This window comes from Martes martes (genome assembly GCF_963455335.1).
Source record: "Martes martes genome assembly, chromosome: 14".
NCBI classification, from domain to species: domain Eukaryota; kingdom Metazoa; phylum Chordata; class Mammalia; order Carnivora; family Mustelidae; genus Martes; species Martes martes.
This window is the reverse complement of record NC_137902.1, coordinates 73,636,710-73,780,888: the sequence shown is the minus strand read 5'-3', so window position 1 is coordinate 73,780,888 and position 144,179 is coordinate 73,636,710. Positions and strand designations below refer to the sequence as shown.

Below are 144,179 nucleotides of genomic sequence, written 5' to 3'. Positions count from 1 at the left end.
CTTTGTAAAAGTTAACAGATCAGATGGGGCGCCTGGGTGGCTCAGCCGGTTAAGTGCCTGCCTTCGGCTCAGGTCACAATCCCAGGGTTGTGGGATCAAGCCCCACATCAGGATACCTGCTCAGGGGGAGTCTGCTTCGCCCTCTCCCTCCTGCTTGTGCTCTCTCTCTTTCTCCTTCTCTGTGTCAAATAAATAAATAAAATCTTTTTTTAAAAAAGTTAATGGATCAGAAATGCAAGAATGGATCAGAAAATGACATCTTTCAAGTCTCCCCACATCTGACACCCTTGAAGATTTTTCCATCCGGCCCCTGTGAAAGGTGCTGCTTGCACGCCCTGGTATTTATTTGATCAACTGCCGGTGAACTTGGTCCTTGCAGAGACATCTTCCACCAGCAAGGCATTAAAGATGGTGGATTTGAAAGCCCTGTGCGTGGGACACTACTCAAGAGTCTCTTTTTTAAAATCTTGTGATTGAACCAAACCAGGATTGGAATCAGTTAAACTGCTAAGAAAAGTCTGAAGAAGCCTATCCAGCCATCCTCCTCTGGGGATGCTGGGAAGCAGTGCTGGCCACGCACAGCTCACTCCTGTACATCTCACACCCTCTGCACCTCTGGACCACCTACTGCCTGCTTCCCGTCCCGCCCACTCCGCCCCTCCCGCTGTCCATGTCCAGAAACACTCTGCTGTGTGAACATAGGCCAGGATAATAGAAAATCCCGTCCCCCGGGGTAACTGCACTCACTTCACTGCCTTCTATACTATATTTTGTATGAGTACGTTCCTTTTGATCTATTCAAGAATGCCACATTTAAGTTGTCCAGGAGTATTTGTATACCTCCTCGACTCAACTATATTAATAATTAATATTTCTTGAGTGTTTACTATGTTCCAAGATCTGTGTGGAGAGCTTTTAACATATATGATTTCATTTAACCCTCAAGATAACCTTCGGAGGTAGGTACAGTCACAATCCTCATCTCATAACCAAGGAAACAGAACACAAGAGATAATAAGTAACTCATCCAAAGTCAACACAGCTAGTAAAAGAAGTGGTTTTTAAGCTTAAATGTGCTAAAATCTACAATAATACTCTTAACCTAGAACCTTCTACTATACTCCAATGCAAACTCTTTACTGAGTAACAAAATTACTCAAGGGGCACTGACGTCAGATTATGTGACCAGATCTGAGAGTTCTATCTTTCTGAGACAGGTGCAGAAAAACAAACTCTTTACAAGTGGTCATTTCTCTTACAAAACCTGCAGCCACACCCTAGAAGGTACCAGAGAAACATGGACAGAGCCCTCCTGCAGCCTGGGCTGGGTGAGGGAGTCTGCACCATGCGCTGGTCCTTGGCCTCTTCAGCCTGTCCGCTGCCTATGCTTTTGGTACCGTGTTTAAGCCCACAGCTATGCCTTGAAGGTCTGTCAAGACGAAGGGTTATCAAACCCAAGGTGCTTTCCTGAAACCATTTTTTCAGATTTCGTGTGAGGGCTTCAGTCTAAGCACAGCAACGCTATTTTAGAAATGTATGGTGCAGAGAGAGATGGCAGGGACTCGGAACCCTGAGTAGGTTCAGGCTCCTAGACCACCCAACGGTGAATGGATGTGCTGGTAAGAGGCCCTCTCCCTGATCCCGTGTGCTCTTCTCTAGAAGGAAACACACAACAGCAGGATCTCCTTAGTTCACAGCTGGCATGGGTCAGAGCCCTGTCACCTGCATTATTTTTTTTTTTTTAAAGATTTTATTTATTTATTTGAGAGAGAGACAGTGAGAGAGAGCATGAGAGGCGAGAAGGTCAGAGGGAGAAGCAGACTCCCCATGGAGCTGGGAGCCTGATGCGGGACTCGATCCCGGGACTCCGGGACTGTGACCTGAGCCGAAGGCAGTTGCTTAACCAACTGAGCCACCCAGGCGCCCCTGTCACCTGCATTATTGTGTTTAATCCTTACATCCACTCTGGGAGGTTCACACACACGAAACCTGAGATCTAGAGAAGCTAAGTGACTTGTTCAGTGTCTCACAGCTAGTGAGTGGCAGGCTTTCGACTCTGGGGGCCTGACACCCTTACCCTTCGCTACCTGCTTATTCTATACTCCATGAGAAAAGGAGGTGGCCAAGATGTCCACCTCCAACAGAGCACAGGACAGCCATCTTCATCAAAGACCCACAGGCTTCCCAGAAGGATGCTGTATGCCAGTCCGCTCCAGTTAAGAATTGCCCTTGATGGCTGTAGTTTGGCTTTTACGAGTTTTACAGTAGTCCTCTGCGGGAGAAAGACCCCACAAACACCACTGTCGCGGATGTCCAAGATCAGCCACTGGAGATATTTTTAGTTGACAGCCTCTCAGTCTCCATGGCGGTGTCCTGGATTACTCCCAGAAAGAGGGATCCTTTCCAAGACTGGACATGTAATAAGGAAGCGGACAGAATACAGAAACTAATGATGGAATACTTTAGTGTTTCCGTGGGGGAATTCCCTCCCAGCATATCCCTAGAAATTATAAGATGTTTTTTTCTGACTCCCAAATTCCAAGAAAAGTTGGTCAAGAAATTGAGCTAATAGGGGAAAGTATTATAATCACTCTGAGAGAACCAGAGCCTATCAATGGGCAGAGAGACATTCCTGTTTGAGGGAATCCACTGACATTAAGCAGGAAATTTAGAGCCGAATGACCCACACACACAGCCAAGGGTTAGGCCAACATCTCAGGGACCTGGGGTCAGTGCATATAAGGGGGATGCCGACCCCACCCCATCAGTCGATCCTTGTAGCTGTTGCCATATTCTGAGATTGCCGTGTTTCGAGTGTGTGTTCACCATCCCGTTTGTCCTCAGCAGTGGAGAGTTGGGGGGGAAAGGGTAACATTAATAAATGTATGTGCATACATCCTGATAAAAATGACTAGTACACCAACAAATAAAACATTTCGGTAGTAAAATGAATTCTTACATTGGCAGTTTCAACATGATATCCTATGTCATGATGTTAACCTTGCTTGGAGATCTGATGTGACATTATTCAAATATTGCCCAATGATGTTTGCTGGCATTTTCAAACCTTTGAATATTTACTATAAGCTACAGCTCCTTGCAAAGCCTCTAAATCAAAGGTTTCTTATTTATTCAATACATTTTCTTAGACATCATCATAATAAGAATATGAAGAATGTGGAAATATTTGAAGAATAGCTTGGGATTGGGGAAATTCCTAAGAATTTCTGGGAGCTCTGATTTCTCATTCCTACACCCTGATGATTAAAATCTGCTGGAAATTTGGAGGAGTGGCTAACACGTCACTGCTGGTGTGAGCTCTGAACTCTGGGGTGCTCACGGCAGTGTCCAGAATTCAGACCGCTTTTCTCGAAGCAGCGCTGCACTGTCGGTACGATCCCTCTGTGTTCTGGGTGGCACTTCCAGGACCAATAAGCACAGGAGGAAAACCGAACCTAAATCCAAAGGAAAGAACAAGCTCGATTTTCCCGAGATAAGGCGTGAAACTTGGAATTTTCCACCCAATTTGTGCAACCACTACCTAGAGAAAAACCAGTCTCTGTAGAGAAGACAGAGGAGTGGGGACATGCCACAAGCTACAATATCAGAGGAGACGAAGATCCCGGAGAATATCCCACAGACAGTGAGCGCCAAAGGCTCCCTGAGACCTAGGTAAGACACCAGTGAGTTCAGGACAGAAGAGAAGCTGACACACCTCTTATTTTTGTATCTCTTACTTCCTGTTTGTGGCTGACACTGAGCTCTAGAACACCTCATCTTAGCCCTGTCCCCTGTAAGGTGAGCGCCTATTCTTTAAGAGAAGACATTACTCCCTTCATGTTTTCTACTTCAACTTTCCTTATGCATCTCACGTAACGTTTCCCCCACTGAGCTTGACAGAGCTCCCCATTCACCTGTGTACCTCTATAGAGAGGTAAATATATAGAGAGAGATTTTAAAATACATAATATGTAATATACGTATATATATATATGTTCACGTGTGTGTGTGTATATATATGTGTGTGTGTGTGTGTGTGTGTGTGTGTATATAAAGATTGGTATATATTGCAAAAAAAATTCCAAGTTTGAGGGCAGTAATTTATCAAGAAAAGTTGATTATGGTAGAAGACTGTTATCTGTGGATGAACATTTTACCAGGTTTCCTCATTTACCAATGTCATCCCATCAACAGAGCTAACCGTCTTCAAGTTCTTCACATAACTATTGCTCCCAAAAATGAAACTTAAAAAAAAAATAGGTTATCTTTGTGTCAGGATCTCTGCCAGTCCTTTCTCAATCCATTCAGTGTGAGTGCTTGTGCTGCCAAAATGTGGTCTTGAGCGACCTTTGGTTTATTGTGTTGTCGTGAGAAATCCAAGCATTCCTCCAGGAAAAAAATGTGGTGGTGGCACTTTTTTAAAGGAACAAACAACAGCCTTCACAAGACACTCCCCAACCACAGCACCAAGCAAGGGCCTGGTGAGGCCCCAAACCCAAGGGGGACACGCAGATTGACCTGGTGTGCGAGGTTGAGGCAGAGGAATCTGGTCTTTATTCTGTGGAGAATGGGCCCTCCTTGGAAGATTCGCCTAACGTGCCCAAGGCAGCATTTTCGGGAGATAAACTGGTCTCTTGAATGGGATGATACAGTCATCTGCCAGCCAGCGGTTGGCCCCTTACCAAAAGTACCTCTCTACAAATTGTTAGGAAGTAGGGGATTTGAGAGAAGCCAGGGCTCAGTGGCTGGAGGGTTGAAGGGGTCATTTTACTCCCTCTGTGAAGTGAGCATGAGAATCCTACTGCTTTTGCATCGGTGCCCAACGCTCAGCCAGTTGGCTCTCCCCGTGCTCGCTAGCGCCCTCCTGGTCGTCCTCACCCTCATGTTCTCCAGCACCAGCACCGTCATAATCACCAGCAGCGGCACATAGGGCTTCCCAGAATCTCTTGAGACCTTCTCCACAGGCCCCTTTGCCCTCCAGAGGATTCCTCAATGTTCTCTCTCTCCAGCTTGGAGAAGAAGGCCCAGGGTGTTGGCCAGGGAAGCAAATTAAGTGTTGGTTCAAGCATAAGGACAATCACCAGAAAATGTAAGTGGATCGGACACCCCTTGGGTGTGTGCCCCTTATAGAGGCTGATCCACCCCATGGGGACCTCTTTACAAATGGCCGCTGCCAACACACATCCTTGGTGAAATCCACCTTCGGGGAATTCTTCAGAAATGGACACGTCCTGTGCGCTTCCAAGAACCAAGTTGGGATCATTTGTTCCCTACTCAATTCATCTTTTACCCCCAAACACATTCTCTTGGAGCAATCTTCCTCTTTAGAAGTTCCTCTCTTGGGTTTTAGAGGACATTTTGGCTTGAGCTCTTTCTAAAATTAAAGCCAACTGCTCCTGCTCTCCAACGCGGGGATATTTCACTCCGACCAGAGCTGACTATCACAGACGCATCCCAAACCACATAAGTTCTTACTGTTTCAACTGTCCTAAGCAGCTGTTAAAACATACCCTAAGATATCAAAGCCTCTCTAATTAACTTCCTGCTTCTCTGGGACTTCAAAGTCTTTCAGAAAGTTTTAAATAGGGTTTTGATAGAGAATTTGACCTAATATTTAAAGAAAGTTTTGCAAGCTTGCCCAAGAGACTCCAACTTCTCCTTCCCTTTTCCACCACCCTCCCCTCCCTACCCTTAGAAATCTGGAACTAGTGGTGAGAATCGAAGAGAAAAAATTTAAACCTGCCATAACCAAAAAGGGGAGTCTCTCTGCGCATCCCGGGCTACGTATGTGGTCAGTGGCTGACACCATGCCCGAATGCTTCTCCCTCCATCCCTCCCTGACTTTCTCAACCTGCCAGTCCTTTCCAACCCTTCAAGCCCAGGCTCAAATGCACCTTCTCCGGGAAGTGCCCCAAGCCCCCACCCTGGGGCCTGCACAGCCCCCATACCTCTCTGCCTGGGCCTGACCGGGATGAAGTGGAACACATCCATTTGCATGTCTGTCTCCCCATCTAGAACGTGAGGTCCACGGGGCAGGAGCTCTTCTGTAGGAAGGGTTGTGCTCCCACAGACTTGCACAGACTTCTGCACGTTGGCGGTCAGGGCCCAACAGGTGTCTGATAACGTGACTGGATCCAAAGTAATTCTGGGGGAGGTAAGGTTGCTTTTCAACAGACCCATTTCTTACTCATTTTGAGCTTTCTCTCTTGGCTTTCTCTGAACTTCACTGTACTTAGACATCACTGCTCTAAGAAACTGTCAGAAAAATCGCCAAAGCTTGGGGCACCTGGATGACTCCATATTGACCATCTGACTCTTGGTTTCAGCTCAGGTTGTGATCTCGGGGTCCTGGGATCGAGCTCCACATCAGGCCCCATGCTCAGCTAGGATTCTGCTTGAGATTCTCGCCCTCTGCCCCTCCCCCGGCTTGTGTACCCAATCACTCTCTCTCAAAAATAAATGAATAAATAAAATCTTGAAAAAACATAACTAAAGCTTAGAAATAAAGCAAAAAAAGGGGGGGCTTGCAAAACTTCCCAAAGCCACCCAGGACCCCTTTTCTAGAGGAATGCACTTAGCTCTCTCATTGTTTTTATTGACTTAAAAGTCCCTGACATAGTGAAGCTACCTGTTTTCTTACAGATTTCTGTCTGGAAGGGATGCAGATAATTTCTGCCCAGTGGAACAGATAGCCCCTAAGGTTTATGGCCTTTTGGATATTAACCGGTTTATATATATATAACTCAGTGATCCTATCCCTACATTTCCGTATTAAATTGCCTGTAAAGACCCTCACTTCTTAGTTTTTGAGCAAGGACGTAACACGGTCCTTTCATTAATTAATGAGTTCCATAAATCTTTGGCCGTGTTCCCTTCACGTTTCTCTGAAAGTAAAAATCTCCCCTTTTTGAAAAGTATTTTCTAACACCATGTGTAAGCCGGAGTGACAGTAAAAAACCAAAAGGTAAGCGGAGCAGGGTGCACGGAGAAGCAGAGAGCCTTGGGCTGGAGAGGCAAGAACCTGGTCCTGCTAGGAACTTGCTAAACCCTCTGGAAGCTCCGTGTTACCTGTCAGATGGGGACACGGCCTAAGCTCCTGGGTCCTTCGCTGGCTTACTGAGATAACCAAGTGGGAGGGTTGATTTTAAAGAACTGGGTCAAAGTCTCCACCAGTTCAGCAGTGGGGAAGGCAAGACATGGAAGGAGACTGGGACAAACGCAGACAGAAAGAAGGTGCTCTCACTCCCCAAGTGAAGCCACTGTTACCTCTTGCATGGACAGCAGCTGGATGTCCCCATCCATTCCCCTCATAGCAGCTGATGTTCTTTCAAAACTGAAGAAAGATCATGTCACACCCCTGCTTCGAGCCCTCCTTGGCATTCCAGCACTTCGAGAATAAAACCAAAGCTCTTTTTCTGGCCTACAAGGTGCTCCATGATCCAGCCCAATGGCTAACTCCCCAAGTTCATCTCAAACCTTTCCCACCCTCGCTCACTTTGCCCCAGCTCATCTCAGGTGTCGTGAGCGTCTTCTGACATGCTCAGCCTTCTCACCTCAGGGCCTTTGCACTTGCTGTTCCTTCTGCCAGAAAATCTCCTCTGTCTCCCCATTTCTTCACATGACTGGCCTCTTCCTTTGACTTTAACTTAAATTCCACCCTCCCACAATGGTCACCCCTACCCATCCTTTCTAATGCATACCTACCATTATTCTGTCTCTCAGGCCCCTGTTCTTTTCCTGCCAGCACTGCCAGGATGGGACTAGGTTTATGTGTTGTCTGTGTCCTCCACCAACTGTAAGCCCCACATCAGCAGAGACTGTCTCTCGTGTACACCCTCCTGCCTGGCACATCCCAGGTGCTCGGTACATCCACGTTGAATAAATGAGCATACAGGCAGGAGAAATCCAGCCGGCTCCCAGTAACGGTGCCCTGCAGCATCCGCACATATTTCTGACACAGTGTGATGCGAGTTCCTCCATGTTGAACCCATATTTCTAAAGACAGCAGCCGAGAAGACAACTTTGCAAGCTCACAGGCATGGCCTTGGAGCTGCTGCAGGAACGGGGCTCCCCAGGAGGGCATGGCTTTAAGATAAGTACGGCAGTTGCCCTCGGCCAGCGTTTCATCACTGGAAGGTGGGGACCCCCTTCCTGAGAGGACGGCAACCCTTACCACCAAGGATCGAACATAACCCAGACACATGGGCCCATCTGTACCTGACAGCTGGGTTTGAGGCAGATGGCAGGAGTTCCCGATGATTTCAGCAGCCGAATGGGCTGAGAAGGTCCCAGGCCCCTTGGCAAAACCCCACCCTGCTCGCTCCCGGCGTCGGATCACAGGGCTCCCTCCCACCCGGCCTGGGTTTCTCAATCAGAGCCGGCAGAGCCCAGCTCCTTTTCCATGCCTGTGATGACCCCTCCCAGGCACCTTGATCGTGTCTGCAAAACACCCCATCCCCTCCAAGATGCTCCCCTGGGCCACTGTGCCGCGCTAGCTGGGCTCCAGCCTCCCGAGAAAAGATGCTTGGATGGGCAATGTTCCCCTAGAGTTTCACGCTTGTCTGCTTTTCACAGCAAAGCTATCAGGCAGCAACCAACAAGGTCACAGGGGCACCGAGCCACTTCCTGGAAAGGTGTCTGGTGGAGGGAAGGGCCAAAAAAGGTTGCGTTCACCATGTAGCTGGCCCCACAATTGGCCTTGAGATCAGACGCTGCTGGAAGTCTGCCCCTGGACGTCCTTCCCCTCAAAGGCTGGCGGCCAACTGTAACACTGAGGCCGATATGCCGGTAGGGCCACCTTGCTTTGGGGCCGGTGGGGCAGATCACCTTATGGTCCAAGACAGATTTGGGACGAGCAAAGGACGCCTGTCTCAGAGTGGTCTCCCTTGCCATGCACGGGCCCAGCTGCAACTTCCACGGGCCAGGCCGGGCCCCTCCCAGCCAGGCCGCCCCTGCCCAGAGCCCTCCTACCAGACCCGGGCAATCCCCAGTGAACAGCCCCTCTTATCACCACTCCACGACCCGCGCATCCAAGGGGCCGCCCGTCTTCCCCCGGGCACAGGAGACTGAAAACTTCTTCAGACTCGCAAAACGACACCCATGAACTTGTTGCCGTGCTTTGTTTAATTTTTTTTCTCCCTCAGAAATATTCTTGTGGCCAAAAATAGAACATTTTCCATTCTGAGGAACAAGCAGCATCCATGGGAATTAAAAGTAGTGCTTCATGCCGCTCCAGAAAATTCCTGCCAAACACGCACACTCAGGCACACAGAAGCAGCTCGCGAGTCCTGAAAAGCAGCCTTCTGTAGGTACAGCGCTGATCGGGAGCCAAAGGCCCTCTGTTTATTTTCTATTCAAGAAAGTTACCCGAAAAGAGCACTGGGGCACCTCAAGGACGCTTTATAGGGAAAAGCTAAGTTAATCTTGTGTAATGACTGTGAAAATGGCCCCATTGTCCGCCACTCCGCCCGCCCACCACCATCCCAGAATTCCTCTCCAAGCTCAGGCCTCTGAAATTCCAAAGCTCCCCTCGGTACAAAGTTCATGGCCTTTCCTCCAGCGGGCTGCGGCTGGGTGTTTGCCGCAAGCTGTCTCTCAAGTCATTCCCAGGGTAGAATCCGAAATCACGGGTCTAGGAAACTGTGTTCAAGCTTCAGTCCCGAACAATATGTCCTGGTAAAGTCAGACAAGGGTAAAATGCGGAATAACAGTAATCCAGAAAATTATGCTCCCAGCACAAGCCCCGGGAGCATGTTGTACACTCTGTTCTAGAAACTGATCACTCTGAGCACGTCTATAATCCTCTTTAATGGGCACTTGGGACCCGTTTGTCCATCCTCAGGCTGCCCCCCAGATCGGCGGAGGCTGAGTTTTATGTGCATCTGGTAAGCATTGGGGTGCTGCTGAGAAAAATGAGGAGTCCTTTACATGAGCAGCTACGGCTCACCGCAAAAGTACCCAAGACCAGAAAACCAATGTAGAGAGAGTGAAAGAGGGGGCCAGAGTGTGTGTGTTGGGGGTGCAGACATATGAGAATAAAGGAGGAGGGAGGAAGGGGGAGCCGGAGGAGAATCAGAATAGAGACGGCGATGGATGGAGCGTGGAGGCCCACGGAAGCAGGGCGAAGGACCCAAGATGGGCCCCAGACAGACAAGCGCGGCCAGACAGAGAGGAGGAGAGACAGAGCGGGCTGCGGGGCTGGACTGCGGGGGCTGCCGGCCAGTCGGCCGGCCAGTCACTCACCAGCCAGGTTGCACTGGGCCAGTTCACGGCTCCGAGCCTCCACTCTTTCATGGGGCCACGGAGCTCTCAGCGTCTCAGGGAGGCCCGTGTAGATTAAAGGCGTTAGGATAGAGATCTTAGAAGCACGTCTGGTGCTGAGTCAACATCCCACAAGCGTTGGCCTGGCCGCTTTTATTCCTGAGCAATAAACACGCGGCCTGTTTCTGTCGGAGAGCAGCGGTCTGCGAGCGAGGCCTCCCGCTCCACCGCCCTCCGGTCCTTCCAGCACACACGGAGGCACGAGGATGAGTGGCGGACCCAGACCACGTCGGTGAGAGGAGTTGTTTCGGGGTAACAGCCCAGACACTAGCGAGCCCTTGGAGCACCAGGCGAGCCCCCCATCCTGGAAGAAGGGGCTCCCAGCTGCCAGTGAGCCACAGTCCTTCCCTGCGACTTCCTTAACTCCTTCTCTGGGCGAACATGGTTGGAAGTTGCACACGGAGAGCACGGCTCCGGCTTCTCCTCCCGGCTTCTGCGGGAGCCCCGGCCGCCCAGCTGATCACTGAGTACCTGCCCCAGGATTAGTATACAAGCAGGCGCTCCTTCCAGTCCCGCACTTGCTTATCTGCTCAGGCTCTTGGGCCCGGATTTCTCTTTCCTTTTTCTCCAGTCAAGCAAAACACGAGTCAGCCTTCTGACCAAATGTGCTGGGTTTTTGTGTGCCCTCTCTCTCTCCCTCTCCCACCATCCACAGGGTGACTCTCCCTCACCCCTGTGCCCTTGGCACACACACAGTAAACACATGCACCTTGTTGTGGTTGGAACTGTGGCCTCCAGAGGTGATACGTGGCAGAACTAACCCCTCGTCCCTAGAGGCAGACTTAAACAGGAGGAAGACGGTGTGGGAGACGCAGGGAGGAATGGCATGTGACAGTGGACGGTCTAAAGGACACATCCACAACCACTGAAGAGCGCCAGCAAACCACCAGGAGCTACAAGGCAAGGAACAGATTCTCTTCCAGCTCTCTGAAGGAGCCAGTCCTGCCAGTCCTGTTTTGGATTTCTAGCCTCCAAAACAATAAGACAATAAAAGTCCCAGTTGATGGGACTATGTTATGGCGGCCCCGACACACCATGGGAGCTCGGTGAGGTCAGGGACTGAGTCCTACCTTACTTTGGATCCTCAGGCCTCATACAGCTTCTGGCTGGTGAAGGGATCTCTCAACTTTAAATTCCTATGAAGCAACTCTTTAAGAATTCAAAGTCTAGAACACAGGCAGCAAGCTGTGGCTCACGGGTCAAAGCCAGCCCCCGCTGCTTGTTTTGGTAAATAAAGTTTTATTGGAACACAGCCACACTCCGTTCGTTGATATTTTGTCTACGGCCAATTTCACACACTAACTGCAGAGTTGAGTAGTTGTAGCAGAAATCAGATGGTCCACAAAACCTGAAATATTCACCCTCTGGCCCTTTACCAAAAAAGTTTACTGACTCCTGCCTGGTCCGGAAGAAAAGAAACATAAATGGAGCTTAGCAATAGAATAAAATAAATGCACAGGGAGCGTGAAATAGAGATCGATCGGGGCACCTGGGTGGCTCAGTGGGTTAAAGCCTCTCCCTTCGGCTCAGGTCATGATCCCAGGGTCCTGGGATCAAGCCCCGCATCGGGCTCTCTGCTCAGCAGGGAGCCTGCTTCCCTTCTCTCTCTGCCTGCCTCTCTGCCTACTTGTGATCTCTCTCTCTGTCAAATAAATAAATAAAACCTTTAAAAACAAAAGAAAAAGAAATAGGGAACGATGACTTGAATCAATGTCTTCATAGGGAAGGTGACATTTGAAAATTGAGAGAGATTTTACTCAGAAAAGACAAAATATTTAATTTATTCACTCTGCCTTGCCACCTGGACCAACCATTTTTGTCCTCATTGCCGCATAGTGTGAAGTTGGAGTGTGAGTTGGAGCTGGTTTGGGGGAAAAGGATGATGGGTTGTGTTCTCCACACATTGACCTGGCATGTGTAGAGGCATGTAGACTGGCATGAGAGGCATACCCGAGAGGAGGTTCCAACCACCGACAGTGCTGAGCCGTCAAGGTCAAAGGCACAGACCTAGGATTCAATACAAGAAAGATGGCTCAGGAAAAAAGTGGGAAATGAGTAAAGAAGATAATTGCACGTGAAACTCAGGGGAACTTCAGAACTTCTGTGGTAGGAGGAGGAAGAGGAAGAAACCGTCAGGGATGGGAGGACAGGCAAAACAGGAAGAAAGGAGCAAGTGGCGTCCCTGAGGCCCAAGGAAGCGAGGGGTGTACTAAAGGCTACCCCAGGCTGTGAGGACCAACCCCTCAGACTTAGCAACTGACAGACCACGTGGGGTGGCGACAGTCCTTCCAACTGCTCATCGCGAATCATCCCTCAAGCTGAATCACCAGGAAAAGCGTACTTCAGGTGGCATGGAGAAAAAAGAGAAAAGAGGAAGAGTGTGAGAACGGGAGGGAAGGAATAAAGAGATGAGGAAAACTCAGAAGTGGAAGATAGCTGGGCTGAGGTGAATACCTACTCCCCAAAAATCTAAATATCGTACTCTTTCTATGTTGATTCTGTACAGATTCCATCCTTTGTCTATAGGCAGTGGGACTGAAAATTAATAAAATACACAAGATTCATAGACCGTCCATCGCATTAAATGACCAACACACTGGCCTGCTGACATCAGTGGCGAAGTAAGGCATTGAGGCAGCCACAACCCGGATGACGGAGTCTTCCAGGGGCCGTGTGCTAGTTTCTTCACACTCCTCCTCATTTGATCCCCACTAAAGCCCTGTGGAGTGAATATCTGGTAACGCATAATCTGTTTTTTTTCAGATAAGGATCCTGAGGCTCAAGAAGCTCCCACAACTCTACAGCACTCCCGGGACGAGCAAAGGCAGGGGACATGGGGACAGGGAAGGGAGTTGAAGCCCATATTTACTGAGCGCTCTCTCTGTGAAAGTATTTTATGAAGAAGTCTACATCCTTTGGCTCATTTAAGCCTCACAAAAACCAAGGTGGAAGAGGAGATGTGGGGGAAGTGAACTTGGAGAGGTTCGGTACAGTGCCAGAGGTCAAAATGTCGAGGGGAAAAATTTCTCGGTTTTCCAAAGAAATCTTTCAGAATTCAGACGTAAACTACACAGCAATGTATTTGAGGTTGAGATCAGTCTAAGTCGCTGCTAAAATAATGCAAAAAAACTCTAGTGACATCTAAGACGTTTCTGAAGGGCTCTTCTGACCCTGAATGAAAGATGACAGAACTCTGGCTCCCACAGACCTACCTCCGGAAGAGGGAAATGCCCTCAGGGGGCTGGTGTGGGCTCCTCCTCCTTGAAATAACGGGGTGGGGCTAGATGACCCCAAAGTTACTTTCCAGCGCTAGAAGTTGATGTTTCCAAGCACATGATAGAGTCCAGCTGGTAAAGGGTGTTCAGTGTTTATAAAAGTAGGCAATTCAACCGAGACGAAGACAGAGCCCACTGAAGAATTTTTGGAAAGCCTTTCAGTTGTGGAAAACCACTCCGCTGTTGTGGGGAGGACTTGCTTCTCCAAGGTTTTCACTCCCGTGCTCCCTCACACAGCTCCCAACACAGGGTGGCCGGTCCACGCTCACTCCTGCCCTCATTCACATGCTCATTCCACAAACGAAAAATTCTTCTTTGTAATGTAGGTGGCACAGTTTAGTCAATGCTTACAGGAAGATGCTGAGATAATTGTGCTGCTAATAAAAAAAAACAGGAAGAGAGCCTTCTGCTTAAGAACAACGCGTGACGCGAAGACAAGAGGCAGATGACGAGTTCCCCATCATGGTTCTAAAGACTCGAGCTCTTCGGGCTTGACTCCGGGTACATAAACCCTCATACCCTCTGCCGGTGGAAGTACACAGGGCTTCTGGAAGATCTTCCCGGCAATTCTCATGAGCTTTAAAATAAATCATGCCCTTTGACCTTGGGATTTTCCTTCTAGGGATGTGAGCTTAGGAAAATCACCAGAATAAAGCGGGCTAAGAGCAGTAGTCCGGTAATACTGTTCTACCTCTGGATTCACAGTGTCTGCCGTCTCACCAGCTGGGCAACTTCGCAAGAAGTGATCAACCTCTCTGTGCCTTGGCTTCCTCACCAAAATGGAGACGTTGACCATCTCCGCATCATAGACATGCAATGTGGACTAAGCGAGTTAGTAAAGGTAATATCTTTATGTACATTGGCTCATTTATTTTTCATAAAAAACTCCATGAGGAAAGCAAGAAAAATATTAGCCTGACCTGGTCAGTCAGAAGCAGTCAATTATCCAGAGGCTCTTTTCTTATTACCGTGTACATCACAGAGACACAGACATGTTCGTCACGAGATGATTCTTCACGTGAAAATTTGTTCAAAATTAAGTCTTCGACAAGGAGAGAAGGTTAAATAAATAATATTTCCACATGAAAAAATAGGCAGTTACTTAAAATGTTTTCAAAAAGAAGTCCAGGAAAGGGGGAGAATTCAGAAAAGAATGTTAAGTAGAAAAATCGGCTGTGAGGTTGCATGTCCTGTGTGAACCCCAATGTTGACCCAATGTTGACGTAATGTAGCAGATAAGGCGGGGCTTACCCAAATCCCTTCTTTGGAGCCCAGATCCCTCCCCAGCTGCTGGGCCATCGCCCACTGCTACCTCACAGCTGCACCCCTCACTGGGAATTGTTCTGGGCCCTAGGAAGTAGACTCGTCCAAAATTAGCCCCTCCAGGGGGCCAAGGACTTGCTAATGCAGGGATACAAAAGCCTGCCCGCTTCCCTTAATTTGGAACCCCTGTGAAAGGCCCGCCCTGCTCGGCTCCCTGGACAGATGAACCACATCTCAGTGGAAACCCCATTCGGAGTATCCCTCCCTTTCTTACAGGGTAATCTCCCCAGGAAACATTCAGTGTGCAGTTTTTGTCCTGGGGGCGGGGGTATGTGTCCAGGGAACCCAATCTAAGGTGTTCCTACCTCAAGATATTATGAGGGAATATCTCCAAGACATGAAAATTCCTGGATTTTCCAAATCCTCTGGGATAAGTCTGTATTATTGTAAATGAGGAAAATGGCCTTGTTTTAAAAGAGGCAGGGTCCTCCCTGAGATGTTAAAATGGATCAAGCCCATGCATTTCAATACCTACATTTTATTTTTTCTTCTTGATCTCAGACTTTTAAAAAATATATATGTAAATATTTTCATTGCAAGGATATCACTGGTAAGTAATAAGCTAAGGTTAAACACAAACCCACACACTTGGGAGTAGAGATCATGCCTCCACCATAATCCCAAGAACGTGGTTTATAATATAATTCTTTTCTCTCGGAGTATTGTCTGCATAAGCCATGCTACTTACTAGCCAACCCCCTCTGCCCACCTCCAAAAAAATCAGCCTCATTGCTTGATAATAGGACATTGGGTGTCTAATTGACTTGCGCATCTCCTCACCTACCCCACCGTCCACTCGGACTTTACTCCGAATACCATGGAAAGGCTCAAGAGATTCAATTCTTCCTCAGAGGATGAACCTTCATTTTTTCTTCCTTGAGGACATTCAGAAGACCCCAACAGCAGTTTCAAGAGAGGAGGCCTGAGAACACCTTGAGCGATGTCGCATCTCTAGAACAAGTCCCCAACCATCCAGAGCGGCTCCTTGGAGAACAATGCTTTTTACGTATCGGCACTGGGGATTGGTTGAAAACCAAATCCACCGTATAACTTTCGGAGTCACTTTTATGTCCCACGTAATCCTCCCGCTCTAAAGCCACAGGTTGTCTGTCCACAGCTTCAGTTAAGAAACAATAAAACTTTAGAAGTAGCCATTTGAGTCAGACTTGTCCTTGTAGGTATGGTCCATCTCCTTGTATGGATAAATGCCAGATCGTTGTAATGATGCCAGAAAAAGCCATCAGGACCCATAGAAGCTAAAAAGGGAAAGAAAAAAAAAAAAAAAAAACCAGCTTGTGGAAAACTCCTGGGCAAACAGCATGTAGTACCCACAGACGGGTGTGAGTCGAACAACAGATTAGCAGGGAAAGAGGACACTTAGGGAAATCCTTGTTTCTGGATCGTTTCTTACAAGGAATCCTGACTCTGGGAGTCTATCTCAAGAAAACAGTCACAACTGTGGGGAAACGTTCATGCACAAAAGTGTCATCACTGTGATGTTGTTTATTTATGTTGACGATGGGGATAGGCTAAGTGCTCAACACTAGGGATGTCTCAACACTAGGGATGTCATTGCGTAAACTGCTACATTTAATGTTTCTGAAGACTTTAGGATCGTAAAGAAAAAGACTCAGCCATAGTTGAATGAACTAAGCAAGATCTAGGGTTTTATGCCTGATGTGAGGTCAGTTCCATAAAAACATACACAAGCTACGTAATCACTAAAAACCAACTGGAAGGAGAAACCAAAAAATGTCACCAGGCAGTAGGTGTCTTAGGTCTTAGAACAGTGAGGATCTGCATGACTTTCTTTCCTTCCTTTGAACTCATCTGCCATTACCGACTCTCTAGAATGGAACAAAGGTTATAAACCTTATAACAATTGAAGGAGGAGGAGGAGGAGGAGGAGGAGGAGGAGGAGGAGGAGGAGGAGGAGGAAGACAGTGGCTGTCCCCTCACCCTGGTTTCCGAGGCAGTTTTAGAAACAAGAAATCTGAGGCATCACTGGCTCCTGGGACAGAGGGCAGAAAATCAACAATGTGAGAAACAGATCCACATGAACATGTTAAAATAAAGGCAAAAGGGTCACCACAGCAAGAACTTGAAATCGGGTAATAATTTTTACAGGTTAGCCAGTGTGATTTTCTTGTTTTTTTCCAGCAGATCGTCCCTGTCTTTAGTCTGCTGTGTGTTCTAGGGCCCTTGTTCACACCGCAGTGAGAACCACGACTCTATTCTTGGCTTGGGTTCTAGAACCCAGAGCCTCTGAGGAGCTGCAAAAAATTGGAGACATGACTTGGGAGCCAGGCTTGCTGGCTCTCCAGATTAGAAGGCGTTGCCCAGACCAGGAGGACGGGGAGAGCTGGAGAAGAGGCTGGGAGGGTCTTCAGCAGTCGGTCCTGCTGCCCGCCACCTCCCCTCATCATGTGCGGATGGGAGAGGACAAAGCACAAACCCCACACAGGCCAGAGGGTACATGCACCCCTTCCCCTGGGGCGACAAGACACCAGAGCAAAAGCAGTCAAAGCAGCTAGTGGGGTTCCCCATCCCCACGGGGTGCAGCTGAGAAGCTGGACCCCCCATGCCTAAAAGTAGTAGAGAGGAGGACTCCCACCCTGTGCCCAGCCACCCCGCCAGGTACACAGGGGGAAAATACCCTTGTGCTCAAGAGAGCCCCCCCATGGGGCCCAGGGCCTCCCCGGCTCAGAGTCTCTGCATCCAGGGAGGTGGACCCCAAGCCCTCCGGAACCAGCAGAGAGATACACCAACCCTGAAAGAGCTCTGAGATGAGAACAGAAAGGACCCAGTAATGACCCGTGTCCTGTCCAGCACCAGACACAGCCATCTCGGTGGCTCCCAGCGCAGATGGAAAATCACACTCAGCGAATGCACGGGCCTCAGTCTCAGTGGTAGCCGTGTGCAAGGCCCCAGGACACGCAGTGTAGTCACGGGGAGGGGGGTTGCTGAATTGACAGAAATTTAATTCCTAATACCCCAGGGAATGGGAACTCAAATGGGAAAGCTGCTACTTCATTGATACTAAGAAGCCATCGATTGTAAAATGCATCACTAATTTATGTACCACTAAGAAAGAAAGATGGCAATTAGTCTATGAAACAATGCTTTCTCATCACTTAGAATTGGTATTTTATGCTTGTTGAAGAAGCATTTCTAGACTTATGGGGACAAAGACTTTTATTAGATATCACTCTTGTGTATGCATTAAAAAAATTAATTAATTAAGGAATTCCGGAAGTTATCTTTGCATTCAGAATCTAACCATGCCAAACCAATGTTCATATCTTCCTGGGCCATATTGTCCTCAGTGTTGATAAAACATTTCTTACAAGGGTCCCCACAACTGGCTCCAGGCTTCTTTCCCAGATGGTGTCACCCATTCTAAAAGGCTTAATGTGGGTGTGTTCTTGTTGGACGCGTACGAGCAGGTGATGTCTTTTCACATCACTCAGTAACAAAATGTATCCGTGTTTCCAATCCTTGTAGTAATCTACCTTTTGGACCTTGCATGACGTGGTCGCTTTTCAGGGACTCCCCAAACACGAATGTTCACTTTACTCATGCTAACTTTACACCCCACTGTTCTGCTTCCCAACCTTTCTGTCAACTCCAACTTTTCATTTCGATCCTGAAACTCAGGACGATCATTTTGAAAACATTTCAAACAGCAACTAAACTCAATTTGGGCACTACAGACAATGCGTAGAATCCAACAGAAGGGACAAGAATATAAATACCAGTGAACAAGTTCAAACATTCACAGGCCGTTACGTTGGCCCTGTCACCTGGCCCCTAATCGAGATCGAGAGATGCCATCAATAGTGAGACCCAGATTTCAGAGATCTCCACGCATGAAAAGGCATGGATTGGAATGAATGAAATATAAGCCCTTGAGTTCAAGAAATATTTAAAAGTACCTATGTTGCACAGCTGAGCTGGTAAAATCAAGTTGTGCCCATCACGCAGGTGTAGCGAGGGTAGACTACACTTGCCACTTAAAGACATCCAGCAAAGGGTACAGTAGCAAGCTGGCCACAGAGGGGTCCAATGTCCTTGTGCCAATATGGCCTCACGGTGTGTGGCCGCAGCCGGAGCAGCACCCCCGAGCTAGCTGCTGACACGAACAGAGGGCGGTCACGTCGTTTCTCAGAGGAAGGGTCTCAGCATTCATGTTCCTGTCCCTTCCAATAATCCATTTTCCTCCTGGCCCTCGATCAGGAGGAGTGTCCTCCTGACAAAGTACAGATTATAATGTTCCTTTCGTGGGATGGCTACAGGACAGGATACAAACAAAACGAAATAAACAACAGCAACAAGGAACTGACGGATGAGGGGAAGAGGAAAGGGAGTGCAGTCCTGCGGTTAGCAGCTTGCAACTGACACATAGGTGAGTCCCAGATCTGGGTTATTTATTGTATTATGACTCACTTCACCTTTGGGAGGCAGAAAGTAGTTACTCAGTAACACCGTTTCCTCTTCTTCCTGGTCATATAACCAGACCATGCGTCCCAGCTCCCTTGCATTTAGATGGGGCCACGGAATTGATTTCTGGGGGCCGATGGAATTTGAGCACAGGGCTGGGACATCCCACTTCTAGCCTTGGAATCTAAACCCCTCTGCTTGGTCCTCTCTCCTTCCCCTTCTCCACTGCCACTGGATTCAGGGGACTGCAGGAGGGGATCCTCACGCCCTAGGGGAGGGAGTTCCCTGGATAACAGGGTCCAGGGGATAACCTTGACCGCCACACTACAGGGATAGTACAGCAGCAAAACATAAGGCTTTGCATGGTCTATGGTTACTCCACTCCATTTAATACATGCTCTGCCTCAGATTCCTCATGCAGGGGTAAATAGTTACCTAGAGGAGTCAGCACGGCACAGGCCCCACAGGAAATACACGGAAATAGTGGCTGTATGTTACCATTGTTCCTGGGCCCGTCCTTGCTCCCGCCGAGGCAAAGAACTCAGAGACAGAATTCTCACCGGCAGGAGGCTTTCTGCAGCCTAGAGCAGAGGGAGGTAAAACTCCTATAAATATCAGCTGAAACCAACTGTCTTTAAAGTGAAATTTGAGCAATCCCATTTTCAGAGACTGAGAATATTCTGCAAATAGTATTAAAGACCCCGAAACAAGGAAGTGATGGATTCCCAAGTAGGCAGAGTAGGTTAAGGACCCATGTCAGACTCAGAAGGAGGTCAGCAGAGGCTGGGAGAAGAGAAACCTGGATCAAGCCAGAACAGAAACGGCTCCCCAAGCCACACTGGGCAAGGCTCTGTGCAGCCCCTCAAGGAGGAAGGGGTGGTGGCTGTCATCAAAATTCTACCCCTGGCTATAGAATGATGCGTTAATACAGAATAAAATATGTGTGGTTCTTTCTCAGTGACATCTCTGTCACCCTCGTTGGATTCCTTTATTATTTCCACGAGGTCCTCAGTTAGGAGACCCCTCTAGGGATAGAGACACCCATCCACCTGCCGTTTGGAGTCATTTCTGGGGAGGAAAGTGGCTTATCCTTGTCAAAAGTGGCTTCAACCAGCTTCCTTTCTAGCTGGGCTTGCAACATGTTCTCCTGGCCTAGGAGACTTTCCCAGCCAAGCTTCTCTTTCCTTTGTTCACTCACTCATTCATTCGTTCATTCCCTCAAGAAACGTTTATTGAGCACCTACTATGTGACAGGCACCATGTTAGCTACTGGATACAGAGCAACAGCAAAATGAACACAGCCCCGCCTTATTGTTGTTACAGCTCAGCTCTACACGGAAAGACAGACAAGAAACAGGTAAGCCAAAAAATGTACAATTACATCTGTAGACAAAGGGTTCTGAATGTGGGGGGAGAAAAGAGATGTTTTCCAACGGGGAAGAACAAGAGACATTCCACCGAGCAAGATCATCTAGGAGCCCCCGCCTGGGGAGATGGTAATTAAATCATTTTGGTCTGTATGCACCTTGTCTCATCAATATATCATAAACACCCTGGAGACAGGGATTTCTGCATTTGGCAAAGTTCCCACACACAAATAGGTGCTCATTAAATTCACTGATAAGGCGGCTGCCTCTTTGTCTTACAGAGAGGCTCGGTCTAACTCTGGGTTTTGACCTCGTCTTCTGCTCGTCTATTGGGTCCCCAGGGCCTTGCGGATGGGCTGTGTCTTTGCGGTTCCCAGCAGGCTAGAGGACGCTGGGGAATGATCTTGGGAAAGGCCACCTTCCACACGCTGGCCTTGGCCATTGACGCAGGCATCCTGGGAGGGTTTGCGGGATTACCTCCTGTCTGGACAGTTGTCTGTAGCTTTAGTGTTGCTCTGTCCACTCTCTTAAAAAAAAAAAAAAAAAAGAAAAGAAAAAAAAGCAAGCACCACAGTCAGAGTCATTATTAAAAGGGAAAAATCAAACAGTAATAACACTCCAGAGACACCAGAAGTATTATGAAAAGGAAGTGTTTAAGTGGAAAATACTGAGCTTTGGAAACAAAACGGCAGGCATCCGAACTTACTTACGTAGGAAGCCCCGGGAAGGGATGCGAGGGACGGTGGGGAGGTCTTTTGCCACTGAGTCAAGTCCCCAGCATTTGCTCTGGGATTTGAAACTTTCCATGGTCTTACATTTCATCAGCTGCTTTGAGTTACGTTTAAAGAAACACATTTTTAGTGAGAAATTTTTGACAGAGAACGGGGAGCAGATGTAATGCTTTGGAATAATTACTTCCTTTGTTGACAGCTTTTTTTTTTCCACAGCACCCACTTGCAATTAAATACAACAGTAATTAAAATCTCTAAATTCACTCAGAATTATTGTCCCATCGGTCACCTCCAGAAAGCCTTCAAATGTCATTGTGAAAAGAATGTCTTCTCAGAGATGCCGGGTGCTAAGACAGAGGGCTTGCATTTTTCTAATTTGTAGTCAGAAATTGATAATACGCAGGAAATGTTTCACTGATTTGAAAATCATTGCCGTGAATTAAATACCCAAGGCTAGAGACCATAGGATCGCTTAAACTCTTTGGGGGAAAAAAGGGGAGACTGGGTTGGTTTTGTTGTTTTTTGGTTTTGGGAGAGGGGCGTGTTTTGGGTTTGTTTGTTTTTTTTTACATTTTCATACAAATTACAAGCACATCCAAGGATTTAGTGACATACATGTTAGAGACGTAGACCAACACACTCCCCCCAGTGCAGACATGAAACACTCGGTCTAATTTAGCCACGATCTCAGTGTGTCTCTCTGAGCCTACCCCTCACTGAGACAGGGTCTGTTTACATCTGTTGGTAAACCTGTCAGTTGAGTCTGTGAAGGTTTTTAAAGTGATTCAAGAAGGGCCTCTCCTCCCCCATCATCTTCACTCCAGTCCTTACAAAGCCGAGCCCTTCCCCAGGGCCTCCGATGCATCCCTCTCCTATTCCTGTAACTCTGATGCCCACTTTGCCCGCCCACAGAGCACAGCAGGATTGAGCCTCAGTTTACCTTCTTGTCCTTAGTTCTCTGTCTAGATAGCATGCTGACCCTCCCCGCACCCTCCACCGTGCTGCTTTCTCCACAGGGAATGCCTTTCTTCTCGGGCATGCCCATCTGATTTCTCTCCACCCTTGAGTCCCAATCTGAGAAGAGCTGCTCCGTGAAATGGGCCCCTAAGGTCAGCGAGCGGGGGGCGGGGGGAGCCTCTGTGGGAATCCTAGGGCTTTCGGAAAGTTCCCCATGCTGACTCGAATCACATTCAGGCCCTCTTTTCTCCACGGAGCCACAATCAGAAATCTTCTCCTGATATGCCCACCCCCTACAATTAATTCTCACCTTTTGTTCTTTTGCTCTTTTGTTTCCAAGGAATGGGACTGAGAATCAGGCGGCATTGCCATCCTGGTCAGTTCGGGGGGTATAAGTAGGCAGGAAGGAGACTGGCTACCCAGCACTGTTGGTAGATAACCATCTGCGACTTGAGAACATTCGATGAGCCCTCCTTGCGGGGATAGAAGATCTCCAGCCTCATGGCTACGAGTGTGAAGAGCAGCTCTCAGCCCTGCGGGTGACCTTCAAATCCTCAAGCTCTGGACATTCCCAGCCATGCTTTGTCCCTGTGGGATTCCCGTGAGGTGGGAGAATTAGGAAAAACAGGATGAGGGGAAAGACAGAGTCTCACGGTTCTACCGCCTACAAAAGGAGGTTCTCCTACGGTCAGTGTCTGGGGCTGGGTCTTCTGGCTGCGAGAACACACTAGCTAACATACACAGGTGGGTCATTTGAGAATCCACAGGACCGTCACAGAAATCCAAGAACAAGAAGGAAAAGCACACCTGGGTGCCTCCCGAGAACCACAGCCTGGAAACTTCTAGAACCTAGGCCATTATTTCCTTAGACTCACCCACATTACTCAGCACATCTGTTCCTTCCTTCTTGCCCTCCGTTGTCTGTCCTGTTCCCTCATAGTCTTTCCTCCCTCGTGATGTTCACCTGCCCTTGGCTTTTTAAGTCCTCTCTTGCTTCTCACCTGATCCCCTTGCCCTCCTCTCTTGATCTCACTTGACCTGGGATCTTCATGTCCGTTTCCTGACTGGCTGGACCTCTCGGCCCCAATTCTACCTTGCTGAGAGAGCAGTGTGATCTACCCAAAAACTCTGTGCATGGTCACTGAGCGGCCTAATTAAGGCTCCCACCCGGCCTGTTCTGTGTAAGTGCGAGGGGGCGGTCTTCGTGGCAATCAGTCACGTGGTAGGTGTGACTACTCATGAGGAGAAGTTATTCCTTCTAGCAGGGCAGGGATTAGAGCCCACCAGGAGCCTTCCAGGGTCCAGCTGGGAAAGATGCTGGAGGGGTTGAGGGTGGCAGACCAAAGCTCCCAGATCTCCCCTCACTGAGTCTGTTTGGGGTAGCGAGCTCACTGGGAAGCCTCTTCCGCAGTTTGATAACCTAGCCTACTAGGACCTTAAAATGTTTTAAGCTGTTGCCTTACTTTACAGTTAAATACTAAGACAGGCTTTAGGATCACACACTCATGGAAAGATGGCTCAACTTCCATGACTGCTGAATTCTTTCTTAAAAAAAAAAGGAGGGTCTCCCTCCCATATAACTCATTAGGCTCTCCTACATGGGAAAGGTCCAGGATGTACCTCACGGAAGTAATTGTGAACACGGGAGATAATTGGCCGCATTTGCCAACCAGCACTCACAAGAGAAGGATTGGCCCGTCGCTGTTGGAACTCCTGAGGCTCAGTCTTCAGGTTTAGGATTAAGGGCAGTTGCCAGATATGAACTAGTGCGGAATCAAAGCCCCTACTCAGAAAAGGGGGAGAAGGCGAGAAGCAACAGTAGAAGGTCCTCGTTACCTCGGCCCCTGCTTCCCTTCCGGGCGAGTTGAGCTGACGAGGAGAAAACGTGCAATGTCTACACTTGGTTATGTAGTTGGCGAAGAGCCAGAGCGATAGCTTCTATCCTGTTCCCCCGGTGGCTCTGTCTTGTTCCATGGCTGCCACGGGGCCCTGACGTCCTGGCCTGGAAGCCGCCTGTTCAGACTCCTGTTCTCTGTGGGGCGGGCTTCTGCTTTCAGAGGGTGATGAGAACTCGCTGTGACTGGGAAAAAACACAACAACGACAACCAGAAAATCAGACCGCGGTCCATCCATCTTGCCCTCCTCGTGCGCAGGGGACGTCCTGCCACTTGTTTTCAAACAAGTCTTGTTTTCATCCTACTCTGCGGTGACAGTTGGACACAATGCAAGAAGACCGGGGTAACAGATGACCTCTCTCCATTAAGAAATGTATTTATTTCATTAAGTTAAACGGGGAGAAACTCACTTCTGCATGAAGGTCAAAAGGCATTGGATGAAAATTCGACATCAACACTTTTTAAAAAAAAAAATTGCTCAGTAACCTAGAAAGAGAGAGAACAAAGAAGTAGAACCCAAACAAGATCAAGATTGCCTATGTACAGTCAGCAGCTAATATGATATACGTGGTGAAAAAGTGAGTCCCACTAACACCAAAAATAAGATAAAGATGTCCTCTCTTACTGTGTCTAACACAGTCTGGAATTTTCTAGTCGATGAAATACGACAATGAAAAGAAAAGCAAGAGGGAGCTTTGGGGAAGGAGATAGAATTGTAGTCTGTATCTAATAATCACTGTTGACCTAAAAAATCCAAAGCAATTAATAAAAATTATCAGTCCGAAAAAGAGACTGGAATAGGACAGAAAGATCTAAAATAGACATAAATTTTTTCGTAAGTACAGCAGGAGTGGTATTGGAATTAGATCAAGGTGATACATCGAATGCAAAGGACTACCAGATTTTTAGGACAACAGGGATAAACCTAACAAGCACAAGAAACTAGGAGAAAGAAACATACACCAGAGAAAGACACTGTGAAGAGTAGAAGAGAACACAAGACCCTCCACGCAGACTGGAGAAATACAAAGACGGGAGGGCAGCCTTGGCCCCATCAATACGTGATTTTATGTGATTAATAGTTCACAAGCAGTGTTAACATTTCCTTGGCTGTTTTGTATATTCCTGTGTAAATGTACATACATATACACGAAGATTTATGTATTCTACTATTGGGTTATTGGAGTCATGCTCTTACTAAGGTGTATAGTTTGCAGTCAGGGAAGCTGAGGGGAGACCTTCAAGGTCACCGGTGATAAGGACTGGGAAATATCCACTGGGCTTGGCGAGGAAAGGGTTAAGCTGGTAGGCTTGTGCGAACAGCTCTGGAGGGCTTTCTGGAGAGGAGTCCTGGCTCCACACAGGGGAGGTGAGGGAGAACAGACTGTCCTGGAGGATTCATTTAGAAGTTTGGCTGTCCGGCGGAGGAGAACGCGCTGTAGCTAGAGGAGGGGCTGCGCGGCACAAGGGACTTGTCTTGTAAGCTGGGAAAGGCTTGAGCGTGTTACGTAGACGGGGCCCATGAGAGTCAATATCTGGAAGAACAAGGAGAGTCCCTAAGAGCTCAGTGGTCGGGGACAAGGCGAGGCAGAGCCAGAAAGTTCTTTGAACTTGCCGAAGCGAATGGGGAGGCAGTCCTGGAGGGAATTGCCTTAGACACCACCAAGGTGACTTCGGCAACAGGCTCTCCCACCTTCTCACTAATAAGAAACAGTGGCACACACAGCACTGAGTAACTTCCACGAGTGATGGTAGGAGGTGGCCTCCAACTCTTGGATCCTTCTTAGGGTTCCCCCTGCTTAAGCCCAGGGCTTCCTTCCAAACCACAGAAAAGACAACCGGAAGCAGTGGGGCCATTCTCAAATCCGAAATCTCAGCCCTAGCTGAGACCTTCATTTACTTCACACCAACTGTGTACACTTAGGGTAGCTAAGCTATGGGAATAGATCCAAACGCACAATGACTCAACATAATAAATGTTTATTTCTGGCTCACATAACAGTCCAGGGTGTGTTTCCGGAGAGTAGGGAGGCCTGTGTGGATGGCAGCACCAGGATCTTCCAGACTTGGTTTCCAAGGTCTCAACTCAGTTGGCCGGTAGGAGGAAAAGCATAAAGCCCAGCACAGGGGAGGCCTCAAAGGCCCTCGCCAGGATGCAGCACAACTCCCTTCTGCACACATGGCGTAGACTGGCATAAGGACACACGGCCACACGTAGCAGCAAGAGACACAGAACTGTCATCCAGCTGTGTATCCCGGCAGAAGACGTACACTTGGGAAAACAGCTGGTGTTCTCCGCTAAACATCCTTTCTTTGCCCTTCACTCTGCTACCGGAGCGGTCCAACAGGGAACTTGGGTAACATCTGGTGAGTGCGTGAGTGGGCGAGAGAATGGCATCTGTAATTCTCCTCAAAGTTCCCCAACGTCTCCCCATCAGCTACAGGGCAAAGACTGTAACTTCCTGTCATTGGCTCAAGGCCCTTCCTGCTCTGCCCCTGGTTTCCTTCTTAGCTTCATTTCACACCTTCCCTCCTCTCACACGAGGATTTGGCCAGTCCGTGCCATTTGCCATCGCCCGAGTTCGCCATGTTCTCTCACATGCGATGTCTTTACCCACTTCTCATCTCACTTTTCCACCCGCAGAACGCCCACATGTCCCTCAAACCTCAGTTCAAGAGTCGCTTCCTCTTGGAAGCCCTCACAAATGCCCGACCTCCACGCCCACCCAGGCAGAGGGAGAGGTGGGCTCCCCCTTCAGCCCCTTGGCATATGGACCCACCTCCAGTCCACAGCTGCCGGTGATCTCGTGATTCCGTGCTGGGATACGTGTCTCTCCCGTAGGAGCAGAGCCGGCTCGCAGGGAAAGCAGTGGCCTTTCTATCTACTCTCTTCCTGTCAGCAATGGGGCAGCAACCAGTCAGCCATCTCTAGCTTTCTCCGTTTCAAATTCCACTAGCAGCCAAAAATAAGCATCAGCGTACAGAGCAAATACCAGAGAGGTAAATAAGAAGTTCGCTCCTCCTGTTGGGAAAAGGGCACCGCCGGCATCCAACGGGGCTTGCCTCATCTCCCCTCATCATTTGCACTGAAATCACCAAATCCTATCCATTCCACGTTCTTGATGTCGCTGGGTCCCCCTCCTCTCTGTGTGCTCTGTCCTGGCAAGTCCTGCCCTTCCCCTCACTGTATCCTCCTCCTAACTGACCTCCCTCTCCTCAGGCTCCCCCTTCCACCATATTTGCACCAGTATGGATCCAGGAGGGGACTTTCAGGGGCACTCTCCCCATCCTAGCTGGGGCCAACTCCTCTCCCTAAGCGCCTGGAGGTCCCAAACTCTTCCCAGCTTCATCCCCTGCACACCTGCCCTCCACCGACGCTCGAACCCCAAATTGCTGTTTGTCATTCCTTGACTCTAATAGAAGCGTTGACCCCTCCAAGTCTGGCCCTCTCTTTCAAAGCGTCCTTCTGCCCCAGTCCCCACCCTGCCCTTTTCTACCACAGAACTCTTCATCAGGAAGTGACTCAGAAAAGATCTTCTTCGGAAGCCATCGCAGCACACAGAGGTCCACACAGAGGACAGGGGAGCCCTGTCCCTAGAGATGTGGGTGGCCCCCACATGCAGGTGATCCCAGGAAACTTTTCAAGACGGCCAAGAAAGAAGCGTCTTGTGGAGGCGCCTCGACAGAAACAGGCAGGAAATTCTCCCAAACTGACCCTGACCCCTGGCCTTCTTCACTCAAAATCAACCAGTATTCCATTAAAAAGTTGCAGCCACAGAATGGGGCATTCTTTCCTTGTGATTCACATTACCCAGAAGTCTCTGGTTTCCCGGAATTTGTGTTAAGTAGTAGCTTTCAAAGATGATAATATTTGCCAACAATCCCTGGGGCACCACTTTACATTTTCCTAAAACAAAAAGGGGATTATTTTGTCCGTATTTCTCCTTTCTACAGGCTTTGGCCCTATAACCGCTCTTGCCCCCTCTGGCATTAAGTAGCAACGCTGTCCCATTAAATTATGAGAATTACGCTTTGTCCTGAAACATCGGTTGTCAATTAAGGTTGACAAACAAGCTTCCTGACATTCTCAGGAACATCTTGCCCAGCATGTGGTTACTAATTTCTCACTCCTTTTGTGAAACACTGGTCCCGGGCAAGCAGGCAGAAATAAACGCAGGAGCATTTGGGATTTTTACCAGCTTCCCAGCCCCACCTTCTCGATTCTCCGCGCCTGCATTGCCCTCCCGAGTAATGGGCTTGGAAGATCGGGAGAAGAAAAATGAGGCCGTGATCATTGTCGATCGAATGAAGTCGAATAATTCTCTGTGGACGGTTTGTTATTTTTCTCCTCTGGCTTTTTCCAGCCTCCCTCGTAATGCAGGAGGGAGTTGTTATCCGTCTCCCTCCCGCCTGCGGTTCCGTGGCCCAGATTTTGGCTTCCCTGTAAGGTGCCGTGTGTAAGCTTCGCAAAGGTAGACACAAGTACTCTGTGCCCTTCTGCCTGTTGTGTTTAGTGCTCCACATGTACAGACCGAATTAATTCTTCAAGATCCAGCCCCATTTCTTTCCTAACCAACCCCAAGTTCACTTGTGCCTGATACTACGTACATACGTGTATATATATATGTACTCATACATGCATACAGATATGTTTATCCACATGTGTTCACAGACTTTCTTTGGATAATTCAATATACCAAGCATCCAAAGTAAGCAACCTTATCCCCATTTTATAGATGAGAAAACTGAGCATCAGAGACGTCTCAGTAATCAGGTTACAAGCCGGCTGAGGGGCAGACCTTGCCCTCACATTCCAGAATGCCTCATGCTACAGAGATCTTTCTACTACGCCGCCGCCGTGTCTCTTACCACTCCCAGAGGATGGAAGTTTTCTTCACTACCCCAAACCAGCAGCAGCGTCACATAGCCCTTCCAGGATTACGTTCATTTTAATATCCATATTCCTTTGAGATTGTTTCTCTTTCTGTTCTTTACCTCGTGGGATGCTGTGCTTGGGAAAACTTTCTGCCTGCCTTGGGCACCGACACCCTTGGCTGCCTTCTCCATATAGAACGTTTTGGCTTGGATTTCTCTCAATTCTTACACTTTAGTAAAGCTTCCCAAGCCCCACCGAAGGTTTTGTTGTCTATACGCACGTCTCCTCTGTCTTCCTGGTCACCCCTCTCTTAGGACGGACCATCTCTTTACTAATAATATTTCATGTGAGTATCAGCTGGCTAGCTTCCCCCCTTTGCTTTTTTAATTATCCAAGTAATACAACTTCATTGTAGAAAGGATAGAAATTTCATATAAGTAAAAGGAAAATGTTTAATAATTAGAAATCTCACCCCCCAGATGGGTTTGAAGGAGGACACATATTGTGATGAGCACTGGGTGTGGTAGGTAAGTGATGAACCACTGAATTCTACTCCTGAAACCAATACTGCACTGCATGTTAACTAATAATAAAATAAAATAATAAAAAAACAAATGCCCCCCCGAAAAAGAAATCCCACTACCCAGAGAAAATACTCTTCCTACTGCTGTCTCCATCTTGCATTATTTTTACCCAGAAAAATATATTTGTATACATGCATACAGATTTTTAAAAATAAAATTATATTATGCACATGAGTTATTTTTAACTAAAAATTTGTCATTTAGTGTTCCAGGAACTTTAAAAAGAAGACTTTTTTTTTTTTTACAAAGAATAAAATTTGTTACATATTTTAAGTATATCTTATTAATTTATATTACTCAATGCATCTATAATCACAGATACTTTTGTCTCTTTGATTAGGTAAAAACTCAAAGGAATTATGCTAAGGTTTCCTTCCACTGTTGTTTTGATTCTTCTCTTCACAGATTACAAATAGAGTTTGTAGTATATATTTTGTTGTCCAGTACATATAATTTTATTATAGTAATTTTACTGAAGCTTGTATATGTCAGCAAAAAGACCACAATCCTTCCTCCTATTTGCTGATTTTTACACGAATATGAAACTTTTTATGTTAAAACTGGCATATATGTATTGAGTACCTACTGTGTACAGACCCCTGCCCTCCCAAAGCTCACGTTCCCATCACGAGTAGGACTCTGCCAGGCAAAGTATAAGTAAGTAATTCCGTAAGCCTGAATTCAAGAAAGTCACCAAGGTGCTTCCAGGTGCTGTTAATTTTGTCATGAATTCATGCCCGGGCGTGTCTGGACCTTTCTTGTGTTCAGAAGCAGCCTTGCTCCCTTTACTCTCTCCCTGTCGGGAGAGATCCACGCTGCGCCTTTCTAATCTGTCTACCTGTTGCAGGTCCGGGATGTTCCTTCCAGTTCTCTGCTCTCGTTGTCCTCTTCCTCTGTGTTCTCAGAGCGCCCTCCACTCGCCTTTCACTGAACTGACCTTATTCTCTGCAGCGGCGACTCTGCTCCTTGTTGCTTCCAATGCTGTTGCAGTTTCTGTCACGGTCCTGCCATCCCCTTGCATTTCCCTTTCTCTCCCATTTTGTTGTCTTACCATAACATCTTGTAACTCTTCTGTAAGAATTCATGATTTCTTCCAGTGTCCTGAGAGTGCTAAGCGAATGCTCCCTGAGATTTCATTGTCTTTCCTGAAATTCTTTCATCCCCTGGTTTCAAAAGCTATGGCAAGCCTCTAATTCTCTGCAGCAGAATTTTTTCATCTATCTCATTTCTGTCTTGTTCTTTTTCTGTTTGCTTATTTTTTAAGTCATTCATTTAGTTGAAAAATATATTAGTTGAGGATCTCCACATGTCAGGCACCGGAAGGAAAATGGTGAAAGGAAAAAAAAAATCCTAGGACTGGCTTACAGTCCCATTCCCTGCTGTGAATGAGACTATAAACAAACAAGAAACCAAATATCCGGTATGAACTGGGACAAGCTATTAAAGAAAAAGAAGAGAGTCCTTCAAGAGAGAATACCAAAGGGGGAGGAGTCTGCCTTTCATTGGGTGATGCTCTAGACCTACTGGGAAGTGACAGTTAAGATGAGATTTGGAAGATGAAAATGAGCAATCCAGATGAAGAAAGGGTAGGTGTGAACTAGGCAGGTATGAAGCACAGCACGTGCAAATGCCCTGAGGCTAGGAACGCTCTTGCTCTTCTCTGTCCTAATCACTCTACAGGATCTAAAGTGAAAGAGATGGGCAAAACCAGGTCACTCCCAGGCTTGGATGTTCTTGGAGATGCTACAAGAAGTTACTAAGATGTTCAAGGAAAGGAGCGCATGGTCTGACTGAGACTTTAGATCTACCGTGGCTGCTCCTGGGAAGCACAAGGTGGAAAACAAGTCTGTTAGGATGCAAAGTCAGTGATCCGAATGAGAAGTCATAGTAGTTCAGACATTGGCAAAAGGATTCAAGATGTATTTTTGGAATTGGAATTTTGGATTAAGTGAACTGGATCAAAATGTGGCATAGAGGGTTTCGTTAAGTAAGAAGAAAAATTGCTAGGCTTTAGGTTCAAGCAATGGGGTGGATAATGCCACACTCTCAGCAGAGGAACAGATTTAGGGGTGAGAATCAGGAGTTCGGTTTGGGACACAGTAAGTTTGTGATGCATTTGAAAAATAGACAAGCTTGGGACTTTGAAGAGAAATCTTGGATAGAAATATAAATTTGGGAGTCCTCAGGTTACGGAAGGTATCTCACATCACGTGAATGGATGAGGGCACCATGGGTAAAACTACAGAAAGAGAGATGAATAGATCCAGCTGGAGAGCTGATTTGTGTTCTCAAAACCATTCCAAAAGAAGTCTACAGAAGACTGGAAAGAACTGAGGCCAGAGCCTGGCCCCGGGTCCCATTGCACTGGGCTAATTTGTCTTTGTTGGTTGACGTCCATATTTCATTCTCTGTTGTAGGAAGGCAATTCTCCACATTACTTTACTGTTGGCTTGGTAACCATTCTTGATACATCCGCTCCCATGAAACAGCCCCCCATCCTCTAGAGAAGAAAGTAGACATTAATACCACTCTGTTTGGGAAAGTCCTCATCTGCCTCCATGTGAAACCCTGAATTACTGAGAACATGGATCAGAGAAAATCCCCAATTTGCTTTTCATTACCGTAAGCCATGCGTCATGCTCTTATTTTAGCCACATATCCCATCCTCATTCTCAACTTTGATCACTTTAACTTAAGGGGTGCTGATAGGGCTTTAGGATTTCCTTCCCTCTCTGTCACTTCCGTCTGGTCCCACTGCTCTGTACTTAACAGAAATTCTTTGAATTTTGAAATTCTTTGAAATGTGGTTGGCATCATTCCCCCGTTTCAAAACAAATTAGTTGGGGGTATTTTGTTTTTGTTTCTTTAATGTCTCTTGGCCATTTCCAATTCTGAGAAAAGCTTCAGAAATGTATACATAAGCTACCATCTTTGCCAAAAGTCTGTGGCAGCTGGCATGGTTTCTTGATTCCCCTACATGTACTTAATTCATATCTAAATATTCTCAGAAAACATGTTAAAAATAGACCTTTTCAAATTCACAACCCAACAAGGACTTGTGTTTTAATGTATATGAGATCACACCACCTGGTCCCATGTTCATTCAACTACATATTGTTAACAAGGGTGTTTAAGATTCTAATGCAAACGAAAAGTGGTATATCCAAACGATGGAATAGTATTCAGCCACAGAAAGGGGTGAGATATCACATGGATGAAACTTGCAAACATCGCACTAAGTGAAAGAAGCCAGACACAAAAAAACACATATTATATGGTTTCATTAATACGAAATGTCCACTATACAAATCTATTGAGACCCAGAGTAGATCAGCAGTTACCAGGAGATGTGTGTTGCATTTGTTTGAATTTCAGTGTACCTCTAATACTCTTACATGTTTTTTCCAAGATTCTCCAGCATCTGTGTCACCTACCTGATAACTTTTTGCCTGCACGCCAGACACACTGGTTCCACTCTTCCTCCTGGAGACCTGAGTCCTCCCTGAGGACTCGACGTTTCTGTTTCAATCTGGACTGGTTTTCCTCTAGGCCTGCTATGTCATTTTATTTTTAGGACTTCCTTTTGCTGTTCTCCCTCCCCTTTCCCAGATCCCATGCCTTCCTCTTTCTTGGTTTACTTCCGCATTTTCCCAGGACACATTCTCCCATCCCTTGCCAGGAAAGGTTGCATAGGTGATAAAAATTCGGAATCCCTAAATATCTGAACATCTGTCTATTCTTACCTTTGACTTGATTGATAATTGGGTGAGGTCTGGAGTAGTTCTAAATTGGTGTATTATTCTATAGGTGATTCTTGAACGTGCATTTGTAACTGAATTAATATGGTAAATACTAGAAATAGAAAAATGAGTGAGTGAGATATGAGGAAGTCAAAACAAGGGTAGATTCTTCTTTTTTTAACTTGATTTTTAAAAAGAGAGAAAAGGGGGATGGGGAATGGGCAAAATGGGTGAAGGGAAGTGGGAGACACAGGCTTCTAGTCATGGAATGAATAAGTCACGGGAATATGAGGCACAGCGTAGGGAATACAGCCAATGATATTGTAATAGCATTTTGTGGTGACAGATGGTAGTGACACGTGGTGAGCATAGCATCAGTATAGAGACGTCAAATCACTATGTTGTGGACTTGAAAGTAACGTCACAGTGTGTCAACTCTACGTCAATAAAAAAATAGATTTAAAGAAATAAAAAAATTAAAAAAAAAAAGAAATAAAAAAATTAATACAAAATAAAGAGAGTGATATGTAAGTAGAATGCAAGATAAAGGTTTTCTTTTTCTCCTTTTACTAAAAAAAAAGAGGAGGAAAAAGGAGGGTTTTAAGGATATTTAATAGGCCCTAAGAAATGACCCAAAGGAGATTAAAATGTCAAAAATGAGATGAAAAAGAGATAATTCAATAAGACATGACCTAGGTCCCAAGAAAGTGAGGACAAGGAGCACAGTAAAAAAGCTGGCCTTACACAAGAGGAAGAGGATTTTTCCCTTTGCATCACAGGGAAGCAGATTGAAAGAGGGAGAGTGTGGGTTGATGATAGAAGGACAGGAAGTTGAGAGCCTTTATTTATTTAGGAAAAGGCCAGGGTAGGTCTGAGCGAGGGAACAGAGGAAGTGGGAGGGACAGAAAGCGCAGGCGGAGAAGGTTTGTGGAGCAGGAGACAGCCGGACCCAGGAGGAGGCCGGGCTTGCGGCTAAGGAGTTCTGGGTGAGGAGAAGCACCTCGGCTCACGGCCCAGCCCTCAGCGGCAGACTCCTGCAGGCCAGGGCGGACACACACTTCCCCCTGCTCATGCGGCCAGGACTCACATCGTCGGCAGGCCTGGACCAAGGTGACATGTCTGCACCCCGCAGGTGCTCGCCCGCCACGCCATCAGGGTGTTCCGGGGACCCGGGCAGGGTCCAGACCAGCTGCAGCGACCAGCCCCTGAAGCTTCTTCAAAACATGGCGGCACACGCGGCTCTCCTGCTTCACACACTGAAGAGCCCGAGGCCCCCGAGAGGACGAGGCAGGTCACAGAGCTGGTGGATGGTGGCACTGAGAATCAGCCCGGTGGCCTGAGCCGGTCCCAAGCCTGAACCGTAAACAAATACACACACAGATTTCGTATGCTCAGTCCTTCACTCAGTCAGGGCACGCTGAACTGTCTTCTGCTTGAATAAAGGAAGGGGAGAGAAAGTCCCCTGTGTCCCATAGCAGACATCCCTTTGGAGCCTGACCCTCACCTACCGCTGACAAATCATGGGAGGAGAGCTCGTGGGACCCTAGCATTCATCAAAGTGCAGACTGAGAACACAACAGAAACCAGACGGAGTCTTCTGGGAGGCCCTCTGGTCAAAACCGGGACCCACGCTCTGCTTGCAAACCTCAGAAAGAACAATTAAAAGCAAAGTTAGGTTCTTCCTCAAGTTACTCTTCTTTGGTTGGAAACTGTTAGCTCAGACAGCACTGTCCACTATCTAGTCCAAGCCATATATGCAATTTTAAATTCTCTAGGAACCATATATTTTTTAAAATATAGATGAAATTAATAATATTTTCATATAAACCCATGTATCCAAAACTTATCTTTTTAACATGTAATTTCTATTTTAAAAAACTACCGATGAGATATTTTACATTCTATTTTCCATACTAAGTCTTCAGCATCTGGTGTGTCACTTACACTTAGAGCACATCTGAGTTTGGACTTGTCCTATTTCGAGGGCTCCACAGCCACAATGTAGCTAGTGGCTTTAGTAACGGGCAGCACAGAGCTAGGACAGCAGACTGTCTTCTCCAAAGTCCCTCTTGGTGATGCTCTGTAGACTGAGAGACCACAACTCCATCCCTTCCAGGGACCTTAACCTCTAATGTTAGAGATAAGGAACACAGTTCGAGACTTGAAGTCACTTGACCAAGGGTGTCCACTGAGTTGGCAGAAACCAGGATGAGCACACTTTCAAATATTCTAACTCCTCATGCTATGATCTTCCCGTAAGGCCATGCTACTTCCACTCATTAGGTGGAGTTCACAGATTTTATACTTGATAATACCCTCGGTATTTTCCTTTCTTAAGGCCAATTCTCCTCTCCGTGCCCCTCCCGTCTGCCATTTCCCTATCACGGCATTTTGCATATGGCGGGTACTCTATAAATGGTTTCTAATCAAATGAGCTTGGTTCAGTTTGTACAAGCAGTAGCCATACAAATTATCCTTCAACCGTCTCTTCGTAGTTATTCAAATACTTCAGGGTATACGCCATGTGAAGCACTTGTCAGGTGATTATGCAGGAAAACGAAACTTCGGATGACCTCCCAGCCCTCATGACATCTGGCCGTTGCTGAGTTATTCTGCAGGGTTCGGAAGCTACCTGCTATGGAGTATCATGTAGTCTTTTTCTGGGAATCAGAGTTGGCCAGAACACATCCCCCGGGAGAGTGAAGGCAATCCTTTCTCATTCCTGCATGTCTGAACTCTCTACCACTTCTCCGAATTTATCACAGATTACGGCTAGTGATTCTGAGACCATTTTCATGTTTCTTCAACACCCTGGAAATTAATTTGTTTGGACCTTTAGATGAATGTTCTCATCTTTACTTCTCCCCAATCAAAGCTCTTCACCAGTGACCCTCAAAGCATGGCCGATGGCCCCAGTGGGATATCGAGACCCTTTCAGGAGAACGACGAACAGTATTTGCTGTCAGGGATAAAATTCAAGCTTTTAAGTAAAAATTAATATTTTAAAAAACTTGTATCTGCCATTTTGAACTTGACAGCTTCCCAGTATTTAAAGACTTTTCTAATGAGCTCAGGGTGATTTTAGCAAATGTGATTTTTTTTATGTTTACAGTGAAGTGTGTCAATATTTGGAAGATGACACAAATCAGTGAGCCAATATTTTCCAAATAATCCATTCATAATGTTACAGAATTATACATGGGTAAAAGATCATTCAGAGAATAAGGTAGGGGCGTCTGGGTGGCTCAGTCGGTTAAGCATCTGCCTTCAGCTGAGGTTATGATCTCAGGGTCCTGGGATCAAGTCCCACATAGAGCCCTGCTTGGGCTCCCTGCTCTGCAGAGAGCCTGCTTCTCCCTCCCTCTCTGCCTGCCTCTCCCCTCACTTGTGCTCACTCACGTTCACTCTCTGTCTCTGCCAAAAAAATTTTAAAAATCTTAAAAAAAAGAAGAAGAACAAGACAAACTAACAGGTTCAAATCAAACAGAGTACAAAAGATTCACTGAGGGGTCCCAATCCCACACTGCAATGAACTTTTAAAAAAGTACAACTTGAGTTTGATAGTATCAAGAACACCTACGATTATCTAAAAAGGCTCTCAAAAAACTTCTCCCTTTCTAACCACGTATCTGGTACAGAGGCCATATTTTCTTCATGTGCTACAACCAAAACAACATCTCACAACTGATGAAACGCAGAAGTATATATGAAAATCCAACTGTTTTCTATTAAGCCAAGTATTAATAGATATTAATAGATATAGAATTTTTTTAAAGCCACCCTCAATTGCTAAAGTTTTGTTTTGGAAAGCATAATTATCTTCACTAAAAACATTATTTATGTTAACATGTAATGAGTTTGTAGTTATTTTTAATTAGTAAATATTTCTCAGGTAATAATGTCTCAGATTTAATTTCCAATAGGGTAAAATATCTGTAGGTAAAAATAACCTACACACTCAAAAGCTTTTCAAGGTCCTCAATAAATTTTAAGAGTCTGAAAGAATCCTGAGACCAAAACATGTGAGAACCACTGCTCACCCGGCTGTTCTACCCATTGCAACTTGATGACTATGACCTTTAAAGAAAAAAATTAATAAAGTTTCTCATTTAGTTGTTATAGGAAGTAACTATGTAACACAGTAGCTAGTGGTCTAGGCTCAGGAACTTAAATCCTGGTTCCACCACTTACCAGCTTTTCTGTGCTGACCAGTTACCAAATGTCTGCCTCCCTTGATTCCTCATGCATAAGATCGTTATAATTGTGCTTCCTATCTTTTTTTTTTTTTAAGATTTTATTTATTTATTTGACAGACAGAGATCACAAGTAGGCAGAGAGGCAGGCAGAGAGAGAGGGGGAAACAGGCTCCCTGCCAAGCAGAGAGTCCGATGTGGAGCTCGATCCCAGGACCCTGGGATCTTGACCTGAGTCGAAGGCAGAGACTTTAACCCACTGAGCCACCCAGGCGCCCCTTTGCTTCCTATCTTATAGGAATTAAATGGCAACACTTGTTAAACTCTTAAATCCAGAATTATCACTATTACAAGAATTCACACTGCTTTTTAAAAATAATATTGTACTGGGGCGCCTGGGTGGCTCAGTAGGTTAGGCCTCTGCCTTCGGCTCAGGTCATGATCCCAGGGTCCTGGGTTCGAGCCCCGCATCGGGCTCTCTGCTCAGCAGGGAGCCTGCTTCCTCCTCTCTCTCTGCCTGCCTCTCTGCCTACTTGTGATCTCTGTCTGTCAAATAAATAAATAAAATCTTAAAAAAAAAATAAATAAATAAATAAATAAAAATAAAAATAATATTGTACTAATGTAACGATGGGAGATATTCTAAAGCCTTGAAATTGTCTTCCTTCATCAGGAAGTCATTTTTCCAAACATAATACCAGTCCCATTTTCCTCCAGACTCGCCTTAATGATGTCGCGTAACAGATATTCTAAGTATTAGCAGCATTAAACATTGCAATTTTTTTTTTCTGTTATGAGATTGGAAAGCATGTATTGGGCCTACGAGATAGGTCGATTTTTATGTGACATCTCTGTAATCACATCCACAATTGGGAAAAGGCCCTATTACAAAGGCTGATTCGAAGAGTTAACACGAGGGGGCCTGGGTGGCTCAGTTGGTTAAGCGACTGTCTTCGACTCAGGTCATGATCCTGGAGTCCCGGGGTCGAATCCTGCATTGGGATCCCAGCTCCACGGGGATTCTGCTTCTCCCTCTGACCTTCTACCCTCTCATGCTCTCTCTCACTGTCTCTCTCTCAAATAAATAAATAAAATCTTTCAAAAAAATAAAAATAAAAATAAAAAAAGCAAAGAGTAAACATGAGCAGGCGATCAAAGCCATTTATCAGGCACTGACTCTGATGATGAGCTTGGCAATTATCTAGTGATGACTCTCTTAGGTTTCCAAATTGCTTTTGCTGCAGGTACACAACTTAATAGACCCAATTAGGGAACTTTCTTTGTCAACGCATGCCTTAGCTCGGACATTGTAAGTTGCAGAACATATGTGACATGTTTTTACGTATTAAGCCCGAATAAAACACTGTCATAGAAAATTTGCATAATCATCACAGTTGGATCTATGATAATGCTAATTCCTTATTCAACGTAATTGACAAACAGCAGGAACTTCTTCTTATGTATCTCAAGGAGCCACATGAATGTACTTAGATTAATATCTTATCAAGGCTCCCTGGAGCTAATTACAGTCAGATACAGTTTGCTTTTCAAAGCCTCATCCACCTTAAAGACCTTAGGGTCATCATTAAAATTGGACACTTATTAATTTACTTTCAAGTGTGCTGATTCTTTCCTGTCATTTCCATTTTTCTATTGCCCATCTAGTGGTTTTTATTTCTAATTTCGGATATTGTATCTCTGGCCATAAAATTTCCATGTGGTTCTTTTTATAATTTGGTTCTCTGCTGAGAACTTCTATCTTTCTGTTCAAGTGTGTTTATCTTCATCTCATGGAGCATAATTATAATAGTTGCTTTTATGTCTGATAATTCCAGCATCTGGGTTATCTCGTGGCTGGCATCTCTTGATGGACTTTTTCCTTGGAAATGGCTTACATTATCCTGGTTCTTCCTTCTTAAGCAATTTTGGATACTGGGTTGTATCCTTTGGGTCTTACTAAAGTTTTCTGAAAAAAACATTTTATTTGCTTTTTTGTTTGTTTGTTTAAGCAAGTAATCAACACAGTCAGGCTCAGACCGTAAATTCTCTGTCACCTTCTGTTAGTGGTGGTTCCCATCTCATTTTCATTTTTTTGTAGACTTTGCTATGGTTCTTTAGGTATGTCTTATGCACGCCGGCTGCAGACCGAGCTCAGGACTTGGAGAAGTTCATATACACAATGAGAGGGTCCCCCATCCCAGCTCTCTCCTGTTCAGGATTTTCCTCCTCCCCTTAACCCACGCTCTCTGGCCAACAGGAGACACTTTTCCTGGTTTCCTCTGGCTAGCAGGTGGATTTCTCCTAGAGTTTCAGCCGCTTGTGTCTCCACGGCTGCACAGCCCTCAAGTGGGACGGACCCCTGTCGCAAAGCTGTAAGACAAAAGAAAGAAAAAAATAAAAGCAAATCATCCTCATATAGGGTGCTTCTCCGAGTCTTAAGCCTCCTTCACGGTCTGTCTGCTTGTGTTTCCTTTTCAGAGTTCTTAGGTATTTGCTTCTTTGCATTTGGCCCAGCTTTTGACAACCACAGCAGAAATGGCCTTGAGTGGTTCTACTCCACCTTGGCTGGAATCAGAAGTTCCCCCGTCTACTTCTCCACGCCACTCACTGTGCTCTAGCCTTTCTCCTCTTATAGTTTCCTAAACGGCCAAGTTTCTTCCCACAACAAGCTGTTGTACTCGCTCTTCCCTCTGCGTAAACTCTGTTCCCCGCTCTAAAAGGTCAGTGACCTTTTCTGAGCTCTACAGCACCACCATTCCAAGTGGACACGCTAAGCATGCAGCATACACCTGACAGGCCGCTGGTCGGCCAGCTTAATGTAGAACGAATTACTTTAAACCACAGCGCATCTCTAAGTTCAACCACAAGTAAGGTCCAAGTTTATTCCACAAATTTTAAGGCCAGACTGGCCTGTCTTGCACTCGTTCTGGGTCTTGCTGTAAAAACATGTGCCAACACCTCACCATCGTACCTATCGAGAACCTTGCAAGGATGCGGGGTTCCCTCTCATGGCACAAACACCTGTTAGACATTTCTCTTCTTCATTCATTTTGCAGGACTTAAAACCTGTAATAAAATGGGCTTTTCTTCTGCCCGTGATAAAGGATATTGGCAGGATTCCATTACTGATTGTTTATGCATTCGTTGTTTGCTTTGTCAACTTGATTATGTGTACGAGGGGGCCTAGCGTCGTAGTGTGGTCAAGATGTATAGCTCCGATGGGCTCCAGTTCAGTTCCCTCCTTACTAGTTGCGAGGCCTGGGCAATTCGAATACTCTCTCAGGTTTTGTGCATAAACTTGAGGTGAAACCACCCACCTTGAAGGGTGGGTAAAGCCCAGCAAGTGTCTGCCACCGTGCGTGGCACGCGGGGCCGTCAGAGCATTTCCCTAGCTGTCCTCCGGTACTCAGGGGTAGCGGGAGCTCCCCGAGCCCTCTTGTCTTCCCTTTTCCTTCTCTTCCTACTTCAACTTCCTGCCTCTCTGCTCTGTGTTTTGGTCTCCAGGTAGGTGACTTATCACAGGACTCCGACGAGCTTCAAATCTGTATCTTCAGGTTTTCTGAGGTAGAACTGTGTAGAAACTTCCTTGGGAAAGATTTGAGCAGCCTGATGTTTTCAAGTACCTTGCCACCATGATTTTACCTCAGTAGACCATGTTCATAGTGATATTTGTTTTAATCTTCTTGGATTTTTCCGTGGAAACAGTGGCCTCATGTCTCCTCCAAGATCAACAAAACACATTCTAAATGGTGTCTGCCGGGACTGGCAAAAGGGAAATGTTAAATCATGCCTACTCTTTGACTGAAGACTAAGCATTTTTGAACATTCATCTGATCTCCAGTTCTAACAATCCTGAGAAGCCCGTGTACCATCAACAGAGTATTAGCTGAGTAATTAAAGATCCTCGTAGCTCCCTTGTTGAAGAAAACCATGTAAAATGTTGGGCTTCCTTGCCAATGACATCTTCGTGGAAATATTGAATAAAATGAAGAAGCTGGCTAATTTTCACATCTGCCTGTAAAACTGAAATACATTTCCTTACAGATAATAAGGATCGCAAAATTACAAGATCTGTAATTTCAAAGACAGGATTTTAACTGAAAAGAGAAGCATAAACATGACTCTAATTTGTTATTTTCCCTCGTGTCCACGTTACAGTGTGTTGTTATCTGTTACTTGGACTACTTTAGCTAACTTTCAATACACGGATAGCATTGGCATACTTCGAGTATTTTTACAGATTATATTTTTGAGAAGCTTCACGATCTCTATACATCACATTTAACTGAATATTATTAAATAGAAAAATATAACTCAATTTTTTCCAAGTCTCGGGTATTTTGAGAAGGGTTAAAAACATGGCTTATTTCCTTGAAAATTAAGTGAGAGGTGTATTTATCATTACTATTGGAATGTCCTTTCAATTTCCAATGAAGTAGGTTTAGGGGACATGCCCAGTAAGTAATGTTTAATCTTTAGGCCAAGAAAAAAGGATGGATACAATATTTTTTCTAAATTTACATGACAATTCTTCTCGCATTGGGGAAACCTATTCCACTACTTTAATTTTTCTGAAAGCAAAATAAAATGTAAAAAACAAAACAAAACCCTCATTCAGACTCAGAATAAAAACAAAATGCAAAATTGCCAGAGTGTGTTTAAGATCACCTAGAATCGTATTTTAAAATTTAAATTTAAAATTAATTAAAATTACTAGCAAAAGCTATTCGTTGATATTTTCTTTCAAAATTTCCTCCTGATGGAAGAAATGATCAATAGCAAATACCAGGTAATAATGCCACAATAAATAAAAATTTGCAAGTTTCGGGCGCCTGGGTGGCTCAGTGGGTTAGGCCTCTGCCTCCGACTCAGGTCATGATCTCAGGGTCCTGGGATCGAGTCCCGCGTTGGGCTCTCTGCTCAGCAGGAAGCCTGCATCCCTTCTTCTCTCTGCCTACTTGTGATCTCTTTGAAATAAATAAATAAAATCTTTAAAAAAAAATTTGCAAGTTTCTATTGTATCAAATTAACTCAATTATACTATTTGCCCTTTACCACAAACTTAAATTTCTTGGATTTTGAAATGTGGTAGGAGAAGGGGGGATTCCCCCTTTGTGAAAAAAATTTTCTTTTACTATTTAGATATTGGTGCTTTCCAAGGAGTTTCTGCTCATATGAGTTAAGAATTAAAGTGTACAGCACTGGAGTGCCTGGGTGGCTCATTCTTAAGTGTTTGCTTTCAGCTCAGGTCATGATCCCAGGGTCCTGGGATCGAGCCCTGCATGCGTCTCCTTCTCTTACTCCCCCTGCTTGTGTTCACTCTCCTGCTGTCTCTCTCTGTCAAATAAATAAATAAAATCTTTATAAATAAATAAATAAAGTATACAGCACTAGGCAATAAATTTCACCCCCTTTGTTTCTCAGGTAGCTCAAAATTTATAACTTGTTTCTCATCGATAATTCATAAATGACATTTTCTTTCAGCTTTTTAGAAATATTTAAGGCCATAATAGAACTTTAACTTCTACTGAAAAGCCATTATCAAGTATTTTCAAGTATTTTCAACACACATTTAATAAGAAAAATTTTAGAATGAACTCAACTCTGGGAACGAAGAGGAACATCCTGCTTATATAAATTTTGCCAACCCAATCTAGGAAACAAAATGCTTTAGAAGAACACAATGACGTTCTCAAGATCGTCCCTAGATATACTGGTAAAAATCTTAAAAACTCAGGAACCAAATATAAGAGAGTTGTAAAAGGTGAGAATGGAGTTTTATAAAGGATAATGAGTGCCTCTTCCTGTCCAAGAGGATGAAAGAACGTCCTAATGCCACTGATCGGGGTGGGGGGTGGTTTCTGCTCAGTTGTCACCTCAGGTCTCACCAGTGAGGACAATTCTAGACTACCCTCTTCAGCACTGCGATCTCACCTCTCCACACCCGGCCTCTCTTCCACGATCACCCCGCTGGAGCCCTTCTTACCTTACAGATGCTACATTTGGTGTTTATCATACGGCATCCCTTGCTAGAATGCGAGCCCCACGAGAGCTAGCATCTGCTGTTGGCCCATCTCTATCTCCACGATCTAGAACAGTGCCTGACAAGTAATCAGTAAGAGTTGATTTGCAATCTGGTTTCTGGACTTGATTGTATCGCATTGTTGGTTTTAAGAGGTCACTTTTCATTTTGCTTCATTTTAAATCCCCTTTCCTGCTTCCTTCTCTGACCCTTCCAAGCCATCAGTCAGAATGTAATTAATTATGTGATGGTAACCAATTGTCCCAGGATCTCGGTCTAATTTAATACTTTTTTTTTGTTCATGCTAATGTCTAATGTGTTCAATTTGAGGAATTTCTGCTCCATAAAGTCACTCAAGACCCAGGCTGACACAGCTGCAGCACCTGAAACACGCCTAGTCCTGGTCACTGCCTCGGAGAAGAGGGGAGCCCAAAAGATTCTACACGGGATTTAATTTTTAGTGCCTTTCCTTGGGAGCGTCACAACCGTTTCACTGCTGGCTCCCTGGAATTAACTAGTTACAGTGGCCCCTCTAACGTCCAGGGGGTGGAAGTCTAGGGGAGCATATGCAGTGTTTGGGGATCATTACTGGATCACATACAACTCATTTCACAGCACCCATCACAGTTTAATAAATCTCCCCTCTTGCAGTGGGAACTCCTCAAGGGCAATAAAGAGTATGTCTGTTTTGATCACTAATATATTCCAAATATCTGTTATACATAGCTGGGACTTGATAAGTACTTGTTGTATAAAAAAATTTAAAACCAAATACTCAAAATAACTTTCTTTTTAAAGAAAAAAATACTCTCCATAGGAAAGCATTTCTGTTTTTATGTCCATCAGTAGCCAAATGGAACTTGATATAGACATTTCCAGTGCCCCAACTTTGGTTAAATGCACAGGTCTGAAAGTAATTCATTAATGCACACATCAAGATGTTACTAACAAATTCATTAATATCCAAGAGTCATTCCTCTATGCCAAAGTCATCCAAGGTTGACATTAGTTTCATTACAGTGAACTGTGAGATTTCAGGGAGAACTATTTGCCTGAATCAAACTATTTGAAACCCTGAAGTTGGACTCCAGCACTCCAAAATTTAATGCATACACCCACCCACCCAACGCACATTTATAAACTGCCCAGTAGGGCAGTTTAGTGAGAGATGAAAGTAAAAACTGAAAGGCATTTGTCAACATAAGATATCATTTGGACAGCTGTATAGAGTGGGGAGAAAAATCCCGAAGGTGCAGGTCAACTGCTGCCAGTGAATTACAGGCTAATATAGGAAGCCACACATGAACATTTTCAGAATTTCGCTGTGGTGAACAGTTGACAATCTGCAACACTAGAGCCTTGCTCCATTCCAAACAAAACCTCTGACTCTTTCAAGAACAGATGAGAAACCACATGCAACAAGAGATATAAATTATTATTATTATTTTTTTAAGATTTTATTTATTTACTTGACAGACAGAGATCACAAGGAGGCAGAGAGGCAGGCAGAGAGAGAGGGAAGCAGGCTCCCTGCTGAGCAGAGAGCCCGATGCGGGGCTCGATCCCAGGATCCTGGGATCATGACCTGAGCCGAAGGCAGAGGCTTAACCCACTGAGCCACCCAGGCGCCCCGAGATATAAATTATTTTTAATTAAAAAGAATGAAAAAATATAAATCCTTGTTAAACACTTCATTTAAAAATACGCTTTATTTTAAAACCTGGTAATGCTCAAAGATGGCAGCCGACTTCACTCATTCATGTAAAAATATTCTTTAAATGTCAATCAATACATTCCTAAGTTATGTGTTGCCCTGCCGCTGAATTTTTTTCACCAAAATCCTCAAATAACTATCAAAGAAGAGTTGCATGTTTTGTTAGAAGCCCCCCATTATACTAAACATGGTAAATTCCAGAGCTGAAGGTGAACCACTCATGAAATACTGTCTCTTTGAGATGCTGGAAGTCACACGATCACAGATTTCAAGACAATTGACTGATAAATAAGCAGTAGCTTTCCCTTTTGGGCAGGTGTCAAATCAATTCAGTCCAAATTGAACACCCGTTTGGGAACTATAAAAATCGAGAAGCTCATCCTTCTCCTCCAACCTCCGAGGATGTGGAAAGGCAATAGTGAAATGAACTATTGCACGGTGTCTCCCAGGTTCTGTTTAACCACCTAACACGCAATCCCAAAATGCACGTTTAAAATGGTTTTTGAGGAGACAAATCTACAATGTTCAGCTTGTCTATGCTAAATAAACGTAACTATCTTACTTACTCAGACACTTATCACCCTGATGCTAACAGGATCTACACATCATGAGGAACCCGGGGTCTTGGACAGGGCTCTGCACACGACCTGCACCTACAGCACAAAAGTCACTGTTCATCGTCTGATGTGACTCAATGCTCTACAAATACGTGTCGCATATACTAAACTTAAAGGCTTTGAGTATGCATAGTACAAACTTCACTTCTTAAAGAATATACATGAATATGCAGAAAAAAAATGATTGCAGAGTCACAGAAAGTATCCACAATGGCCATGTCTCCACATGGTGGAATTATGAGTATTATTGTTGTTATGGGAAAGGATTCTCAAAAGAGCTAACTGAAGAACCAAAAGGTATTACCACCAATGAAATTATTTGTCCTTTCCTGTTTTCACATTATCTATTTTTAAAGTGACCGACCAATAGGAATTTGCCAAGAGTGGATAGCAACATTCTAATACACTTGTAAGAAGGAAGCTCCTTGAAGGATGGAGAAAAGAGCAAGATCATGGTTACAAGAGAATAGAGTTGCTCCAAAACCAAAACCAAAAAACGAAACAAAAAAACGATAAGCAACGTAATCCTTAGGCTTCCTATGGCTCTACAATTTTACAGAAAAACCGGTCTCTAACATTCCATCTTTAAAAGTTTTAAAATACTGTCCTTATACCAGTTTGGACTGATTCTATCTGTCTCCATTCAGAAACTTTTCTCTCTGTACTAGTTAACAGCACTGGCCATCAAAACCTAGACTTCAGTCATCGAGATGTGTGGCTCGTTATCTGGCAGGAATTAAAGAACAAAAGGAGTTGGACATCAGCAACGAATTCCGGAGATTTAAGGGCTTGATGTTTCGTCTGCCTCTGGGAGCCTGCAGGTTAAACACGGGTGATTTTTACTTCTCAGCAGAAATGGTGGTGGCATTCACTGAATCCCACGAGCTCAAGAGACAGTGTGAAGAACACGCAAGCACAACGCTCCTACGTCTCAGACATCGCCAAGATCCTCTTATGAAACCCAGTACTTAAAACTCCAGGATGGTAACCCTCACAATACCAAATAGAAGTGCATACACAACCACACACTTTGCATACTTTTTTTAGATGATTATACATTATTCACACTGTTTTTTAAAAGCCACACACAACAAAATGTAAACCTGAAAGGACATTAATTCTCACTGTTCCATACACGGTCTGCTTTAGTTCTCCCAACATCCCTACAAGCTACACCATCACCTACTAGATCTTACTGTGCTCCGCTGAAAGGAGGATACACCTTAGTCTTTTACTAGTAAAAGTCTAAACTTTTTAGTTTAGAGTTTACTAGTTTAAAGTCTAAACTAGTAAAAGTCTAAACTTTTACGAGGATTAGAAATCACAAGATTAATTCAAGCACAGAGTCTTTCAGACTACTCAGGACTATCAATATTCAAATGGCACAAGTCACGATGAGTAGATGAGGCTTCCCGTATGTTGATGGCAGTCTACAAAGGATGGCAAAGTCACCATGTTTAAATCTGAAGTATCAAATCCATGTGGGGAAATTTTCTTTCAAACATCTGGCTTAGTGGGGGGAAAAAAGACAATTTTTCAAGACTCTTAAACTTTTTCAGGACTAGAATGTTATTTCATGTGCCTGAAACAACTTACTAAGTGTTGACTGCGGCCCTAAAAAAAAAACACGTCTCTTAAAAACATGAGTAGTTGGGACACTCTATCCCCAAGCTGACAAAAGCTCATGTTTTTATAACTGCAGGCTTTGAAGGACACCGGGCGGAGGCGGCGGGGTTGGGGGGGGGGGTGTTACAGAGAACCACGTCTGGCTGCCTTTTATTTTAAACCTTAATTCAAATGATTTAAATAATTCAAACAATCAGTACTCTCATTTAATAAAACACCCACACAGTGACAAGAATGAGACTTTAATCAGTTTTAAGTGGAGTTTATAACACTAAGAGATAAAGGGTTGTTAACAAACACAGTAACAAACGGACATCTGATTGGTATGAGGCGTTATCCTGCACACGTCATTATGTGTTTGTGTATCCTCAGTGCATAGCATTTACACACAGAACCACGGCTGCACAGCACGAGAGTATCTGAAGAGGCTGAATCGCAGTAAGGCTGTTTAACAGACTGAAATGTTGAGTATATATATGCTCTAGGAAAACAGACTGAACTGCTGAGCCGGCAGGGTGGAAGGCAGCTCTGCCAGACACCGCGGTTAGAGCCCCCACTTCCGTGCACAGTCCCACCCCTTCCGTCTGCATGCATGACACATGAACAGTATGTAAAGGTACACGAGGCACTTTGTGGCGACCACGGCCATCGTTATGAACATATTGCACACATTTTCTAGAACTAAACATGGAACTTGTACCCTACTTTTTATTTTTTAAAGCTGAAACATTTGATGCTGCCGGTAAACTCCACTTAAGTTTATAACCTGTGCCACAGCAAAGAACGGGGATGCTAGGTATCCAACTGCCCTGTAATAATTATGGCAAAAAAAAAAAAAAAAAAATGTTCGCGAGGCGCTACAGAGGACTTGGGATGGCACAGGGCCCAACTGTAAGCTTTCTTAAAAGTGATGCCTTCAAGTAACTTCAGACATGTAAGCGGCTGCACATCCAAAAAGTCTAAGTAAGGAAACATTCCAGAAACTCAAAGAGATTACCTACAGAATGCATTTCAGGCTAATTATGAATACTGTCATAAATAAAGTTTTAATTAGGACTCAAAAACCTTTCAGTCATAGCAATTCTTGTCAAATTCTATGGGGATGGTAACTGAAATAAAGGAGAGTAGTATGTATAATATATATTTATATATATATAATATATATATATAATGCCATTTTTCCATTTCCAATGACTACACCATAAAATGTAAGCAAGGCTTCTCAAAAACATTGAAACATTCAAAATCAAAACCCTCATTCAGACCTTCACATTCCAAAGGAAAAATAATAACAGTGCAAAAGCCCATTATAATGTCATTATTGATGACCTGGCCCTCCATGTTACATATTTGAACAACACAAGTTATGTTTTAATATACTGTGCCCAAAACTGTAACAAAAAACAGTATTAATAACTATCATCAAAACATGAAGAGTGGATTTTCATTTTAGTCAATGATTTTCAGCTTTTATGAAAAATAAGGTGGCATATAAATTTCAATGCTGAGATCTTAGGAATAGTTGTCTTCTAACTTTATCAATTTAACTTGAGCAGTCAGTCAATTCTCTCTATATATCAATATTTAAATACAAATGTGTAAATCCTAAGAGCTTTGTTAAAAATGTAAAAATTTTATTTGTTGAATGAAACTGATGAGGTATGGAAAACATGTCAACATTATTTACTAAGAATATTTTAGATGAAGTTCTGTCTAATCTATTTAACCATCAAACTCTATAAATGCTGCTCTAGTAGGTCCTATGCAATCTGAATTTGTAAATTAACTAGGTCAGACCACAGCTAGTGAACAATTTCAGCACCAATAAGTTATTGAAAATGAGATTTTACACCATTAAGAAATAAATTGGCTGGATATTTAAATGTTTCAAGGTTAAGGTATAATTTGAAAGACACCAAATTTCTGGGGAAAAAACTTCTTTTTAAATAGTATCTTCACATTAGCTTTACAATAGTAGTTGTACTCTGCTTAGAATCATATGCAGTCTGGGCATATCAAATATATGATATTTAAGAAGTGAAATTGAAGCCCTAGTCCTAAGTCTAGCACTATGAAGAAATGATTCAACACTGCACATTAAAAAAAAAAAAACAAGAACTATTCTTTCAATAAAAAATCGATAAAAGCGTTATGTGGGACAATTTCTACTGAAAAAGTAAATGCCTTATTATTTGTGCAGTGTTGAAAATTTACTGCAACTCTAATTTCCTTTTTAACACAAATAATGTTCTTTTAAATATAAACATTATATGTATTCAGTATTCAAGTAAAATTCCCTAACAGTTAATGACATTTAAAAAATGTGCAAAACTGCAAAACTCATTGTAATAGAATGTGTAAGGTCAAAAGGGCGGAACAGCTGACAGCTATTGGATTGAATAAGTGCATCATAAATCTTTAAAGAAAAAAACGCTTACTGTAGAATCTCAAATTGAAATTTCCTGTGCAGCATTACAAAATATTTTATATTCAATGAGAAAAAAGAAGCTTGCAGGCAGCACATGAAGCATCCACAGCAGGTATATGATTGAAAACTAATAAAGTAAGTGTACGTGGTTGACTGATGTAGGGACTAATAGCATCTGACTTTTCGCACTGGCCTTGATTACACAGGAGATGGAGCAGTCGTTACAATTCAGAAAATGTATTTTAATAGATCATTGTCGATTTTTATAATGTTTCAAGCCCATTCTTTGTTGATAGCCTCCACATTTATATGGTTAAGTCATTGTTGCTGTGTTTCTTATCTATGACCACATTATTTTTATATCCCTTCATTTGTGGATTCTTAACAAGTTGTGGAAGGTTCATTCCTGTACCCCAATACAGAGTCACTCCCTCTAGCTGCCTTTTCTAGCACCAATATGCTTTAAAAAAAAATAAAATGCACAAAACAACAAGCAGTGACAGCGGCCAGTTCCTCAAATGTCCAGATTAATAACTGTAGCATGCTAAAGAAAGGTGCGTGAAGTAGCTGGAGATGGTATATGGTCCAGAGTCCAGCTAACAGATATCCCTTTCTGAGCACTCCCTCCATTCCCCTAACCCGAATACATGCATTAGAATGTAGCAAAACCCTGGAGAAACTCCTCTTAGCCAACTGCAAACTTATCTGTTGCCACAAGTGCAAAGGGGTAGGATGTGAACCTGTGTTATCACAAAACTCTTGAGCCACTTCAGTTGGTGACAGAACACAAAATGAGAAATTCCTACGTATACACATCAGTCTGTCTCCACTTTTTATAAAACTTGAATAAAATGGGAAAGTGCCATCTTTATTTATCCTAATTGAATTTTAAATGTCCTTTTGACACAAAAAGGTATATACATGACACAGCTACACAACCTTTTTTCAACTGGACAACAAGTGTCAAAACCCTGTGGATGTATAGGGTAAAACAAGATTGGTCAGGAAAAGAGAATTGTTCCTATAACTGGTAATCTGACACAATGTCCTATTGCCATTAAAAAAAAAGGTCCAATTTCAGTTTATTCAAGTTTGTTTTCATGGTGTTTTATCCCTCTTGATTAAAAAAAAAATTCAGACTTTTGTAATTTGTGTATGCTGATCTTCATCAAAAGGTTCATTCTCTGGATCAGAGTCAGTGGTGTCAGAATATCTATAATGATCAGGTTCATTGTCACTAACATCTGGTGTTACAGAAGTTGAACTGCTAGCCTCGGGATTTGACGGCTCCTCTACTGTTTTCGTGAAGTACAGCTTCACCTAGAGAAAAAAGACAGAGTTTAAGTGGAAAATCCATAAATCTGACTAATCTTAAATGACTTAGTAAAGATACTTATTTTAACAGATTCATTTTTTAAAAATGCAATGACAAACAGGATCTTGAAAAGGCAGCTGTCTTTTAAATGACCGTCTGCTTCAGATTTCCTGTTTTCTTGTTACACACTGAAAAGATACATTGGGATGTTAATATCTTTATAATAAGCATAAGCTGCAAGCATTAACCAAATAATTCTACCAAAAAAATGCACTGAGATTGAAGTTCATTGGTCATTTAAAAAGTGTGTTTTCAATAAACTTCAATGTACAAATAGCTGAGTTCCAGAAGAATGTTGCACTTACTACCACTCTGAGCCTCAGTGTATTTTCTGATACAAATAACACTAAACAAGTACTACACTATAAAAACACTGACTAGCAGTGATGTTTGGGATCCCGTCAGCCCTAAAGGTTAAGAACATCAGACAGTGGTCTGACAGTGGACAAAGGGCCATCACAGCAGTGCCGGAGAGCCGTCCAACAACTCAGCAAGGCAGGGATTTCCGTCTCCCTGGAGAGGAAGCAGAGGCCCAGAAGGCAGTGGATCTGAGGCTTCCATCAGATCCGTCAGGAAGACCCTTGCTCTTTCTGTTCTATCTACAACCTCCCCTCCCCCCCACCCAAGAGTCATCCTCACTTCTCCTCCTCTTACATCCAACATCCGCTCCATCAGCAAACCCTTTTGGGTCCACCCACACGATGCCATCTCTACCTCCTCTGACAGCTTCTCAGTGTGCCCACTGCCACCATGCTAGTCCCTGCAGCCACCACCTCTCATCTGCATTAAACCACGGTGGCAGCTTCTCACTTCACCTCCCAGCTCTGTCCTTGCCTCCTCTCCAGTCTACATTTTAAAGACAAAATTCAGATGACATCCTTCCTGTGCTGCAAACACACCATTGTCTTCACAGTCGGACCGATGTGCTTTAGTCAAAATGGCTGCTTGTCTACTGCTCCTCAAACATGGGAGAATCATTCCTGTCTCAGGGCTATTGTAACTGCCCTTCCCTCCTGACCCAGATATTTGTACAGCTCACTCACTCCATGTGGGCCTCTGATAAAAGGCTAGAGAGGTCTTCTCTTAACTATTCGGCTAAAAAACACACCAAGATCATGCTCTATGCCACCTCTGCTCATTTGTTCATAAACACTTACAGCATTATATCTGTTTACTGATAACTGAAAGAGTTTTTATTTGTAATCACAAATATATATTCTTGTAATATTAAAAAAATATTTAATATTAAAACAATAAAACCAGAGGAAGTCACACCATAAAAGCTAATAATTAAGGAAAAAGCAGACGTAGTCTATGGAAACCTGTGAATTCTCAAAGACACTTCTAATCACTTAAAAGAAGTGTAAGATTTAAAGGCACTTAATACTGGATTTATTTTCACTTAAAATATGTAGCCTCCCATTTATTTTTAGGATTACTCACAATATTCTTGTACTTACCAACTATGGGTAGGCTTGCTGCATATTATAAAAATGGAATGAGGCAAAATAAGTAAGAAAATTTTTTTGAAAGAGAAAGGAGGGTATGGTGAAAGGAAGGGGGAAAATCAGGTAGAAGGAGAAACAGGAAAGGGGAAGGAAAAAAGGGCAAACTACCATTTGGAAACATTGACAAATCAGATTTTTTAACCTGGAAAATTCTTATCAACACACAGGACTAAAAATATGCACACACATCACATATAGATATAAGTAATGACCCAAATAATTCCACAATATGAGGAAGTAGAGCTTTAGAAAGGGAGTAACACAAGAGCTTGATTGGAGAAGGCCTTTCAGAGCAACAAGACTGAAGTGAAGGCTACCACACGGAAGGGTCCAAATGTGGGAACAGCAGGGGAAAGATGGAAGGTGGAGAGGTCTACAGGGAGAGAAAAAGAACTGAAAAGACTGGAGGCAGGAGGAGCTAAGCATTTGGAAGAACTAAAGAGAGACCAGGATGGGTGAATCTCAGAGCAGGAGCAGAATGTGGCTAGAGCTCATGTGGGAGGTAGGCCTGGGCTGAATTATGTAGGTCCTTGTAGGTCATATCAAAAAACCACAAGGTCTTTAAAAAGTATAAATAGGAGTGATAACACCATATCAATTATAACAATCATATCTATTTTAAGATCACTCTGAGGAGTTGAGAATAAACTGGAAGGGGACAAAAGTAGGAATAGTTAAGAACATTCCATACGAATCATTCCCAAACGACTGAGTTCCCTTTTACTTCTTTCTTCCCTCATTGCTATTTCATGTCCCATAAACTGAATTCCCCTTCCCAAGATTTCACCAAACAACAACAAAGAAGGGCCGGAGCGGGGGAGGCGGCTTTTTAAAATTCTGTGTGCATCCATCCGTGTTAGAAACTCATAATACTGATACCTAAATATTGCTTCTAAATAATACTTAATTTAATTTAAACCTTAGTCACACAAGTCCTTTACCAGCTATATACTTAACACAGACACGCACATGCAGAGCCACCCACTAATTCCTCGAAATGTTTTTAACTGACCTTAAAATTTGGAGAAAAGTATCGGTTGGCCTTGTCTTTGTTTGCTTTGTCGAGATCATTTTTTGTTAGAGTGAGTACTAGATATTCCTTGTCATTATCTGCACGTTCTATACTGCAAATACTATCAATTTCTTGATCACAGAGACTTCCATTTTCTACTTTTTCTGAGGTTTCCTCTGGTCCTGGTATGAAGAATGTGTTTACCCAAAAGTGAAACATTTTGTCCTTAAAAAAAAAAAAAGATATTTAAAACTTTTTTTAAAGAAAATATATCACCTATATTTAACACTCGTCCCAAGAAGTTAATAAAACAAATGGCATGTCATTTGGTAGTCTGAATAAAGACAAACGTTCAGACTAATATTTGGCAAGCTATTGGTTATTTGCTGCTCTAATTCACATGTTTATTCTTTTGTTCAAATTTTAGACCAAAAACGTAACTCCACAGGTTCTAAGATAACTTACTTTTGTTTTAAAACCTTAGGTAAAATATTTCCTTTCTTGTCTAATGTTAGCTTTAAAAAATGTTTGAGTTTGTATGTATGTGTGTATTAAATAATCAGAAATGGGTTTTATGGTCTATTTCAACAAGTTATCCATTACAGGGGCACCTGGGTGGCTCAGTCAGTTAAGTGTCTGCCTTCGGCTCAGGTCATGATCCCAGGGTCCTGGGTTCAAGTCCCGCATCAGGCTCCCTGCTCAGCGGGGTCTGCTTCTCCCTCTACAACTCCCGCCCCAAATCCTTCTCTCTCTCTCAAATAAATACATGAAATCTAAAACAAACAAACAAAAAAAGTTATCCATTAGAAAATTTACTTTAACAAAAGTTCTTGAAATGTCCACACAACTTCCCAATGAAGCAAGGCAGATACATTTCTACTTCAGAAGCAATGCAAACACTAAGTGGCTCCAGTTTCTTACACTACAATGTGTATGCCTGAAAACCTTCAGAATATGAGGGAAGGAAGACAAGCAATTCTGACTTTTTTAGGTTATAAAATGCCTATTTAAAAAAAATTACTTCTTAAAAATAATACAAGGTCCTTTTAATCAAAAAAACACATCAGAAGTTCATCATGTCAGCCCTTTCATGACCAACACAGAAAATGTTCTTGCTCTCTCTTCATGACTGGAATTTGGCCGACATGGACCACGTGAGAGTTAATGATGTGCAGCTTCATGACATCTTATCTGATGCCTTAAACTGTTATCAAATCTTTTATTCTAATTTACCTATTAGAACTATTATTCTAATAGTTTTGCTATTTTCCCACGAAGATGTAAGACCTTCAAGTATCTTTCGTTTAACATTCTTTTTATCTTTTAACAGTACCTAGCAATCTCATATGTAAGTCTTTAAAAAAAAATTTGTTAATTTCAATTATTTTAGCAAAGTCACTGAGTTAGTAACAGTATATATATTTAACTTAGAGTCAGAAAAACATAAGCTAGTAATATTTAAATCTTAAAAAATGTGGATTCTGTATAGGTACTGATTATATTAAATCTATTTTTGTTTAAATCACAGCAACATTTATAATAGGTAAGCAAAACCACATAAAATGCAAATAAATATATGTAAAGTAATCCCAGATATACCACAAATATTAATCTAATCTTCAATTTTGTATGTATTAAAGTAACATAGAGACAACTGAAAATAAGGACTTATACATTCCTAAAGGTACAGGGAGAGAGTGATGCAGGTGCCTATTTTTAAAAGTAAAATATAAAATTTTAGGGGCACCTGGCTGTCATACTTGGTAGAGCTTGTGACTCTTGATCTCAGGGTCATGAGTTCAAGCCCCATATTGGGCGTGGAGCCTACTTTAAATAAATAAATAAAATTTTACATGTGCCAGTCTTACAATGAGCAGAAGGGAAAAAATGATTTTAAACACCTGCTAATGCTTCCTGGACTACTGAAAAATTATTTCCCAAAGTTATCGAGATATATTTAACTTTCACTTATATAGAATAGGTAGGAAATGGGTTTCTAGTGAAAAAAAAACAGTTTAACATTTTGTCATTTCCCAGCTATATGGCTTCTGGGTATAGGAAATTGTATTTCTTCAGATAAGTCAAGGTAGAGTTTAAAGTTTTTATAATAAATGAAACTTCCTTTTTTTTAAAAGCTAAATATCAGGAAAACTAAATCAGTCCTATTACTGAGAATGTCTAAAGACTGGCAATACACTATGTGGTATGTTTAATGAGACAGTAACAACATACAAAGCTAGAATCTTTGTTCATTATACCCCAAAATGTTGCACCTTAGGCGCACTCATCTCAAATGTTCACACTTCACATTTTAAACCAAGACAGTTTTAAGAATGAGCTCTTGAATTCCCTAACTATGGCTCAGTAAGAAGCAAACCCCACTAACTTTCTAAATCTGTATACTTAATATCACATTTTTTCATTATTACTTCTTTTGCATACTTATCACTCTAACTAAAATTCGAAATATTCAATAAATTTGAGAAAGCCAAATATAAAATGATGTAGTCTCACAAAAAATAAACCAAAATGGGGGAAAAGTGGTTTGTGTCATTACACAAGACCATGGAACAGATCTTATTTTTACATATAGAGAATTTTTTTTTTTTATAAACCCATGGCCTCTGGCCCCTTGCTAACTTTTCCTTGGTAATTGATCATCCTGTCTAAAAAGACGGTAACTGATTTAATGGGGTATGCAACCTTTAATATTTTTATAAAATTTCTCTGCATAACCCAACTTAACGAAAATTCATTTCAAATTACAATGACATAAGGACTTTCCCTCTACTAAGATTTTTTTTAGCATTATAATGGCTCATCAGTGCTATAGTAAGCAAACCATGTGCAGATCTAACAGAAAACCAATTATAATTAATTCATTGGTCAGTCACAAAATATTATCCTGTAATCTCTACTTACAGAATGATTTCTGCCTAATCAAATATTTTAAGCAAAAGATCTGAGGTTACTGTTCAAAGTATGATTTTGGATATACTTTCCAATAAAAGTAAAGGGCAAACCTTTTTTAGCATCTTGTTCTGCTTGTGGAAGAACTCTACTTTGATGTCACCACACACAGGCAAAGGCTGAGGGAACTCAAAGTACATGAACTTGTCTTCCCGTCGTGTGGGTCCTGAATTGGAGGAATAGATCTTCACCTTTAGCTGGCAGACCACAAACTGAGGATCTGCATGGTTAAATACATGTTAGCATCATTCCACAGGAAATGCCTTCAAATTTCAAACTGTCAAAAACCATTTTAATGGTTAATATTAGCAATACACACAAAATAGTAATTCGGCATCTGTAGCCCAGATCTAAAACACATCAATATTTTTAAAAAAGGTCAGAAAATATAGCCAGTACAAAAGTTTCCCTAATTTTAACCTTCAGCGTAAGTTCCATTTACTGGTTCTAGTTCACAAATACTAAAATCCAACAGTAGACTTCTGGAACTACAATAACAGCAAAACTTTAATATTAAGATGTTAAAAATCTAATATAAATTAGATTTATAATTAAAATGCTAAAATAATCTTCTGGCACATCTATGAACTGCATGAAAAGTAACTTTAAAAACAGATATTTGCTGCAGTATTTTAATGTCTCTACCATGTAATAAAACCCACAAAACACAAATCATTACATGTTCACAAGACACATGAGAATACAATCTGTAACAAAGTTATAATAAATTCCATAAACATAAGACTCTATTTATAAAAATATTAACTATTATTTATTTTACCTATAGCTAACATTTAATTTCTTAAAGGGCTATAAAGCCATCATCATGAGAAATAGGAAGAAAGAGATTGGAAATGTCGGCAAAGAAATACAAGACTCAAGCAGGAACTGTAGCAAAATCCCCCTCCCTCCAAAACACACTCCACTTTCATTAACAAGTATTTTGGCTTTGATCCCTGTCTGTTTTAAAATAAAGGAAAGGATTATGTGTTTTAGTGATTAACCTTTTGAGTAAGAGGGTCTTGAAGGAAATATGCCAAGACCATCAAGAAAGAAAATCATAAGCTTGCAAAAAGTACATGAAAAATGTCATGTGTATTTCATATATATTTATATATAAAATATGCACACATATAAAAACTGGCATAAAATCCTTAACGCTAAAGGGCATCATCGTTAGAGATGCAGAAAGAAGTATCACATTGTTTATCAATGTGACCAACAAGTGAGAAAAAGGCAAAAGGCATATCCCAGCTGGATGCACGTTCCCATCAGTAAGTACGTATGGGCTTATCCGTGCATATCTAGAGGAGCACCAGCACTCACATAATAAACAGAAGGTCTGATAGCAGCCTGTTGGATTTTTCTAATATGAATCTGTGAGCCATTTATCACAAGAAAAAGGGCACTCCAAAAAGGGGAAACATTACACCAACAATCTGTCCATAATTTTCACTTCCTTGACTAAAGGTTCAAAGTACAGCAAGCCATTTTACAAGACTATGTGATTCTGAAAATTTCACTAGAAACTCTAGCTTGAAAAAGCAAACAAAAAGGTATGATTCCAAAGCTATGATAAAAATCAGCCAGGATGAAAATGCCTTGTAATCTTATTAAGACTCCACTAGTTCAGAATCTGATAATCCTCTTTTTAGGACTTTAAAAAGTGTATTAACAGTATAAGCCAGATTTCAATTAAACTACATCTAAAATATGCATCTTCAGGAATTCTAAAACTGTGTAATCCATTCATAAACTAATTACAAATCAGCAGTCACTTAGAATCTACCCCAAAACCTAAGTTTAAAAGTTTTAATAAAAATAAGTGGAAAAGATTTCCTCAAATCACTACAGAAAATCATTTCATTTACAATACGAATTCTCCATCTTAGATCTTCAAGAGCTAACTTATCAGAAGTCCAACATCAGTGCAGTTCTGCTGACTTCTAAGACACAAGTCAAGTATTTTCTCTTTGATACAACTGACTGTGTTCTAAAGAAATGACAAGTCAATACCTGGTCAGCAAAAATCAGGACTGAACTGTTTTGACTTATGCCTACTGACAGAAAATCATACTGATCATCTTTTACTAACCTTTTAACCCTTTCAGATGTGAAGAGTATAGTAACTTTTCCTTTATTTAGGTATATTAGGACAATAATCCAGTAAGAAAAGAGCTGCTGACCCCTGACAACTTTGCACAAACTACTTCATTTTCCTCACGGGTCCCAACCTTCCCCCTGAATCCAAACTCACAATTCACCAGGTCTCGCAGTCCTCCCACTATTTCCCTAAGCCTTCCTAACCTCTAGCCCAACACCATATTTACACAGAAGGCTAACTAACTACTATGTCTGTTGCCTGATGCTTCCCAAAATACCAGATCTAGCTCTCACCTAAGATTCAAACCCACACTTTCAAGAACCCACTGAGGATCTTCATATAAAGAGCTCACCTTAACCTGACCAAAACATGTTTAAAAACAAAAAACATTCATGTTTCCCAAGTCTCAGTGAGGTTCATTTTTCCTTCTCCCCTCTTCTGTGAATTATTCATGTGGCCAGAATCAAAACTGACAAAATATTTAGATATAAAAGGGAAAGGAGATTTGACTGCCTTAGCAAAGCACATCTGGCTCACAGCAAGTCCCGTAACTGGATTCCTTTCCACCACTGGTTCCCCATCGTGCAATCACCACTTCCTACCCAGCCAGACTTAAAACAGAGCCTAAGCCTCTTGACCTGTCACTGATGCAACAGCACCTATCAAATCAAGTCTAACATCCCCATTTAGGCTCCTCTGACAGCCAGCCACACATGCCACCCTACATGCCTCTGGGTCCAGCTCATGTCCTACTATAGTACTTCAAGTCACACCTGCAGTACTTCCTTCAGTTTTAATGCCAATATAAAAGGTACACTTTCTCTACCATTCAAGGAAGAGCTGGACTTCCTCTGTGAAACCCCTAAAACTTTTATTTTTCTGAATACACCATTTATAATTTATACATATAACCTCCCATTCAATTACGTTTACTTTTAATACAGCTTCATTACATAGTATGAAACCACAGGGCATAAATGGAGAAAATTAGTAAAGATGGAAAGTTCTCAGCAGTCAGTAATTTGGAAGTTTAAATGTAATAGTGGAAAAAGACAAGAACAAAACAAAAATCCACCAGAACGTTGCAGGCGGAGCAGAACTGTCAGGTTTTTGCTAGAGAAGCCAATGAAAAAAATTACACTAGATAGGTGGATTATTGAACTGAATGTTCTCTTTATCTTATTCTCTCCCTAATATGTTATACCCTCCTTTTGGCCCTTACACCTGATATTTATCCTATAGGAAGAGCAGGAATGTTTTCTTCCTTTTTCCTTCTCCTCTATGAATGTGTTAAGTTCCTGTGTCAGTCACCTCTGACAGTCCAATGCCTTGCATTTAGAACTTTTTTATCACAGACTCTATTACTTGTGTTGATGTAGAGCTGACACTCAATGTGCCGTTAGTTTCAGGTGTACAACACAGTGATTCCACAGGTTTACACACCGTGCTGCACTCCCCACCAGCGGAGCCACCGCCTGTCTCCATGGAGCACTGCCGTGGTGCTTGGCCTTTGCTGTACAGACATGACGACAGCCATCAGTGAGGTCTCCCATTGTGCTTTGCTAAGGCAATCAAATCAGTGAGCCTATATCATACTCTATTAATAAATCTGTGGCCTATGATAAAGGTATTTAGCTCTAAGAATACAGGAAAGATATGATGAAGGTGATAACACTTAACTGAGAAAGACAAACACTACCAAGAAACTAATTTCCTCAGTACAGGTTAATTTAGAGATAGAAATTTTTTAATTACATAAATATTTTCAAGAAGCAAAACTTAAAACTAAAAACTAAAATCACTAACAAATTACAAAACCTCACTGAAATATTATTAGAGGTATTCAAAGAAATACTGTAGTAGTCTCTTATCTACAAACTACAAAACTGCACTCAAATTAAATGAAACATATTTCTTAAACATGAAAACATGACTGATCACTGCCAAGGCAGTTACAGAAAAAAAGCAGCAATAGTCTGATCTTTTACAGGGCTGGATAATACTTCCACCCACGCATTCTCTCTTGACTAACTGCTTGGGTCTGGGTATTCAGTATTAAGGCTTCTCTCAGTCTAACTAAGAACTCCAGCCAAGACTAGCAGAACAGCAGACCAGGATCAGGATGACTGAGGGAGGCTCACAGAGGCTAGAGTAAGAGAAATCAATGGGAGGCAGACATCACCGACATGATCTCTGTTTAGTACGTACCTAGAAATTTTCGGATTTTGAAATGTCTTCATTTTATTGACAAGCAAACATAAAGATATGTAGAGTGTGCCTGAGGTTACACAGTCTAGCAATAACAGAGCTAACAAAACTGTCACTGGATCTTGGATCTAAACCCAGGTTGTCTCTAATGCTCCACATACTCTGACTCAACCCTATTCACTCAACATATTTCAGCAGGTCACCACGTCTTGTAATTTTTTCCTTTCCTTTCTACTGTCCCTGCCACCATTACTACCAATATCTAGTCTTCCTAAGATAGGAAGGAACTGGTCCCTGCCCCCACACAGGGAACTAATGAATCCCACTGCTACTAGGATGCTGGATCTCTACTGGGATAGGTTTTTTAGTCATCTGGTCACAGTTTAAGCTGCATTTGGTAGATGCAGCAAAGAATATATCTTTCATAAATACAATTTGGCTTCTAAGACATTAAAACCCATTGCTGCTGGCTTCCTTAGTCCAATGTGCTGAACAATGGAGCTACTTACTTAGTTTGGATACTTCAGAAATATATACCCCTATGTACATTTTAATGTGGTAAATTTCTTTCTAGATTTCTATGTAAACGTCTAGATATGTCCAGAAAAGTGTTCCAGTACATGGAGGGATGAGAATTTAGAGCACTTACTGCAAGTTCCGCCACTGAACATTGGAATAGTTTCAAACATCATCTTGTGAAACAACAGTGCCACTGGTCTATAATCCAGATGATTCTTTAACAGGTAGCTATAATAATACACATAGCGCCTCTGACTGGGAATAGTTACTCCCTGGTGGACAGAAAAAAAAAAAAGAAAAGAAAAGAAAAAAGCCAAATTCAAAAGAAAAATTCCATTACAGTTATTTTACTAAATTGTTAGGGCAACTGGGTTGTAACTGGGTTGTACCCACTGAAGACCATATATACATTAGATATTTGACCTTAAATGATTAATATTTAAATCCAGTTCAACAAGAGTAAATCAGAGCAACATCAGTACAAAGGAAATATCAGAATAACTTTTCTCCCTTAAAATTATCATAATTCCCTCATTTATTCAATGGTCACCACAATGCTCCAACTCATGAACACAATAAGATAAGGCCTCTGCAGTTCCAAAATATATGTCAAAGGCACCTGCACTACAGCTGTGCTCCCGATACATAGGAAATTTATGGACTTTTATTGAACACACAACTCCTCAAAAGCTTGGTTACTTATTTTTTAGGCAAAAGTATATGAGAATTAGCAGAACACATAAAGGCATAGTGCCTTTAAGAGACAGAAATAGCAGAAGCAAAAAATGATGCTCTGAGACCCCCAATAAGAACAGGAATATGTGGCTGGGATAAATGTATGCAAGAATTCTCTAACAGAGGGACTTAGGAGACGTCCCCGAGCCACATACATCTCTCTGTAGAAGAAACCATGGATATACACAATGTTTGAGAAAATTTAAGTATTACAAATGCTAAATATATATAATTCATGTTCTATTTTTTTTTAAAGTTATCTAAAGAAAAAAATCTAGTGTGTGCAGCCATGCAATTCATTAATGCTGCTGAATAAAATGAGGGCTGAGGTCTCCTTTCCTAGGATGTATTTAACGTCAGGAAAATTCAGGCATTTAACTTAGAAACAGAAGGGAAATAGTAACATGAAGACATCTGACAGTTACAACTGACTTGCAGAAAACTTAAAAGTATATTCAAGAGAAAAAAGAATTTGTAATTTTTTAGGTTATTATTGGCATCTGAATCTCCCCATTTGTTAAACACTCTGGACATAAATGCTTTCCTTCCCTCTGAATAAAGTATAAAGTATGTTAATATGAATTTAAAGACAGATACACAGAATGGCAGGTAAACAGGTATTCACTCTAGTATTCTCAGGTTTGTTTCAAAAAATTAGCATGATTTCATTACAATTAAAAAATATATAGAATGTCAAAAAAATAAAAGCCATTTCAAAGAAGGACAAATGACTTAAGATTCTGGCTACAGTGCAAAGACCAGAATTTAAAAGCTAATGGTTAAAACACCAACTCTGATTGGTTTCCTCAGGAAAATGAAGACAATAAATACCTACCCTGTCTTCACGGGATTCATGTCACGAGGAGTAAACACTACTTGTAGTTACACAAAAGCATGCTAAACCTACAAATGTTATACAAATCCTAATTAGCAGCTTTAGAAATCCTATCTACATTTGAAGTATAATTTTGGAAGAACTAGAATTTTGGTCTTCTGTATTTTCTTAAAGAAACAGTAGTAAAATACTATTACTGTGAAAAGCTCCTATAAAAAACTAATGTTAAAAAATCATTATTAATAAAAAGTGTTTAAACTTACAATGGTTTACTATATTACATTACTTAAATGCTACTTCAGTAAACAACTTATCATTCATATTTATCAAGATAAGACACAGAATTGCAAAGCAAGGTGGGGGGGGGGTATAGCAGATGGACAATGGCTGGGCAGGAAGGAATCTTTTTTGAACCATGTGAATTAATGATTTAGTCTAAAAACTAAATAAAATTAAATTCAAAAAATCAATTCAATGGGAGTGTAGAAGAAGACCAAGCTGTCAAATTATTTGTTGGGATTCAGTGCAATGATAGATGATTTCTTCCTCTTTAGCTTCTTGGTATAAGTTTGTATGAAAAATTAAAAGGTTTTCAAAGATTTAATTTTTTTCAAGTAGCAAGTGATTAGCAGCACATGTATAATGCAGCTTTTTATATAGTGAGTTAATAACTCTTACCAAAAGGTCAAGGCAAATGTATAGAGGAAGAATGTATGAATCTACTAGATGTCAAGAATGGACGAATAATTTGTGTGTATATATGAGCGAAACAAAATTACTGATACAATTCAAAGAAAAATATTAAAAAGCACAATTTAACTTAATTAATTCTTTTACTATCAAATTATGCATAATTCAGCTTCTGTAGCTTAACTTTGCAATTCCTACCTAGCAGCATGCTCAAATTCAATGCAGTCAAATTAGCAGAAATAACTGAGTTGAAAGGCTCAAATATGTACCGACCATGGGCATTAGTGTGTCCTGTCTAGTCACATCTCTCATGGCCACAATGCACACTTACTCAAATTGAATTAATAGTAGAATGAACCATACTGTAATGTAGATTTTGAAATAAAATGAATACAACGTCCATAATAAATTGACAACGCAATTTATAACACTTCAAATTTATTATTTCCTGAATGCATATGCTGAAAACAATGGTTTATGTGCATGTTTTACCTATAGCATTTTGACTATAAAGACTAAAATCTCTTTTAAAATCTAAGAAATGAACATTTTAATGATCTTCAAAAATTTATTTTACATATATGAAAAGAGGGCTGAACTTCGAAGCTCTTGGAGATTAAAAAATAACGTGTTTTTAATATTTCCATTTTCATTTAAATTAACCAAGAACGTTTAAGTTAACTGGTCTGTAACTATATCCCCAGAGTATCCACCCTCTACACCAATGACTTCTTTTCTACTCTAAATGTGAAGAAAATTACTTGTATTCTTGGCCTTTTTATCCCAAAGGTAACTTTTAAATATTCTAATCTCAGCTAAACTTGGCATTCTTCAGGGTTGCCTTTACACCACATTCCTGGCCATCATCGCAAAAGACCACCATTGCTTCTTCGATTCCCTGATGTTTACAGACCTTAGAGGAGGGCCTGCAAAGATGTGTTGTGTTCCTCCCAAGGTCTACTGCCTTTACTCAGTCTCACCTACGACTCTGAATCTCTATCATTCCATACGTCATTCTTCTGAAACACGCTTATTAAACTGAGTGATGACTTCAGCACTCTGTTCAACCCACCTTTCCATCCTGTCCTAGACATTACCCTCAATGAATGTAGTTCCTACTTTACTGGGAACCCTGGGGTCACCCAGTGTGGCACTCTCAGAATTCCCTTGTCCCATCTTAAAATTTTCTCACTCCTGGTATTTTATAAAACTGACTCTGCATGTTCACCTAGGTTCCATTTTGGTTAGTGCTCTATTAACTATTCCCCCTCTGGTATTTGTCTTTGTTTCACATGTCTCCTCCTTGTCCTTTATCCAAAGCAAATCACGGGCTAAAAATGCACACTCTCCCCAAATCTTTTATCTTTCTCAAATCGTCACCCTCCTTCTCTATATAAACTCTCAAAGGTAAGCCTCTGCTCCTTACCCCACAGGAAACTGTTTTCATAAGGCTGATTTCTTAATGGTCAGTAGTTCTTAAGTGTCACTAACAGTCATTTCCTACTATTTTCTTAGTCCCATCCTATATCATTTTTCATTGCCATTGTGAAAATTCTCTGCCTCTATCCTAGAACACACTCTTGAAAGTTTTCTCCTAACCTTACTGGGTAAGAGAAAACTACCTTACCTCTTTCCCTAAGAGTAAGCCTACCTCGAACATCTGATCTGAGCGAGCCCCTCTTTGTCAATCCTCTCTGTCTTAGTAGTTTAATTATCAATCTTACACATTAACTCTAAAACCTGTGTCTCTCAATACTTCATTCCCAACTCCCAGTCCAGAACTTCTAATACTTAGCTGGACATTTCTACCCGGAAATTTCAGAAGCACTTTAAACACAACATACCCCAAAACTGAAGCTTTCCTATTTTTGCAGGACCAACCTCTGTTATTTATATTAATGATATCTACTATTTTCCCCAGCGCTCAAAGCTCAAAACCTCTTCTCATACCACCACTGCTACTGTTTATTGAACTGTTACAATGTTCTTTGTATTGTTCTAAGTACTTTCATAAGTATAATTTAGTACTCATGAAGTGGGTATTATCAGTAACACCATTTTATAGACGAGGTAAGGTCCCAACTCTTGTAAGTAATGGAATCAGTTTCACCCTAGTACTCCAATTCCAGAGTTTACAGTCAATTGCTGATGCTGCCATCTTCTTCCTGCTAGAGTAATGGAAACAATCTGAGAGGAAGTAGTGATCTACACAGGGCTATAAAAGAGGAATAAGAAAATCCCAGAACTATAGCAAAGGCCCAGGTCACAGAGTAAAGGCAAAGACTGATCAGCAGACCAACTACCCAGCATCAACACACAGTATATACATACATACATACACAGACAGACACACACACACACACACTGTCCACACAACATGGAAAGCACACCAGTGATTCAGTTCCTTTAGGATACTCTTAGTAGACTTCTACACATCTATTCAGAGTCAAAATCCAGACTTTGTGACATACCTCTCAAAATACCTGTTCTAGCTTTCTGTGGCCATTCTAGTTTAATTACCTCCTGCAATTCTGCAATAGTCAAATGAATACCAGCCTCTGATTGATCTATTCTCCAATCTAGTTTTACACCTACTCTTTGATTAACTTTATAAAAGTGTCAGATGAATCACACTAACAATTTAAAATGCTAAATGGTTTCCCAGTGACTACCCAAATAAGAAAATTTATCACAGATTATATAAATCCATTAACAACATAAAATATACAGCCTAACCTCTTTTCCACTCTTACCTCACACAACTCCCCTGAATGTGCTTTTACTTTTGGTCAAACCAAAGTACTTAATTTCTCCTATGCTATACTTGCTGCTTTTTAAAGTATGCTATCTTTACCAGATTAAGGACATTAATCTGCAAGCAGTCATCTGGGAAGTTTTACGTATCTTCTAACACCTAGACCAACTCAGATAACAGAATTATTCAGTATTTCCAGGTTTGATAGCACCACCTGAAACAGAATTCAGATTAGGTACATGTTGAGGGCTTCTACACATTTTCATTCTTGGATGGTCTGTTCAAATTTTGGATTTCACCTTGAAACAATGATGTTCATTGAAAATTGCTTATTTCCCACTGAAATATTCAAATTCACTAGCGGGGACCTAAATATAATTTTTAGTTACCTCCACAGTGTAGTTCTATCACCTTTCTCAAACTTAACGTATAATTTGTGTTTCCCCTTTCCTTCTTTTTCCTCAAAAAGAACTTTAAAAGAGATGTATTGGTCTTATTGGCGATTTCATACAGTGTTTGAAATTATTAGTTCAAAAGGTTTACTGTTTGCTAATTCACATTAAAAAACAGGGGAAAAAACCAAAATTATACATTTAAGAAAATTTCTAGCTGTACTGAATTATAATCAAGGAATGGGGTTTATATATTTCTACCTGGAGATGAGATTTTCTTTGTAGTTGGCCTAATGAATTATCAATCTTGGTAACTATTGCATGGATGACAAAAAAAGAAAAATGGGCCATTTTTTATACTATTCAATTCATCTACATATCTTCTTATTTTGTACCTTCTTGATCTTCAAGTATATTAAAGATTCCTATTATTATTGCTTTACTATCAGTTTTTTCCCTCATTTTCTTTCAGCTTTTCTTACTATATTTGATGTTATGTTTAGCACGTAAGAGTTCATACCTGCTAACTCTTCATTGTGGAGTGCACCCTGTGTTAATATAAAATGACATTCCTGATCTAGTTTTACACATTCTGCTGTAAATGCACTCTGATAATGATATCCTGTCATCTGCTCTTGAAATTTACATTTGCCCGATGTATCTTTAATGAACCGCTTGTTTTTCTAACCTGAGCTGTTTTATGTAAGTCTCTGGTATATAATTAATCTCTTAAAGAACAGAAACTTAGAAGTAGATACTAAACACATCTTTCAAACCTAGGATATTATCATGGTACTTCCAGGCCAGAATCCCACCTGGATATCACAACACAAGCTACATAATGTTTTGCTCATATTCTGTGCATCAGTACCTTCAGATCATCTTCTCTACGATGAAGTCACAATCTAGATTTCTCAGTCAAAAAAGTAATTTTCTACTTCAGTAAACTTTTCACTGGCACTTTTAAACTCAGAAATAATGTCGTGTTTTAAAATAACAGTGTTTTCTTGAAGCTTGAAAACATATGTTTCAGAATCCTCACAAGGTTGTTACAGGAAAGTAACTCAACAAAGGAAGGAATATAGCTCTTTAGGAATGGTTATTATTGCGATGACGCCATATGGCAGGAGTTTTGTTACGAAGCTAAGTGCTGGGCATTGTACCTATGACCCTAATACCACCACACTTTGTAAGACAAACACTGTCACCTCTATTTCAAGGGTAAGAAAACAGTCCTGGGGCACATGATTATCCTGCTCAAAACCTGGACCTGAACCTAAATGTGGCTCTGATCCTAGAACTTCATCTTCCAATGTCCTGGGTTTTACTAAGAGCACACAAACGAACAAGGTGATATGAAAGAAGTCGTGACCTATTTGAGCACTATTTTTCCCAACTATGAAGAGCCTCCACAAAGTTTAGAGTATCACAGAGCTGCAGCTCCATGGAACTACTTGTGAGTAACGTATCAACAATAGTGCTGCACCAATCACAGATTTCTCCGAATAGTACGAAGCAGACAAGGGGCACAGGTCTCTCTGCACAGCATCCCTTCCCCTTTGGGAAAGCTATCACTCCCCCTGCAGTTCAATAGAGGTGGGATGGGATCTATTCTTCAGCATCAGACACATGTCCCAAGCCTCTGGCCAGAATGTTCGGTTCAGGGATGGGTACATGCCCTAATCCAGGTAAATCAGAACCTAATCTAGGAATATTCACTCAAACTGTAGCTCTCTGCCTCCTGCAGTTGCTAAAGTAGCCAGGATGTAACCCCAGCGTCACCAGGAGTCATACCTTGCTATTATTTGCAAGGAGACTGCCTGAAAAGAAAGCACATACAGAGCAAAGGAGAGAGCTGAAAGATTACTGACACCTATTAAGCATCTAAGTCCAGGCCAGAGCTTTTAAGGTTATATAAGCCAATATAAAGGTCTCCTTGGGGTTTACATTCTTTGAGTTGGGCTTCTGTGGGTAGAAATTGAGAGAATTCTAATATGTTATAATATAGCTACTTCTTTTTTTCTTAAGTTTCTATTTCTACTTTGAGGATCAAAATAATACAGAAGTATAATTTGGACAGAAGAACACAGTACTGTAGAAAGAATACTAGATTTGAGGTTAGGAGACAGTTTTGAATAACATTACACAGACAGATGAAATGACCTAGGAGAGACTGATCTTTACAGATTTATTTGATCATTTATATTAGAACAGGTCTTAACTAAATCATTGCTAAAATCCTTCAAAGTATAAAAACCTTATAATTTTATGAATGTATAGATTGTATGACAGGCTTAAATACCATGTAATAGAGGAACACAGTTTAGCCCAAAACAATTAATATGTTAGAAAAAATTAGAATGTTGTATTAGGAGTTCTTTTTGTTTTGTTTTGACTGAAAATGAGAACAATTAGAGTTTAAGTGAAGGGAAAAATTAGAAATTTTTTTTATGTTATCATATGGAGAAATTTAGTAACTAGAAAAAAATAAGCTGACTATAGGATCAGGACATAAAAATTCATTCCTCAGAGAAACCAGAAAATTCCCTCTTCATGGGATCACTTAGAATAAAGTTAATACTTATTATTTCTAGAAAGTTTAAGTCTTCATTACAGATAAGCTAATGAACTCATGTACAGAGATCATAATATATATGAATTTTGTTTCTAATAATTGCTTTGAAAGCAAAACAAAAAAAGAAATCAAAAGCTCAAAATTTTTTCCTAAAAGATTAATCAAGGAAAATAAAGATTAATGCATACTTTACCTGCCACCATTCTAGAAGGGGGAAAGCAATGGAAAGAGAAAGGAGTAGCAGAAATTCTGGTTGGGTTTGTCATGTAACTAAAGTTTGCCTCTGAATTCAGAAGTTTGGGGAATCTTTCCAAAATACATACTTACCAGTATTAGTAGGATGCTTTAACACTTATTCATAGTTTACAATAAATGCTGTGAGTTAATTCTCATTCTGATACGTAAGTGTTAAGGCAGACAGTGTGAAGCACAGGACTAGACAGGCACCTGTCCTGGGAGTTAACCTGCACCAGGCTCTCCTGGGGGGCAGGACAGGGAGCTGCTGACAGCCTGTTTCACCCATGAAGAAAAGGGACCAAATCTGCAAAGGAATTACTCTTAGGGAAGTGTAACATGGGTTTCTTCTCAATTATTGAATAAAAGAAGGACTCTTCTTTCCATCAAGCAGTTATCCTGCTCTGGGAAATACGTTTCTTTAGAGGAGGTAGCAGTTGTACTTTGACTTCTCGGCAACATTCAAAACCTCAAGCATTATTAGGGCATCACTAACACAACAGCACACTGTACGGTCAGCAGGTACCCACCACTCTGCCATTTAATTTGCACCGAGTCCGCTGAGAGAAGCTAAGGGAATGACAACACCGCACCAGATTAGTTTGAGGAGAGTCCCTGCCAAGTCCACAAATTCTTCACTAAAACATGCCAACTGGGTCTTCTTTCTCCATAACAAAGGGGGGTTCGGTAGGGGGAGAGAGAGGGAGAAAAAGGGGAGGGGGGAGGAAGGAGGGAAGAGGAGAAGAAACAATATCCTCCCATAAATATGTCACCAGAACACAACTTTCTTCTTAATGTTTCCCTACAACTGAAATTAAGGACACAGGCAAAGTCACATTAAAGACAGTTTTAATACAATTAATGCTATATAAGCTGAAAAATTGACAAAATATATGTATCTCCTGTAATAGTGGTTCACAGTTACAGAAATACAAATCTATACATTCAACCTAAAAGGAAATACTGTCAAGAAGATAAATTTTTAGCAGGTGTTTCAAGAATAAAACTACTCTGGATAATCAATTATATTTACTATAAGATACTTACTTCCCTGGAAGAATTCCACAGTTGAATGACAACAGCTTTACCATGTTCAGCTTAGCTCATTTCTCATGATGAAACTGTACTTATTAAAGGCTAAAAACAGATTATTTCACTAGCACCCTAAACCATTAGGTAAACGTCTGATATGTCTGAAAATTGTTAGACAATTAAATTTCAAAGATTTAAAGGAAGCCTTCAGCATTATATTTATAAGACTAACAACTTCAAGCTGCCTTTATCTGTACTTAGGTCAGGGGCCACCAAATTCCTAAGCATCAGTTAAAAAGGGTATAAACTGAGGAGCCTTGTCAAAATAGGCCCATTTTGGGACAGCTTGTCCCCGTAGAGATTAATTCTGAACAGCCTCAAAATTCTTTTGCAGTTCCAGGATTCAACAATGTTCAGGGGACTCAAATTTTACTCTAAATGCTATCATTAACTGTTTGAATCATCTTAATCAAAGCACTTCACCTTTCTGGGCCTCCGTTTTACCATTTTTAAAGTAAGAAAAATTCCTGCCAAAAAAGGCTCGTAATCTTATGCCCATAATCTTTATCTCTTTAATCTAGCTTCCTAACACTGTTTCAACATAAAATGCAAATGGAACCGTTAGTAAAACAGAGCTTCATCAACAGCATCTGCTCGTAAATTTCTTTTTGCCTTTTTAAATATATACGGAAGTAAAGGTAGGAGCACATTTAGGATACTGCTTTAGACCACAGCTGTGACTAATTCATCCAAAAATGGTCTGGGTATATTAATTAATCATGAACCAAGCACAACAGATCTCAATGATTTATTTTGACTCCAAGATGCTAAAAGTGATCAATTTTGGCTAAATTACTTAACTCTGAATCTCAATATAATGTAACAGCTAAGCATAACAATTTTACTGAGGATACCCTTAACAGTACACACAGAACTCCATCCTCTGTTAGCCTATTACCTTCCACCTGGGGAAGATTCAAACCCATAAGAGAAGAGAGTGGTGTGCCTGGAGCATTTCTGCTGATACTGGAGGGATGTTCACGTTCTACTGCAGTATACTGTATTTTATTTTCATAAACACTTCTCTTGCTATCTTTTCACTCTGACCTCTATTTCACAACACTATCCCTTGGGCCTTGCCAGTTTACTAAGTCTCTCTTCACCTTTACAGAACAAGAGAACTGACAATATTTTCAGATTGTAAGGAATACAGTATTTTCCCAATGATAAATTAAAACATGTCTTCACTTTTTCATTATGAAGACTTCTCCTGGATCTAACTTAAACTGTTTAAGCATCCTTGGGTTTTACTTGTATCCATGAATATGATGTGAAAGACTATCCCAAGTGCTTCTTACATGACTGGTTCTCATGATCATAAGCATTTAGCCAACTCTCACACTGGGTAGGTATGTGTGTGGGTGAGTGTGTGGAAGAGGGTGAAAGAGAGCACATGTGAGAGCACAGCTTGGTTAGAAAAGGTTAGACTTACAAAAACCTTTAATTACCCCCCAACTCAAAATCCTGAGTAAAGCACCCTACAAGTCTGTTGGTTGTAATGCCAAACAAACAAAAAAGTTGCAGTTCAATGTGGTGAAGACAAATACTTTAGAAATGGTCAAACGTGTTTGTAGCTTGCAAAAGAAAAGTTAAGACTTCTGCAGTATTTCTAGCAAACAAATCTGTCCACTCCCAGAAAAACCGACCTCTTTTTCTAAAACTATGAAGCAGGTCATGAGAGGACTGGAAATACCACTTCCCTTCAGTATATGATGACGACTTCTCGGGTTAGCCAGTTACTGGTTTTCATCAAATACACGCATGGTAACACAATCAAAGAATAATACTTATTTTGGAGTCCTCTTTGGAAACTTCGGGGGAACATTAACATTTTCAAAATGCCCCCAAAAAACCTTCCCCTAAAGAAACCTCAGTATTTTCTAGGCAGATAGTACACCTTAACACCTGGCAAAACATCTGGCTTTGTTGCTTGGGTAAAGACAGAGCTCTCCACATCACTGTGACACTCACTGCTGTGTTCATCACTGTGTATGGGGTAAAAGACTCCAGCTCCATCCTGGGAGAAATTCTAGCCACTGATGGGGAAGTAGCCTGCTCTAGCAGTGCCAAGCCTCGAATCACAGCCTGTACAAGAGGATGTTTCATGAAAAATCTACTGCTATGAAAATTGCCAAATTCAGGAAAGCCAAGACATTCAATCAAGGGCTTCTCAAGAGGTTTTGTCAAGAAATGGGAGCAATTATGAAATGCTTTTCTACCCATAAGTTCACTGGTTTCAGAAGGCAACATTCTACAGCCAGGATTTTAAATGCAGTCAACTGGATAAAATACAAACTCGTTTACACAGTTTAATTCTTTAACCTTAAAACTAAAAATGTGAAGTCATAATCCTTCCCTTCCTAACATAGTGTTATGCCAGGATCTTGCCAAAAATGATCTCATTAACCAAGGCAAAGAAAATGATGCAACATGAATTTTTCTGAAGAATCTTAGAGAATTCTTATTTTTTTGATACAAGCCTACTTTCATCTGACAAAAGAATCTACAGATTTCATTTGCTCTTTCATTCTTTCGTGAGATAGCGTTTTAAGCACTTGTTTTCACCAAAAACAAAGTCAAAACTGATTGGATATCAAAGATGGCAAAAAAGTTGTCAAGTCAAAGACAATGGCATAATTTTAATGTATTATTTATAATCTAAATATTAGCAGCCCTTTCATAAAACTTCCTATTGGGCAGAACCAAAGTTTAATTCTGATTAATCTGTAACCATTTAGATTTCTTTATTAACCTCAAATAGTGGCCACTGCTTTTTCCATTTAAAAAGGGGACACTGGGGCGCCTGGGTGGCTCAGTAAGTTAAGCCTCTGCCTTCGGCTCAGGTCATGATCTCAGGGTCCTGGGATTGAGCCCAACATCAGGCTCTCTGCTCAGCGGGAAGCCTGTTTCCTGTTCTCTCTCTGCCTATTTGTGATCTCTCTGTCAAATAAAATCTTAAAAATAAATAAATAAAAATTAAAAGGGGACATAATTCTTATGAAGACTCCTTATATTTTCCACATTTAAAAAATCTGTGTAATTAAAAACTATAAGCAAAATTTTATGTTCATGTATATCATGTACATTTTTAGTGAGAGGCTATAGCTTTCATCGTATTTTTAGAACATATGTCACATAAATCCTTTAAGAGCCATGAGCTTAAATCTAGTATTCTGGCTCCATAATACACAGCTTCTCTACTTTTATTTGAAATTCTTTTGATTTGATTTCTTTCCCACAACTACATACAGTATCTACTGCTCATCAACCCTGCTTGCTCTAAACTTCTACCTCTGCTTCAGCTACTGTACTTTGATTTGACCCATTTCTCTATCGTTTTCTTCCCATTCATTCTCTTTCCCCTGTGCTGCCCTGGACTTATTCACTTAAGTGTAGAACAATTTACCTTCTATATTTTTAATCAGTAAAAGCAACTGTTTCCCTCTAGATGATAAAAAAAATAAACCAAAGTAAACATCTCAGGCCCTCCACTTGAGAATTCACTCTACTACTATCATCCCAGGACATACACAACTTATAAAGAAATGTAAGGCAATCTATTATAATGAATATTTACTAAAATCAAGCACTAACATAAGATTCAGTTTTATAAACTATCACCAATACACAACACTCTGGCATCTTTAGAAGTAATTCTTAAAAATCACAAAGATAAATAAGAAATGAGGAAGGAGAAAAGGAGCCAGGAATCAATGCAATCACCAGCTAAAGTTGTTTCTGTTTGGAAGCTGAATTAAAAAGAAATTAGCTTAGGGGCGCCTGGATGGCTCAGTCAGTTAAATGTCCAACTCCTGACCTCAGTTCAGATCTTGATCTCAGGGTCATGAGTTCAAAGCCCACACTAAAAATTAAAGGAAGGAAGGCAGGCAGGCAGGCAGGCAAGCAACTTAAACTGGAAGAGAACCTTCCTGATTGTAAATGTTATTAAAACTAGAATAAATTGGGGCACCTGGGTGGCTCAGCGGGTTAAGCCTCTGCCTTCAGCTCAGGTCATGATCCAGGTCCTGGAATGGAGCCCCACATCGGGTTAAGCCTCTGCCTTCAGCTCAGGTCATGATCCAGGTCCTGGAATGGAGCCCCACATCGGGTTCTCTGCTCTGCGGGGAGCCTGCTTCCCCCCCCCCCTCTGCCTACTTGTGATCTCTGTCAAATAGATAAATAAATAAAAGCTTTAAAAAAAAAAACTAGAATAAATTTCTTCATAAAGTTTTAACGTCTCCCTCAAGAGAGTTCTTTCTCTAGATGAGTTTCTCCCTCTATCTGGAGTGGTTTGGGTTTTTCCTTCTCAGAGACAGAGAAATGTACAAAATCTCTCTGTAAGAAACATAAACTTATTTTGTCACATTTACCATCCAAAGAAATGAATCTCTTAGAAATTATTATGAAAGTTCTCCCAAGAGTTTATGTTCTCCCCTCAAACATACTACACAGATTAAGTTTGTCATTGATTTTCAACATCGTCTTTATTAGTCTTCTGAATAACAGAAGAACCTTTGACTAATCTTAATTATAACTATATCTGTGAATATTCATATCAAAGAATAACTTTCATGTACTTATAAAAGATCACACTTTAGTAGGAAATGGCATCCAAGTTATTACCCAAAGACCACTTATTCTCAAGCAAGGTTCAGAAATATCAAGCTTACTTTTGTTCAACATACTGCTTCTTTAAATGCTCTGCCAGGATTTTATGAGACCAAATATGCCATACAGTTAATGGATAAGATTTACTAGCATGATATGAAAATGCCAGCATGAACAGAAAAATTGAGAGATTCAGTCATTTGCTCATACAACAGTTAAGGTAGTAACAGATTTAAATGTTTAGAATAAAGAAATAAGGGTTACCAACCATCTTTTAAAAAAACTGTTTTCTAATGAATGCTCAAATCAAGGAAGAAGAAAGAAAAAAACATCAAATATAACTTACCTTTTTGTCTCTGGTCCTTACTTCCCCATAGAAATCTAGGGCCTCTTGTGCCTTTAAAAATTTGCCCCGATGTAATAAATATGCACAAATCATTACACCAGTTCGTCCCTTTCCAGCTTTACAGTGAATTGCTGCAACATGATTGTCATCTTCACTTAGCCATTGGTCAAGATCTTCACAAAAGGGTTTGATAAGTTCTAGCTGTGGTGGATTATGGTCTTCAAAAGGATACTGTGCAACTGTGGTAAAAGGATAACCTCAGAATTAGAAAAAAAAAAAGGTCTTTCCTGAATTGTTTATTAAAGTAGGTTAACTTTAGAAATGTTGCATATAAGCTTAATAGATGTTTAAAAGAAAAACTGAACTCCAGAGAAAAATAATTTGTTGCCTGATAATTTACCAATATTTGAATAGAAAATAGTGTTTCAACTCTTAAACCTACCCACTAGACAGAGAGGCTGAGCATTATTTTCCCCACTTAATGAAAGAAGAAACTTTGTTATGGAGAAGTAGCAGAAGTCAACATGTCAGAGGGAGAGGCAAACTCAAAATGAAATGTCATGTAGGCAGGTTTCCTGTCAGGGCTCTCAATGCATTTTCTGACAAAAGGAGTCGTAATATTTATAATATTACATCACCACAAAACATATATTCCAGAGAAGGTATAAATTACCAATCAATCAACAATGGAAAGGACTGATTTTTATACTTCATATAATAAAAATGCTAAGCATGTTATTTAAAGATGGTCTTGCAAATGTTAGTGTTATATACTACACATGATTTTAAAGGCATTTACAAAGCAGCTGCAAAAAAACTACTTATAAAAATGTATACAGTTGTAGTAAAGTGTATCTAATGAAGTTTCAGGTCTTTTCACATGAGTTATAAAAACCCAAAGTTTCTCTTTGCTTATAGTCAGACGGGTTTTGTCATTGTGTTTTTTAAGTTGCTTAGAAACAGGAGTTCAACTATATCACTATTAAATTTTTTCTTACTGGTCCCTGCCTCAGCAGTTCCATTCTATTAAAACCCTTACAAATCCTGACTGACAGCTAATGTACATAATCATCCTCTGTGTCATCTGAATATGTGAGAAGTATGCCTTCTATCTTCAGTCACGTCATCACTAATGTGGAACCGGATTCAGTGTGTCAGGTGAGTGGCCCCAGGAGACAACAATGACCATTACAGGGAGTCGCTGGGATGCTTTCACCTGGGCCTCAGCATTCCATCTTCATCTCCCCACTGGCACACAAAACAGCCAGGAAACTGTTTAAAGCTAGATAAACGTTGACTAAAACACGCTTTGCCTATAGTAAGCAGTAGCTTAAATTCACGAAAAAGGAAAAATTCTTAGTGGATCTGTACTGGCTCTCACCATTAGCGCTTCTGAATTCTCAAACCAGCTGTTTGAACGTCCATTCTAGATTGTCAGAAGGGATCACGGCAAACACATCAACATGGAGCGCATGGACTCCACCCTCCCTTTCTATCATGGTAGCATCTGCCAAGCTTCTTTACTCTCCAGGTCTCTCGTGGCTCAAGGGGTTCCACAAACAAAGATGGAAGGTTTTTGTGGGACCTCAGAAAAATTCACTACACCTAGAGAAGAACTCATTTTAAGTAGCTCCTGCTCCCTCCTGTCAGGCTCCTCTTATCCACATTTGTCATAAGCTTTTGCCCCTTTTAGGTTACGGCTCCACAGAGTTGCTCAGTTACCCTGCTTTGCTCTCCCTATAATCCCTTACTGTTAGACCAAATGCCTCCAACAGTAGACATAACCCTCTCTTTATTTTATGGTTAGTCTAGAAACTTTTCCTAATTCTTATGGTCAACCCTGCATTTTAGTATTACTACTAGTACTGGCAGGTTTATAAAATGGTAATTGCTGCCTAAAACACAACAGCAAAATTAAATTTTTCCAAATTGTCTAAGACCATCTATAAGATAAATATTTACATCACTTAATAATTGAGCTTATTCACTACTGCTATGACAATAAGATTTGGTCTATTGGTTTTAAGTTATATAACAGAAATACCTTACACGGCAGTTAATACCTACCTCTGCAGTTAAATTTGGCGGTATCATAATGTCTTTCAGCACACCTAAAAGAAAAGTTTAAATGTGATCTAAAGTTATCTTTTGCACTGGCAAAAAAAAAAAAAAAAAAAAAAAAGCATAGTAACACACATTTCCTGAACTTTTATACTGTACCAGGTATCATGCTGTTTTGTATTAACTACTTCTTTCAATCCTAACAATCCTATGAAGTAGGTAGTGTCATTATCCCCATTTTACCATTAAGGAAACTGATGTTAGGTGTTATGCACTTATGGCTTCCATTACTTGCTCACAAAACCTGTGATGCTGCTCAGGCACACACCTTCCACCCAGCTGCACGTGTACCCTGAAACTTCCTGCATGCTGAGGGAGTGTATGTTTGACTTCACCAAGTATGTACAAACACCTAATGAGTTACAGTACTGTCTTTACCCCAGAGTTCAGCATACATCGTTTTCTCGAACTAATATTTAAAAAGATAAATTTTTAAAATAGTAAAATTATAAGGGCAAAGAAAAATTAAAAAAAAAAGTGAATGACACTAATCTACTCAAAAACAACACTTACTAAAAAAATTTTTAAGCCAGACTTTTCTCTTTAACAAAGGTCATCTTTTGTCAAAAATCTCTCAGGTTATGAGTTTTAATTAAAGTCTCAGAGTAATGAAGGAATAAGAAGTAAAATAAATACAGAGTAGTAAAATGTTAACTTAGAATTACTTAAGAGCATACTAAAATTTGTCTCTTTAATAGTAGTGACATATCTGTCATCATGCACTGGTTTATTCATGGTTAATAGGTGTTTTAATAAACATTAATAAGGCTCTGAAAGGGATCCCATACTTAAAATTTGTGGTCAGCAAAATCATGGTAACTATAGCTACTAACTAAATGAGATTTTTTTTAAATTATTTAAAGTAAAACTTAGCATTTTAAAACAAGTCAAGGTCATTGTACAATCCCTTTATCTCCAATTCTGAAATTCCAAAAGTCTGAAATATCTAACATTTTCTGTTAAACTTATGACAGGCTCAATTGTGGCAGCATCCAATCTGAGTTTATGACACAGTGTGCACTCTTTAACTAATACACTTAAGAGTAAAGAGTCAAACACTTCATGCTAGGGACTGCTCCAGACCCCAGAGGGGTGTTATGTAATATTAATAAGTATATGCTTCCATGTTATCTTTCTGCAAAGGGAAAAATTCTGAATGCTGAGACACAACTGGCCCTAAGAGTTTCAAAATGTGATTGTGGACATATATGTCACATAAAGATATCTGTATGGTTCCTCTACTTTAAATGGTTTTAAATCCTAATTCACATGAAAGTTGAACTAATTATAAGCAAATCAGAATCCACTATTTTCTAAATGGTCAGACCTGAAATAAATCAACTTTCATACTACTGCTTAAAGCTTTTCCCCTTTTTCGCATATAATATATTGAGTTTTGCTCAAAAAAATCATTTAGTAATGCCATATGCATATTTATATACCCTTGCTAAATAATTTCATACTCACTCCTATGCAAAACATGACAGGTAAGAGGAAGACTGACCAAGAAAATAGCCACATTTTACACTTTCTTTAGTACAGATTAAAGAGGTCTGGTAAATAGTGAAGAATCCGTAACAGAATATTTTATAAAGACTCATGTAAAGATAGGACTTAGAAGGTGAATGACAAGGAGCAGGCTACGAAACAAAGTTCTAAGAAGCTGGTCTCATGGCAGCATACCAGAAAAAGCAACATTTTGAGTTTCACGCAGCTTTAGTCCTCTAAAATTCTCCTGCTTTTTCAGAAGCTCACACATTTGGTTTGACAAGTACTGCTTAAGACTACCATCATAAACTGATTCTCAAATATTACTGTTAAGAGGCAGAAATGGAGGAAAAATGGAACTAATGAGCTTCTACATGTCTACCACATGTACACACCTTACAAAGGAGTTTCCATGTTTTTTAATTCATAGTCACACCCATATAATAATAGAAAACATTATCTCTATCTTATATATGAGAAAGCTAAGATTTAGAAGAGCTAGGACTCAAGCCCAGGACCTCTGGTTACAAAAGTCAAACTCTTTAGAACACAGCTCCATACTTCTTCCACTTACAATACAAAATAGAGAACAGCTTCAAAAACAAAGCAATTAACAAATTCTACTCAAAATCAGCCTTCCTACTAGAGCAGTATATGGCATAAAAGATAGAACGAACAAAAAGCGACCATGAAAACATGAAAAGGTTATGAAAATCTCTACAAGTATCGATGAAGTGGATGAAGAGTATGTGAGAACATACACGGGGGCCTGTAGTGATGGAAGTGATCTGGAGGAGGGGTTGCTAGAATAAGAATGATGACTCTCTTCTTTAAGACCTTCTCCAATAACCGTGCATACGTGCACACACACGTGCATGTGCACACACCCAATTCCTTATAACTTTTGTGTGGTATGTTAGTTGATAAGTCCCTCAACAAACCAAAACTGAAGATACATAAATGGAAAATGGGATTTGGCTGGGACAAGTAGTAGGTAAATCTGACCATTTACACTTCCTTAAAATTAAAATTCAACTTAAAAGATACCATTTTTTAAAATCTTCACCTTATATTGGCTTATACGAGACAAGAGAGACGAAGAAGCATTGAAAGAGTTTCTAATGAAGGGGTTGACAGAAAGTGTAGGAAGAGATAAGACTAACAGGAAAAGCTTCCAGACAAGTGAGGCTTGCCAAAGCATTAGCAAAGTATATAGGTCTCTAACTCTCTTCAACATCACTATCACAGCTTACAAAAGAAACCTTAACAGATAAAAATTAACAACAGGTAAACGTTCATCACCAAATGATGGAGAGTTGTATGTCAAATAGAATACACGATGAAATAGAGTAACCCTTTTAAAAACAAGTATCCAGTGAACAGTTAAGGTCCTCAAAGGCAAGAAGTGTATTATGCTTCTATCCCCATCATCCTCCCTCCTCCTCTTACCCTCACCAGCCAACAGGTGGTACAGAGGAACACAGAAACATGAAATACACACACCTGCACAAAACAAATTCACTAAGCATCATCATACCCAAATTTGATTAACGTTATGAAGCTAACTTTGTACTCTGTCCTTTCAATAATTTATTGAATGCTTGATAATATAGAGATATAAACAGATTCAGTCAATTATTAAAAAGTCCATATTAAGAACTGTTCATCCGCACATCACAATTGCCATAAAAAGTTTAATATACCCTTAAATACATGTACATCTAATGTCAATATTTTAAGACTTTTCAGTATATATATTTGCAAAGACATACATCACATGGAATTAACATCCCAAAAATAAAAGAACGAAAAGAGAAACAGCTGCTGCTTGCCAGACTCACTTACCCAAAGCCAGAAATACAAATAGGGGTAGAGAGAAGGTGAAGAATGAAAAGTGACATCAGAAATCAAAACATGCTACAACCTGGTAGTTCTAGAAACTTCTGAAGTAAAATTTGGGGAGGTTAAAACAAATGACAACAAAACCAGAAAGGAAGATTGGTGTCAACGGTGGGTGGTCTGCTACCATATGTACCCATGTGACCTTGTTCAACTCACTTAACTTCTCTAGGCCTCAGATTCTGTAAAATGAGAAGGTTGGACTAAATGATCTTTCAGATACTTTCCAGTTCTGAAAGTCTATGACTCCATCAAATGGACTGGGGAAGGGGAGCTGAAATATATATACCAAAAGCTACACTCAACTAACAAAGAAACAGTTCATTAACTCTGGGGTCCAATGTTTGGAAACACAAAAATGAAAGGGCAGCCAAGTTCCCAGACTAGCTCCCCATGCCACCTATAACCATAATAATGTTAAGTGAGCCACAGTACTGACAGTGCAAGCCTAGGTCCTAAATTCTGGAAGCAGGAAGCCACTGAATACAGGAATGAAAAGAATTTCCTTCCTTTTCTTTGGATATAATGTTAAACTCAAATAAAGTTTTGAAAAAGGCAAAATCTGTCTTTGGTATCTTTCTACCTTCCTTCTGGGACTCTAAATGCCTAATCTTAAGAGTCTAAACCTGAACTGACTCACTTAATGGACTGCAGCTTTTGACACTTCTTGTTCTGTGCTTTCTTTTCTTTTTTTTTTTTTTTTTAACTCAGCTTCTGAATCTAGTTATTCAAAAGTATAAAGCTTTGTGGTTTTTATTTTCCTCCACTGAAGCATTCTGGCATCTGCTACAAGGCTTGTTGTTACAGAAGGTTAATCAGGACGAGAGGAAGATCTATGCACAGATCATGTGTAAGCTGGGGCTCACCTACACGCCAAGTCTCTGCCGCACCTTTGTCTTTCACCTTGTTACCTGTCATCCCACACCCCACCCCCAAATCTGACCATAATGGATTATCTGCCATACTCTAACCCCACCATGCCAACCACCTTCTTCCATGCCAACCTCTGCCCGCGATGCCAAGCTCCCCACCCGGAGGCCTCCAGGAGAGCCTCAGCAGATTCCTTCACCCCAACTCAAAAATGTCCTTCTTTATGAAAACTTGCCTAGAGGATACAAGTCCTATTTCCACTGTTCTCCACACAGCTCTCTTCTATACAAGTTACCTCTTCTGCAATACCATGTCTACTTATCACCTTGGACTATAAAAACTACCAGAGACTGAAATGGTATCTTATTCACCTCTGTAGCACCAGTAAGTTTTACAAGGTCTAACGTGGCAAAATCAGCATAAATGTTTGCTTCTTTGTGAATCTGAGGAAATCAATGAAAACTCACGAGGAGAAACAATAATGGTGTCTACTTTACTCTCAAGTCTTCTGAGGTCTTATCACTCAATTAAAGATAGATCACTAAATTAAAGATAGAAAAGCAACATCCTTTAAGACAACAAAGCACATAGAATCTTTCATCCTTTCTGGTGACGATTTAAATGCCCACCGAAGGCAGAAAAGAATCTTGCTCTTAAATTTGAGAAATAAATTCTACAGAAACTGTGACAATCAGGAAATGTAACTACAGATTAAAATTTTTTCTGTTGCATAATTTACAGACATCACATAGGAAAAATAAAAATCAAGGAGAAAAATAACACATTTCATATACCATTTTTTAAAAGGTAGAAAATGGGTCAATATTTTGGGAAGGAATAATAGTCTTCAAGGGCAAAAATGATAAAATATGTTCTTCCCATTTTTCTTTTGTTCTTTTTTTCCTTTTCACATCCCTACTGACAAAGTCAAAAAGAAAAACAAAAGGTTAAAGATAAGATAAACTAGCTGTACCAAGCGGGCAATCCTTACATCCCTGCCCCAAACAACAGAAACCACCCAACTCAACAATTTTAGGTAACTTATTTATGTTATACACAGTTGGAGAATACCCTAAAAGCTGTTTCAATTGAATGACCTAAAGACGCAGAATAAACAGAACCACACCCACTCTGAAGCACACCTCCATGGAAGAGGTTATTAATGCTTTAACAGAAAAGCTCTGCTGTGAATTACACTTCAAGTCACCACAAGGCTATTGGCTCAAAGATGGGCTAGACGCCAAGTCATTTAAACCAGATCAAGAAAAGTGAATGTGTGCCAACATTGTTTTGACCTCATCACTATGCTTTCTGAATGACCTAACAATGCCCTTAATTAAACATCTTGGACTAATTGTTTTAGGAACACAATTCTGTTAAAATATATCTTTAACTCTACCTGATTCTAACAAGGAAATAACTTTCACTTAATAGTTATTTTAGAAGATATTTGCAAGCATACAAATAAAAAACATACTTACAGATTGTATATCTTGTAATGGTTTTTATGCTTTGAATCCAAAAACCTTAAAACAAAACAAACAAACAAAAAGCCACCATTAACAAAAATGAGCTAACATTTGAAATTACATTTATACTATTGAGAAAACCTAAAAGACAGATTCCATTTTTCCTAATCTCAAATACCATTTAAGAAAAATAAATAAACAAATTCCAATAAATATTCCCTTCATGGGTTTAAATAATCAGGTCATTCTTAAATAATTATTACATTACACAGATTTATACAATCTGAAGTAAAGGCAGAGCTTTTCACAGAATAAATATTTTCATCTCTCTACAGCCTAACATTATGAGGTTGAGTATTAAATAAGTTATTTAAGAGGCAGCATTAGCACTTAGCTTAAGTTCATCTAGCTCATTTAGATTTGAAAAAAATAGACATGTGTAATCAAGTAATCTTAAAAATAACCTGAAAATTCAGGCATCATTTTCTTTCAAAGAAACTTTCCATATCTGAAAGATCCAAGTAGTAACTATTAACTCCATACAAAGTTTATTAAGTATTTTCACATATATATTCTCAGCTGATGCTCACAGACATCTGAGAGATAGCACTTATTCACATTTTACAAACAAGGAAAGTAGGAGTCAAAGAAATTATAAAACTCGCCCAAGGTCATACAGCTAATAAGCCAAAGAATTGAAACCAAAGACCCCCCCCCTCCAAACAATTACAAAACTCAACAAGAGCAAAACAAACAAACAAACAAACATACAAACCTAAACAAGAGCAACAAGTACAGCCAATAAAAGCACTTACCATGTGTTTTTACCACATGTATGTACTTTATGTATACATTTGTTTACCCTTAGGAGGTAGATAATAGAGGAGAGAGTTTAGAAAAGTATAAGCTGAGGAAACAGCAGGATAAACAGAATAAAAAGACAAATGGAAAACAAACGAGAAGATTTAAAGTTGAGGAGTTTCAACTTATGAGTTCTAGAGAAAAGAACAGAAAACACAAGGAGAAGAAATCCAAGATATAACTCAAGAATAATACCCCAAACTGAAGGACAGGAGTTTCCCAAATCAAAGGATACAATGAGTATTCAGCAAAAGTGATGAAAATAGACCCAAATACAGCATATATAGCTCAGTGAAATTTCTGAATACTGAAAAGACGAACGTAGGACCCTATAAGCTGCCCAAAGGAAAGAGGTTTCATAAAAAGTATCTGGAATCAGAATTACACCGCCCTTTTTAATGGCAACACTAGCAGCTAGAAAACAACTTCCAGGAAAAAACCTTCTGACTATTCCCAGCCTAGAATACCATACCAAAAGAGACATTAAATCAAGTGTGAATATATAATAAAGGCATTTTTTAAACAAGAGAAATCCAAATAATTTTGCTGTCCACACATTCTCTCTCAGGAAGTTACTAGAAGATGTGTTCCACCAAAACAAGGTGGGAAACCAAGAAAGAGGACGATTCTAGGAACTGAAGAATCCAACTCATGAGAAGGGGAAAAGGGAATCCTCAGAATGATGGTGAAGGAACATCCGAAGTAGACAGCTATAAGGCAAACCTAGGGAACAACTGACCCAGCTCACGGTAGATCACAAGGCTCCTGAAGAAGAGAAAATCGATTTAATGCCCAATGGGCTTGAACATGTTAAGAGATTTATATAGTTGAGGGATAAACTGAAGTTATGAACATAGAGACTAAAGAAGCTAAGAGAAAGAGAGAGAGAGAAATTTTACCTCCAGGGAAAATAAAATGCTCAGGAAAATACAGTTATAGTACTCAACTGTAAATGGCATTTATCTAGTCATAATCACATAAAACCCAAAATTGATATAACCAAAATTACAATTTAGCTACTACAAAGAGGGTTGAAAATATGTGTGGTTGGGTAGAGAGGAAAGAGAGTTCATACATTTGGATGTGAAATATCATGCCACACAATAATTATTCATAACTTTGTCACTAATTGAAATGATGTATTGGTATGTCATACTAAAACTGTTGCCAAATGGCAAAATATTATTTATAATCAACACTTAAAAATTAGGCTATTAGACTACAGATTTTATATAATGTGTTAACTATAGTATTCTAGCACATATTTGTTTTAGTATTTTCTGAACTATTATAATCAAAACAAATATAACAGTGACTTTCTCTTATACCAGCAAAACCTTCTCTAATGGACTTAGTATGATAAGATGGGTTCCTCTTAATTTCTGCAGAGTCAGGCCTTCATTCCATAAACCACTCAGCAGTTTCCAGACGAGGCTCTTTCCTCGCATGACCATGTTTCATTAAGGGTTCCGGGTCCCTAGTATTTTTTTTAATGGTATGCTTTCATGTTTTCCTTCCTTGATACTAACTCCTATCAAGATTATATTTTATTTAAATGTATTGAGAAAACATGAATTAAGTACCTAAAATTGTGCTTGTTTCCCTGAATAAAATTATTTATGAATTATTATCCCTGCCATCAAAGTAAAACTAGAGTAACTATATCAGTGAGAATAAGGTTTAGCTGTGAGAAATAGAAGAAGGTCGGGGGGAGGGGCTCATAAACAGATATGCTACTAATTACACTGAATACACTACTCTCCCACATAAATTCCAGGATTAGTAGTGTACAACTGGTTGGGTAGATTTGTTTCATACAGGACTGGACCCAGGACTCTTCCATCATATGCTCAGCCAACATGATGGGCAGCGCAAGATCTACGATGGTGCACCATCATATTTGTAGTAAGAGCAGACTGGAGAAGAGAAAGAAGGATAGGCCCCTCCTTTAAGAACTCATCATTTCTACTTAAGAACAACAGTTCTTAAGTTATCACATTATCAAATCTAGCCACAAGGGAAGCTGGAATTACCATGGGCATTCTGGGAAAACATGTACACAGCAAACAAGAAGTGTTCTATTAACGAAGGTAAAGGTAAAGATGATCATTGATTTTCTCTACGGTTGTTCTAGTCTCTGGTTGCAATTATCTCTAACCTTTTTTCTTCTACAAAACAAAAGCAAGAACAAATGACTAATATTAATGTAACAGGTATATTTGTAATCCTAATTTAAAATCACTCTAAGAAGGGCTAAGAAGAGGTCCATAAGCTCCACCAGACTGCCAAAAAGGTACACGGCATAAAAAAAGACTAAGAACTCTTGCCAAGGGGCAAAGGGAAACAAAGGAAAATTACTACTTTGTGGTTCTGGTGGTGGTGGTTAATAAACCACAGAGAACAATTTCATCCTAATGTTTCATGTGTACTTTTCTTGAAATATTTAAGGTATATGTCACTTTTTATGATTCTTCAGTTTAGCCTACTTCTTCAACTAACCAAGGAAGCACTGATTCTGCTGAGACGACTTCTACTCAAATATGATTATACTACAGAAAAAAGTGGTGCTACACACCCTTCCACTCTTGTCTCTCGTGCCCTCTTTATCTTCCCAATTCCTATACATTTCTCAATTTGTACTTTTGGATTTGCAGTTCAAAGTGAGATAAAATTTACATACAGTGAAACAGATCATAGGTGTACAACCATCTCAATCAAAATACAGAATATTCCACCATTCCAGAAAATTCCTTATGCCCATTTGCAGTCAAACCCTACTAAGCTCCCAGGCAGCTAATATTACCACAGATTAATTTGTCCTTATTCTTGAACTTCATATAAATGTGACCATATAAGATGTAGTCTTTTGTAAATGACTTCTTCCATTTAATCTAATGTTTTACAGATTTATCCATGTTACATCATGCATCAATAGTTCATTCCTTTTATTCGGAGTATGTTTCCACTGCATGACTACACCACCATCTGTTTACCCATCCTCCTTTGATGGCTGTTTAGGATGTTTAGTTTGGGGTTGTTATGACAAAGTACATATTCTTATGCAAGAATTTTGGAAACACATGTTTTTATTTCCCTTGAGTAAGTAAGTAATAACTAAGAAGGAGAGTTGCTGGGTCATAAGGTAGATAGGGCAGGTGTATGTTTAACTTTATAAGAAACTACTAAATAGTTTTCCAAAAACAGTTATACAATTTTACAATCTAATCTGCATTTTAAGAGTAACATTTGCTCCACAGTCTCATCAACATTTGGTGCTGTCAGTTTTAATCACAGCTTTCCCAATAGGTATAAAGTGGTACCTTATTGTGGTTTTTAAATTTCCTTTTCCTGATGACTAATGATATTGAGCATATTTTCATTTGTTTATTAGCTATTTTTATACTTTCTTCTTTGAAAATGTCTGTTCAACTCATTGGCTCATTCCCCAGCCCCCCAGTTGAATTAACTGGCTTTTTATTATTGATTTATAGAAGTTTTATATATTCTGGGTAAAAGTCTTTTATCAGATATATGTATTGACATAAATATTTACTCCTTATCTAGGACTTGCCTTTTCATTTCCTTAATAATGTGTTTTGATAATCAACAATTTAAAACTCTGATAAAAGGCACCTGGTGGCTAAGTGTCTGCCTTCACCTCAGGTCATGATCTCCAGGTCCTGGGAGCGAGTCCCGTGTTGGGCTCCCTGCTCCACAAGAAGTCTGCTTCTCTCTCTGCACCCCCATTCCACTTGTTCTTTCAGTCTCTCTCTCAAACAATAAATACACAGAATCTTTAAAAAAGTAAAATAAAATTCTGATAAAAATCCAATATATCAAATATTTCTTTTGTTTACAACTTTGTATCCTCTGAGAAATCTTTCCCTACCCCTAGAGTTCACAAAGATATTCTCTATGCTTTCTTCCAGAAGCTTTATACTTCTATAGCTTTTTCTCAGTTTGCATTTTAATATGGTTGGAAATTTAGATAAATGCTAAGGATAACTGGGATAACCAAAACAAAATGAAATTATTTGAAGGACAGTGACTATAAAATTTAGAAAACAACAACTCATTGCTATTTGCCGTATCTTTTCCTCCAAGGGCTTTTTTTGTTTTGTTCTGTTTTGTTTTGTTTTTGAGAGAAAATGAGTAAGCAAGAATGATCTGCAAAATACAATTTTCTCCCAGAAAGCTAAAATTTAAATGTGAGCAGTGAAAAAGGTATTTTGGGGGACTAACAATTCACTTTTAGTTCATTTTGAGTCTGGGACTGTTAAGTTTTGAATCCAAATATATAAACCAATACTGTATAAATAAGGGAACACTCCTCTTATAGCCCAAATCCAGGGAACATGATTCACATGTGGCTGCCCTGCACACACTGAAGTGGGGCTGAAATACCAAAACAGTCATAGCAGTTATCACAAGTTTTCAAGGAGAGATGGAGGTTTTCACTATTCACTTTCAACACTTCCGCAACTGTTAAAACATAAGCATATACTACTTTCCAAAGGGAAAAAAAAGTTTCCTGTCCTACTGTATTTTCCAAAAGAGTATAAATTGACAAAGTTATATATTAATTATTTTACCTCCAGAAAGTCAGCCTGATTAGCTGAGAAATCCAACTGTTTTTGAACAGTATATTTTAGTTTACATAAAATAAATATTTTCATATACTATTTTTGAATCAGAAAAAAATGGAAACTTTTTTTTAACATGACAACAGTCCTCCTTGAGAAACAGTTTGGGTTTTTCGGGGTATTTTAAAATTTTATTTATTTATTTGACAGACAGCACAAGGAGGGGAGGAGGAGAGGGAGAAGGAGGGCTCTCCTCTGAGCAGGAAGCCCAATGCAGGGCTCGATCCCAGAAGTCAAAGGCAGACGCTTAACTGACTGAGCCACCCAGGTGCCCCCAGATATAGTTTTAATGAGATTCATGCAATTCTTGTTTATAAAGATTCATGAGTGGGTGCCTGGGTGGCTCAGTGGGTTAAAGCGTTTGCCTTCAGCTCGGGTCATGTCCCAGAGTTCTGGGATGGAGCCCTGCGTGGGGCTCTCTACTCCACGGGGACCCTGCTTCCTCCTCTCTCTCTCTGCCTGCCCCTCTGCCTACTTGTGATCTCTGTCAAATAAATAAATAAAATCTTAAAAAAAAAAAAAAAAAAGACTCATGAGGCTTTTTTAAGTGGTATCTTTATTCATACTAAGCCTGTCTTGAGGACATTTTTAAAAAAATTATTAGCATACACCACCACAAAATTGCAAATCTGATCTCAGTGAAAAACGATGATTAACAAAACACAATTTGTTAAAATTTCCTAGAGGCACAGCCATAGAAAGCTCAACCTTTAATTTCGTCAAGACACTTCCTGTGTTATTTTACCTAGGTGTCTATAACTTATATTCAAAACCAGTTTTTGATTCTCTTAAATTTCAAGTATTATTTATCAGAGGCACAAGTGCTAAGAATGTCTGCTTCCCAAGCTTTTATTTTCTTACATTTCACTCAGGAAGTACTGAGAACTTAATAACTAGCCTTAATGGTTCCTTTTAACATGTGTTTTTTTAAAAAAATCACTTCAGTTCTTCAGTTCTAGAGAAGTAAACAATTTACTGGGGGAAATCTTTCATAAAAATTAAATATCCCACAAAATAATACTGATTGGGCTAGTAAAATGGAAATACACTAAAATGGCAAATAAATATCAAGCTGGTGGTGGTTTGCTTACCAGTATGCAATATTAAGGCTATTAAAACAACATCCAGGTTGGAGACTGGGGAATAATATCATTAATGATTAGCAATGTCTACCATCAGTCAAGAAGAATAATATAAAAATTTTCACTGCATTTGCTATTTCTGGAAAAAAAAATCAATACAAATTTATGGGTAAAATTCAATAAAAAGCAAAATTTGAACATTATAAATTATTTTATAGTAGTAAGGTTATTGTAAAAATTTCAGGCCTTAAATAAGTTTGTTCTTAAAATCTTTTTATATTGGTATTCAATACAAAGGGGTCTTCTATTGCAAGTTTTCTTACAGTAGCATGTATATATACTTTCAACCATTATAGAGTATCTGGTACAGGAATTATCCTCTGGCTAGAAGCAAATCTGGCTAGAAGCACAGGCTCTCTTCTGACACGGTTGGGGGTGGGGAGACCGAACAAATGCAACAAAGGTCTCACTGAGGTAAAAGCAGAGATTGAGTTTGGGGGTGCTAAGACAGCTGAAGTTTGTAGAACAGAAAGGCAGAGAAAAGGGATTGAATAGGAGAGCCTCAGAAGTCTGTGCGGAAATTCACCTTTGGTCCTTGGCCAAGGGTTGGGCTGCGTATGTGCAGGATCTGAAAGTATAATGGAGATGACACCAGAGACAGCACAGCCAGGAGGAGGAGTTCTGGCCCAGCCATAATGGAGACTCCATTGAAGCATACGAGGTATTTAGCTGAGCCCCCAGAAAGGCCACACCTTAGAATTGAGGACCATGCCCTAAGACAAAGGACATACCTGAAAGAGGCCTGCCTTAACGAAGAAAACCAAGCCTGACAATACCAGAAGAAACGCCTGCCAAAATGAAACTTAACACCCTTAAAGAAAGTAACAATCCAGATTCCCTACAACATATCTTTCACAACATACAACACGTCATCACGACATTCAACAATTAAAATTTATTAGACATGCAAAGCAGAAAAATAAGACCCATGACCAAGAGACAAAAGCAGTCAATAGAAACTAATTCCAATGCAAGCTGGTGCAACCACTCTGGAAAACAGCATGGAGGTTCCTCAAAAAGTTGAAAAGAGAGCTACCCTATGACCCAGCAATTGCACTACTGGGTATTTACCCTAAAGATATAAACGTAGTGATCCAAAGGGGCACGTGCACCCGAATGTTTATAGCAGCAATGTCCACAATAACCAAACTATGGGAAGAACCTAGATGTCCATCAACAGATGAATGGATAAAGAAGATGTGGTATATATACACAATGGAATACTATACAGCCATCAAAAGAAATGAAATCTTGCCATTTGCGGCGACGTGGATGGAACTAGAGGGTATTATGCTTAGTGAAATAAGTCAATCGGAGAAAGACAACTATCGTATGATCTCCCTGATATGAGGAAGTGGAGATGCAACGTGGGGAGTTTGGGGGGGTAGGAAAAGAATAAATGAAACAAGATGGGATTGGGAGGGAGACAAACCATAAGTGACTCTTAATCTCACAAAACAAACTGAGGGTTGCTGGGGGGAGGGGGGGCCGGGAGAGGGGGGTGGGGTTATGGACATTGGGGAGGGTATGTGCTATGCTGAGTGCTATGAAGTATGTAAACCTGGCGATTCACAGACCTGTACCCCTGGGGATAAAAATACATTATGTTTATAAAAAAATTAAAAAAAATTTTTAATTAAAAAAAAGAAAAAGAGGGGCACCTGGGTGGCTCAGTGGGTTAAAGCTTCTGCCTTTGGCTCAGGTCATGATCCCAGGGTCCTGGGATCGAGCCCCGCATCGGGCTCTCTGCTTGGCAGGGAGCCCGCTTCCTCCTCTCTCTCTCTCTCTCTCTCTGCCTGCCTTTCTGCCTACTTATGATCTCTGTCTGTCAAATAAATAAATAAAATCTTTAAAAAAAAAAAAAAGAAAAGAAAAAGAAAAAGAAACTAATTCCAAGATGAACCAGATGTTGGAATTAGCAGATATGGACTTCAAAGCAGCTACTATAAATATATACATGAATACAAAGGAAGATAACTACAATAAGTGAAAGAATGAAAAGTCTCATCAAAGAAACAGAAACTATAAAAGACAGAAATTCTAGGCCTCAAAAGTTCAGTATCTGGAAAGAAAAATCTACTCTTAACAGAAGACTGGAGACTGCAGAAGAAAGTTGTGGCAGACTGCATTCTTCAATAACTGCATCACCCATCCCACATAGCTCTCCTTTCAACCTAACTTTAACACTTCTCCCATCAACTGGTAAAGTCTATGGTTCCTCCCCCTAGAACTTGGGCACACCTTTGTGACAACCTGAATCAAGAGAGTATAGCAGAAGTGGTATTAAGTGATTCCTAAGACTAGGTAATAAAAATGTCAAGCACTTCCACCTTGGACTCTGGATTTTCACTCTTGGCACGAAGTTAACAAACACAATATGATGAAGCATAAACTAACCCACGTGGAGAGACCACTTGGAAAGGCCAAGTAGAGGGGTGCTGGCCAATAGCCAAGCTGAAGATCCAGCTAACAGCCAGCATTTACCAGATATGTGAGTAAAAACACCTGTAGATGATTCAGGCCACAATTTGCCAACTCATTTCTAGTCAGGGAGTCTTCCCAACTAAGACTCCAGATATTTTGGAGCTGAAACAAGCCATTCCACCATGCCTTTTCTGAATTCCTAACTCACTGAATTTGTACTTGCAGATAAAATAAGTAAATGCTTTAGATCATATATATGTGTAGAGGCAGCTTGTTATGCATAAATATTAGCTGGAATACAAAAATATGAATCTGACAACAACAGATTAGTAGTAATTATCTAACCTGAAGAACAGAAACAAGAAATTGAAAAAATGAACAGCTAATCAGTGACCTGTGTAACAATACAAAGTAGTTTATCACCTGTGTTACTGGAGTCTCAGAAGGACAGGTGAAAGACAATGGGCCTTGAGTGGCTCAATGGGTTAAGCATCCAACTCTTGGTTTCAGCTCAGGTCATGATCTAAGGGTCCTGAGATAAAGCCCCACTTTGGGCTCTGCACTCAATGCAGAGTCTGTCTGAAGATTCTCTCTTCTTCACCCTTTGCCTCTCCCCCTGATGCTCTCTCTCAAACACATAAATAAATCTTAAAAAAAAAAAAATCAAAAAAATTAGAGAAAATTTGTTGCCATCAGACCTGCCCCTCAGGCTGAAGGGAATAATGGGAATAAAGGTAAAAGAACATTTTTTCCTTCCCTTTCTCTGAAACACAAGTGTATAAAGCAAATAAAATAACACTGTATTCTGGGATTTAATACATAGGTAGATATAAAATATATGACAATAATCATATAAAAGAAATGGAGGACTAAAGAATTTTACTTTTATAAGGTTCTTATATTTAATGCTCACAATATTAACTCTAAGAAGACTAAAATAAACCAAGGACTAAAATAAACTAAGAAGTGTGTTTTCTAATCCTTATTGCACAACCTCTAAAAACAAAATATACATATATTTATATATATATATATATTATATATATCTAGAAAGTCAACAGAACTAAAATGGAATACCTAAAGTTATTCTATTAACCCCAAAGAGGACAGGAAAAGAGGAATGAAAGAGAGTAAGAATGAATGAGTGAATGAACAAAGGAGTACTGGACAACTAAAAACAAACAGAAAAATGGTAAATAAAACATTTCTATAATTATACTAAATGTAAATGGACTAAATACACCAATTAAGAAAGTCAGTGATTATAAAGCGACTTTAAATTTGATCTTACTTATAATATTTCTTTATGAAATATAGTCTACATAGGTTTACATATACTTGCTATATAAACTGGAGCACTCTACAGGCAAAATAAAACACAATGTTCAATTGTGAAGATGCAAGATTACATAAAACAAATGCAAAATTCAATCTAGCTGCTCTACACACTTACACCATACTAATAAACTTGTTCCAATAAAGGCGGGGGGAGAATCTGGGTTGCAAGATAAACTTTCTTTATAGGCTCAGAAATTCTGTTACTACTTTGGTGAAGTTACTATGACAGTCCAGGGTCTGATCCTATACCTTCTGTGTAAGATGTAATCCTATCAGTATACTGAGTGGTACTTTTGTTCAGAAACAAATTCAAACTCATGTCACAGGACTGATACATAAATATCATGACGACCATAGCAGCAATGTATTAATTTCCTTGAAAAGTCCAACTGACACAGGAATTATCCACATCTTTATGACAAGGCCAATATACTCCCATAAGGAGACCCGCCAAAAAGTGAAAGTATAGTGCTGCTGAATAAATGTGGAATCAAACAAAAGAAGCTAGTTAAAGCAACTCCTAACAAAGACATTTTGATGTCTCCATCTTTAGAACAGGAATTGTCTTGCCAAAAATATGTGAAGTTCATTGGCTAAAGCCTGGCCATGCTTTTTCCATGTTTCAACAGCTAACTGATCGATCCACCCACCGAAGGGCTTTATGTAGACTAAATCTAGTCTAGACAATTAAATTCAACCTTTATTGGAAAGCCTGAGAGTCATTCTCTTTCTTGAAAGTGAATTGGTCTATCTCTGCTTGCTGTCAATATACACTGCTACTAAAGTTTATATTATTAGAGCATTTGATCAGTTTTAAATGCTTGAGAATTGATAAAAATTCATCTTACAAATATTTATTGAGTACCTCCTCTGTGACAACTACTACTGTATTTACAGGGTAGCACTGACAACCACAATCATAATAACAAATGCTCCTCTAGCAGTCTGGGAGAAACCCAGAAGCAAATCCTTTTTAAAGATATCCCATTCAGAAAGACTACTACTCCTGGGGCACCTGGGTGGCTCAGTGGGTTAAAGCCTCTGCCTTCAGCTTAGGTCATGATCCCAGGGTTCTGGGATCGAGCCCCGCATAGGGGTCTCTGCTCAAGCGGGGAGCCTGCTTCCGCCTCTCTCTCTGCCTGCCTCTCTGCCTACTTGTGATCTCTGTCTGTCAAATAAATAAATAAAATCTTTTAAAAAAAAAAGAAAAAAAAAAAGACTGCTACTCCAAAAATAGGTAAAAAAGAAAAATTCATATCTGAAAAGAAAAAAAAATAACTACTTATTTGCTACATTTTTCTGTAGCTAACTCATTATTTGGCACTGTATTTAGTTCTGCTGCATTCATGTTAAATTAAAATTTGCTCATGGGGCGCCTGGGTGGCTCAGTGGGTTAAAGCCTCTGCCTTCGGCTCAGGTCATGATCTCGGGGTCCTGGGATCGAGCCCTGCATCGGGCTCTCTGCTCAGCGGGAACCCTGCTTCTCCCTCTCTCTCTGACTGCTGCTCTGCCTGCTTGTGATATCTCTCTCTCTCTCTCTCTCTCTCTCTGTCAAATAAATAAATAAATAAAATCTTTTTAAAAAATTAAAATTTGCTCTTAGAACTCTAATATACCTACAGCTGCCATTGCTACCACTAAAACATGAAATTGGGTTGTTGTTTTTCTTTTTAATATATAAGTCATCTCTGCCTTAATCCCATTAACACAGGCAAGCTCCAAACAGTCTTTTCTCCTAGTCATCTTCAGGTTGTCAAACTTAAGATCAGTTATACATCCAATACAAGTATCCTGTTAAAAATGCACTCTTAACACTTGCCTGCACAGTACTGCCTTCTCCTCTATTACTTCAAGTTAAACAGAAAAGCAAAACTAAGAGTTTTATATTAAAGTCTGATCAAAGACAAGGATCCCCAGTGGGAAAGAAAATCTACTCTCTCAAAAGAGGAATAGAACTAGAGGGAAAAGAAACAGCAGAGGAAGTGAACTATAACTCAGTGAAAAAATTCAGAAAGCTGTTACTATGAACTAAAAACTGCCAAGCACTTCTCCAAAGAAGTTGTATCATTTTGCACTTTTACCAACATGGATTAGTTCCAATTGCTCTATATCCTTGCCAACCCATTATTAGCCCTTGAAGTTTTAGCCATCCCAGTAAAATTTGAAACAGCGCCTCATTATCTTTTAATTTTCATTTCTCCGATGATTTACTTCAAATATATTTTAATATATTTACTTATCATTTAAGTATTTTCTTTTGTAAAGTTTCTGTTCAAATTTTTTTTGTCTTTTTTTTATGGGGTTGTCCTCTTATGAATTTTTAAAATCATCTTTATATTGCATTGAGTTCAAGTCCTTTGGATATATGCATTGTGAGTACTTCTTCCAAACTTGTTGTTTTTTGGAGTGTTTTTTGTTTTTTTTTTAATTTTACTAATGGTGTCTTTCAAACAACAGAAGTTTTTAATGCTGATCAAGTCCAACTTGTGAATTTTTTCTTACCTGGTTAACTTCTTATATACTGTCTAAGAAATCTCTGACTAAACCAAAGGTCACAAAGATTTTCTTCTCTGTTTTTATCTATTCGTTTTATAGTTTTACATGTTACTTTTATACTTCTATCTACAATATCCATTTGCATGTAATATGAGATTTTCGTGTATTATCAGAAGTAGTTGTCTTCATACTGATATTCAGTTGTTCCAAAACCATCTATTAATATGAGTATCCTGTCCCCAGTGACTTCTCTGTCATCTTTTCTAACAACCTATGTTTGAGTTTTCCTGTAATCTCTATTCTGTTCCATTAACCTAAATATATATACCTTTTTTTCTTTCAGTAATTATATCATATGACCCAGCAATTCTGTTCATGGGTATTTAACCAAAAGATGTAAAAATATATGTCCACAAAAGTCTTGGCCATGAATGCTCAGAGCAGCTTTGTTCACAATAAACCTATATTTACAATAACCCAAATGCCCATCACAGGTGAGTGGATAAATAAATTATATCATAACCATATGGTGGAATACTATTCAGCAATAAAAAGAAAAAAGTCACTACTGACGCAAGCAACAACCAAGGTAATTATGTAAAGACTAAAAATCCCAACCAAAAAAAGTACACACTCTATAACTGCATTTATATAAAATATTAACACAGTCAAAACTTAACTACAGTTAAGATTTAGAAACTGCCCAGAACCAGGGCTGGGGGACTGACTACAGAGAGACATGAAGAAAACTTTTATGGCAATAAAAATGTTCTAAATCTTGACTGTGGCGATGTTACATGGATGTATATACATGTCAAAACTCCCTGAACTGTACACTTAAGGTGAATATACTTTACTGCAAATAAATTATACCTCAATAAAGTTGATTTTAAAAGTAATCTGATTACAACTACCAACATGTAAAATGCAACCCACGTCAAAATATCTCAAATGTATTTTGCTTAATACCAGAGATAGCAATACAACAAGTACATCACCTCAGGAATGAGAACTTTTTAGGATGAAAAGCAAAATGACACTAAGAAAAGCACTGTCCAGGGTGCCTGGGTGGCTCAGTCATTAAGCATCTGCCTTGGGCTCAGGTCATAATCCCAGGGTCCTGGAATTGAGAGCCCTGCATCAGCCTCCCTGCTCAGCAGGAAGCCTGCTTCTCCCTCTCCCACTCCCCCTGTTTGTGTTCCCTCTCTCGCTGTGTCTTTCTCTGTCAAATAAATAAATAAATAATCTTTAAAAAAAAAAAAAAAAAAAAGCACTGCCCAACAGAACTTTCCAGTGATGAAAATGTTCTGTATCTATGCTGTCCAGCACAGAAGCCACTAACCACATGTAGCTATTGAAAACTAATGCAAATGAACATCAATGAGTAAATTTATCTTAACTAATTTAAACATAAATAGCTACATATGGCTAACAGCTAACATTTTGGACAGCACAAGTCTAAAACACAGAGATCTTTGAAAAAACACAACAGACCACAATACATATGCTTAGGAAGGTAGTGGAAATGGGTACATTCTTGGAATAGAGCATAAAATTAAAACAGGAAAGCTACAGTAATAACTGGGACTTTACAACTGTCAAAATACATACTGAAAAAGTATTTTCAACCATATGCAGTTTTCTGACAAATTCCTGGTATGTTTGATTAATTTTATTAGCAGATTAATACAATAAAGAAGAAAACTAAAATTCTGGACATATTTCTAACCAAGAATGAGGAACAAGTTTCAGTGGAAATGCCAGGAAACAGGGAGAAAGTGTTCATATAATTTTAGAGTTCACGTCAGACAAGGAAGGAAATACTGGCATAGTTAGATATGATACAGATCAGTAAAACGGATTTCAAAAGCTTCATTTAAATAACAGGCTATGAATTCATAACTCAAAATCCAAAAGGAAAGATTACAGAGAGACTTTAAAAACTAAAATTCTGTATAAACAATCACATGTGATACTAGTTTTAAAAAGGCAAATGAACAGAAATTATCTTTGAAAACCAATCAATACAGTTGCAGAGAATTCACTCACAATGTTCAGATTTAAAAGGTTACAACGGGGCGGCGGGGGGGGGGGGGGAGGGAAATAATCCTAGGGGAAAAAAGGGAAATAATCCTAGATGAATACAAAAGAGCATATATACAGGAACATAAGAATGGTAAAGACAAAAGAAAAGGCTTGAAATGAGGAAAATGTCTGGATCCAAAAAGAACATTAAATAAGGTAGAACTCCACAGGTTAGAGAGTCGTATGGCACTGGAGCCAGAAGATAAGCAGAACTCCTCAAAGAAAGAAAGAAAGAAAAGGCAAGGCAAGGCTAGGCTAAGCTAAGCTTAGGAACCACTTAATTCCCTTTCACTTCTATTGTCTCTGTCCAGGAGAAGGTTTGCTCTGATTCAATAACTCAAGAGTGGTGGATGCATGACATTTTTCTGGATTAAAATTGTTTCAATTTGCTATTTAAGCAAGGTTATTTCTTAAAGAATATTCCTGAACAAACAACTGTTAACAAAATCTTTGACATTCCATGATTATACATATTAGTAAAGCATACAGTTAGCAATCAATAATTTGAAACAGAGATAATCCATCAAGCTCTCTGTAACAGCTTCACCTGAATCTCGCAGTCATAAAATTCAAAAGACCAGCAAGGCAGGGCATTATAAAATTGTCTTAAGAAAGAATACCACTAACTTCCTTATTTTTTTGAAGCGTTCATAAAAATCATTAAGGAAAAAAAAATTTTTAAATATGCTGAAGATAGGGTCAATCAGTACACATGTACAAACCAAAAGGAAAAAATATGACCAATAACAACACAAAGTCGCTTAATCGCCCAATTAAAGAAATGCAATAAAAACTCAAATTACCCAACAAATTACAAAAAGTTTAAGTTTGATAATATTCAGTTTGCCAAGACTGTGAAGGGGGAAAGACGCTGTCATACATGTTGGTGAGAATAAACTCCACTGTGGAGTGGAGAAAAAATCCACTGCTCCAGTGCTAAGAATCTACCTTCAGTAAATACTTGTTAAAGGACACCAAGGGATGTGTGTGAAAATGTTTATCAGAGTGCTGTTTTCAATAGTAACAAACAAGAAATAACCTAATGTGCATCGGAGGAGACTGTTTATTATGGAATGATCATAAAATGGAATAAAAGCCAACAACAAAATCAGTTCCATCTCCATGCCAGTATGGAAAATTCCTACGTATGTTAAATGGAAAAAAAAAAAAAAAGCAAGATGCAGAAGAGTAGGCAGTATGTTCCCAACTATTTTTCTTAAAAAGTGGATATAAGATGAAAACAGTTTCTTAAAGAATACCTGAAAGTTTTAATTGTAGGTATCTTTGGGAAGAGAGTCTGAGGATAGGACGTGTGAAGTTAAGAGAAATTTGTAGGAGGTATTAGTCCTCTTTGGGCTGTTCAGCATCCACAACCATTCTAATTTGGAGAGAATTTCAAGAGGTGAGAAGCAAATATTCCCTTCCCCATCTTAATCATCATGCGTGCAAGCCTAACACCAATTAGGTCCTCCCACTCTGGACACTGAATCCTAGGTGGTGAAAGCAAGGGGCAGAGTAGTCAGATCACTGAAAGAAAGCTGCAGAAGCGCTGAAAGCTTATGAACACAGTCACCAACATGCAGTCACGGCAGCAGTACATAGGATAGCAAGTTTTCAAGCAGCCATGTCCTAAGCAGAGACTGCCTTATTGTAACCTCTTGACCATGCCTTGCTTCCCTCAGCTTCTGCAAAATTTCTAAGCCTGGTTCTCTACCTATGAGCTATCTAACATTTTTCAAATAATTCTTTTCTGCTTAATTAGAGCTACTTTCTGTCATGTGCAACCTAGAACCCTGACTCTGTTCTTTTATGTATTATCCTATAGTTGTTCTGTTTTGTTTTTCGGCTTTTGTTTTTTTTGGTTTTTTGTTTTTTTTTTGACTGAGGGTTGGTAAAATACTTTTTGTACTCCCTTTAATAATGTGAACTATACAATTTCTTATCTAGCACTTTGGGCAACAGTGAGACTGGCAGGAGAATAAACAATCTATTTAAAAGAAAATATCACAGCATTTTTAAAAGGGGGGGAGGGTAAGTTCTCTCAAAGAACTTGAATATTACTTAGGAAAACATTCACCATGGCTGCCCCTCCCACTTCCTCCTCTCTCCTCCCAAGGATTTCATGCCCACAATTGGCTCATTGCCTTATAAATTTGATACAATGGAAAAGCGGAAAAAAGCAAGAAAACAGCACTTTCCAAAGGGAAATGGGAAAATTTAACTACAGATAACTTGGAAAGTAGACTAAAAACTTAAGAGCAAAGAGGTAATACCCTCAAAATGTGGAAAATCTAGAGTAATCTTTCTAAGACACACTATACCTTACTTCAAATAATTTCAATATACAATAATCTGAATTCATTAAAGACAGCTGTGAGAATAAACAGTCTTTAGTTTTTAGAAGTCTTTTCTTTCCTCAAAGAATTCCTATGAACTCCTATGAGCTGCCAAAGTGCATTTTAAAACTATTTTTGTCAAAGGGATACATAAGCATGTATTTCAAAAGATATAAAAAACTTGTAATAAGAAATTAGTTGAGGGAAGATGGCAAAGTTGGAGTCACCAGGAATCCATCTCCCCACCTAAACAAGAATTGTACTGGCATAATCTGACTAGTGTAACTATTTTGGAACCCTGGAGTCTATTCAAAAGCTTGCAGCTTCTAGGGAAAGGCTTAGACAGTAAATCACAGTTAATTTCAGTCAATTTCAACTCTTACTATGGTAGCAGCTACCCACCTCCAGGGCCCCCCCCTCCCAGCAGGAAGCCATGCACATATGCCTAGCACAGCCTACACCAGCTTATGGGACCTTGTCCTCCAAATATCAGAGAACTGTGTTCTGATCATTGACTGCTGCTTCTGATTACACACCTGCACACACAGAAGCAGGCCACCACTGCTGAAATCCCCACTGATGGAAAAGGCTTCCAGGGGACTTAAAGATCCAGAGCCCATTTCTTCCCTTCATTTCCCCCTTTTTCCTCGTTTAGGAGCCAGGCATTAAAGACTTGACATACATTCTTGTGTGAATATAAGTTTGCAACTCTTGTGGGTTGGCAATTGCTTGATTTTATGGAGTATGTTTAGTTTTGTAAGAAACTACCAACTGTCTTCAAAGTGGCCATACCATTTTGCATGCTGTGGGTTTTTCATATATTGCCATATTGGATAGTACCAGAGTTTTTGTATGCTACATACTGGATGATTTCACCTATATGACAGTACAGAAAAGTCAGAAGTATGGAGACAGTAAAAAAAATCAGCAGTTGTCAGCGGCTGGGGTGGGTGGAAAGGGACAAATAGGCAGACTGCAGACTACTGTTAGAGCAGTGAAACCACTAGGTATGTTACTATGATGGTGGATACATGTCATTAAAATTTGTCCAAGTCCATATGACACACAACACACAACACCAAGAGTGAACCCTAAAGGAAATTATGGATTTTGTATTATATGATGTCAGTACAGGTTCATCAATACAACAAATAAACCACTCTGGGAGAGGGCAAGGATAATGAAGGAGACCATATTTGTGTGAGGGCAGGGGGCATGCAGGAAAGTTCTGTATCTTCTATTGAATGTAGCTGTGAATGTAAAATAGCTCCAAAAACTAGTCGATTTAAAAAGAAAAATCCAAACCCTATAGCTACTATGACATGCGATGGTAAAAGACAAAAATTGTCCTCTAAGGTCAATAACAAAACAGGAAGTCTGTTTTGCTACTTCTATCCAAAAAGGCAACCATATTGGAAAGGAAGAAATAAAATTATCTCTGTTTGCAGATGACATGTTCTTATATGTTTTTATATGTACCTTGATTCCACAAAAAAAATCATCAGAATAAACAAACTAAGCAAAGCAGCAGCATACAAAATTAATGTGCAAAAATCAGCTGTATTTCTATATACTAACAATGAACAATCCAAAAAGGAAAATTCCATCCATGATAAACACCGAAAAAGAGTATCTATGAAAGAACTTAATTAAGGAGGTAATATACAGAGAAAACTATAAAACACTGTTGAAAAAAAAATTAAAGACCTAAAAAAAATGGAAAGACACCCCCAATCTGATACTGTTAATATTTCAATATCATCCAACAAAATCTATAGATTAATATCATTCAAAAATCCCCAAAACTTTTTTTTTTTTTTTTGCAGAACTAGAAAATTCCATCCTAAAATTCATATGGACTCTCTAAAACCCTCAATGGCCAAAACAATCTTGAATCAGAGGAACAAAGTTGTAAGACTCACAATTACTGATTTCAAAATCTACCACAAAGATACAAAGTGTTGTACTGGCATGAAGACAGACATGTATGCCAATGGACTAGGATAGAGAACCCAGAAATAAACTCTTGTATATATGGTCTAATAATTCCCTGACAAGTGTGGCAAGACCATTCAATGAGGAAAGGATGGTCTTTTCAACAAATGGTGTTCTGAAAAGTGGATATCCACATGTAAAAGCATTAAGTTAGACCCTTATCTTAAAGCATAGTCAAAAATTACTTAAAATGGATTAATGATCTAAGCAAAAAAGACCAAACACTATAAAACTCTTAAAAGGAAACACAGGAGAAAAGCTTCATAATACCAGTTTAGCAATGATTTCTTGGATGTGTTACCAAAGGCAGTCAACAAAGAACAGTTAAATTGTACTGCATCAAACTTTTAACTTTTTGTTCATCCAAGAACACTATCAACAAAGCAAGAAAGCAACCCAAAGAATGGGAGAAAATATTTGCAAATCACGTATCTGATAAGAGATTAATATCCAGAATATATAAAGAACTCCTAGAACTCAACAACAAAAACACAAACTGCTAAACATTTCTCAAAAAAATGGAAACGCAAATTAAAACCACACTGAGGTTACCACCTTACCATCTGACAACTGCCAAATGTCTAGAGTCCAAAAGACAAGAAACAAGTGTTGGTAAGAATGTGGGAAAAAAGGAGGCCTTATGTACTGTTACTGGGAATGTGAATTGGTGCAGCCACTATGGAAGACAGCACGGAAGTTCCTCAAAAAATTAAAGGTGGAACTGCCTTATGATCCAGTAATTCCACTAGTAAGTATATCTAACCAAAGAAAACAGAAACATTAATTCAAAAGGATACATGTACCCTTAATTACTGCAGCATTACTTACAATGTCCAAATTATGAAAGCAGCCCAAGTGTCCAATGACAGATGAATAAAGAGATGATTGATACACAAACAATGGACTATACCTCAGCCATTAAAAAGGAATGAAATTTTGCATTTGCAACACGGATGGATATGGAGTATTACGTTAAGCAAGGTAAGTCAGTTACAGAAAGACAAATACCATATGATTTCACTTATATGTAGAATCTGAAAAAAAAATTTAAAACACAAAAAGCAGAAACAGACCCTTAAATACAAAAGGAAACAGGTATGGCTATGGACAAAATGGGAAAATGGGTGACGGGGAGCAGGAGATACAGGTTAGTTATGGAATGTTAAGTCATGAAAGGTACAGCACAGGGAATATAGTCATAGTATTCTACAGTGACAAATGGCAGTTATACTTGTTAGATTTTTCCAATCACTATATTATAAACCTGAAACTAATATAACACGTATGTTAACTATACTTCAATTAAAAAGAAAAAAGATCATGTGGCAAAAAAGATCATACACAAATTAGAGTCCCAAAGACTGAAAATCATTGGTCATTTTTCTGGTTCCTCTGGAACTTGAGCTATATTGTCTAGACTCAAATTTAAAAGAGGAACAGAAGAGGAAAGAGATGGAAGGCCTCCTATTTTTTTTTTAAAGATTTTTATTTATTTGACAGAGAGAGATCACAAGTAGGCAGAGAGACAGGCAGAGAGAGAGAGGGGAAGCAGGCTCCCCGCCAAGCAGAGAGCCTGATGTGGGACTCGATCCCAGGACCCTGAGATCATGACCTGAGTTGAAGGCAGAGGCTTAAACCACTGAGCCACCCAGGTGCCCCCTGGAAGGTCTCCTATTAGGTGGTGAGAAATATAAGACTGAATCAACCAGATGCTTAAATAGGCCTTCCAAGAAGGGAGACCACAGGCCTCAAATTTAGACTCTGTAAGTTGTTTCAAGATAATTACAGTCATTGTAAGTGTGTACACTAAAAGTACTGATGTGTCCAATGTGCATATTCTAAATACCTCTGTTTCTAAAACCCTCTTTTAGCATTTGTTCATTTTTTAAAACAGTGGGCCAGGGTACATGAGAGTGGCCAAGTGGCTAACACGAATTTCCTAGAGCTCTGGTTCCCAGCAAACGAAGCAATCATCAGCTATCATACTCCAGAAGTAAAAAGAATGGGAAAACCTTAGAAAGAGTCTAGCTAAAATAAGGGTTCTTTATGCTCCGTCCTTTTCCTCTTGCTTTTGGGGAAGGGGCTTTTGCAGGAGAGGTCAGTTACCAAGGCTCATAGAGAGAGGGAAATTTCTCAGGTGTCTGCTTCTGTAGCTGACATGTGTGACTTCTTCAAGTTACAGTGGTTTAAAATAAAGACGGGAAGAAAAACCATAATGAGATACCAATTCACACCCATTAGGATGGCACTATTAAAAAAAAAAAGCTCAGAAAATACCAAGTGTTGACAAGGATGTAGAGAAACTGGAACATTTATTCTTGCTGCTGAGAATGAAAAATGATGCAGCTGTTGGGAGAAACAATATGGCAGTTCCTCAAAAAATTAAACACAGAATCACTATTTGACCCAGCCACTCCATTTCTGGGTGTACAACCAAACGAAGTGAAAGCAGCAAGATGCAGAGATACTGGTACACCCATGTTCATATCAGCATTATTTACAACAGTCAAAAGGCAGAAGCAACTCAAGTGTCCATCCATGGATGAATAAACAGAATGTGCTATATACATACAAGGGAAGAAAACATGGCCAATTCAGGCCACAACATGAGTGCACCTTGAAGACATTATGCTAAATGAAGTCACATGCTATGCTAAGTCAGTCACAAAAAGGCAAAGATTGCATGACTCCACTTATATAAGGTGCCCAGAATAGTTACATACACAGACACAGAAAGTAGAACAGTGGTTGCCAAGAGCTCAGAGTAGAGAAAATGGGGGAGCTACTATTTAATGGGCACAACATTTCAGTGTGGTAGGAGAAAAAAAAAGTTTTAGGTATGGATGATGAAGACAGCTGTACAATATGAATATACCTAAGGCCACTGAAGCATACACTCAGAAATGGTTAAAATGGTAAAGTTTAGGGGCACCTGGGTGGCTCAGTTAGTTAAGCATCTGACTCTTGACTTTAGCTCAAGTCCTGATCTCAGGGATGTTAGATCAAACCCTGCATTAGTCTCTGGGTTGGGCCTGGAGACTGCTTAAGACTCTCCCTCTCCCCTCTGCCCCCTCCCTCACTGACCTCTCTCTCAAAAAAAAAAAAAAAAAAAAAAAGTTTAAAAGGTAAATTTTAAAGTCCCTTTCTTTATTTTGATGGTTTATTCTCTTATTTTGTTAAGACGCATGGTCTAGGAATTTCCTAAGAAATGTTGCATGGTGGATACATTTTTTTTTTCTTGTTCTTGAAGGTCTTTCTTTCCTCCTTTTGCACTTGACTAATGGTTTGGCTGGATACAGAGCTCTAGGCTGAACGCAGAACTTGTAAAGCGCTATTCCTCCATCTTCCATCTTTAAATTAGATTCTTAGATTATGAGAAGTTAGATGACATATATATATTCCTAATCCCTCCTAAATGATCCCAAAAGCTTTTGAGACATTCTCACTATTTCTGATGTTCTTAAAGAAATTTTGTAATAACTGCCTGGTACTGGCCTGTTTTCATTTGTTGTGCTTGGCACTATATAGCTCTTTTCAATCTGGAAACTCAAATCCTAAATAAATTTTCTGAAATATGCCTATATAGGCATGTTCTGGTATACATATGTATGTGGTAAAACATTTCATCCTCTGATAGATATGGCTACTACGACAATCAGCTTTGGAATCTCACAGACTGGACTCGACCCTCAGCTCACTACTTACCCGCTATGGCACTTGGGGAAGTTAACTTCTTTTAAACCATATTATGAAATGGGGACAGGGTAATTGTAGAGATTTTTAATAAAATGACACATGTAAACAGCTTATACAACAGAACCACATGTATGTACCTAAATGAAAAATAAGTGTTACCTATTATTAAAATCCTAAAAGCTAGATTGGTGCAGAGACTATAAACACTGTCGAATCCATCAGGGATCTGCTAGTTGTAAGGAAGTAAGACTAACAAAAGAAGTGAGAGGCAGCCAATGGGTATAGGCTTTTCTTTTGGGGTGTTAAAAATGTTTGGTGACTTGAGAGAGATGGTGGTTACAAAATACTGGAAAGGTACTAAATGTTAGTGAATTGTTCACTTGAAAATGATCGATCTTATGTTATATAATTTTTGCCTCAATAAAGAGAAAAAAGGAAGCAGGAAAAAGAAAGGCAGTATAAAGGAGAAGTCAAAAGTTGTTGAAAATGGAGAATGGAAACAATACTCTTTCCTCTGTATTAGTGTGACACTTTCCTCTATATACTCTCTTTTTAATTCTTGGAACTGAACAGCCAATAATGATAATGTTGGGAAGACAAACACTTCCTTTTTTATCGAATATTAACACATAAATAAAAGGTTGATTGAGAGATCGATATATAATTAAGAGAAGATTATTTTAAATTTCTTTGGGAAGAATGTATAAAACACGAAAGTTGGAGGATATATATACATACACATACACACACACACACACACACACACACGAATAAAAAAGCTGATAGTATAGAAGACAATGGATAAAGTCTTTTTTTTTAATCACTATGTATCAGAACGCTCAGCTCTAAGCATTTTCTTACAAAAAATATGGGAATCTACCCGCATCTAAAATCTTTCCAATAAAAGGGGAAGTAAATTACTTCCTACTGATTTCAGACTAGGGGGAAATATTGTTACATGCATCTTTTTTCATTTTCAACACTTCCCAAATTGTGCTCCAAGAAACACTGTTTAGAAAGATGTTATTTTAACACAGTACAAGAGAAATGAGAGAAGGGAGAATGAGGGGAAGAGAAAGAAAAAAAGGAAAAGGAAAGCAGCATATTCGAATTTCATTCTTGGTAGATCTGCAAGGCACAGTAGTGTATTAAAGGTTCTGCAGTAAGAAAGCCAGTTCACCTCTAGTAAACCTACATTTGGGTGATTTATTAAGTACAGAACAGTTCTTAAGCTACGTCGGTTAAACACATAATGCATCATTTTGTTAAAGGCTGCTTAGATTTATACCAGATAACATATAAATTAGGGTAATTTCAATATTAGCCCAGGGGGATAAGATTACCACACATATCCAAGAATAATCAATTATCTGAATAAAACATTGTTTCAAATTACCAACTGGTCACAGCAAGAGCTTAAATGGCAGTAAAGGAGGGGAAGAGAAGGTGGGAATAAGAGGAAAAGAAGAAAAAACATTCTGGGAAGAGTTAGCTCTTCAACTTCCCTTGTTGAGATGTCCTTGTCCTGACCTGTCAATTCTGATTATTAAGCCTAACATCTGCAGTTAAGATAGTAAAAAATTCCAACTTGGTTCACTTCTCCCCCACTTTCTACTTTTTTACATTAATTCCTAATCCTAGGAGGTAACCTCAAAACGAGAAGTTAAATATTTGTCACTTGAGTACCTCAAGTATAAAATTTCACGTTGCCATAACAATCCATATCCCAAAACAGTTAAATACTGCATAATTTAAGCATAAAGGCATTTGCAATTTCAGTTTCTTTTACTCGGAGCAAAGATGTACAACACCAACAAAATCTGAACCTGGAACAGTATTTCTTGTTTGGGGAAAAATCATAGGAAAAAAACATGATTTAGAAAAGTAAAAATTTAAATAGATAGGGCAAAGGAAAATCCAAATGGAAATACATTTAAGAGAAAACTTGTAAGAAGATAAAGACACGCTTTTCATTATCACTTTATCATCTTTGAACCAAAAAGGAATCACTACTGTTTATTACTACTATCTTCCATATTGTGGGAACCAATCAAGGAAATGAATCATTTAGGTACTAGAGACAGCCAATCCCTTGGAGAAGTTAATCCTCTTCTTGGAAATTATTTTACTTCATAGGGGAAAAGCTACAGCTACCTTCCTGGTGACTGTTCATCCTTTTTCTCATAAAAGAAGTGGAGTGGAGTGAGCAAATGAAGCCAACGAAAGCCTCAATAGCCATATATCCCCCCAGTCACAAAACTGGAGGGGAGGGGGAGGGCAAGACAAACCAGGCGAGCACCGCCTAGCTATTCTACTCAGCAGATCATTCTTCGTCATTTACAGGCTACCACCCTTGCCAAAGGGTGACAAGATCACTTGGCTAAAGCAACTACTGGCTAAATAACAAACCATACACATAAACCTTTTTAAGGAATAACAGATTTGAAAAAGACAAAAGCTAGATAAAATAGATACATTAAAGTAGATAGAATAAACTTCAACTTTGGTTACTATTTCACAAATTAAATTTGTGAATCTTAATTCAGTGGCATAAAGGCGGGAGTTGCAAAGTTGGAAGATGAAAGATCAAAGCATTAGCAGCACAGTATTTTCTCGGTGAGAATATCAGTCTAAGGTCTGAAAATGAAATGTGCTGATCCAGAAACCAAACTTTATCAGTAACTTAAAGATGATCAATCAGCTTCAGTGACTTATTCACAATCAGAAGAGAGCAAAGAGAGCAAGCATTCCAGATAAACTCACCACAAGGAGGCCCTTACAGTGACCCCAAAACCTGTCCTCTATCCAGAGTATTCATACTCTTTTTCCACATGAGTACTAACCTGATCTGGTTAAGTAGTACTTGATTGAATACAGAATTATATAGTAGTAATATAAAACAGATCAACCTGCAAGATATTTCATCTAGGTCCTAAGGGGGCTTGATAAACACTCCTGCACTACAGGAGATGCACTGCTCATTTTCCAGATTCTCCATCTCTCTCGATGCAAAATTTACACCCGTCATTCTGTTTTCCATCACCCACTGCGTTTTCTGTAGATGTGTATTGTCACTGACTATGCCATACCAGGCTATTGCTCTCGTGGATCTGATGTTATGCATCCTTCCAACTGTGTCCTGCCCAACCATGAGAAGACACATTTATTTCCCTATTTTCAAATTCTTAAACAGTACTTCTGACAGCCCCATGTACCTCTAACTGTAATAGAAACTACAAAAACGTAGTCTGGTTTTTCTGTACTTTTTGTAGATACTGATACTGATTTAAAAATTCTGAACAATTTAAACACAACAACAGTCCAACTGGACACAACTCAATCCTGCAAAATGTAAATATATACATCGGTTCAAAGCAAATTGTTAAAAATTAACCACTTACAAAACAACTTATCGCTAGCTCATAATAAGGACACAGGTTCATATACTCAATTATAAAAGGATTCTACATTTGCATAATGCTTTACAAAGTGCTCTCCCATTCAAGATAACATTAATTCTCATCAAATATTTAAATTGAAAGTCTTCAAAAAAGAGATTTCTCTAAGAGGATAAAGGAAATAATCCAAAATTTTAAACTTTAAAAGCCACTAAATTTTCAACTGATGTTTACAGTTAATTTTTCATACATATATATTTTTGCTTTGAAATGAGAAAATATATTAAGACTATACAACAGACACAAATTCCTTCTCTCGTAAAATATATCACATACTCTTAGGTTATACATGTATTAAAATTATTTAAATCAGCTTTGAGAAATACAGTTTCAAGCTGGATAATAATTATACTTAGAAAATTATGCAAGTTTATAAAAGAGACAAAGTCAGGCTTTGGTGTGCCCAGCAATTCCTGTCCAGATCCTCTGTACCAAATTACTTCTTCAAATGCTTAGTATACTTATGCTCCATTATAAACTGTTCTATGTAAAAAATACATGGTATCAGTTATCTCTACCTTAGAATGAATAAATTTAAGTGATTGAATAAATACACTTGAGGATTTAAATCTAATCCCCAATTGTGAAATAAAAGACAAAAACCATAGTGTAACTGAATCCAGGACTTAAACTGGTAAGAAGCATTAAAACGAGTCCAGGAAATCCTATTACATACACCTAACCATGTCAAAGGTTAGTTCTTATCAAATGAGTTGTATCCCATTGAGGTCCATTAAACAAACAAAAAGCAGTTATAGAGCACCAACATAATAAAAAGAGTTTACATCACAAAGCACATCATTTTCTAAGACTTAGAAATCTTCTCTAAATGAAAATACAGCATGAATACATCAATATTTGAAACAGAAAATTAAGAGTTCTTACCTTACTACATCATCAATATTGTTCCTGTATACGCCTTCAAGTCTTTCTGCGGGAAACCCCATAGCAATAATGTTGGGATAAATATCTGAGTACTTAAGTTAAGGAAACATCTGAAATATACAACAATGCAAACTATATGTACACGTTGTAAAACATTAGCTGATTATAAAAATTACTATACCTATGCTAGTAAAAGGATGTCAAATGTATTTATTTATAAACCATCATGTGTAATTAAGAAACACAGGTACATAAATTAATTCCCAAAAAAATCCTCAAAATAATTATATGGCAAAATAATTTTCAAGTCTATCTAGTACATTAAGTACATAAAAATTAAGGAAAAAAGTAACTTCCACATTTACACTATTTAGGCCCACATACATGAAAAACAAAAACCACAGACTTCATAAATCAGAACTGAAGTTACCTTGGGACAAAAACCAACTATCAAAATAAAAACAAAAACAGCTACACAACTTCTCATTTTCATTGTTATAAAAGGCACCACAGCATAGAGAAAAGTAGATACAATTAAGAATTAGGAAGCCAGATTTAAGACCTGGCTTATGCCTCCATCCAGTTGTATAACCTGGACATGACTTAATCTTTTCTGGCTTCAATTTCCTATTCCACAAGATTAGGCTGAGACAACCACAATGATCTCTTCCTCCAAGTCCTTGGTATTTGTGACTTGGTAATACTGAACTAAGGTAGAAAGTTTTCCTCATTCACCATCAAGGTAGTCAACATTTAGCATGCCATTCTATTTACTTATGTTACACACTGTAGTCAGCATAAAAACAAACTTCTGTGCTCCAGAAGAATCTGTATCAAACTAAAACAAAACAAAACAAAAAACACCAACCAATCTACATTTCTATGCATTTGTCAATAGTGGCAGACCTCATTTCTTCCCAAGTACCATTATTCCTCTCTCTAATCTCGTGATTTTTCTGAGATGGACCTTCCAAAACAGCCAAGCTGATCTGCCCCAAGCCTCCCTTCAACACCATCACTGAAGTTCTCCGCCTACCTACTCCTGGACCCCATTTGATCTTCAAGTACAATCCAAAATTCACCAAATCCAGTGCCTTTTTTGTATATCTTTTTCCATCACTTTCTGCTGCTTTCACATTACTGAGTTAATTTCGGTATTATTTTCAATTGAAAAATAATTATCAAGTTACTAAAAGCTTTTATTTTAGAATTATTTTTTTAAAAGGTTTTATCCATAGTTTTACCACACACTGATTGGACAGTCCTAAAAATATTTTAAGGGGAAAAAAAAAAAAAAAACAGGGGTGCCAGGGTGACTCAGTCGTTTAAGCCTCTGCCTTTGGTTCAGGTCATGATCCCAGCGTCCTGGGGTAGAGCCCTGTGTCAGGCTCTCTTCTCAACCAGGACTCTGTCCCTCTCCCTCTGCCCTGCTCATGCTCTTTCACTATCTGTCTCCATCTCTCTCTCTCTCAAATAAATAAAATTTAAAAAATAAAATAAAAATAAAAACCTTTCATTTAAAAAAAGACCACACACACAATAGCATATACAATACACTACCTTTTGTACAAAAAATATTTTCTTTTTGGATAAAATGAGTAACATTTACACACGTCTGCCTGAATCTGAACTTCTCAGCACACATGTGCATTTGCACACACACAAATGATAACTGAGAAACTAATAAAAATGTTTGCTTCATAGAGAAGGGGTGCCAAAGGGGAAAAACATATACTAAAACCAGCAACAAACAAATCTAATTAAATATCAAATTGGTAACCAGGAGATAAGAGTTTATTTCACAGGAGTTACTTGGCTACTGCAAGTTTACTGTCCTTCTTCGTAGGAAGCACTGTAAGAACAAAAAGAACTACAAAGAGGGGCGCCTGGATGGCTCAGCTGGTTACACATCTACCTTCAGCTCAGGTCATGATCTCAGGGTCCTGGAATCAAGCCCCACACAGGGCTCCATGCTTAGCAGAGGAGTCTGCTTCTCTTCTCCCCGTGCTCATACTCTCTCTCATGCTCACTCTCTCTTTCAAATCAATAAAATCTTAAAAAAAAAAAAAAGAACTAGAAAGAAATTTTAAAATTCTTCTGCGAGTTTGTTTTTACTATTATCAGTATTGATATTCTCAAGCTTCTTTATATTGTAGAAAAAAATAATGAAATTTTACTAATGATTTTAAGATTTATGATTATAGGTATAAAATCAAGAAATCAAGTAAAAACATTAATTAGAAATATCAATATGAACTCATGTTTATAAAAATCTATGTTCTCTAGGTCTTTTCACTGAAATGGCCCAAAAGCATACCAATCCTAGCAGCAAACAATCCCTGGATGGACCCAGGTTGCATCTCTCGTATTTAATATATTAAAAGGTACTAAACTTGGAACAAAAGTTGATGCCAGGTCTGTGGCAGGAAGGTACCAGATCAGTCTGGGATATTTTTCTGTGCCAGGAGACAAGGAAGGTACTCAGAGATAATGGTCTCTATCAGACAAATACTGGAGCTAAAATGAAGGACATCCTAGGACCTAAAGCTCTAACAAACAGTATCAAAGAAGCAGTTTAAATGGCAGTAAATTAAAACACCCTACATAAAATTAAAACCTTTGAGTCTATATAAAGACACTCAAAAGAAAAAAAGAACAACAAACTAATTTTTCATTTATCACCTTTTGAAGTGGCTATTAGAATAGTTCTTTCTCTACTCTGAAAGTAGGAAAAGGGGGAGATTAAGTATTTATGCTACTTTTCCTGTAAGTTCTGTATTTCAGGACAACCAAATAGCACCATTTCATACAGTAAAGATCTACTTTACAGAAAAACATTGTGTTAATAAACACAAAATAGAACTTTAAACATCATATTTTGCAAACCCTAATAAATTTATTGATTTAGCAAGGATCAACAACTGGTACTAAACCAACAGGTTAGTGGATGATGATGAACTGAACTCTTTTGCTTAAGAGAGCCAAAGTAACACCACACAAAATACCTTCTGATGTAAGGAGACCAATATAATTGAACAGCGGGCAGAAAAGACTGCCACCACCCAATTTCAGTGGTCAATCTGAGCATCACCAAGGAAGTTAAGCAGAGATCCTATAACTTTCTGTGTGATACAATATGAAGGATGCAGCATCACCTATGATATCCAAGGTATCTTCAACTTGAGAATCAACCAAGTATTTAGATATAAATTTTAATTTGCATTAAATACAAGAGACAGAAAAACAAGCTAAATGACATGAGAGAATAAACTGGACAAATTCAAAAGGTCTGAAGCATATGACCCAGTCTCTGCTCAAATGTCTTTTCAAAAGGCAAGGAGGGAGGGAATGGGTATCCCTTATTTTAAAAGACTTAAGGGTTGGAGTGCCTGGGTGGCTCAGTCGTTAAGCCTCTGCCTCGGCTCCGGTCATGGTCCCAGGGTCCTAGGATCGAGCCCCACATCAGGCTCTCTACTCAACAGGAAGCCTGCTTCTCCCTCTCCCACTCCACCTGCTGTGTTCCCTCTCTTACTGTGTCTTTCTCTGTCAAATAAATGAATAAAAAATCTTCAAAAAAAATTTTTTTTAAATAAAAAAAAAAGACTTAAGGATTATAAGAGACAAGTTCATAGGTACAATGCTATTCTGGATATTGTTCTAGACAAACAAGCCATAAAGAACATTTTTGAGCCAACCAGAGAAATTTGAAAATGATCTGGGCATTATATGAGATAAAAAAAAAAGGACTGAAATGGAAAAGCACATGTTATTGACTAAAAAAAAAAAGATTTCAAAAGAGAATACACAGCATTATGCCATAATCGAGTAAGAATGCATATATACCCATATAGACATATGTAGACAAAAAGATTACAAACTAAGGTACTAAAAGTAATCATCTCTAGGTGGTGGGAATATATATTTTTCTCATTTTTGTTTTTTATTTTCTGTTGTTGATACAATGCACCTGCACTATTTCTGTAACAGATTTTTAAAAATTGTTTGCTTTATAATTATCTCCAGGTCTATTTACCAAGTATCATGACAAAATATTGTTTTGTCCCATGTGACTTAAATTCAGCTCTATATGTAATTTAAAAGAAATGATGAATTTCTATCAAAAAAAATATATGTATATACACATATATACACACAAATATATAATGAAAAAAGATTTAAGTAGCATTTACTATGTGGCAATTTTGTCACTTTAAGAATATATAAATTCACCCCCAATCTCAAAGGGTTCTTCTACTATGGAGACTCCAAAACTATTAGGATTATCATTTTTAACATTACAAATATAGCTGTCACCTATTATTCTCACCTAAGAAAGTAGTTCCACCTAAAAACATAGCTCAATTCAAAGAATTATGTTCAATTATCAAAATGTTTTGGGTATTATGTCCATTCATGAGAAAGAAAAAAAGAGAGAGAGAGACTGGAGGCTCAAATCAAGCATGTAGCAGTAATAATTCCTGAAAGTGAATAATCTTTACTTTGTAATCCTGTCTTGGGAGAACCAACATATAGAAAATAACACTCAGAAGACAAATGAGGCAGCGGTAGGGACCCAAAACAGTGGCAGCTTCCACCAATCCAGAATTCCTACATAAAAAATTATAAATAGATATAAGTAAAAAATTTAAGTTGAATTTTTCTGAATAATGCAACAGCAAAATATGTCTTATTCAAAGTAATAGTAATTACAGCTCCTAACAAACTTTCCAACTGAATGCTCAATTTCAGTAAAGACACTAGTAAGATTTTCAGCCTTACAGAAAAGCACAATAGTACAAAGCCCCTTGAAATGCAGTCATTTTAACCAGGACTAAACTCCAATGTATCCTTGCATTATGAATACTAATAAAGGAGATAAAGTTGCAAAGGACTTGGTTACCTTACTTAAACAAAACCATTTGTCTCTAATTATACATAAATAGGGATGTTATATACTCATTAAAGTAAACTCAGTTGGCCCCCTTTCATTCATTTAATTATTCAAACACACAGTGAACATTCTGTGCAAGGGGCAGTGAGAGCAGAGGCTAAGTAAGCAAAGACTATTGCACTGGAAAAGTCCCTACTCTGTCAGTGAAGACAGACAGACACACAGACATGCAACGGTGCCACATGACTTATATTCTACTGAATATAAGACCAAAATATTTTAAGAGATAAAGAGAGAGGGATTAATTCTGCAGGGGCACAGATAAAGCTTCACAAAATAGGTGATATGTTAGAAAATCCTTAAGAAGTCAGTCCGACATCAGAGACAGAAGAACAAACAAGCAATCAGAACACTTCGGGCAGGGGACAGAACAGGGATATGGAAATACATACAACTTTGGGAAGCAGCAAGCAGGCCAGTGTGGCTCACACACAGAGCTGTATGGAGAAGGCAGACCAGAAGACTGGATTTAGTTTGAAGGACGCTGTGAGAGGGAGTTCAATTTAACCAGACATATAAGGAGTCAAAGGCCAGAATCGGCGTGCGGGTCTCTTACACAGCAACAATCCAAAGCTTCCTTTACATAGAATCTAGACATTCAGTCTTTTGAAGGTTTCATTTTCCACAGATTCTCACCTTTCTTATTCACAGTTTGAGATTTTACCCAGGACTTTAACCTCCATCATAAGTTAGAAAGATGCAGAGAACATGTGCCACCCTACAGGAAATACATTCCCATTTAATCCTAGCAACGCTACAAGGTAATATTCCCATTTCATGAATGACAAAATTGAGGGTCAAAAAGACTGGGTAATTTGCATTAAGTTCCACAGCCAGTAAGTACTGAGTTATGATTCAAACCAGTTAGGTACATAACCCAAAGCCCGGCTTTTTATACCATGCTGCCTCATAAAAGATTAAGATTTCCTTATATTTCCAAATCAGTAACAAAAATACAAAAGTTTCAAAGGAAGCAGGTTCAAATGAAAGTGAATTTACTAATCAAATGTTAAAGCTGAAAAACTTCTAAAAGACAATACAGAATCACTGGAATTTCCAAAACTGAGTAATGAATTATAAGACACATATTTCTTATGATAAGAATTATACCAATGCATGTTCAATTTGACTTTTTTGCTTCGTAATGTTAAAATTTCTGACATACTTTTTTTGGACAATTTAAACCAAATAAAAGTAACTGAGAAAACTATATATATTTCTAATACAGAATAGTGTTAACTTGCAATTACCGGATACACTTTCAAATAACAAGGGGAGTGTTTCATATGAAATTCTCACCTAATTACTTAAAAATGCTGCACATAAAGAATTATACTAACTAGATCGCTGCAGGAAGCCAAATATTTTTGCCATCTAGTGATCTACTCGCAGGCAATGTGGCAACATGGTTAAGAACATATGCTCCAAGAGCCAAGCTGCCTGGATTTGAACTCTAGCTTCACTTACTAAGTAATCTTTTACAAGTTACCCATCTTCAGTTCCCTGTGTAAAATGGGACTGGTAGAAGGTAACATTTTTTTTTCTTTTCTGCTTAATTTTTATCCAAGCTTTTATTTAAATTCCAGTTACTTAACATACCGTTAACTACATACAGATAATTTCTACACCTGAAATTAATATTATATTAATTTGATAATCATATATCATGTTGGAGAGTCTTGATTCAAGTGCTGCAACAATCCCATCTCAACCATAGAATGCTGACCGCAAGAAAGAAAATAATAAATGGTAATTAAGTTCTAAAGCCTGTCCACAGAAGTCAATTTCACCAATAATAGAACTGACACACTACAAAATGATGCAGCTACTATATGAGATAACTTAATTTTTACTGGTTGTTCTTAACATCCAATCCTGACTTAAAACACTAAAAGTATATTCTAAGTTACACCAAATTAACAAAATGCCTTTAGAAAAAAACATGTGAGCTGAGATTTCATATTTACCTTGTCTCAAAATTTTACTTGTACCCAAGTTAATGTGGTCTGCACTACAAATTTAACTAGAATTTTCAAATAGAGAATAACCAAAAATAGCTCCTTAAGCCTTATTTTGTGTGTCCCTGAATATAGACAGTCTTATTTTAAGTACAATTACTAAAAATAAAGCACTTCTGAAGTTTCTTTGTAGTACTACTCAACATAATATATAGATATACTTATCCCCAAACAACTTATAAACTAAAATACCAGTATACAGTACTAGTATTCAAACCAGTAACACCTTTTTCCTGCCACAATTATTTTAAAAAAATTACTTCCACAGATCACATATAAGCGATTTTAAAAATTCTAGTTAACTGGAAGCGGTAACATACATGGAATGCAGATGGCAAACAGAAAGTGACATGTAGATTACAGAGGTAGTGATCAAAAAGCAACAAAAGCAAACCTGAAGTTGCCAGCTCACGAGAGGAACGGACGTTGAGCTGAATCGGCAGCAGGAATGAAGGAATAAAGTCAGACTAACAAGAGGAGACAAGAAGAATCGAAAGCTAGTTAGTAAATACCAAGACTGCACCATTTAATTCTATTTTCCAGGAATTTCTGGAGCTTTCCCCCCGCTTTCTGTCAGTGCTATCAACCAACAGATGCTTCAGGATCAGGTGAGGGGAAAAAAAATTCAGCCACTCATTCATAAGCTACATCAGGTCTACATTTTTTTCCCAACAAATTTTAACAAGTTTAAAATTAACAAAGAGTTTCCATGGATGTCACAGTTATATCCATATTAGCAACTTCACTAATCAAATTATGCTTTAAACAACTGCCACTCATAGACTTATACGGGAGTCTCATTTAATGCACAATTTTTTATTTCTGAGTAGGTATTCTTTTTCTCTACTAAATGTGTAAAATGTTTGTATCTGGTTTCTAAATTGAAGATTCATATTGGTAGGAAAGCAGAAAAAGGAGTTCCTGATTTTTCCAGTTGATAAAGTGCTAATTGCTCATTATTTGAGAACAATCTGTCCTAACATATAAAGCATATAATCATTCCTGTACAGAGCAAATTAATGCTGCCTAAAATCTGATTTTCTAAAGTGAAAAGGGTGCATAAGCATCAAAGCCTAAACTACAGAAATATTAAAAATATTTCTCAAAAAAAAACCCAGAAAACTACAGAAATATTAAAAATATTGCTCCAAAAAAATGGGGATTTTTAAGAATAAAGTTAGTGGTCAGAAACAGCGCAGGACACAGGAACATTTAAATATTCCCTAGGTGCCAGGCCTGCACTAAAATACTTCATGGATAATGTCGTTTGTTTGCTTGTTTTTATTTATTTTTATTATGTTATGTTAGTCACCATACAGTAAACCATTAGTTTTTGATGTAGTGTTCCATGATTCATTGTGCATAATGTCATTTAATAAATAGAAGACCAAAGTTCCATTCTCAGCTTTGCAACTTAAAAGCCTATGACTGCAGCTAAGTTACTAAGTCTCTGGGCCTCAAATATTTTTGTTTCTTTTTTCTGCAAAATAATGATCCTAACACCTGCTGTAATTTCTTTATTGGTTGTTTCAAGGATCAAATGTGGTATCTGGAAATATCTTTAAAACTATAAACTGCAAAGGGCTATTACAATTGTAATAAGTTGTTATGATTTGAGGTTGCATGGACTAGAAATATCCTGTTATTTAATTTTAGTTTCAATGTCTCATTACAAGGCAACTCAATATGATGTTTTTATAAACAAATTATAAAAGAAAAGAATTCCAATATATTCACTTAATCCACTTCAGTATAAATTTTAGGTTCCTTTTAACACTTCTAAATTAGCTGCCCACAATGCCAAACCAGAAAGGAAAAGTGACTGCCAAGTAATTTATGAGCTCTACTGGAGCTTTCTATTCCTTCAAACAATTAGGACCTCACAACTTTCTCTAAAATTGTTACATTATACCAACTTGCCTTGACTGAAGAGTTTGTACTTATTCTTGCTTTGAAATGAAGTTTAGATCTCACTTTCTGGAGTTCTTTTTGTTGTTGTTGTAATTTCATTTGTTTTAATTAGGCTCCATGCCCAGCGCAGGGCTTGAACTCACAAACCTGAGTTTAAAGGTCCCATGCTCTACCAACTGAGCCAGCCTTAGATCTTACTTTCTGAAGGAAAATACCGCATTCTTCAAAGGTAACATCAAGAATTGCTAGTAATTCTTCTACTTAGTAGCAATACCATAAATTGGTTCATTTGGCACGAAATCTGCAATCTGTAACAAAGAGCTATGAAACTGTTTTACCTTTTATTCCAGAAACCCCACTCTAACAATGTGCTCTAAGAAAACAATGTAAACTATGCAAAGATAGTCACAATATGCTGTTTATAAAGGGAAAAAATGGAAATAATCCTACCATAGTAGAGTAAGCAATGCCTGATATTTAGCCCAATGAAATGCTACCTATATAGCTTTAAAAATGACAAGTACCCACTGACAAATAAAAATTAAGCTGTGAATACCTAAGTATGTAATTATGAGCATATACACATTAACAAAAGAGGGAAAGATAATTTCCAGTGACAAATATCTGACAGAGAATCAACTTTTTCTATTGTTTAAAGATTACAGTTTTAAACAAATACTTTTTAAAGGAACAATCAAGGCCCTCTGAACTTTATTTAAATGTAAGCAAATCAGAACCACAGAAAAATATCTAATCAAGTCACTGATAATGCTAGCAATACTCTAAAATCCAAAGTACAATTTTTTTTGTGTATTAGCTGAGGGATTATTCCCCTCAACAAATCTAATCAATTTTTCTTCAGAGCTGTTATGAAATAATATATCTACAACTGTTCAAACCTACATCTGTGAATCTCTAAAAATTTAAGTTGCCCAACTAACTGGTTTTAACGAGCATAAGAAACAATTACCTCCTTCCTAGGTCTCTGGATGAATACGATAAGGCTGATTTCCTGTTTCAGAATTCTGCTGCTGTTAAAATACACACACGTACACCCCGCCCCCTCCCTGCCATGGTTCTGCTCCCACTAACAAACATCCAAGACTGACTACCAATGACAAATCAAATAAAATATGGTTGTAACTTACAGAACAACTTTCAGAAAGATCATCGGTTCAACATGCATTAGATATACTTGTGAGCATTATATACCTGAACTATAAGCCAAATGCTAACCTAATTTTCTACAGCAAAATCATAATAAAGTATATGAAAAATTAGAAAACTTAAAATTACGATATCAATCCAGCATTACTGTAAAGTACATAAGAGTGTATCTTTTATGCTCTAATCTTTATATTCAGTGTTAGGTTTATGGTACTTCTGTAGTTCATTTCATTATAAAAGCCATGCTTTTTATCATTTAATTTACCAGAGATAACTATCTAAAACACTAGGTTTGGGCTGCTCTTTAAGGCCACTAACTTTCACAGAAAGAAAAACATTCCAACAGGTAAGACACAGAAGATGGTAAGGGATATATATCAATAGTTTGAGAACAAAGGCCTAGTAATATTTAGTGCAAATTTACTCAGTATTAATAAACTATATTCAAAAAAAACAAAAAACCACAACAGATTCCAACATTTCCAACTCTATTGATCTTTTAGATGTAGCCGTGCACAAATCTCCTAATATTCAAAAACTACTACACATACACAGTACAAAGGAAAAAAGTTCTAATACAAAACGTATCTCCAGCAAGTGGGTTTTCATTTTCCTACTAATTAAGCTAAAACTGTAAAATTTCTAAATTTACTTCTATCAAATTTACCTCTCAATGAAAGCACTGCTAATTTGAACCATTTTAATGGAAGAAAGCTCCAAACAAGTGTGCGCTAGACTGCTTCATTTTATATTTGGCTTTAATATAACAGAACCAAGTCTCTTTATTTTATATCTAAGCCAGGAAATCATCTAGAAATGACTTGCCTTTTTTTTTTTTAAATTGGCAAAAATAGTTTTGCCTAACTGCTGTATTTTAATCCTGGATAAGACTAATATAAACTAAAAATACAGGTCTACTTTAAAATACTAAGGCACAGATATTGGCATTTATTACTACATTAATAAGAATCATATTACTGATTTTATGAAAACTGCCTTGTTCTAATACTGAAAAATATGATTCATATTCTCACTGAGGATATTTTTATCATTATATCAATTTTATAATCACTTGAATAAGTGGATCATCAAAAAAACCTCTGAAATTACATATACTAAAATATTAGTCAAAATTCATATTTTAAATTTTAATAATATGTAGTTTTTAAATATACTAAAAAATATGAGAGCAAGTCTACATTGCTTGGTTTGAAAAGGTAGTACTTTTAATTTTAGTCAGCTACCCATAAATGCTTGTTCCTAAAAAGCAAGTATCATTTTAGTATAAATCCAATTATCACAACTAGGAGAAAAAAGCACAATTACTGATCAATTAGTTGTGGAATCTTCATAAGCAAAGAAGAATATACGAAAAACTTCGAAAATTATTAAGCTGAAACATGAAAGATAAAACTAAGGATTCAACTCTGTCAACCAAAAAACTGTTTAAAAACATAAAAGTTCAACATACAGAAAAACAAAAATACCAACAGTTAGATGGGAGGGACAGAAACGAAAACAAGGGAAAGGAGCTCATAACACCTCACACACCCTTTAAATACTATTAGGCAAACAAAACAGGTAAAGACTGAATATTTGGATAAAAGTCTCACCTACATATGTGCTCCCTCACTTAATATAAGAGACAGAATTTACATACATATTATCTGATTATCCAAAAGGGCACCATTCTCTTCATGACCTACAGCTCAGACCTGAACAAATTCTATAAAGTGATGCTTGTCAAACAATCTACTTCCATCAGACATGAGTTTTAAATTGGCAAGATGTTTCTTACACAAAAAATAGAGGCCCTAAACACAAAGTTAGATCCTATCTACACTGAAATATTATGCCTGATCATATTAATCATTTGGCATAACAAACTTCTCAGTAAAAACATCAATATAATAAATAAAGTAGATTAAAACTAATCAGACCCTATTAAGCCCAATATGCAATTTTAAAGACATCTATGCAACCTGGCAACACCCAGTTCTTGGGGAGGGAGGGTGTGAAAAGGAATTATGTTACAGAAACAACTTATATATTGTAGCTTAAAATAAAAAAGCAAAATTTTAAATGGGGAAAATCACTTAACAGCAGAAAGACAAGAATTGAGTTGTACAAGAAAGCAGAGGACCTGAAAAATATTTAAAGCAAATATTTAAGGAATACATATTAAATCAGTTCCCTGATGAAGTTCCGCAATAATGAATTCCTATATATCAACTTTTAGGAAAATTATAGCTTAAAACTACCAAAATCTCATATAACTTAATATCTCAAGATAAAACATGGTGTTTCCACTTAAATATCCAAATAATCTTGTAAAACTAAATGACTAAAAGCCAGACTTCCATTATATAAGCTTTAGTTCTCAACCAATATCTTCACATTTTATAAGAAAAATATAAACACTGGCATAACCTCTAAGCTTTATTTCTGCAAAAGTTTAACATTTGATATTAGTCTTTAAAGACTATAATTAATAAATGATTCCAAAAAACAGAAATGTCAAAACCACTCATATCACTAGATTATCTTAACTTTTTCCTGTATTTGAGTAACAGATGGCAAACCTTAGTTCTTGGACACTACACAGTAATCACAATCTGTGTGACCTTTTCAGTATTAAAAAGAATCCAAATAGCCTTAATATCCAGCACCTGAGTGTATTTTACAGTATTATCTATAATCCTGATCATAGTGAACAGAAACTAGATATGCAAAAATGCATCATACTTTTGGTGTGCTGATATTTATTTTCCATAAATTTCCTACATCTAGCCCACGAAAACTATCCAGATGTCAGACTGCCTCTTCCGTTTTCAAAAAACATATATGCACACATTTACAAAGTATTTTTATCATTACTTCATTTTCATTAGCACCAAAAAGGTATATAGCATACCTAAATCAAAATTTCCTTATGCTTAAGTATTGAAACAATTTTATCTCATTTAAAAAATGTAACTCTAACAAGTAATTTTGTTTAAAAAAGAGAAGAGTTTGTTTCTTCCTCAATACTTATGTTCTAAGTACATGAATTAATACATTTGCTCAAGACATCATTTAGCTAATAAGGTCAAAATTATCTCCCTGTTTTAATATATGACACTTAAAAATCTGACACTAACAAATGCAATTTTTTATTATAAGTGAAATGCAGAGCAAACCTTCATCAGTAAATATCACCAATTACCAAGGCAACTATGCAAATATAAACTGTATCATTCAAAATATGCTCAAGGGAAGAGTATCATCATGATAAGCCATGTCCTGATTACAGACAGGAAAGTGATTGGTTATATCCACTTTGGTATAAATGATGTGAAGTTTTATTCAAATCACTTCTATATCTACTTTAATTGCAATACAATTTAATATTCCCACAATAGGAAAATGAAATTTGACAGATCCAAAGTATTTAAATTTTATTTTGTCTTACTCTAAGAAGTAAAATGTGCTTAAATTTTAAGTATGTAATAGCTTTCCTAGAAATAACTAAGGGGAAAAAAGTTTCAAGAGTCCAACACTTCAGCTTTTTTTGTGTGCAGCAGATTATGATTTTGTGAATCTAAACCATGAAAATCTTTCCTAATAGGTCATCTTAAATCCACTCTAAAAGAAAAAAATATTAGCCAAATATTGGAAACAAGTTTAATGTGTAACTAACTACAGAGAAACAAGTATTTCTGGGGTGCCTGGGCGGCTCAGTCAGTTAAGAATCTGCCTTCGGCTCAGGTCATGAGTGCCAGGGTCCTGGGACCAAGTCTAACATCGGGCTCCTGCTCAGCTGGGAGTCTGCTTCTCCCTCTCCCTTTGCCCCTTCTATGCTTGCGCTCTTTCTCACTCACTCTCTCAAATAAATAAATAAAATCCTTTAAAAAACTATTTCTGATAGCTTCACCACTTAAAATAACTAAGGCAATTATAAAGGGCTCTGGAAATTGTTTAAAAATGCACAAACACCTTTTAAGTTCACTAAGATGAATTACATTTTAAACTAGATGCATACGAAAAAAACTAGAAGCTGAAAGAAAGCATGACATTTCAGAGAAGTAGGACGATAGGCACTTTTTAAAATTTTTCTTTAGTTGTATTTGTATAAAATGAATTTTTCAAAAGAAATTTTCTTATGTATAGCAAATGAAATTTATTATTCATATACTGAAATAAATACCATAAGCCTTAGTCAATTAAATTACAGCAATAAATACCATCTGTTTTCTTAACAAATTTGAAGCTATCATATAATTAGCAGTCCTGGTTTTAAAATATTTATCACTATCTCTGGATGTCTCCTATAATCTCAAAAAGAAATCACAACATTCAGTCAAAACTTAAATTTCATTAGAATTTTTAAGAAAGGCCTGATATTTTATTCTGCTTGAGCCAAGCAAGAGGCAAAGTAAATTGTAAAATCAAGCAAACAGGAAAAAAAAATCACAGCAAACAATCTATTCCTAGAACACTTTCGTAATTACGTTTGTCTGCCCTAAAAACAAAAAAAATTCAGAATCCACTAAGCTACTCCCCTGACATTTTCTCATTTCTGAATTAATCTAAAGCTCCACCCTAATTTTTTCTAAAAACTTCACATTAATGCAAGTTTTTTAATTAGATAAATAAAGCACTTCAATTCAACAGGCTGACTTAGCAAAGTTAGGATCTAGAAAAGAATGTAACAAAACACATGCATCAGAGAACCTTAGAGTCAGCCCTACTTTCTTTATCTGGAAAGACAGAAGTTTTTTATAACTTGTCAGAAATTTGCCATTTCACATGAACACATTTAACTCCACCAGATCTGAGTATATAACAAAGCTGCTTCAGAATAAAGTTTAAGACTAAAAAATGCATTAAATAACAAAAAACAAGTACACTGGGGGCAAAGTATCTCTCAACAACTCAACAACCACATAATTAAAGGAAACAAGCTAAAGATTACTTTAAAAACTATTGCCAAAATAAAAATTCTAAAAAAGTGTTTTTTTTAATAAAGCGCATGCACCCTGTTAGAGCAATTCTACGTAATGTCCTTCTGAATACCTCTGAAGGTGCATTACACTTACACACTTACTACAAACATCTTCAGTCTTTTCTAAAAGTTCAAAGCAACACTTTCACAACCAGCCAAATAACACATAAGCCTTCTTGAAATAAGGCTTTTTGGTTACCAGTGATATTTTTTGTGGACAAAGTTCCTACTATAAAGAATATTGGCCTAGCAGCAGGTAGAAAACCTAGATGTTAAAAGCCTTGCTCCATCACGTATTAGCAAACTGACCTTCTTAAATACCACAGCCTAAGGCCAAAGGTACTGACTTTTATCAAATATTATACTTCTCTTATTAGCAGGTACCAGACACTTTATACCTTTAGAGTTTCTCGGGACACCTGGATGAATCAGTCGTTAAGCATCTGCCTTCAGCTCAGGTCATGACCCCCAAGGTCCTGGGATCAAGTCCCACATAGGGTTCCTTGCTCAGTGTGGAGTCTGCTTCTCCCTCTGCCTGACCCTCTCCCCTGCTTGTGCTCACTCTGTCTCTGACAAAAAAATAAAATCTTTAAAAAGAGTAATAAAGTTGAGTTTCTCAACCTCACATTATTGGCACTTTGGGCCAGACAACTCTGCTGTGGGAGGGACTGTTCTGTACATGTAGGACACACAGCAGCCTCCCTGGGCTCTACTAGAGCACCCCTCCCACACTGACTGCCCAGCTGTGACCACCCAAAATGTCTCCAGACACCGCCAGTGCCCAGACAAGGTGGGAGGCGGTCACTCCCAGTTCGCAACCAATATTCGTTGAACACCTCACCTATACTTCTAACAAACCTAAAAACTACCCTATCAGGATTTTTACCACGTTAGAGATGTCGAAAGTAGGGTTCACTAATGTTAAAGCAGTGTATCTTTTATTACACAACTGATATGTGGCTGAGCAAGGAGTTAAGCTACACTTTAACTAGCTGACTCCCAAGTCCATGCTCTATCTACCCCAGCACGCTGCTTTTCTAAACTTACTGCCTCATCTACCTAATCAGAATAAAATTTGCCATGTTGAGCTATTTAGGGTTTACAGATCAATTTAGATAATATATGTATAAGTTCTATTAACCTAAAGGAAATAACACATTAAGGATTTGTTTAATTGAAGAGAACATAATACAGTGGTTCACAAAGTGTGAACCCCAGACCACCAGCATCAGCATCACTTGGAAACTTGTTACAAATGCAAATTATCAGGCCCCAACCCAGACCTAATGAATCACAAATTCTTAGGGTGGGACAAGAAATTAATGGTTTAACAAGTCCTCCAGGTTATTCTGAGGCCCTCTAAAGTTTGAGAACCACTAATATAATGGGGAAAATACTGCACCAAGTACCTAAAAACCCTACACCCTTCTTTGGACTCAATTTCTACTAGCCCTTAACAAGTTACTGATTCTTACTGGAGCTATGATTCCTACATTACAAAAGGAAAAAAAAATAAATAAGGATGGACAGTAATACTTGCTCTTTTAGGCTTTTTTCTTCTATGCAAAACCAAATGAGCTAAAGATTAAGAAAGGGCTTTGTTAATTAAAAAAAAAAACCACTAAATAAATATAAGACACTGTTAAGATATATGCCAGCTAACACTACTACATTAATCAAGCAGAAAAAAAAAATCTTCTGACTCAAATCCTCATTTTTCTCTTATTTCATATTTCTTGAATGATTAAGTTAGGAACGTTAAATAAATTTTACAAAGCTGGCAAAACAGTCTTCACATTATAAAAAAACAAAACAAAATAGGAAAAGCCCAAGCATTCCATGTGATCTCTAACGGACTCAGAATAAAGTAATTCATAAGTACACATTTTAAAAGTAAACACCTAAAAATCAAGCTTAGTTAACATCCCCCAAACTTCATTTTAAAAGTAGAAACAAGTTTTCAATTCTATTTATTTAATCTCTAATCAGTTCAGAATGACTAGAATACTCAAAGTCTCACTAATTCATGAAAGCAAAGGTATTTTAAATGGAAAAAAAATTGCATACATTTTAAAGCAGACTTGTTTGCAACTTTGAACATGTATGCTCTACTTATAAATCACTTCAAGAATACACCTGATTGAAAGAATATGTGATTCAAATCACAATGCATTTCATAACACATTAAACAACACTATACTCTCTTTTTAAAGGTCAAAAATATTAAACATACAAAATTGGCAGAATGCAATCCTTGCAATTACTAGTAAAGAAAAAAACCTGGTATTTTAGCCTGAAAATCCACAAAAATCAAAGGAAATAAAATTTGAAATTATTCTGAAGTCTAAATAATATTAAATCCACTGAGTTTTGGTAGCACATAGATGGCATGTGTCAGGAAAGAGTTTTAGACGACTCAATTGTTCTAGAAGATGTCAAAATGTTGAATTCTGTAACAGAGACTTAGACCAAAAATACGGCTAGTTTATGCAACACATAACAAAATACATAAAAATCATATCATCAGACAGTCACGTATATAACGAGACAGAGCATCATTCATTCTGCAATGTGAAACAAATAAGCAAGCAAAAAAACTCACTGGAAATCAAGTGCTTCACTAGTGATAGTACTGGGAGACAGCTGGGAGACCAGCAAAGGCAAAAGAAAAAAAAGAATCCTCCCTATGCACACAAAATGGCCTTTACCAGGTAGGTCTCAAGCATATTCCATCCTTCCCCATACCCGGCAAGAATAAATAAGAAAAAAAAAATCCTTTAGTTTTCTTCCCATTTCCAAGGCCTAAAATTATATTGAAACTCATGATCAAATGTGAAAATGGGATGCAGTAATACAAACATTTTAACACTAAATTAAAATTCCTGAGGCACCTGGGTGGCTCAGTAGGTTAAGTGGCTGGCTGCCTTCGGCTTGGGTCAAGATCCCAGGGTCCTGGGATTGAGTCCCATATCGGGCTCCCTGCTCAGTAGGGAGCCTGCTTCTCCCTCTCCCTCTGCCTGCTGCTCCCCCTGCTTGTGCTCTCTGTGTCAAATAAATCAATAAAGTCTTAAAAAAAAAAAAATTCCTACATTACATGGAGGCATTATCAGATTATGTTAAGTGTAAGTTGTATTGTAATAAGTGTAACTTGGCATTCAAAGTTTCATACCTCTCCCAAAAACAAACTTAAAAAGTATATACCTTTATGGATAGTGATGTAAGTTTTGTATCATACATTAAAAGTTTTCTTTGAGGGGCGCCTGGGTGGCTCAGTTGGTTGAGCGACTGCCTTCGGCTCAGGTCATGATCCCGGACTTCCAGGATCAAGTCCCGCATCGGGCTCCCAGCTCCTTGGGGAGTCTGCTTCTCCCTCTGACCTTCTCCTCTCTCATGCTCTCTCTCACTCATTCTCTTTCAAATAAATAAATAAAATCTTTAAAAAAAAAAGTTTTCTTTGAGAAGATTACTCTTTGTGAATAACATATATTTAAGTTGACCTATCTCTAACACTAAAGAAAAATTTATTATAACAAATTTTTATTTTAAAACATCTATTTCATTATGCAATGATAATACGAAGTTTTCAACTTAACCTTAATATATTAAAGCAAACACTTTTTGATTAGCCTATTTGACTTTTCTTTGGTTAACAGTGTGAGTGAGCAGACTTTTATATTTCATTTGTGATGAAACAATGAAATCACAGACATCTTATACTCGGAGCTCCTAAAGGAATACCCCTATTTCAAAAAATACTCAGTCTGAACCAATTAAAATTCTTAGATGTCCAAAACTGAGGAAATTCAGTTACAATCACTGCTCCTCCCATAAATGAAAATACAAATAATTTCACATAATGGATAATCTGAAATTATAATTTTTAAGAGCAGCAGTTACCATGTGGCAGGTAGTATGCTAAGAGAATTACCCATACTTATCTCATTTATTCTTTAAGATAAATTTTACAAAAGAAACAATTTGAGAAAGATTAAGTAACCTTCTCAAAGTGGGAGAGCCCAGATTCCAACACAGGCAAGTCTGGGTGTAGAGCCTACACTGCCACCCTAACATCTACAATGAAACAACGTACACACAACAGTGCAGATAAAATTAATACTCAACATCTTAATGTCATTTAAAATAAACTTAACCTTATGTGAAAATGATAAAGTAAGAGCCACCGAGGTAACCTCATTTTTTAAATACTACAAGAGAGTCTGCAAACTTTGTACTTATTTGCACATATACACAGAATATCCACACAGATTCACTGTCCATATATAAAGTGATGACTATGGATGACAAAGTGCATAAATACCTAAAATCTAATATGTCAACGGTCTTCTTGTCCACACTATGTACAGGGTAAGAATATTCTTTGCTGTCAGGTGCAGCCACAGTATCCATCTCTCAATATTTTCAGTACAACCAAATGTATACCTAACACCCTGCAGATGTCCACCTGCCTCTTAATGAAAACTGCTGCAAATGAACAAGAATATGCCTTAACTACACTGAACTGAACTAAAACTTCTCTGAAATTGATGCCTAAATAGTGTTTTTTCTATATTAATATTTTTGCAAGAGCCTTTAATCCAGTGCAAATTACCTTAAAAGAACCAAATTGCTAATGCCTTTTCTATAACCAATGAAAAAATTCAAAAAATTGGAGGATAGGTGAAGAATCAAATCCAATACACTAACTTCACCCTTCCCGACAAATGAAAGCATTTTACATCAGTAGGTGCATATATCCAATGCTTAGAAAGACAATCATTTATTAAAAAAAAAAAAAGCAATCATTACTGACAGACCAGAACACTTCTGACCACCTAGCAAAGAATGCATGTGGCCGTAAGTGGCCTTTATAAAACAATTAAGGATATCAGTTCGCTCAGCAAATCCTTACCAACTTAAGGTCATGCAGTCTAACCTCAAAATTATTGACAGTTCTGACAGCAAATGCATTAATTTCAAAGCTACCAGACAGAAAGCAACTGTAAAACAGAACTGAATTATTTACAGAAATCATTACTGACTCCTACCTCAGAAGTTGATACAAATGTCTTAAGTCACTACCCTTAGAACAAATTCTAAGAATAAATTATCATTTTCTTAATGAATTCAGGTCTCAAAAGAATTCTCCAAACTGACTTCACTTAAAATCAAAATTTATCCAACAAAAAACGAGGGAGAAAGAGAAAAGGTGAGGAAGAGGGAGGGCTCCACAAAATAGAAATAAAACCTCAGAACTCATGGTCTCTACAGGGAAAAAAATGATGTTAAATAAGTATTTTATACAATCATTAATAACATAGCTTCTGGAAGCTAAAACCTTGGACTACAACCAAGGCCAAACACTTGAAGTAAGTGAAAAACTACCAAGTGCATGCACACTTCTAAATTTCTCGTTACAAACGCCATCTCACATATATTGTTTCAATATAAAAATATTTCCTACACATTTGTCTTACTAAAAAGGCTGAGGTCAAAATTTAAATGTAAAATGATGGGGACCGTGGGTGGCTCAGCTGGTTAAGTGACTGCCTTCGGCTCAGGTCATGATCCTGGAGTCCTGGGATGGAGTCCCCCATCAAGCTCCCTGCTTGGTGGAGAGTTTGCTTCTCCCTCTGACCCTCCCCCCTCTCTTGCTTCCCGCCCCCCCTCATTCTCCCTCAGATAAGTAAATAAAATCTTTAAAAAAAAAATGTTTACTGAGAGTAAGTTAATGTTGAAACTTTGTGCATTCATTTTCCCATAGTAACTCTTCCTCCATTAAAAGTCACTGAAGTATAATTACTAAAGTGGTCTAAAAAATATTAAGTATTAAGGTATCACCAAACGAACAAACAGCAAATGAAGCAAATCTCAAAATGAGAACATGTGAAAATAAGAATCAAGAAGTTTGTATATTTAAGTGGTTATTAAGAAAAACATATGTACCGTTCCACACAAAAACTAAAATATTGATTGCTGCCTCGGTCATGTTGTTAAAATTCCAAAAGGAAGGAACAGCAATGCATCTTTCTTTTTCTACAGTTTCTAAAAATAAATTTTAAACTGAGGTGGTTATAAGTCACCATATTTCAGGACGTTTATTCACGTACTATTCCTTTAGTGCACGATACACGATGTGAATCCACAGATGACTGCACTACTCTGCAAACCTTCACAATGCACAGCAATAAAATCCCTTTTTCCTTACATTAAGTCAGAGACTGTAAATTATTCTCCTTTCAGAGGCACTTTATTCTTGAATAATCTTCATGAAAATGAAGTTCGTAAACTGTTACACAATTAGGATGCCCAGTCATGTTGCTCAGAAAAGAAATGCAACTTAGCAGATATGAAACAGGGTAAAATAAAAATTGTTAATAGAATCTTTAAAAAAAAACAAAAACTTCACAGTATGGTCATTTCAATAATCACCAATCTTAAAAAACAATAGTTAACTTCAACAGTCCCTGTACCCTCTACAAGTTTAAAAAAACTCCCTATGATTAACATTTGAAAAGACGCAAACTTATCAAAAAATAAAAATACATACAACCAAAGCCTAAAATTTCCATGAAATCTAAAGACACTAAACTTTTTTACAGTCTCACGGTCAATGCTACTTTCCTGACTAACAATAAGGAACCAACAAATTATTTTTAGAATAACTCAATTTTGCAAATAATATTGCAAAATTTGCAAATAAATGTCCTCAATTTTCCTTTGAGAAATCACTACATTCTTAATCTTTCTTATCAGATAGAAACACTCCAATCACTACTTTCAGAAAGAAATTTAACTTCTCACAGGCTAGCTGCTGAAACAGATAGTACAACCTGCCAGAGACAGTCTTCAATGGCCATTTTAATTCCTCCCCCCCACCACCCCCACCAATAAACACAGAACACTAAAGTGAAACCAAGCAAACCAAAGTGCTTTGGTGCACCAAAATTATTGGAAGTGCAACTATCAAAAAAGAGCCCTTTACTGACTTTTTCCTAAGTGATTTTTTTTCATATCAATATTTGGCTCAATAAAACCACAACTCTAGAAATTAAGTGTTATTAGTCATTTGATGCAATATTTGACACTGCTTTCCATATATAACTAAAAGCACAGTGCTCGAGAAAGTTTTAACTCACACAAATTTCATGTGTAAAGGCACACTTCTGAAATCAACGGAGACCTGGCCAGTCATCTCACTACTCACGTGTAAATAACCTGGTAGAATAATTTTGAACTTAAAACCCTGCTAAATTTTAAAGCAAATGAGTAAAGTAAAAATACTATAAACGTACTCTGAATAATAAAAGCGATCTACCCAACAGCATTAGAGGCATTTTTTTGCATAGGGACTTTTCTGAAAAAGTTAAAGAAACAGTTAATCAATTTGTTCCTATGCATCCAGATGGCTGTCAGTTCACACCAACAGTAGACTGCTTTTGAAATAAATTACAAGTCAGAAGTTTTTCCATAATTAATTACCTTCTAGGCAAGTGGGTCAAGTTCAGCCTGACTAGTTCTGCAATTAATGCAGACTCCAGAACTTCTAAATATTCTTCTCAAACATTAATTTTTTAACTTAACAGAAAACTTACGTTTTGTGTGTTATAAAGCAACTTCTTCAGTAACTTTTACCTTCATCTCAAAACAAACACTTGGGCAAAATTAGTTGTGCACATCAACGTGCAGCTATATAATCCAAAGGAATAAAACCTCTTCAGATAGAAAGCAGTTTCTTCAAAAAACAAATCTTCCCCCACAGTTTTTAGCAGGACATATGGATACTTTAGCGCCACTCAACCTTTAGGCAGAATGTTTACTGATATTAGCTAAAACATAATTTCTATTAAGAATATTAACACTGATGCAATTACATAATTTTAACTAAATATTGTCCACTGTGATAATTCACATCACCCAATTTTTGGTCTTAACAGCAGCCTCAATAAGATGCTTCAGACACCTCAAACAACAACTTAATTCTGTTTTTTCATGCCTTCAACAACACAGGCCTACCAGGAACTCTGAATGTCTATGATACTTTCCATTCTGCAAACCAGGAGGGCTCTATCCCCCTCCTTGATCAAAACCAGTACGTTATACCTGAAACTGCAAAGATCAATGCCTTTCGATAACCACTATCTTTTGAGGTACAAAGGCCTAACTTGTAGACAACCGAAACAATAATGCTTCTTAAAATTCTTGGGTTTCTGTCTTATTCAACAACCTGAGTCAGTAAATTTAAGGCAATGGGTGAAAAACAGCTAACATACCTACACAGTCTGACGTTGGAGTCATCCCCTCTTGCCGGTTAAATTACGCTTGACATTATATGTAAGTCAGAGTACGATTAATGGACCCCCAACGGTGTCAGAGGACCTGCAACTTGAATTAGGTGAGCAGCCATTCTGGCATCACAGTAACACTTAAATTTCAAGGAAGAACTGACACTTAATCTCTGCAATCACAATCTGCTGCACACAATACCCTTGGAACCTACACAACATTATCATCTGGGATCAAAAAACCTTCAATCTCCATTCTATTACGTGACAGGACCACTGAATATAAAATGCTACTGAGCTGCAAATTTCATGCCCTATCCTCTATCACCCCTTCAGGAGGGGAAAAAAAAAAAAAGGAAAAAAAAAGGCAAATTTAACAAAGATCCAGTAAGAGCGCCTTATGAGGCATATTTCCTATGACACTATTGATTTCAAACTACAAAACTTCTAAATGCAGTTCAAAGTTGTAATTAAACTTAGCTTAAATACACAAACCTACTTCTGCCCTCCAATGAACACCCATATATGCCGAAAACGATTCTGCTTCCAAAGTTATGCAAATCAGCTCACAACTCACATTAAAAAAAAAAAGTCTATCAATGCAACCCAGGAAACTCAAAACAATCAGTGCAAGATTCTGATGCAATATGCATACGTGCAACACTAATTTTCATTTTAATCTAATCTATACCCTTGATCTAGGGCCTAAAGCCAAGATTTAATCGAAATATGCTCGACCTCAAAGCGTCTACTTTTCTGTTCATTTAGCAGACCGGATTACCGAGCTCACTAATCCACCAGTGTACCGTGTTCTGTGTTAACGGACAATAGCCCTTCGGAAGAGACCCCGCAGACAGACCCGAGAAAGCAATCGGTGCCTTGACACTCGCAAGCGGGCCAGAGTTCCATGTAGCCGAACACACCCTAGGCTGGATGCATTCAAGAGAGAAACCAAAGAGACACGATCTAGAAATTTGAGCAGGGTTAGCTGCTACGGTCACCCAAACCATGGAAATTTTTCGCCTCCTTCTGCTCCCACGTTCTATGCGAGAGTGACAGAAAGGCAGAGAGAGGGGCAGCGGCAGAAATGGATACAGGTCAAGTCTAAGTCGAATCCATCCTCTTGATATCTCCTTTTGTTTCTGCTAACGATCTCTTTGATGATGGCTGTCATGTCTGGGAGCCTGTGGCTGAAGAAAAAGGAGGAGAGAGATGGCAGAAGCTGCTGGTGGCGGGGCTTCTTCTGCAGGATGGAAATGGCTCTGGACTTGGCGGTAGCGGATGCCCCTCGCTCTGCCGCCGCCTGGCTCTGGACCGCAGCCGGGTAATGGCTGCTGCGGCGGCTGCTGGATGGTTGCAGCGACGGGGCCTGCTTCTCCTCAGCAGCCAGAGGCCTGGCCGCGGCGGCCGCGGGACGGGAAGGAGACGGCGAATCCTCGGGACGGCCGCTGCCTCCGCCGGCGGCCTCCGGAGCCCGGGCCGGGGGGGGTGCGGCGGCGGCGGAGGGGAGGTTTACAGCCGGCCCGGGTCCCTGGACGTGCCGCCGCCGCCGCCGCCGTGTTGGAGGCAGTAAGAGGGGAGAGACCAACTCTCCGGCGGCCCCAGCCCTGGAAATGGTGACAGGCGACTCCGGCCCCCTCCCCGGAGCTGCAGCCGCCGCGGCCGCCGCCGCCGCTTCTCCCCCCCGCTCCAGGAGCGGGAGGTGCCGCCGCCGCCGCCGCCGCGCCTCAGCCGGCTCCCGCCCGGGCCCGCGGCTTCCACCGTCCCTTGCACGAGAAGCCGAGCGAGAGGCTGCACGGTTAGAAGAGAGGACGAGGACGAGGCGAGAGACGCCGCCGCTGCCGCCGCCGCCGGCCGGCCGGCTCCCCGAGGGCGCTGCCCCCGCGGCTGCTCACGGGCGCTGAGAGGGGCTCTGGGCCGCGGCCGCCGCCGTCTCTCATCTCCCTCGCCTGAGCCCGGCCTCGCCTCACAGCGGCTCAACTCTCAAACTTCCATCATGGCTGCAGCTTCCGAGAGGAGAGAGCCGAGCGCAGCCGCGGCTCGGCGCCCCGGAGCGTATCCTGCCGCAGTGCACAAAGAGTCCCGCCACATCACCGCCCGCCGGCCCGCCCGCCCCCTCCGCCGCCGCCGCCGCCGCGGCCGCGCCGGGAGCCCGGCGCCTGGGAGCCTGAAGGGAGGTGGGAGGCGGGCGAGACCGCGTCGGGGGAGGGAGGGACGCGGAGAGGCAGGGGCCGCAGCTCCGGGGGCGAGCACCGAGCCCCCGGCTTGCGGCCGCCACTGAGCATGCCCAGTGCGAGCGCCCGGGGCTCGCTCGGGCTTGTGCGAGGCGCCCGCCAGGAGCTGCACTTGCCGCCGCTTCTGCAGCAGCGCGGGGCGGGGGGTTGGGGCGGGGGGAACGGTGGAGGGGGGAACGAGCCAAGCCTCAGTGTGTGCCCAGAAACCCTGTCGGGGACGGGGAGGGCAGAAGGGGAGAGCTGAGGTGTGCACTGAGAGGCGTCACTGACTCCAGTCTGACGTTACCTGTGTGCACAGGTAGGGAGGCCCAGGTGACTCGCGCTGGTCGGGGTACAGGGAAACGCGGGGACGGTCCCCGCAGCGAGGACGCCTCTCCCCCGCGCCTCCGCCCCCAGCTTTCCCCAGCCCGGCCCCCAGCCTCGTCCTCCCTTTGCACCGCTGTCGGATCACTGTCGTTGGCAGGGACTCGCCGACAGCAGCCTTTGCCGAGGGAGCCTACCTCTCTGCTCACCCCCCCGCCCGTGTCCTCAAGGTGTCAGTCTTTGCACAAAGAACAACCCCCTATTGTGTCTCCGTGTGTATCGCCTCATCCGGCTCGCTCTCCCCGCCCCACCTCCCGCTTCCCCAGCAGCTCGGCTCCTTCGCCCTGAAAACGAGAGCTCGCAACCGAGCGCACTCCGTGTGAGCACACCGTCCCTAAATGTCTAGGCTCCCAAGGACCACTGCCCGCGTTGCCCCGAAAGCGGACCCCGGGGGACGGGACCCACACCGCAGCCCGTCGCATTGCCCCCTGGAGAGCTGAGCATCCCTCCTCTCGGAGCTCCAGCTTGGTTCACCGCGGCGGACTGAGGCTCAGGACTCAGGAGCTGCCTCGCCCCGCCCCCTTTCGGGCCTCTGTGAAAACCCGGCCGGGCGGATCGCCTCGGGCCGGCTTCCGCGCTCCCAGAGCCGGGCAGCGCACGCCGGCAGCCAGCGCTGCCCGGGCCCGAGTGTGAAATACCGGACGGTAGGAAGCGGCAGCCCCTGCGAGTGGGCGTGGCCGGGGAGACCGAGGAGGGTTCAAAAGGAGGTGGAGGGATACGCGGGTCACAGTCGGAACTACTTTCAGGAGGAGGTCACGTGTGTTCCTAGTTGGGGAACTTTCCAAATTCCCACTCCCCTATGATGGCTGGGGAGGCAAGTGCTTCTCGTCCTTTGCCCGGGGTGGTGCTGCCGTGTGCCGGCAGCGGAACCCAGAGCCTCCGGGTCGCGGCGGAAACGCAGGCTCCGACGGCCTCCGGCCGGAGCGCTGTCGGTGCTGGCGCCTGGGGAGCTGGTTACACAAGCACCCACATTCAAGCACGTGCCTCCGCCTCCCCGCACCGCTGGCGGCGGCTTCTCGCGGACCACGGAGGGAGAGCTCCCAAGCTGGTCCTACCCATTCGCGAGCTACCTACCGAGCCAGCTAAAGGGCCAAGACCTGAGACTTGGAGCTCTGGCGCGGCCAACAGTGCGCGTTCCTCACCGTGGGAGAAGAGGCAGAGCCCCGGGGGTCTGGCATTTCCCTCCCTGGTGCCCTGCGCTAGCAGGGACGCACCTTCCTGCTGCTGTGCACCGGCGCCAAAAGGGTATCTCCTGCAGCAGCCCGCTGCTTGAATTCACCAGCGTTGCGACAAACTTCCAGTCACTACCCTTAAGCTGGTGAGCGTGCCCCACCTACTGTAGACTCAGCCAAGTGACTTATCTGGTCGGAGAACCTAGTCAGTGGCCATCAGCCCAGAACAAACCTGTCAAGTCGGCTAACAGCCCTGGTTGGTTGACCTATCCCCGTGAGAGCCGGTTCAGAAAATCGAGAGCTGGAGCGCAATTACCATGACATTGATCAGCTGCGGCAAAGAGAGTTGTCCACTTTCCGTTCGAAGAGAGTGAGTATCAATCAACATCAATCTAGGAATTTCTTCCTTTTCTTTCCCCTGGGAAGTAGAACTCAAGGAGACAATCGGAGTCCAAAGTATCTGAGTTGAGACTTGGGCTGAGGCACTGGCTGGCTGGCTGGCTGGCTTGTTTTTTTTGTTTTAATTTTTTAAGGCCTGGGAGAATGGGATCAGTTAGCATGTGTATTGCAGTAATTGTGAGTAGGTGCCTACGGAGGTCTAAAAGGATTTATTCGGTATCTGCAAAAGAAGACTGTTCACGAGCACATTCATGGTTGCAGGCAGCCCCTTGAAGACTAGAAACCCCAAGAGGGCTTGCTTAGAAGCCACAGGCCATTACCTAATTCCACAAGTACTAATTAAACCAGGGATATTTACAGTGTTCTTAGAGATCTCCCAGGCTCCATAACACTTTGCATTTATAGACTACATCCTTTTAAGATAGCCCTGCAGGAGTTAGCAACCTGCTGAATCTTCCACGTTGATACTCACTGGAGGCTGTTTTTGTGCATGATCCTAGTCAGCCTGGGGGAGGTGAGGGCCACAAGTGGAAAAGGAAATGGGGGGGGGGGGTGCAACAATCTGGAAAGAGTAGGAGAAAGGCCTCCATTTGGTTTCCAAAAATGAAAACCCAATCCACACAGCCTAGGGTATGCCAGAGATGTCCTTATTTTACAAATAACCAATGATAAGGAGTTCCTGATTTGTAGGTGTTCTACTAGACAATGTGTTAAGAAACTGAGTTGTGCTCCATTAGGTAGCAAATACCACTTGGTGGGAAACAGGGAAATGAAGAGGAAGTTGAAGGGAGGTAGACTGGGGAGGGGTAAAATGTCCCACTTCAGTTTCTCAAGTTGCTGATCTTGTCTCCAGAGTCCACGGTGTTAGTGCTGCCCTACTCTGCCCCTGCCCCTGCAGCCTACCCTATCCCAAAATCCACTTCCTGGAAAGGAAATGGGTTCATGAGGAGACAGGATGCTTTTCCACTCCCATGGCACAGAGTTCTTGTGGAGAGAAGGCGCGCACCACCTTGAAGTGCTGGAATGGGAGACAGGCCCACAGCAGGAGTTCCTTTGGAGGGAACAAAATGGGACCAGAGTTTTGCTGCTTCTCTGAATGTGAGCTCCCTCTGCTTCTCTCGAGCAGTAAACAAAAAGGATCATCGATACTGACAGATGTCTGGCCAGCCAGACAGTATTATCAGGTCATTATTAGTAATTACTGAATAAACACCTCCTTCCCTCCCCAGTGTTAAATAGGTTCCTGAAGGCAACTTCAGTTTTCCGTTTTTGTTTTCCTTCACTTCTTCCTTGTACCCAGGGGCTCGCCTTACCCGAGTGGTAGAGCTGAAATCTCCAAAGAGCTAACTCTATCAAATGCACAGGAAGTTTCAAATCTGTATATTGTTTTTCAACTTCACCTGCAGGTATCTGCTTGGCTGTACAGATATTACCAAACGTTGGTTTCCAGGCACTCTAGTTCTTTACCTGTCTGGATTCAGACTGCCCTAGGGAGAAACAGAAGCTTGTAACAAAGGGAGAATTATATAAAGCTTCAGGGAGGCTAAGTATGCAAATAATTAGTAAACATGATAAACCAGCTTTAATTATAGTTTCTAACAGCTGATTCCAAAACTGTATTGTTACTACACCCAAAGAATGTCCAAAGAAAATAACTTTCTTATTTTTTTTGATAAATGAAATGCCCAGCAACTTGATGTGGGTGATATAAATAGTTGATGTGCTCTTTGTAGGTTCTGCTGCTAAAATGTCTTTTGTTGAACGCTGATCACTATAATGCCTTTCTCAGCTCCCACACACTGACCTTTCAAATAGAGATCTAAATCAATGGCTTTAATTTTTAAGCAATCTTCTCTATTTTTATCTGTTTAACCACTGTTTTCTAAATCATACAGAATAGAAAAATATAATAATTATAGGTCTGAATTTTAAACCACCCTATTATTCCAAGGGTCCAAGGCTTTTCCCCTTATTTCGCTTATCCTAATTACAAATATTGCTGTTCTTTTAAATAAAGATGTTTTTGCCCAAGACATATCTCCAGAAGGCACTTCTCCAGAAGGCACTGCAAGTAACCATACCCTAAAAAAGAACTTTCCCTTCTTGTGTCTAAGCTCTCCCGGAGCTACTGCACACGGCACTTGGGTCTCCTTTCATGTCCCAGTAGAGAGATGTGCTGTATGAAATGATCACTCTCAGAGATATGAGGGTGGGGCCGGGTATTCCTGGGAGAACCACAGAGCAGAACAGGCATGCAAGGGGTCCAAGCTGTGTTCAGAAATTGAACCAGAGAATGATGGGAAAGAAAAGACCTAACATGACAAATCAGCTTTGACTGTTTTACTCTCCAACCTAACACTGGCTATTTTATATTCTACTCTGGTCCTTTTGGTACTAACTCTAATTATAGTCCTATGGAACATATATTCTGCTTTTAGCTCTTCCAAGAATAGAAAAAGATAATAATTTGTATCTACCAGCAGGTGTTGGTGCATTTGCCAGGTGCATCCCAGAGTCGCCCTCTTTCGTCGAGGTGAAGGAGGGACATAGAGGAGGAGTCAAGGTTGCCCGTGCCTCACTCCTACAAATCTTTCCCTTCAGGACATCCTTCTGGCATCCAAGGCATCAATGTTTCTGAAGACGAAGCACACCTTTTAGAAAGAAAAAAAAAAAAAAAGAATGAGACAAACTGTTTAAAATATCTTTTTTTGTCTTTCTTTTTCATGGTGTGGCATCTTTTATCTCCATTCATTCATTTAATTGTCCTGTCAACAAATATTTGGGCATCTATTATGTGCTCATTCTGTGCAAAGCTCTGTGGACAGAGCAGTGACTCGCGTAGAGGGTACAGCCTTTATGGAATGGAGTCTCTCTGAAACTTGGCTTCTTTATCTGTTACAACCTCTTCACAGCCCACAGAGTGAAGTTAAAGCAGTTGAAAGAATCTTGACATTTGGTAAGGGTTTCAATTAGCAATGATCTGTTGCTGCATAAAAAACCACTATAAGCGTGGTGCCTTAAGAGGACCACCAGCACTTCTTTGCTCACGATTCTGCAATTTGGAAAGGGCACAGCTGGGCAGTTCTTCTGCCTTCCCAGGGCAGCAGCTGGGGTCAGAAGTGCAGTCGCCTCTAGCTGTGAGTTATGCTGGGGCTGGGACGGCCTAGATGGCTTCCCTGGCATCTGACGCTTCCACTGGGGCACTGAAACGGCTGGCGGCCCCCTCTCTTCATGTCATCGCTCATGATTCACTGGGCCAGCCTGAGCTCCTTTCTACTTTCTTTACAGCCTGGATCTCAAGAAGGAGAAAGCAGAAGCTACAAGGCCAGTGAAAGCCAGGGCTTGGAAGTCCCAGAACATCACTTTCACTGTATTCTCCTGGCCAAAGCCTGTCACAGGGCCAGCCAGCCCAGACCCAAGGGGGCAGGAAAGAGACCATACTCCTTAATGGAAGGAGTGCCTGGAATGGGAGGAACTGTTGGCAGTCATATTGGGAACCACTCTTATCATAACCCACCCTTGGGCCACAATAATTCTCTCCCCCCCACACACACACACACCACCAGATTAGCAAAATACACTCTCTCCCACCCCCCAGATTGTCATTCTTGTGCAACACTGGCTCAAAGGGCCCAGATCTAATGATAGACACCAGGCCCAAGTGTGACTGAGGCATTTTAGATACATTTAGCTGCTGTGAGCTGAAAAGACAAGTTACAGACACAACGTACGGTGCTGAGGCAGGGATAAGATGCTCCTGTTCAAAGCAGGAGGAAACAGAAGGCATGGAGCAGCCACCATTCCTAGCAGTTCAGAAAGCCGGCTGAGCACTGTCACCCTCACTCTGGACCCAGACCACCATTAGGGTCCCGTTCTTCTCCTGGGAGGCGCTTCCCAAGCCACTATTCCTGTCTCCCACCTCCGGGGTGCAGGCTACAACCTTTGAAGCTCCCTTTTCCATAGGCCACTGCCTGCCCTTTACGGTCCAACAGCTCTCCTGGCCTAGGTCCTACCCACAGAAAGTTGGGGGCCCCATGGCTTTTTTTCCATTTTGAACTCTTTCCTCTTTAGTTCAGGCTAGCACTGGCTTCATCAATATAACTGTCTTCAACGTTCTGTGAGTCTCCTATGACTCTTAATGGAGTTTATTTCTTGCCTACAACAACTGTGCCCACAAAGCAACATCTGTAATTCTTCTAAAAACAAACTTCTGTCAACTTTGGGCCCTCCCAAAGAAGCTGCTGTTGGACTCACTGAAGGTTCTTCTTAGAAGCCCTTTGGGCTAAATGAGATGGTCTATGAGACAACATCTTAACACCTGTACAGGCTTCAACATGGAGTCTTGATTGGATTTTTGCCTCGAGGCCCCATTTGAAAGGCAGGCCCCAGAGGCCACTTCTTCCTTTGAGACTATCACTGACATCACAGAATCTCCAAGGCCCTGTCTATTTCCTCTACATTCTACTTGAAAACTGAAGAGTTCCTTTTTTAACACATTTCTCTCTTGTAACACTATCACATATCACTAAGAGAAGCCAACTGATACTCTGAATGTGTAGCTTGAAACTCCCGTTCGCCAGATCTACAAGTTCATTAGGTATATTTTCTGTCTTTTCTGTGTTTCACTGCACACAGGGCTGCCCAACATTTTGCCCTACACAGGACCACCGCTCCAACCTGCAGTACAATTTCCTCATGACCCTCAGAGACTCCCCTAAGAGTCTTCTTCCCAGACTAAGGAGATACATCAACTAAATGTAAACGCAGGACCCTGGACTGGATTCTTTTTTTTTTTTTTTAAGACTTTATTTATTTATTTGACAGAGATCACAAGTAGGCAGAGAGGCAGGCAGAGAGAGAGGGAAGCAGGTTCCCCACTGAGCAGAGAGCCTGACTCAGGACTCGATCCCAGAACCCTGAGATCATGACCAGAGCCAAAGGCAGAGGCTTTAACCCACTGAGCCACCCAGGCACCCCCCTGGATTGGATTCTGAAATGGAAAAAGAACATCACCAGAAAAACTGGCAAAGTTCCTACAAGGTCTGTGGTTTATGTCAATTTCCTGGTTTGGATCATTATTCCCTGGCTACGCAATTTATCACTCTGAGGGCAGCTGGGTGGAGAACATGCATGAACTCTATGCCATTTTTGCGACTATTTTGAAAATTGTTTCAAAATAGAAAATTTTAAAAAATTACTGAATTTTTTAAAAAAAAAAAGAGTTACGGTCCCTTCATCATCTCTCCAACCTCTACCCAATGCCTGGTCCCAAAGCCGATGCCACAGGTCTTAGATTTTTGTTAAGCCAACACCCAACTTTCAGACATCGATTTCCATTATTTATTATGCATAACACACTACCCCAAAATGTGGCAGCTTGAAAAGCATTGACCATTTTCTTGCTCACCATTCTGCACAATGGACAG

General features: G+C 39.8%; 1 protein-coding gene across 1 annotated transcript; it reads right to left on the bottom strand.

The window, feature by feature from the left end:
* Window positions 1-51,159: 51,159 nt before the first annotated feature.
* PTEN (phosphatase and tensin homolog) lies at window positions 51,160-136,870 on the bottom strand (the record flags this gene model as incomplete). Its single annotated transcript, XM_080822940.1, has 10 exons — window positions 51,160-51,428; window positions 54,004-54,228; window positions 57,027-57,193; window positions 61,935-62,076; window positions 76,067-76,305; window positions 78,134-78,177; window positions 83,926-83,970; window positions 111,273-111,357; window positions 135,681-136,472; window positions 136,687-136,870. 10 exons carry the CDS (start codon window positions 136,868-136,870, stop codon window positions 51,243-51,245), a joined length of 2,109 nt encoding a protein of 702 aa, XP_080679066.1. The 3' UTR covers window positions 51,160-51,242.
* Window positions 136,871-144,179: the final 7,309 nt, after the last annotated feature.